Source organism: Anastrepha ludens, chromosome X (assembly GCF_028408465.1).
Source record: "Anastrepha ludens isolate Willacy chromosome X, idAnaLude1.1, whole genome shotgun sequence".
Taxonomy (NCBI): Eukaryota; Metazoa; Arthropoda; class Insecta; order Diptera; family Tephritidae; genus Anastrepha; species Anastrepha ludens.
Genome location: NC_071503.1, coordinates 45,882,382 through 46,026,560, shown reverse-complemented (window position 1 = coordinate 46,026,560; position 144,179 = coordinate 45,882,382). Strand labels below are relative to the sequence as shown.

The 144,179-nt window shown below is 39.7% G+C and overlaps 5 protein-coding genes across 6 annotated transcripts; 3 read left to right on the top strand and 2 right to left on the bottom strand.

Annotated features, from left to right (window-relative positions):
- Positions 1-18,623: 18,623 nt before the first annotated feature.
- On the top strand, positions 18,624-20,813 carry LOC128870014 (uncharacterized protein K02A2.6-like). Its single transcript, XM_054112611.1, has one exon. It carries the CDS (start codon positions 18,624-18,626, stop codon positions 20,811-20,813), a length of 2,190 nt encoding a protein of 729 aa, XP_053968586.1.
- A 363-nt stretch (positions 20,814-21,176) lies between these two features.
- Positions 21,177-22,622, top strand: LOC128870013 (uncharacterized protein K02A2.6-like). The gene has a single exon (XM_054112610.1). It carries the CDS (start codon positions 21,177-21,179, stop codon positions 22,620-22,622), a length of 1,446 nt encoding a protein of 481 aa, XP_053968585.1.
- A 24,383-nt stretch (positions 22,623-47,005) lies between these two features.
- LOC128869550 (RING finger protein 11) lies at positions 47,006-119,670 on the bottom strand. 2 transcript variants are annotated; one of them, XR_008455335.1, is made up of 4 exons: positions 119,508-119,591; positions 105,798-106,037; positions 105,288-105,746; positions 47,783-47,871 (listed from the first exon to the last, which is right to left on the bottom strand). XR_008455335.1 is itself a non-coding variant. In XM_054112117.1 (2 exons), exons 1-2 carry the CDS (start codon positions 119,622-119,624, stop codon positions 47,548-47,550), a joined length of 441 nt encoding a protein of 146 aa, XP_053968092.1. In that variant the 5' UTR covers positions 119,625-119,670; the 3' UTR covers positions 47,006-47,547. The 2 variants fall into 2 exon arrangements, 1 of the variants encoding a protein (XP_053968092.1); XM_054112117.1 differs by lacking the exons at positions 105,288-105,746; positions 105,798-106,037 and having other exon boundaries at positions 47,006-47,871; positions 119,508-119,670.
- LOC128869551 (uncharacterized) lies at positions 70,950-72,161 on the bottom strand. Its single transcript, XM_054112118.1, has 2 exons — positions 71,718-72,161; positions 70,950-71,641 (listed from the first exon to the last, which is right to left on the bottom strand). The coding sequence occupies exons 1-2, from the start codon at positions 72,046-72,048 to the stop codon at positions 71,364-71,366; spliced, it is 609 nt and encodes a 202-aa protein (XP_053968093.1). The 5' UTR covers positions 72,049-72,161; the 3' UTR covers positions 70,950-71,363.
- On the top strand, positions 108,732-110,739 carry LOC128869548 (E3 SUMO-protein ligase ZBED1-like). The gene is made up of 2 exons (XM_054112116.1): positions 108,732-110,427; positions 110,482-110,739. Exons 1-2 carry the CDS (start codon positions 108,928-108,930, stop codon positions 110,668-110,670), a joined length of 1,689 nt encoding a protein of 562 aa, XP_053968091.1. The 5' UTR covers positions 108,732-108,927; the 3' UTR covers positions 110,671-110,739.
- Positions 119,671-144,179: the final 24,509 nt, after the last annotated feature.

The following is a 144,179-nucleotide window of genomic DNA, read 5'->3' as shown; positions in this document are numbered from 1 at the left end:
GAAGCTAATCTTAAGGTGCAATTAGATATGTAAATCAGTATATTTAAAAAGGGAAACTGAATTCCTTGGCCACATAGTGACACCCAATGATATAAAGGCAACCCAGAAAGAAAGAAAGGCAATCCTAAACAAATTAAGCAATTTCTCGGCTTAACTGGTTACTATAAAAAGTTTATAAAAGATAACTTTTAATCGCCAAACCATGACTAAGAATTTAAAAAAGGATTCAAAGATAAACACATCCGATCCACAATATCAGGAAAGCTTCAATACCCTTAAAACATTGCTAATTAACGACCCAATTCTGAGATATCCTGATTTTTCAAAAAAAAAACTCTCACAACGGACGCGAGTAACTATGCCTTGGGAGCAGTACTTTCACAGGACAAGCACCCTATTTTTTATTCGAGTCGGACTCTTAATGAGCACGAACTTAACTATACCACTATAGAAAAAGAACAGCTAGCAATAGTTTGGGCAACTAAGTATTTTAGACCCTATCTTTTCGGACGCAAATTTTTAATCGAAACTGACCATAAACCCTTGACATGGCTTTTTTCCATTAAGGAACCTAATTCTAAACTTGTTAGATGGAGATTTAAATTATCTGAATTCGACTATGAAATAAAATACAAAAAAGGAACGAAAAATGGTAACGCGGATGCATTATCTCGTATTGAACACGAACCTATTATCATAAATGTATTAGAATCCCATCATTCAACTATTAAAGAGACTCCGTCCCCACTAAATATAATTAAAAATCAGGTTATTATAGAAAAAATTTAGTCAGGATCCGCCAGAATGAAAATCAAGCTAATTTTTAAAAACAAGAGAAAAGTTATACAAATTAAAGAGTTAGATAGAAATACAGTCATTACCCTACTTAAAAATCATTTTAACCCTGCACAACTAAATGCAATTTTAATGCAATTTTAATAGATGACGTATTTTACAACACCTTTAACACTAGAACTACGAACCGGTCAAAATGACCGGTTGGAACATTTATTTCCCATTTCCTCTTAAATATTCCAATTACATTTTTTTCGATAATGTCATGATTTTTATTAAATTTGTGTATAGAATAATATTATAGATTATTTTGTTCTTACGCTTCCAATTTTCAGAGTTAACTATGTGTTATACCTAAATATACGAACCGGTCATAAAAATATCATGAAGACTTTTTGTATATTCTTGAAATATTCTTTTTGAATATGGAAAATTCCCGGAATTCAAAGATTTTGCGTTTTCCATATATTATGCGAAAATTTGTATAACTGTAAAATGGTATATACAGTTATACTAAATCCGTAATATGAATACAATTTCTACAGTCAGTCTGTAACCCCTATACTGATAAGTTATCATAAATCGTAGCATATAAACATTTCAATTTTCTTACTTACCGTGTATAGTTGCAAATGACAATAAATTGAATATTTTTTATATTTCTTTATAATCTCACATTATTCTTGCATACATTGTAAGTGGTTTCTGATTGAATATTTTGTTCATTATTAGAAAGGGAAATAAAATTATAGTTTTCAGTTAGAAGTTATTACCCTGAAAATGGCGTCACATTCGAAAAAAACAAAATTTCTTGAAGATATAACAAATATATGCGAAGATATATCCGAAGTTGTCTGCAAATCAACAAATATTTCAGCGGACCAGTTTGATAAAGAGAAAGTCTATGTATCCAGAGATAGTGAAGAGGAGAACATACTCAAGGCATGTAAAAGAAAAAGTGTAAGATTTCCGTCCTATTCCGATGAGAGTGAAGATCAGCAAACTGAAATTGCTAATGGAACTATTTGGAATGAAATCAAAGCTGGATCCTATCCAGGGAGAAAACCAAAACATACCATTTTCAAACAAAAAGTAGGACCTACAGGATATGCAAAAAAAACACTGTAAAGAATGTTGTGAGTAGTGCTTTCTCATTACTACTTAATCGTGATATTATACATCATATCATAACGTGCACAAAACAAGAAGGTTTACGAGTTACTGGTGAAGAATTGGATTTATCAGAAGAAAAATTCAACGCTTTTCTGGCCATTTTATTTGCGCGTGGCGCTTATGAAGCCAAGAACTTAAAATTATCTTATTTATGTTTTTTATGTTATGTAATTACAATAAATGAATAAAATATGTTTCTTTTGCTTGAAAACTTAATTATCTTACGAATTTTTAGTTTTATTTCTAAATTTCTACTGTTTTGTGTAGTTAATCAAAAAAACCGGTCAAAATGACCGGTTAGTTGAAATAGGTATATGGTAAATCTTCGTAGTTCTAGTGTTAAGACCACTTACGAAGAATTATTTTCTGATAACAGAAAGTTTAGAATTATAAGATGTTTTACTTTATTAAAAGATATAGAAGATGAAAATGGATTAAGTGAAATAATTGAGAAAGAGCACATGTGTAAGAATCATGAGGCATTCAAGCAGTTTATGAAGAACTGAAAACCAAATTTTATAACCCTCGGCTTAAATTAAGAACAACACAATTTATCAACAATTGCGAAACATGCACGTTAGAAAAATATGACAGAAAACCACCAAAGATACCATATAAAGTTAGCGAAACCCCTTCCAGACCCCGCGAAATTATTCATATAGACGTATTCTACACTTTAGGAAAGGAACTTTTCATGAATATTATCGATAAATTTACGAAATTTGCGGTAGCTTGTAAAATTAATAGTAAAAATTGGACAGAATTTAAGACAAAATTACTCCATTACATAAACTTATACGGAACAATAAAAAAGATAGTAAAGAGTGAATTAGGGTTCAAAGCTATCTCAATACCACAATTCCTTGCAGATGAAAATATCAACATACACGATTAGTCCGGGAGCCATGGGGTCGATTTTGGACTGCGTTTATACACCGTTAAATTCTTGACTATACTTGTGACTTAGCTTTCATGAATAACGAAAGTGATCATCAGCTTGCGTACCCGCGGTGGGTGTGATTGTGGGAGAGTACGAAACGTGTCGAAAAAAAATTTCTACCAACTCATTTTATACCGGCTGAAATTTTTTCATGTATTGTTGACATTAGTAGAATAAAAAAAAATAGTCAGCTGCGCGGTAGAGGGGGGAAATACGTCAGCTGAACAGGTGAACTTGTAAAAAAATTAAAAGTAAAACTACTTTAAACCGATTGAAATTTTTTTACAAACTTTTGGGCACATATGAAAATATAATAATGACGGCCAGCTGCGTTTATAGCAGTAGGAAGACTGTCAGCCGAAATAAGAATGTATCATTGCGTTCATACATCTCGGCGGCACGCGGAATTTTCAATGCTACGACTGACGTCTTTCCCCCCAACGGACAATCAGCTGACGATTACTTTTCCCTTTTCATTTATTAATCTAATATATATATATAAATGTGAAAATCTGTCCCTATATTCGCTTAAAACTCGAGAACGGCTGAACGGATTTATCTTATCTTGGTCTTGAATTATTCGTGGAGGTCTAGGGAAGGTTTAAAAGGTGAGAAAAATTGGAATAATTGCCGGGAAAATGGTCAAAACGTGGACCCGGGTAACCTTTGGTTGTGTATGTACAATATGGGTATCAAATGAAAGCTGTTGATAAGTGCTTTGATACGGGGTAATTTTCATACCTATTGATGACTAGGGTCTCGAAATATATGCCAAAACGTGGACCCGTCGTGTCTTTAAACCGAATTAAACCAAACTTACACACATTGTTAAGGAGGTATTGAAGATGGTTTCCGTATAGTTTGGATACCTATTGGTAGATACGGTCTCGAGATATAGGTCAAAACGTGGACCCGGGTAACCTGGGGATGTGTATGTACAATATGGGTATCAAATGGAAGCTGTTGGTGAATGCTTTAGTTCAGAGTATTTCCATCCGCTCCGTGACTAGGGTCTCGAGATAGAGACCAAAACGTGGACCCTAGAATATGTTTGTACAATATGGATATCAAATGAAAGCTGTGGTTAAGTGCTTTAATACGGGTTAATTTTCATACCTATTGATGACTAGGGTCTCGAAATATATGCCAAAACGTGGACCCGCCGTGTCTTTAAACCGAATTAAACCGAACTTACACACATTGTTAAGTAGGTATTGAAGATGGTTTCCGTATAGTTTGAATACCTATTGGTAGATAGGGTCTCGAGATATAGGTCAAAACGTGGACCCGGGTAACCTTCGGACGTGTATGTACAATATGGGTAGCAAATGGAAGCTGTTGATGATTTCTATAGTATAGAGTATTTTTAATACCGTCCCGTGACTAGGGTCTCGGGATATAGGCCAAAACGTGGACCCGGGTAACCCTAGGATATGTTTGTACAATATGGATATCAAATGGAAGCTGTTGGTGAATGCTTTAGTACAGAGTATTTTTCATGTCGCTCCGTGACTGGGGTCTCGAGATATAGCTCAAAACGTGGACCCGGGTAACCTTTGGTTGTGTATGTACAATATGGGTATCAAATGAAAGCTGTTGATAAGTACTTTAATACGGGGTCATTTTCATACCTATTGATCACTAAGGTCTCGAAATATATGCCAAAACGTGGACCCGCCGTGTCTTTGCACCGAATTAAACCAAACTTACACACATTGTTAAATAAGTATTGAAAATGGGTTTCGTAAAGTTTGGTTGTAATTCGGAACACCGCCAACGCGTACCGCGTTCTTTGAACCAGCCATAATGTCGTTTACTTTTTTAACGCTTGGGGCGGAACTGAACTGTCAAATTGACAGTGTGAGTTACAATGTGTCAATATTTCTTTCAGATTTGGACGCCATAAGGAGAAGACGTAAGTGCAAAGTGTAAACATTTTTTGTGAATTTTTTTGGAGTGGATTTTGGAACAGTGAGTAATTTCTTACGAAATTTGAGAGTTTAATGTGAAATCCGAATGTTCAAATGAAATTATGTTTTGTGGATTTATTTTTTCGGTTCATTTGCGATAAGCTACGATACACCATGAGTGAAAAAAAGGTAAAAAAAAAATGAAAAAACAAAAGAAATTGTTAAAGGATGCAAGAGAAGAGCACGAAAAAAGCGTAACTTTGATGAAAAAATCAATAGTCTTATCATGCAAATTGTCACCAATTTTCAGAAGCAAAGAGATGATTTAAGAAAATCACAACAAAATAAAATAATCCTGACCATGTGGACTTGGGCTTTTAAACACATATGCATCGAAAATATAATCCACAAAATTGAAAAAAAACATGTTTTAAAATCTCAGAATACCATAATTACAATCATGTTTATTACAGTACAAATGCCAAGACAATCACGTAATCATATTGGTCGTTCGACAAATAATAATAGGCGCATGAGAAATGCCCGGAATAACGCGACATCAGAAGAACGTCAAGAACAAAATGAAGTAGTCAAACGATTGATGAATAATGCTATCCAAGCAACTATTTTAATTGGCAAATTCAAGAATGAAGACGTTCTAATACCCAGAATTCCTATGATTCCACCTGAATCGCCATTTGAATTCAAGCGTTTGCAACTGCCCATTCGTTTAGCATTTGCAATAACTATCAATAAATCACAAGGGTGAACTTTAGAAATATGCGGGATGAATTTACAAGAACCAGTATTCACTCATGGTCAACTATACGTTGGCTGTTCACGTGTTGGGAAGCCAACAACATTATATATTTACTCAAAAGCAAATAGAAAAACAAAAAATATTGTTTATGCCAAAGCGCTTGAATAAAGAATAAAGAAATAAATAATATGAAAACCATATCTTTTCTGTTCTAAACCATATCTATTCTATTTTAGTGTGCCCAGCGAAGCGGGCCGGGTTTGCTAGTCTTATATATAAAATAAAGTCAACTTTTTGTGTGTGTTCGCTAACCGGCCGTGTCTTTGCACCGAATTAAACCAAACTTACACACATTGTTAAGAAGGTATTGAAGATGGTTTCCGTATAGTTTAGATACCTATTGGTGGATAGGGTTCGAGATATAGGTCAAAACGTGGACCCGGGTAACCTTCGGATGTGTATTTACAATATGGATATCAAATGGAAGCTGTTGGTGAATGCTTTAGTTCAGAGTATTTTTCATGCCGCTCCGTGACTAGGGTCTCGAGATAGAGACCAAAATGTGGACCCTAGAATGTGTTTGTACAATATGGATATCAAATTGAAGCTGTTGGTGAATGCTTAAGTACAGAGTATTTTTCATGCCGCTCCGTGACTGGGGTCTCGAGATATAGGTCAAAACGTGGACCCGGGTAACCTTTGGTTGTGTATGTACAATATGGGTCTCAAATGAAAGCTGTTGATAAGTGCTTTAATACGGGATAATTTTCATTGATGACTAGGGTCTCGAAATATATGCCAAAACGTGGACCCGCGGTGTCTTTGCACCGAATTAAACCAAACTTACACACATTGTTAAGTAAGTATTGGAAATGGGTTTCGTAAAGTTTGGTTGTAATTCGGAACACTGGCAACGGGTACAGCGTTCTTTTGAACCAGCCATAATGTCGTTTACTTTTTTAACGCTTGGGGCGGAACTGAACTGTGAAATTGACAGTGTGAGTTACAATGTGTCAATATTTCTTTCTGATTTGGATGCCATAAGGAGAAGACGTAAGTGCAAAGTGTAAAAATTGTTTGTGAATTTTTTTGGAGTGGTTTTTGGAACAGTCAATAATTTCTTACGAAATTTGAGAATTTAATGTGAAATCCGAATGTTCAAATGAAATTATGTGTTCGTGGAAAAAAAATCTTTTTCGTTTTTGAAAAATATAAGTGGATAATGGTTAAAATAGCTCCAATGCTTAATAAAACACATAAATTGAAACGAAAAATTTATGATTTTCAATTTATATTTTATATTTACTCAAAAACAAATAGAAAAACAAAGAATATTGTTTATGCCAAAGCGCTTGAATAAAGAATAAAGAAATAAATAATATGAAAACCATATCTTCTCTCTTCTAAACCATATCTATTCTATTTTAATGTGCCCAGCGAAGCGGGCCGGGTTTGCTAGTACTATAATATTTGGAAATTTCAAGCGGTCTTTTACCAATTTACCAGAGATATGTTTAAGTAAAGTGACAAAATTATATCATGCTTCATATTAATATAGAATATTCCGTTATTTTTATCATATTTAAATTAATTTATTATTAAAATATAACATTCTTAATTTATTATTAAAATATAAGATACTAGCTTTAACCCGTTGCTATGCCTCGTTGAATAAAATCAAAACAACCAGTCAGAAAAATGTCAAGCAAAATTATTTTAATTAATTTTCTATCTCAACCCGTTTTTGAACTTTGCATTTGCACTATAAATAGTGGGAAATAGGAAAAATTAAGATTTTTTAGATTAAATTTAAGTAAATATTCGATTATTAGTGACGAATGAGAGTGGTGGCGCGGCCTGGGGGCTGTGAGAAGGGAGACGCATCATAAAAATATGCCCATAACCTTCATTGGATGAAAATATGAATGTATAAAAATGTTTACGTCATTTGGTGTTGTCGTTTCGTAGTGATGTGGGGACCACGTACAGACATTCACCTTTATAGTATAGATTTAATTTATCATTGAAATATAAAATATGATTGAAATATGAAAGAGAATAAAATTTTTTTTTAATTCTCAGCATCGCTATTTTCGTCACTGGCATCATCGGAGTTATCGATTATTATGTTACAAACACCATCATCTTCAGTTTCGACATCGTCTGTAAAAATACAAATGAATCGAGGAAATCATGTAGGTCAATATTTGTAAAAAAAAATTGAGAGAATAAATATGATCATACCAGAAGGGCTCGTGTCGAGATTAGAGATGCTAGTGATGGTCGGTGGCAAATGATCATCTATAAAGCATTTGAAGAAATATTTGTCATTGCTTTCTTCCCATCCATACTCGGTAATAATTCGGTTGGCACGGGAAGATGAGCATGGCTCCAAAGGTGGGCGATGTATGCCGCACGTAGACAATGTAGTTGTAGCTCCGTTTTACAGGGCGGGAACAATGAGCCATCAATCCTTCTTTCGAGATTTAGCGGGTTCGAGTCCTCATACGCACCGTATGCTTTCGTGAAGGTTACGACACGAGCAACATTGATATCTTCAATTGCTGTCATAGCATATAATCGGCAAACATACCCTTCCAGTGTTACAAAGACTTCATCAAGATCACAATTTGGAATGTTCGAAATGTCAGTTAGTGCCTGTATGTATGTTGGTGAGTTTCGTAGATTATTTAAATGGTGAAGGCATGAAATACTGGCAATGCAGAGCTCAAATTGGGACATAATGTTTGATATAGCTTGGTGACGTTGATAAATTTCTGATTGTCGCCGGCCCCAAAGTGCATCGAGATATTTTAATTGCTTTTGATGTTATTCATGTTCCCCAACATAATAATTAAAATGTGTGTGTCTGAACACCGTATTCTTACAAGAGCATCATATGTCAACTGACAAACATGGAAAATTATTTTTGTATCAGCTTCTTCGTGACCTGGACATGCCAAGAATGGCTCTGATACTCTTTGTACTTTGCCTTTATGTAACCGATATTTATGACATTCCAAATAATTTAGATAAATGATGAGCCATGTGATCATTTGCTCTTGGGAGTGGCCAGGACGATTCTTCTGCATATGGTTCAAGCAGCTCACAACGTCCGGGATTAGCCCACGTATCCTCTGGGTAGCTTCCGAACACCCGTTCGGGAGTAAGCTAACGTGAGAAGGCGAAGCATTCCAGGATAGCTGGTTGTGCGCTGGGTATTCCAAACGAAATAAGGAATACGATTTGAGAGCATGCACGTGGAATGTCCGATCCCTTAATAAGCAAGGTGCCTCTGCCCGGCTGGTTGATGTCCTCGTGAGAGTAAAGGCTGACATCACTGCCATCCAAGAGATGAGATGGACGGAGCAAGGTAAGAAAACCATAGGACCTTGTGATGTCTACTACAGCTTCCATGTAAAGGAGCCCAAATTCGGCGCTGGATTTGTTGTGGGAGAGAGACTTCGTCGCCAAATACTGTCGTCCACTCCGCTAATTTGCGCCCACGCCCCGACGGAAGAGAAGGAGCGCTTGGAACGTTCCTATGAGCACTGCCCTCGCCACGACATAAAAATCGTGCTTGGCGACTTCAACGCCAGGGTGGGCAAGGAGGGAATTTTTGGTCCCACAGTCGGAAAATTCAGCCTACACAACGAAAAATCCGGAAACGGACAGAGGTTGATCGACTTCGCCGGGGCCCGAAACATGGTAGTCTGCAGCACCAGATCCCCGCATAAAAAGATCCACTAAGCTATCCCCTGATCGAAAAACGCGAAACCAGTTGTGATAGATGGAAGACACGCTTCTAGTGTATTAGATGTACGTACGATCCGAGGACCCAACATTGACTCGGATCATTACCTTGTTGCATCCAAACTGCGCACACGCCTCTGTGCAGCAAACAAAGTACATCAACCTACGCAAAGAATGTTCGACATCGAAAAGCTGCAATCACAACAGACAGCCAGAAGATTCGCCACTCGACTCTCACTCCTGCTCTCAGAGAGTACTGCCCAACAAACCGGCATGCACGAGCAATGGAGCAACATTTCTCGTTCTTTACTTACCGCCGCCGAAGAAGAAATCGGACTCCAGTGAGCCCGAAAAAACAGTTGGTACGACGAGGAATGTCATGCTGCCGCCGAAAGAAATGATGCCGCCTATAGAGCCACGCTGCGATCGGGCGCAACGCGAGCCATGTGAGATCGCTAAAGAGCGCTAAAAAAGGAAGAGAGACGTATTATCCGAAAGAAGACACGAGAGGCTGAAATACGTAAGTGCGTGTAGCTTGAGATGCTGGCCAACAGGAACAACGCCCGAAAATTCTACCAGAAAGTTCAACGGCTTACAGAAGGTTTTAAGACCGGGGCGTTTTCCTGTAAGAACAAAGACGGCGAACTGTAGACTGACATTCAGAGCAATCTTAAATTATGGAGGGAACACTTCTCGAACCTGTTAAACAGTAATAGCTGCGCATGTCACAGAGAATGAGAAGATCCCGATACCCCAATCGTCGACGACGGAATTGACGTTCCGCTACCCGACCATGACGAGGTGAGAATAGCAATATCACGGCTAAAGAACAACAAAGCCGCGGGCGCCGACGGACTGCCGGCTGAGCTATTCAAACATGGCGGCGAGGAGCTGGTAAGGTGCATGCATCAGCTCCTATGCAAAATATGGTCGGATGAAAGCATGCCTGCCGATTGGAATTTAAGTGTACTCTGCCCAATCCATAAGAAGGACGATCCTGCAATCTGTGCCAATTGCCGTGGGATTAGTCTTCTAAATATCGCCTATAAGGTTCTAGCGAGCGTATTGTGTGAAAGGCTGAAGCCCACCGTTAACCAACTGATTGGACCTTATCAGTGTGGCTTTAGACCTGGAAAGTCTACCATCGACCAAATAATCAGAATACGCCAAATCTTTAAAAAGACCTATGAAAGGAGAGTCGACACACACCATCTTTTCGTCGATTTCAAAGCTGCATTCGACAGTACGGAAAGGGGTTACTTGTATGCCGCGATGTCTGACTTTTGTATCCCCACAAAACTAATACGGGTATGCAAAACTTTTTTTATTATTTCCCTTTTTAAATTACAATCTATTAAATTTAAACAATTAGTAATTATTTTTAAAGTAGTATTGGAATTCTTTGTTCTCTAACTTATGCTAGATAAGCATTCAATTTTGCTTTAGATTATGCTACATTATATTATTTTCTAAGTGATAATTATTATTTTTTGTTTTTTCTTTTTTTGTTTTGTTATATTGTGAGTTCCGTTGGAGTTAATCGTTTTAATCTTCGTTTTCCCAATTTCTCCGATTGTGGTAGTTTGCGCATTTGTTCATTTTGATGATTTGTTAGTCGTTGTATTATATGCTTGATGCTGTATTTTCTAATTGTGTCATCTATTGTGTCGATATTGAGGTCGCTGTGGATCACGTCGTTTGGTATATACCAGCCTGCTTTTGTTATTGTTCGAAGTATTTTAGATTGCGTCCTTTGAATTATTTTGATATTGGTTTTTTTTGCTGTGCCCCTGATTTCAATGCCATATTTCCAAATGGGTGAGATTATAGATTTATATATCACTTTGTTGTTAAGGCTCAATTTTGAATTTTTAGCCAACAGCCAACAGTTGTCTGAACTGGTTTTTGATTTCATTTTGTTTGCTTTGTATATGTCGTTTCCAATTTAGTTTTTCATCTTTCACTAGGAAGGATTTTTATTTCATTGTTTTTTATTGTTAATTTGTGTTTCTTTGGTTTTCTGTTTGAACATATTACTTGTACCGTTTTATCTTTGTTGACTTCTATTACCCAATTATCGAGCCATGATACAGTGTCATTTATTATTTGTTAAAGGATGTCAGTCGCGTTTTTTTCTATATATTTTACCCAAAGCCATTAAAACCGTGTCATCCGCGAATGTGGCTATCATGCAATATTTTGTCGGTATATCTGCTGTAAATATCAGGTACAATAGAGGCCCTAGGACACAACCTTGGGGTACACCTGCTGTCATTTGCATCATGCTTGAGCATTCGTCTTCGAACTTTATAAAAAAATGTCGGTTTTCCAGATAGCTTTTGAGAATGGTGAAGTGATTCCGTGGTAATATTTGGCTGAGCCTATGCAGTAGTCCTTTTTGCCACACCCTGTCAAAAGCTTTTGCAATATCCAGGTAGACAGCTATGCGGAACCTTCCATATCATTTAATATTTTGTTTATACCTCTGTGAACTTCTTGCACAGTTGAATGCTGTAATCTAAATCCAAACTGATGGCTTGGTATTATATTTTTTTCTATCAGAATTTTGTCTTATCTGGCAAGAGTATTTTTTCAAACACTTTTGAAATAATGGGCAAGAGACTGATAGGGCGATATGATGTCGTTTCTGATGCACTTTTACCTGGTTTGGGATTCCCGTTATTTGAGCAACTTTCCAGAGGCGTGGGAAGCATTGTGTCCTTAATATGCTATTGAATATTTGTCGTATATATGTAATTGCTACATCAGGTAGTTCTTTTAGTATGATATGCAGAATTGGGAAGGACCTCTCCGAGCCGTTTCATACCAATCGAGGTTTCAGACAGGGTGACTCGCTGTCGTGTGACTTCTTTAGCCTGATGTTGGAGAGCATCGTACGAGCCGCAGAACTTAATCGCTCAGGTACAATATTTTATAAGAGCGTACAATTGTTGACGTATGCCGATGATATAGACATCATCGGCCTTAACAACCGCGCTGTTAGTTCTGCCTTCTCCAAACTCGATAAAGAGGCAAAGCGCATAGGTCTGGTTGAGAACGAGGACAAAACGAAGTACCTCCTGTCTTCAAACAAACAGTCGGCGCACTCGCGTATCCACACCCACGTCACTGTTGACAGTAGCCAACAAGTGCTACTTTGGACTAAGTAGGCAACTGAGCAGTAAAGTCCTCTCGACTAACACTCTGCAAGACTCTCCTCATGCCCGTCCTAACGTATGCCGCAGAAGCTTGGACGATGACAACATCCGATGAAGCGGCGCTTGGAGTGTTCGAGAGAAAGATTCTGCGTAAGATTTTTGGAACTTTGCACGTTGGCAACGGCGAATATCGCAGACGATGGACCGATGTGCTGTATGAGCTTTACGCCGACATACCTGTAGACATGGCGCAGCGAATAAAGATCCAGCGGCTACGTTGGCTGAGTCATGTCGTCCGAATGGATACAAACGCTCCGACTTTGAAAGTATTCGATGCGGTACCAGCTGGTGGTAGCAGAGGAAGAGGAAGGCGTCCTCTGCGTTTTGAAAGATCAGGTGGAGAAGGACTTGGCTTCACTTGGTGTGTCCAATAGGCGCCGGTTAGCACGAGAAAGAAACGACTGGTGCGCTTTGTTAAACTCGGCCAAAATCGTGTAATCAGTTATTGCGCCAATTAAGAAGAAGAAGATCATTTGCCCAATATTCAATTAAAAAGTCGATAAGTGGTTCATTGAAGTAAATATTTCTCAATGCCTCCGCGAAATTTGATGGTCGTACTTGGTCAGGTCCATTTATTTGGAAACGCTGCCCTTGGATTCTGCTTCTTAGTGAGTGTTCATTGTCTTTGATTGATAGAAATATGTATCTATCGATGGCAATTATTACAGTGTTGACATTATTGTTCGTAAATACTTGCATCAGCTTCTTTGATACATTCCCAAATGAGGACGGGACGTCTTTTATCGAATGTATATTGAAAAAGCCATCTTAAATAATTACATCGCACCGTTCTAGTGGGTTACTATCAATCGCATTTTGAAGCACTTTTAACAATACCGATTTATCAGTTTTGCATATCGTTCCATCTATATTACACAAAGCTAGTGGGACTGGAGTTAGAGGATATGCTAAAACCTTGTCAATATTTAATGTTTGTTCTAACGACAGAGAAAATAATTGGCCAAATAAATCGCGTTGCATTTGTATAGCTATCTTTTTTCCAGCAATCGATATTTTTTGTTTCGGTGCAACACTAGCGAAATTTAGAATTTTATTTCTCTTGATGACTTTTTCAAATCGTTCTTCATCTGTTGAACATTCCTCAATAAATTGTTTACGTTGTTCATTGCCAATTGTCTCGATATTTAGTAAAAACTCTGCGATCTCTGGTGTAACCCTTTGTCCTGTAGAAATATTGATCAGTAAACTTTCGTCTACGCCTTTGGAAAATGGATTCATATTATGCTTAATATGAGTTATATGTACATTGTTCCAGCTGTAACGAATGTTTTTTTTTATTTTGCTTTGCTCAAGATCAGCTGTAATATCTTGATCAGGGCGCAATCCAGTTTCTTCCATGACACTAGCAATAATTTTTGAACTAATGCTATGGCTTATACACCAGCGCTGACGAGATTTTATTGAATTGGTAGTATGACTGATTCCTGTCAATTTGCGTGCGGCATCGGCATTGATGGTTTGTTGCAGTGTATGGTCTAGGGGTTGTCGAGAGAATTGTTTGTCAGTCCGTTTAACTGCGAATGATCCCCTTTACAATCGTAAATATGTAATAGGACTATGAATAAGTTCGTGCGGTTTTACAACAGATGGCGTAACTTGATTATTATTCCATCGATCCACATTTCCAAACATTCATTGGAGAGCTACTGTCGTAAGGCACAAACGTCAGTATAAGTTTTTTATTTGAAGCGTAAACAACAATATTTTTACCACACTTGAAAATGTCGAATTTCGTGCCAAATAATGTGTTTTTGCGGGGAATTCTTCTTCATTATTTTAATATGAAGAAAAAAGCAGCCGAAAGTCATCGTATCTTGGTGGAAGTTTATGGTGAGCATGCTCTATCTGAGCGAACGTGCCAGAAGTGGTTTGCACGCTTTAAAAGTGGTGATTTTGGCTTGGAAGACGAAGAACGCGAGGGTGCGCCGCCAAAGTTCATGGATACCGAATTGGAGGAATTGCTCGATCAAGATCCGGCTCAAACGCAAGAAGAGGTTGCAAAAACTTTGGGAGTTGATCAATCAACCATTTCCAAACGTTTAAAAGCCATGGGAATGATCCGAAAGGTAGGCCATTGGGTGCCGTATGAATTGAAGCCAAGAGACGTTGAACGCCGTTTTATGGCATGCGAACAACTGCTTCAACGGCACAAAAGAAAGGGTTTTTTGCATCGAATTGTGACTGGCGATGAAAAGTGGGTCCATTACGACAATCCAAAACGTCGGGCAACGTATGGATACCCTGGCCATGCTTCAACATCGACGTCGGCGCAGAATATTCATGGCCTGAAGGTTATGCTGTGTATCTGGTGGGACCAGCTGGGTGTTGTGTATTATGAGCTACTGAAACCGAATGAAACGATTACGGGGGATGTCTACCGACGACAATTGATGCGTTTGAGCCGAGCACTGCGAGAAAAACGGCCGCAATACGCCGATAGACACGACAAAGTTATTTTGCAACATGACAATGCTCGGCCACATGTTGCACAAGTGGTCAAAACATACTTAGAAACGCTCAAATGGGATGTCCTACCCCACCCGCCGTATAGTCCAGACCTTGCGCCATCCGATTACTATCTCTTCCGATCGATGCAACATGGCCTGGCTGACCAGCACTTCCGTAATTACGATGAAGTCAAAAAATGGATCGATTCGTGGATTGCGGCAAAACCGACCGAATTTTTCACAAAGGGAATCCGTGAATTGCCAGAAAGATGGGAAAAAGTAGTAGTAAGCGATGGACAATATTTTGAATATTAAATTTGTAACCATTTTACGTCAATAAAGTTTCAAATTTCGAAAAAAAACCGCACGAACTTATTCATAGTCCATTAATATATAATCCAGGATGAGTTTCATTTACTTTCAATAAATAATTACGGCATAGCGTGCATAATTAGGCTGGTTCAATGTGAAGAACAGTTTGATAATTTTAGGTAATATGAATTTAAATAATTCGATATTAACAGTGCGGATACTTCGACATAACATGAAGTAATGACTGATCAGATTCATATAAATCATGTAAAATTGGGGCGTTTTCCCTTGTTTACCATTCAATGTATCTGTTTTATATTCTTCATATTTATCGAAGAGATCGATCAATTCACCATCGGTAATTGTTGGATTGGCAGTTTTTTCAGTGGTGAATTGGACTAAATAATTTTTCATCTTATCAGACAATTAAATATTGCATTGCTCTATAAAACTTTCAAAATGTAAATTATCAAGGGCCAAATATAAAAGTGGATGGAGACGCTTGCATCTATTGAAATTTTTTTTGCAGTTATAAAAGAATAAATTGATCCACTTGTCAATATATCCGCATTTTCCATTATGTTGGTTATTCCACAGTTGTCGATAAATTTCCCAACTGCTTTAAAATATGCCATCATGATATGAAACGACACCAGGTGCACGAACAAGTGGTTAAGTTTCGGCTTCTCTGTACTCTGAATTTGGAGAGCCACTTTCGCAATTGCTAAATCGTAAGTGACCACCATGAACTCTTCTTGACATTCTTCGGCGATTTGTTGAACTTGTCTCATTGTCTCTAGTACCACTGATATATTTGTCGGATGCATTTATCGTTGTAAGATAAGATACTTTTTGTTTGACGCTATTGTCGTGATAAATCATGCTGTTATATCCAACCCAACCTGGTATAAACGGTAACTTCAAAAAATGAGACATTGTCCATGCAAGATCTACTAACTGAAATTTCTTTATGTCAACATCATATGAAATGAGTGAATTGTCGACAAGCGCCAAGGTTTCTCGCATCTTCGGTCTTTTATTGTACTCAAATGTTACTTCATCGAATGTTCGACGTTTTCTTGTTGCACTTGTCGATGGTTCATCCTCACATAAATTTTCGATTATATCTTCGGGACAAAGCACCGATCGACGAGTAGCAGAAAAAGTTGCTTTCGTCTCCAATCCCTCTAGCGTACTGTAGCTGCAGCAATATCCATATTTATTCAGAACGTTAACAATTGTTTTACTGTTAGTTAAGCTTTTCATTGTCATTCCGAGAGTGATATGTTTGGACGTTTTGACATTGCCATTAGTGGCAGCGTAGATCAGATCTTCAGTAAATGATTTAGCAGTTGTTGCAACATTTTTGCTATTTTTTGCAGGATATTTCGTTGATATGATTTTACTATAAAAACTGATGAGTTCCTCTGGGACGTCGCATTCTCCATTTACTAAAATATTGCATGTTAAATCTTCCGACAATCGTTTAGGCTTTATATTGCGTATGTATTTTCGTAAAATTAAAACAGCCCGATCCAAAATATATTCTTCTTCCAAAATATCCAAAACAGTTTTGATAAGCACCCCTCTATAAGGTTTAACAATTTGCTTCCCATTCATTGTAACCTTTTTTTGTGCCTGCTGAGTATTTGTAAAATTTAACTTACAAATTTTATGATACAGGATAACTTCATTTGTCGAACTCACATCCGTGATTCTATTAATCAATTGCTCATCTTCCATTTCATTAGCAATAATGAGTAATGTGTTAAAGCCGTCTGCGGCAACACATGTCTGCAGTTGTTGCTCGCGGCCATTGTATTTTTTTTGGCAAAAAATGCTTGTATATTTTTCGGCAAAATCAGAATCTTCTGTACTTGATACCCCAGTTACTTCAGTGTCAGCTTCAGGTGCTTCTTCGCGAGGAGCAATTGTAACTTTAGCAATTATAGCTTCACCGCTACATCCACTTGTTCCCGCCTCTTCAGTTACACTATAACAATATAATTTTTATTATAAATACAATAATTTTCATAATTTGATTAAATTTTCATAATAAAATAATTTTCATCACTCTTCCAAAGTTGGACTTGGAACGAAAAAAAGGGCCGAGGGATCTATACCTGTCTCTCCGTATCTACCTCTCTCTCTCTGTATCCTTCTATCATTACTCACTATGTAGACTCTAAATTCTATACTTAGCCAGAGGGCACAGAGCCTTGTAACCGTTCAACGTTAGATAAAATAATACATTTTGAATACCGAAATTCAAAGTATTAAATGCATATACATTATTTATTAATGTTATTTTATTTACTCAGCTGTTGGATGTAGATTCTACACATTTCCGATATTTCGTTGATTCGAGTGATATCGTTGAAAATCACTGATGTTAGTCGGCACCTTCGCATTACTCATTGCTAAAATATTTCCTTTGCGAATTTCTAAAATAATTTTACACTTTTACATTGTCTCAGCAGTGAAAATATTCAGTTTTTCGGTTTTTTTTGCTGCAAAATACGCAAAGTGGTTGAATTGACGCCATGGTATTTTCGGAATATTCCACGCGTCTTCAGTATAAGAATGTCAGGTATAAACTGTTCAAACTGGCAATAAAGTCGTGTTGATGTTGAATGAACAAAGGCGAAAAGCAGCTGTTCTTTTCTAGAGAAGAGATGCACAGGGCTGTATTTATAAAATGTCTAGTAGGTCCCGTAGGGAAAAATATAAATCATATATGAATTATATAGTGTTATCTAGTGTATAATATACAAGCATATTTTCGCTAAATTGATAAAAGACCGTTTGAAAATTTCAAATAATAAATGAAAATGAAAAATAATCGTCAGCTGATTGTCCGTTGGGGGGAAAGACGTCAGTCGTAGCATTGAAAATTCCGCGTACCGCCGAGATGTATGAACGCAATGATACATTCTTACTTCGGCTGACGGTCTTCCCACCGCTATAAACGCAGCTGACCATCATTATTATTGTTGTATATGCAAATTAAAATTTACTAACAACAATGAATTGTATTCTCTCAGTGTGAACTAACCTTATTATATGATATATTTGACATAACTTTTGTACATTTGGCAATGCTGAATTATATCTATGAGAAATAAAGTGTCATTAAGTTTATAGCAGTCAATGCGTGTATATCTCAACGGCAGCCGAATTGCGTGAGTATACACATACAGCAAACATAACAACTGGCGACGAGGAAAATTTTAAACTTTTACAATAGCTGAAGAATTTTACAAGAAATTGTTGGAGGAGCAACGTGTCTTCACAATGAACGTTCTAAAGGAGCAGAAGGCGTGGATGGACAACTTTGCGAAAAGGTCTCCAGGTCAAGATAGCACTCCCGTTCCAGCATTTGTTCAATTCAACAGTCAACACCAGAAATGGGACTCATACTTGGAGCAACTAAAACAACACTTCTCTGCTTACGCGGTAATTGACGCCAACAAGCAGAAATCATTTTTCTTATCTTGGTTGGGCAGTGACGCATACGAAACCCTCAAAAAGCTTGTCGGCGTTGACGAGTTACAGAAACAAACATTTAATGAGCTTTCTGCAAAACTAACAGAGTTTTATAAGGAAAAGGTTCATGTAGTTGCAGCTCGTTATGAATTTCATAAGGCTGAAATGGGTAATCGTACATATAAAGAATGTATTGCCGAACTACGAAGCAAAGCCCGGCAATGTGATTTTGTTTGTAAAAAAGAAAATTGTCTACATGATTTCTCAGACGATATGATTAGGGACAAATTAATTTTGAAGTCACCGCATGATGCAGTTCGTACAGCTGCATTACAAAAACAACAACCAACATTGGCAGAAGTTCAGCTAATCGCTGAGTCATTTGAAACAACAACGAAAACAGTAAGTACAATCAAAGACAGAACGGACACTGCAAATGCAATAGACAGCAACGGAATTTATTCGATGACAACGAAAAACACAGAAAAATCTAGCATGCGTAACAAAAACAAAAAGAAACAAAAATCAAAATACCGTTCATGCACAGGTTGTGGAGTTTTACATAATCGTGATGATTGCAAATTTAGAAGCGCTGTTTGCAGAGGTTGCGGTAAAATAGGCCATATCATAGCTGTGTGTTTATCGAATGAAAAAAAGCAGGAACAAAAGCAGAATAAAGGGAGTAAAAACATCAAAGGTGAGAAAGGTGATAAAATAGATTACATTTCAACGGCATTTTCGGTAGCTAGCGCAGCTAGCAACAAAAGTAAGAAACAGTTTGTTCAAATTGTGGTCAATGGAAAAGAGACTCGGTTTCAAATGGATTCGGGCGCGGAAGTCTCAGTTATAACACTAGACACTTACGAAATGTTAAATAAACCGCCAGTAAAGCAATGCTCGCGTGTACTATATGGGTACGGTCATACGCAAATAGAAACTTTAGGAGAAATCGCTGCCAAAATACAATACGGGTCAGTAGAAAAAATACTGCCTCTTGTGGTTTCTAACGTGCGTGGTTCAAACAATCTATTGGGCGTAGATTTATTTGAACAATTAGGCTTTAAAATTGTGCAAGTTGATAGCGTGACCGCCAAGTCGAACGCAAAATTACATACAATTTTGTCCACCTTCGCGGACGTGTTTACTCCAGCACTTGGTACAATGAAGTCAGTCAAAGCCTCGATCAGATTTAAGGAGAATGCAGTGCCTAAGTTCATTAAAAGTAGGCCAATTCCTTTTGCTCAGTTACCAAAATTTAAAGATGAAGCACAACGGTTATCACAAGCAGGTATTTGGAAACAGGTAACTTTCAGCGACTGGGCATCCCCCATCGTCCTAGCAACAAAACCGGACGGATCGATACGCATTTGTGGAGATTTTAAAAAAGGTGTTAACCAGCAGATTGATGTAGATCAATACCCTCTACCCACAAGAGAGTGCCTTTTGCATACCATTCGATACGGTAAATATTTTTCTAAAATAGATTTGCGTGATGCATACCTACAAATGGAGCTCGATGAAGATTCGAAAAAAGTTCTGGTGGTCAACACACCGCTCGGTTTATTTCAATACCAGCGATTACCGTATGAGGTAGCAAGCGCACCAGCCATGTTTCAGAAACATCTCGAGCAACTATTATGTGGAGTCGACGGATGTGCAAATTATATCGATGACATCATTGTGGCCGGTGCGAGTGAACAAGAACATATTGAACGCTTAGCCAAAGTTCTGCATATACTCCAATCCGCGGGCATAAGATGCAAAAAGGAAAAATGCGAGTTCCTAAAAACAAAATTAACTTACTTGGGGCGTGAAATAAGCGCAGATGGCATTCTGCCCGACGAATCTGGTATTCAAGCAGTGAAGAACTTACGACGGCCCAAAACCTTGAAGGAACTTGAGGCATTTATGGGTAAAATAAACTATTACCACAATTTTATTCCGAATTACTCTCAACTCGCAGCACCCATGAACAAATTGAGGCGAAAGGGGGCGTAATTTCAGTGGAAGTTCGAACAAGAAAACGCGTTTAATTTGCTAAAGGAGCACATCATTAAAGCTACGATGTTGGCTCATTTTCGAGAAGACTTACCTATAGTCGTGGCCACTGATGCATCATAGTATGGGGTGGGAGCCGTGCTTTCACACATCAATCCAGACGGGACTGAGCAGCCGATCGCCTTTGCCTCCAAAACACTCAACCGACATCAAGAAAACTACAGCCAAATTGAAAAGGAGGGCTTGGCGATAATATTCGGAGTCAAAAAATTTCATCAGTTTCTATACGGGCAGAAGTTTACGCTGATCACGGATCACAAACCATTAGTCAGCATATTTAGTCCCGATAAAAACCTCCCAACAATGACGGCTCAACGTATCCAGCGATGGGCTATTACGCTCATGGGGTACCAATTTCAAATAAAATATCGCAAAACAACAAATCACGCAAACGCTGACGCATTATCGAGATTACCATCGGGTCCAGATGAAGACTTCGACAATGGTGAAATTAACCAAGTTGTCGCTATACAAACTCCAATTGATATTGAGGTCATACGGCAAAGCACCAACAGCGACAAAATACTACGAAGAGTTAAAGAATATATTCAGAAAGGATGGCCGCATAAGTTGTGTCCAAACGACCAGGATCTCCGGCCATATTTCAATCGTAAGTTGTCCTTGATTACTCAAAATGACTTGATTTTATTACAGAGTGATGTCACACGGGTTACTATTCCATACTCATTACGTGATCAAGTTTTGCGTCAGCTTCATGATGGACATTGGGGTGTGGTAAAAATGAAACAACTAGCACGACAACATTGTTGGTGGGATGGCATCGATAATGATATAGCGAGAATAGCAGCTGGATGCGAAAACTGCAAACTAGCGGGTTCAAGTGATCTGCGGGAATATTCAAGCTGGCCTGAACCACAAGCACCTTGGCAGAGGGTTCACATTGATTTTGCTGGTCCGGTATTTGGTTCTATGTGGCTTCTGTGCATAGACGCGTTCTCGCAATTTCCATTTGTTTACAAACTAGCAAATACAACGACGGAATCAACGATTTTCGCATTAACTACCCTTTTTGCTAGTGAGGGTTTGCCAGAAACTATAGTAAGTGACAATGGCCCACAACTTACGGCCGATGCGTTCAAAACATTCTGTCACCAAAATGCTATTAAGCACATCACGATTGCACCGTTTCACCCACCTTCTAATGGACTGGCTGAAAGATTTGTGCGTACTTTTAAAACAGCCGTAAAAAAGAACATAGATGACGGCTTGCAAGTAAATGAATCGGTTCTAAAATTTCTTTCATCTTATCGCACTATGCCAAAAGCAAAAGGCATATCACCAGCACATCTTTTACATGGTCGTCCTGCACGTACTCTCTTTTCGCAAATGTTTTCAGTGGAAAATGACAAAAATGACTTTAAACAAACTTCAACCAAATTTTCATCTAACGAAAGTGTCTATATTCGCAACTATGGCCGCGGAGAAAAATGGTTAAAAGGGGTCGTGGACAGACATCTTGGAAAAGTCATGTACGTAGTAAGAACTAGTATGGGCTACTTTAAACGACATCAAAATCAAATGAAATCTCGCCATCTTAACGACGCCAAACCAGTTGAAGACAGCAGAGGAGGACCTAATTCAGTTACCAATATATTGCTACCTGATACTATGGTGGATACTGCTAATGAGCAGTCTCAGGAACAACCAAGAAGTCCACTAGAAGTGCGTCGAAGTGGCCGTATTCGTAGATCGGTACACCGCTACCAAGCTGAAGATTTTCGTAATTAAAGCGGAGGATGATGTTGTATATGCAAATTAAAATTTACTAACAACAATGAATTGTATTCTCTCAGTGTGAACTAGCCTTATTATATGATATATTTGACATAACTTTTGTACATTTGGCAATGCTGAATTATATCTATGAGAAATAAAGTGTCATTAAGTTTATAGCAGTCAATGCGTGTATATCTCAACGGCAGCCGAATTGCGTGAGTATACACATACAGCAAACATAACAATTATATTTTCATATGGGTCCAAAATTATGTAAACAAATTTCAATCGGCATAAAGTAGTTTTACTTTTTAATTTATTTTACAAGTTCGCCTGTTCAGTTGACGTATTTTCCCCCCTCTACGGCACAGCTGACAATTTTTTTTTATTCTACTAAATGTCAACAATACACAAAAAAAAAATTCAGCCGTTATTAAATGAGTTGGTAGAAATTTTTTTTCGACACGCTTCACAGCATCCCACGCTACTGGACCAGGTGACGGTTGGTTTCGTCATCCATTGGATGGCGTCTGCCTTCAGTATTAAAATCAGTGGGCATGAAATGATGAGGTCAGAATGACTCCTGGCTCCCGGACTATATACTTCAAACAGTAACCACACTTCAAACGCCGACGTCGAAAGACCTCACAATACAATTAACGAACATATACATAAGGCTCTTAAGATATGACAATAGGAATAAAAACGAGACAATGGCTAAGAATAATAGGTTTTTACAATAATACAATACACAGTGCAACGAAAATTAAACCTATAGACTTTGTTGATGGAAAAATCCATGAAAACTACTCAGCATGAGCTTATTTCTAAGAAAAAAGATAAATATATAGATAAATTAAACAGAGACAGATCTGACGTAGAAATAGAAGAAGGAACTAATTTTATTAAAGAAATTAGAGAAGGTAAAAGCCATAGAAAATATAGGAAAAAAAATAATAATATATTATAATTTAAGGTTCATATAAGACAGAATATATTATAAGGTTCATATAAGACAGAATAAAAAATACCAAGATAAAGATAGCCCCAAAGTAAAAATTAACTAACATAACCCTTTCAGATGACTTCCTGGGTACTGATAATTGTATTCCTAACGACCACCTATGTACAAACCAGTGATATATTAGACCTTACGAACAACAACGGATACTTACCAATTAAGACAGACGAAGTGAAAGTAATATAGCATTACAACAAAATAATACACATCATTAACGTTTCAGCATTCACCGATACTTTATCACTAGTACATGAAAACATACTTTCGCTAAGCTCTACCACGACAGAAAACAAAGCATTACTGGATACAGTAAATAAAAATTCTATTTTAGTCGAAGAAAAGATTGCAAACTTAAATCCACACTTTAGGCAAAAACAAGGATTGATTAACATTTTAGGAAAAGAACTCAAATTAGTGGCTGGGTCGATGGACAGCGACGATGAATTAGAAATTAAAGATTCATTGAACACTAAATACAAGACGAAATAACATTTTTAGAAAATATCTATCAAATAAATAACGATATATCGCTTTTACGTGACCACATTGATAACATATGACAAATACTATTCTCCTGTAAACTAGGAATAATTCCTTCCGACATAACTACTAAAACAGAATTAGATTTAATATACGACTTCGACAGTTACACTAACATTAAAGTAGCCGTCGCATTACAAGCCAAGGACATTATTTTAATTCTTTAAATACCTCAATATATTCAGAAAAAATCCTATCAACAATCGTTTTTGAACCAATACCTAATATCAATAATAAATCTATTAAATTAAGCGTATATACCTGTTCAAATATGAACGAGACTGATTTAATAAAACACAAACGGTTAATTATTGTTCAATTTTTATTTTATCTCCTTCAAAGTAATCACCATTGGAGGCGATACACATATGCCAACGTTTTTTCCAATCATCATAGCATTTCTGGAAGGCCGATTTCGGTATGGATTTCAGTTCCTTCTTCGAATTCTCTTTTATGACTTCAATTGTCTCAAAATGTTTTCCACGGAGCGGCAACTTGAGCTTGGGAAACAGGAAAAAGTCACATGGAGCCTTGTCAGGCGAATACGGTGCTTGCGGAACGATATTAACATTATTTTTGTTCAAATAATTGCGAACAAGACGTGTGGTGTGAGCTGGTGCATTATCGTGATGCAAGAACGATGACTTGTTGTCCCACAATTCTTTCCTTTTAAGACGAATGTTCTCGCGCAAACGCTTTAAAACGTCTAAATAATATTCAGCGTTAACCGATCGGCCTTGCGGAAGGAACTCCGAGTGCACCACACCTTCGTAATCGAAAAAAACAGTCAGCATAACCTTAATTTTTGAGCGACTTTGGCGTGGTTTTTAGGGTTTCGGCTCCTCTGGGGAGCGCCATTCCGATGATTGTTGGGCTGTTTCGACGTCATACTCATAAACCCAAGTCTCGTCACCAGTTATGATGTGCCGGATATCCGTGTCAGTCATGGCGAGCATTTCCTTAGCGACAGTTTTGCGTTGTTCTTTTCGTCTCGTTCTCGTCTCATGCCCAAGACATCATGAATAATAGTATGAACCGATCCATTTGATATGCTCAGCTCACTAGCTATCTCTCTTTCGGTCACACGGCGATTTTCAAGCACAATTTCCTTTACTTTTCCGATGTTTTCGTCGTTTACTGATGTTGCTAGACGACGTTCATGAGGCAAGTTTTCAACCGATGTACGGCCCTCTTTGAACGATTTGTACCACTGGAAAACACGTGCACGTGATAGAGCAAATTAAATTATAATAATAGCATTTTTAGCACTTATATTAAGGGAAACCTAGAAAGAAACTTCGTAAAATGAACGGATATATGTTTATTAAATATTATCAATTTTGAAGAAGCATACGATATGCAAGACTGCAAAGAAACTGAAGTAAAAGAAATCATTGCCGGAATACTTACATTTAAGAATTTTTAATCAAAGATAACAAATAAGTGTAATAAAATGTAAATAAAACAGAAAGGAAACTTTATGATTAAGTTTGAAAATTGTGAAATAAAAACAGTCAATATAACATTTAATACAAAAATTTAAATTTTTGACAAATTCATTTTACCAATTTGCCTAACAAAAATAAAAGAAAAGGGAAATGAAACAATAAACGACTTAAAATTAGAACAAGTAAAACATGCAAACTCAATTCAATAAGTTATCAAACAAAATGTATATTCAAGTTTAATTAATATCAGCAATAGCGCAATAATCATAGTCATAATTATTTTGTTAACAATATTTATTGTCTATATTGCATATTTCGTCGGAGCCTCTAACTAACGGTGGGGGTGTTATAGTTAAACCCCTCAATACAGGGTGGGCCATATAGCGTTTGCTTTTTGAGCCACCTATTTTTTTGAGAAGGGTAAAACAAATGACATGTCAAATGTGTTCATAATTTACTTAAAGGTTTGACATTTACGAAATGGGACGCTATACGCTTGAACAAAATTGGGAAATATTGAAAACCTATTTCGAAAGTGGTGAGTCTTCATCTTCTTTTCTGATTTTCACATCGGTGGCTACGTCAATAAGCAAAATTGTCGGATTTGGGGCTCAGAAAATCCACACGTTACTGTAGAGAAGCAAATGCATTCACAACGAGTCACTGTTTGATCCGGTTTTTTTCTGGCGGCATCATCAGGCCATTTTTTAAGAATTTGCATTTCTGGCACTTGACAAATAAACGGTAAACAATTCCAAAGAATTATTCACCGTGCTAATATGCAACATAGACAAAATTTAAACAATAAATAATAGGGTACGTTCGCGATGGCAATCAGAACAGCAGTGTTGAAAATTTTGCAAAGTATCACGTTCTTCTTGAATCTGTGGCACCACTTGCAAAAGTCAAACGTTCTTTTTACTCATCACGCGCGCAAATAACCTCATTAACCGGCAACACAAAATGTTTGTCTGCAAGCTTAATACAAATGCAATGGAAAAATAAAGGTAAGCGTAATTGTTATATATTTAATGCTGAGTATCAGCAGTGTAGTGCAAAATAAGCAACGGTGTTGCTGTATTGCTGCAGTTATACATTTTCGCGAACGTACCCATACTGTAACATTCTCTATTTTTGGAACAACATCAAGACGCACATCACAAATAGGAGGAGGAGCTCGGCCAAACACCCAAAAGGGGTGTACGCTCCAATTATATATATATATATATAACGTTTATTTTCCAGTTTTTAAGCCATGTTCTATTGCATTTACATATATGCATTTATACTATAGACCAGTGGTCGCCAACCTTTTCAATGTGTTGAGCTACTTTCAAGATTTTGAAATAAACAGCGAGCTACTTGCACAAGCCAACATAAATTAAATAATACACAGTTATATTCGACATACAATACATGTATTTATTTTACTAATATACGTTCTATATATAATAAACTTATGACTTATAGTGCTTATACTTATGCATAACTACATCCATGTTCACACCTATCAATCGTAACAAAATTTTTTGCAGTCATAATGGCAAATCACAAGCGACTTAAGAAAACAACAAAACAGTAATAGTACATTATTATATAAATAAAATATGGGCAGATAAAAAGAGCATATTTAATGAGAAGGTTGACATTCGGACTCATCGATAATTTTTTTAATATTTGCAGTATAATTTGATACAGTCATTCGAATACAGTTATCCAAATGTATATCTGTAAGCCGATTGCGGTATTTATTTTTAATAAATTTCATATTGGAAAAAGAATATTCACACAAATAAGTTGAACTGAATAACGCTTTCACTTTCAACGCAACACGACATAAAACTGAATACTTATCTTTACTTACTAAAGTCCATATACATTTTGTATTTGAACCTAAAGATTTTAAAGTCAAGTCACTTTGAAAAGCAATCAGTTCCATTTCTGTCACAGCAATGTCTTCGCCAAAATTATTCATAACACAAGTTGCAAACTGTTGTATATATCAATGTCCATGAAGGGTGAAACAACAAATTGCGTCACTAAAGCAATTTTGCTGAAATCCTTGAAACTATTTTTGAAGTTTTCCTTCAAGTTAGAAACTATTTCCATATGATATTTACTGTCATAGGGCTCTAATAGATTTTTGAATATCTTTTCGGAAAGAATAGGAAAATGCTTAGTATCGCGGTTTTTTAGGTTTTGTTCCCAAAATTCAAGTTTTGTAATAAATGCATTTATATCAGAAATCATTTCCGCTAATTCATTATCCCTGCCTTGAAGCTGCAAGTTAAGCTCATTTAATTTCTCTGTAATGTCCACAAGAAAACCAAAATCTAGCAGGCAGGACATCATTGAAACGTTTGAGCACTTGCTTAACCATCGCACTTCAGAGTGAAGAAGTAGCTCTCCGTATTGACAGTCAATTTCAACAGCCAAGGTTTTAAATAATCTTCTTTGTAATGCTTGAGCTCTAATCTTGTTCACAATTTTCACCACCAGTTTCATAACGTTGTTCAAGTTTAGAAAATTTCCACATAATGCTTGCTGATGTATAATACAGAGGTAACTAAGAAATTGTGGAAAACTTTCATCCTTATGACATAGCGCCAGGAGCCCCTTATCACAACCCACCATAGCTGGAGCACCGTCAGTTGTCAGGCCTACCATTTTTGATATTGGAATTTTCTCAGAAGAGATGAGATTTTTTAAATGAGAAAACAGCTCTAGCCCAGTAGTATGTCCTTTGAGTGGAATAAACTTCAAAAGATCTTCTTTAATTGCAAAATCACTAAAAGCCATCCTGACAAATATGGCCATCTGTGAGGTGTCAACTACATCTGTTGATTCATCCAGTTGCAGTGAAAAATAAATACAGTTATCTAAGTCACTTCTTAACTGTAAAAAAATATCATTGCTCATTACTTCTACTCGCCTCATCACTGTATTAGCAGAAAGTTGCATAGATTTTATAGCAGACACTATTTCGTCTTTATTTCTAAAGTTGGCGAATAAAGAATCTGCAGCTTCCAAAAATGCTTGTTTTATGATTTCCCCGTCTTCATAAGGTTTTTTCTTTTGTGATATTATCTGGGAAACACGATAAGACGCTTCAGTTGCAGCCTTATTTTTGTCGATTGTTTTCAAAAATATTGACTGTTGTCCAATTAACTGGATTTTTAAATGTTTCAGTTTTTCTTTTGTGGTGGCAGAATTTAACGGGAATGCCTTCTCAAAATTCGAATGTACAGTTTTATGATGCCTCTCAATATTTCCTTTTTTAGGAACTGACACAGATGTATTACATAACAAACAAAAACTTTTGCCTTTAACTTCTGTGAAGAAGTATTGTTCTTCCCTTTGCGAATGGAAATGGTATGTCTTCGCCTTCTTACTACTGCTTGCCATAATGTTTCGAACTCTAACCCAACCGCTGCACGCAGAACGTTGATATTGCCGTTCAGTATTAAACTGAGCGCAATGTCGACGTGCATTGCGTATATATAAAGCCAAAAAATTCTCGAACACGCTAATCGGTTCCAGCCGATCCTAGAACGGAGACGCGACTTCGCGTCGTGTTTGTCAGCGCGAAATCTCTTACCGCAGTGTTGCCGCTGTTTATCTATTTATTATGAAAATTTCTGAAATTTGCTAATACTGGTATGATTTTCAGACTTTTGGATTTTTTGCAACGTGAGCAGCGCGAGCTACCAGAATTGCCTTTGCGAGATACCGGTAGCTCGCGATCGACGGGTTGGCGACCATTGCTATAGACGTTACCACTTTGGGGTTTGTGTAAGTGCAAAGTATTGCAGTATCATTGGCAAGTGATGATGCCATTGTTTGGCTCGTAGTTGGCATGTCAAATGTGTATGATACGTATAAAATAATACCTATTACGCTGCCCTGCGGAACTCCAGCGTCTATTACACAATGCTGAGAGAAAAACATTTTTGCTTTACAACAAATTCTCTATTAGTGATGTAGCTTTGCAGCAAGAGATACATTCGTAGACAGTAATATAGTAATTTTGTGAATGAGGTTGCGGTACTTTACCTTATCGTATGGTTGTTCTACATCTAAAAACAGTGCAGTGCAGTACTGTTTTTTCTCAAAGGACTTTCGTATAAAAGACACTATGCGATGAACTTGTTCAGTTGTACTATTTTTTTGGCTTTAAATCCAAATTGGTGATGAGGAATAATAATATTTTCATCAATAATGTGCATTATTTTCTGCAAGAGCAGCTTTTCAAAAATTTTCGAGAGTACAGGCAATAGACTAATTGACCGGTATGAGGATGCTTGGTTTAAGACTTTCCCAGGTTTACCATTCATAATGATTTGAGATAATTTCCAAGCTTTTGGGTGGTAGGCAGTACGAGAGAGGGCGTTAAATATATGGGTGATATGAAGAGCGGCAATATTAGGAAGCTCTTTTAGCATCTTTGGGGTGATTTTGTCGTAACTTGATGATTTTTAGGTTTAAATTAATTAATAACTGATATTAATGTTATTTGTTTTAAATCTGATTGGCTTTTTTGTTGGTTGCAATATATCTAGTGGTACAAAAGTAGTTGTAGAAGATTGATTGGGAATGAAGCGTATTGCAGATGTTCAGTAAATACGACCCCTTTTCGTGCCCAGTTATCATTCCCTAGTAGAATTGGTGATTCGTAGTGTATGAGCCGATTTATACCTATATATATATTTTTTTTTTTTGGTTGCTTTCCACAATGCATAATCTGTTTTGTCAGTTGGAGTTTTCGTTTTTAAAAGCGCAACGCAACCTAACTGTACATAGAGACAATCATTTCTTGTATTTTGGAGATCGATATCGTTGCCAAGACCTTCTCAGCTCTCATTTCTTTTTAACTAAATCTTCTATAGTCTCATCAATGTTCCGCTGGGAAATAACACGACTTTTGCTATTTGTGGCCACTGCTGCTCTAGCAGCTCCATGCATTATCGTTCTTTAAGGAAACATTGGTTTTTATATATTTTTTGTATTATGCCAGTTCTCCTGCAAGAACCACCTTCCATAGTTATAGATGGGGAATGATCGGTATTTTCACATGCCGGACATATGTATATCGGGGTCAATTCTGGATAAGAAGGAATTTAACCTGCTACAGTATCCAGAACGTAGGTGGTGCAATAGGTGGTGATTGGTCTCCGATTACGGCATTCACAGGACGAGAGCTTAAAAAGGTGATGACGGTTTCCCGGTGAATGTCGTTTATTGACTGTGGAAATACTGTCTGGTCCAGCAGATTTCTGTCAGTTTTGTCCTGGATCTCGTCGGCATAGTTTAAAAGGGGTCTCCTAACGTTCCTAGGAGGCGGCTCTAACTCAAGCAGGTGTCTGCAAGGGGGAAACCAACGGTAGCACCCCAGCAGGATCTGCTTGCTGAGCAGTTTGTTGTGCTCCATTACAGGGCACATCTGTGCCCCATTGTGAAGGTGTTGAATGGGGGGCAGGCAACCAGTCGCTGTCCGAATGGCAGTATTATGGCATGTCTGTAGCTTTATCCAATGCGTGTCACTGGTTCCAGGCGACCAAACAGGCGTAGCAAAGTTTAGAACCGGCCGGCCAATTGCCTTAAATGTCGATAGCAACAATTCTTTGTCTTTGCCCCAAGTGCTGCCGGCAAGCGATTTGAGGACCTTGTTGCGATTTTGGAATTTAGTGGCAATTGGGGTTGTGTGCGCAGAGAAGGAGAACAAACTTTTAAAGGTTACACACAAAATTTTGGGATAGTTTACTGTCAGAATTGGTGTGTCATCGACTTTTACCTTGAGAAGCAGCTCGACCTCCTTTGTCCAGTTTGTAAAGAGGGTCGCCATGGACTTAGTGGGGAAAGTTGGAGATTCCTCGCAGTGAAAAAGCGAGAAAGTTCGGTGAGGTAGCTGTTGACTTTGGAGCACAGACAATCGATGTCGTTGCCCGACGCCATTATCGTGCAGTCGTCACCTTATGAGACCCGGGAGACTCCCTCTGGTGGTTGGGGGAGCTTCGAGATGTAGAAGTTCAACAGCAAGGGTGAAAGGACATCACCCCTAATCTTCTCTGCTTTGATATTTGGTCTCGAAAAATCATTGACGAGTGACGACCGCTCAGGTAGTTTGCGGACCACCTCTTCAGCCCAGCCGGGGGTGTCGACTGATAAATATCATCTAGTAGCGTGGAATGGCTGACTGTATCGAAAGCTTTCTTCAGGTCCAACGCTACTAGGACGGTCCTTTAGCAGGGGCGGTTTTGGTTAAGCCCGCAGTTTATCTGTGCGTTTATGGCGGTGAGTGCAGCGGTGGTGCTATGAACTCGTCGTGCTGACGTGAGGCTGGTGCCAGATGTTTCATGAAAAGTGGGAGTAGGAGGGCTTCATGTGTCTTCACTACTGGGGAAAGGAGAGTTATCGAACGATAAGATTCCCCTTGGTTGGCGGGTTTCTCAGGTTCCAGTAGCGGGACCACTCGCCCTGCTTTCCACTTGTCAGGGATGATGAGAATGGCCAAGGACAAATTGAAGACCCTTGTGAGACATCCTATTCCCAATGCTTTAACATCATCGCGTTCAGTCTGTCAGGGCTAATGGCTTTTGATGATTTGTTGATGGCCCCCTGAACCTCATCACTAGAGAAAGTAAGTGGCGCACTGTCGGTCGTCTTCTGGTGGCACGGTGCTTGGTTCTGTCGGCCGAGAGATGCAGTGTAAAAAATCGACTAAAATAACTCGCGCATCACTTCGGGCCGGACGAAGGGCAAACATTAGAGGTGATGGCCACCTTGTCGTTGTGCTTCGTCGCTTTCGACAGGGACCTAACGGTGGACCAGAGCTTACTCACACCACTGGTGAGGTTGCAGGTCTTCAGGTGCTCTACCCATTTAGTCCGCTTAGGTTAATCTACCAGTTGCCGGATCTCCAAATTGAGATCCATTATGCGGGGATCCCCGAAATCGACATGGCGTAAGTGGCCACGCTCGTTTGCCAAGCTGGCTGCTTCGGCTGGGAAATTAGGACGAATGTGCTTGAGCCTTCCAGCAGGGATGAAGCGAGCAGCAGCAGCTATGAGCACCTTGCGGAATGTGCGTTCGCCTGCGCGCACATCGGTGGGGATGGGAAGAGCGGCGAAGGTGTCTTCAGTAAATTCCGCGCAACTGGTCTAATCAGTTTTGTTAAAGTTGATATATGACCGGTGATCCGCGGAAACGAAGTCTGCAGGTTTCTCGATCGAGATGATAATGGGCAAGCGATAGCATAGATCGCCAGATCTGCGCTAGCAATTGTTATGTTAGGCGCGCTGCTTAAATTGCCCACTAACCTAGTGGGGGTGTCGTCGTTTACAGTACTGAATGGCGAATCGTCTATCTCTTCTGCCAATAGATGTCCCCTACGATCATTTGGCAGGCTTGAATGCCAAAGATCGTGATGCACATTAAAGTCACCTACTATCAGTCGGTTTTCACCTCTGATGAGCGCACCTATATCAGGGTGATATCCTGCCGGGCAGTAGGTGATAGTGGGTATGTAAACATTATAAATTTCGAGCTCGACATCGCCTATCTGGACATCTATACCTTGACATTCGAGGGTGCTGTCCCTGCGGTCGATGCCTTGGTCAATGAGACGATACTGCACTGTGTGGTGGACAATAAACGGTAGGCCCCCACCATTGTTTCGCTTACGATCATGGCTGTGCACGTTATAGCCATCCCTGGTGATCAGAGAGGACCTAGCGTGCAGCTTGGTTTCTGCCTGACGCCTGCTGGCGGGAGCAATACGTGACCACATACCGTGTGGACCACTCCCTATGTGTCTTAAGGTCTGAAGAGGTCTTAGACGGCTCCACTCGTTGCACTTACTGCACCTAACCGAAGTGGAGTTCGGGTGGAGCCGTTAATAGCATACGCAGCAAAAGAATACCTCTGCCTAGGGTTGTATTCAATACCAACCCTGAGGAGAAGTGTTTAGAGCAAGATTGCTGCGAAGAATTGCTCCTGGGACGTAAGGGGTGGGTTGATACACTGTTCACTTGAGAGGGCTAATTTACCGGGGCCTCAGCCCTTGGTTGGGAATACCCCGATTCATTCCGGTAACGTAGATCCGGCTGCCATGGAAATGATTATAATTCTAGTAGTCGATTTGGGTGTCTTAAGATGTTGTTACGAATTTCTTCATAGACAGTTTTACTTTAAGATCTCGATGGATAATATCATATAGTATATACCATTCTGCATTTTTTTCTTTTTGTTTCATTGCCGATGAATTGGCCAACCGTGAATCAGCGGTTCCCCCACAAGGGCCAGAGCCAATAATCGGAATCAGTTCCGCAGAAATCATGAATTGGATCAGCGATTATGTAGGCAATCTACATAAAGAGCGATGGTCCAGTCTAGAAAGCTGCAGAGCTGCAAAGTGTTTTGTGACAAGTCCGAACAGAAAACTATCAAAATTTCTACTAAATCTTGGAAGGAAAGACGTTCGGTTGATGGTCGGTATCATTTCAGGACACAACTTATGGGGTCCAATGTGCCTGTCTTGCTTGGAGGAGGCGGATAGCACTGAGCACTTTCTCTGTGAGTGTCCTGCCTTTGTTAGAGCACGGCTACGAGCTTTGGGTTCCGATGTTGTGAGAATGAGTAAAATTCGTTTTCTAAAACTGGAGGATATTTACAGATTTGCCAAAGAACCTGGAAAATTCTCACAGGACTAACTATCTCTATCTCTGTCTCCATTCTTTCCTATCTCTTTCTCTGATACTTTTCTCCTTCCTTCCTTGACTATCTACCCTCTTTCAAGAGATTTAAAAACAATAGGCTTTTTAGCTTGCTCCTTGGATCGACCTTTTCAAATAAAAAAAACCTTATTTTCGATTCTGTGATTTTATACTGTGCGTATCCGCGTGTTTTACTGTCGATCCGTGTATATAAAAGATTTTTCAACGAATTCAAAGTGCATTATTGCCAATAAGAGATAGAGACTCATAGCAAACTGCATAGAAACTGCAAAGTGCTTCATCAAGTGATATTCGATAAGCCAATACATATTTAAACAAATTCAAAAAAGAAAACATAGCAAAGTAGCTACCAAATAAACATAAAATAAATATATAGCCATGAGTGTGTTACGTTCTCCCCCTTGGGGAGGGGACTAAAATTCTTACTCCGCAAGCAGTGCCGCTACATACCGAAAACTCGAACTCAATGCCGTGCACGAATTTAGCACATATAAATGTAAATAAAGATGTAAAAGAAAAAAATAATAAGCCTCCGCCAATATATGTTCAAGGCGTAGAATGTATAAAAAGATTAAAGAGTGCTTTAAATGAAGTTGCAAATAACAGCTTCACTCCAAAAATTTTAGCAAATAATGAAGTTCGCATTCAAGCAGAAAACCAATTACACCAAATGTTTAAAGAAAAAGGAACGAAATTGTATACATTTAGACCAAAAAGTGAAATAGGATTTAAAGTAGTCTTACGTAATATGCACCACTCTACAGACCAAGAAGAAATTAAAAAAGAACTGAACGAAAAAGGCCACAAAGTACTTAACATTACTAATATAATACAAAGAACAACAAAAAAACCACTATCATTTTTTTTTCATCGAACTACAAGCAAGTTATAACAACAAAGACATTTACAATATAAACAAGCTTATGAACTGCATAGTCATCTTTGAGGCACCTCACCATAAGCGCATTATTTCACAGTGCACGAAATGCCAGAAATATGGTCATACAAAAATTATTGTACAAGAGATCCAGTACGCGTCAAATGCGCTGGTAGACATCTATCAATAGAATACAAAAACCAAATAAAGGAAGTTAAATGCGCCTTATGTGGAGGTAACCATACCGCCAACTACAAAGGATGCGAAATTTTTAAAGCACTTAAAGTCCAAAGATTTGTACCTCTGCGTAATAAAGAACCAACATAAAATACAAATAAAAATAATACGCCAATAACAACAGCCGTAACAAACATAATTCCCGGAGTCAGCTATGCTGATGCTGCATCTTCTTCAAGGGAACATAAAGCAGAGCAGGAGCTGACTAACAAATATGAAAAAAACAATGATATCGAAGAGCTTAAAGACATGGTAAAATCCCTAGTCAACTAGATGACAAATATGATGAATATAATTAAAATGCTTTTAAAGAATATGAATGGGCAAAAGTGAAAAAATTTAAATTCTAATTTGGAATGCAAATCGACTAATACAGCTCTATTTAGAACTAAAACAAATTTTAGATGACAAAGAAAATAAAAAAACACATTTTACTGACAAAAGTTTTCTGAAATTTCCTAATTATAAAATGTATGTAACAAACCATCCTGATGGAAGAGCCCATGGAGGGACTGCTATAATTATAAAATCAAGCATAACTTATTATACATAGAACAACTCCAGTATTCAACGCCTCATCTTGAATCCACGACATTGCAAATATATGACAAGAATGGACCAGTATCTATCTCTTCCATGTACTGTCCACCTAGACATATAATAAACTCGGATGAATATGACACATACATAAGAACGCTTAACAATAGATATATTGCAGCTGGAGATCTCAATGCAAAACACATTGACTGGGGTTCAAGACTCACCAACAAAAAGGGGCGTATTCTAATTAACGCAATTAACAAAAACAATTGCAGATTTATAAGTACCGGAGAACCTACCTATTGGCCAACTGACGTAAAGAAAATTCCAGACTTGATCGATTTCTGCTTAACCAAAAACATAAGCCATAACCAATTGACAATTCAGTCGTGCTATGAACTTTCTTCTGACCACTCGCCGATATTACTGTAAGTTATATAAATCTATAGATACATCTTTTCGCATACTTAATGACAGAACCAACTGGGAAAAATTCCGCCACCATATTGACGATCGACTTATACCAAATGTGATATTAAAAACGCAACTTGACATTGAACGTGCCATTATCCATTTCAACGACGTAGTACTAGAAGCAGGGATCAGATCGGCACCAAAGCAAGTAAATAGAACAAATTCAGCAGCAACTGACATTTCTATGAAGAAGCAAATTATTGAAAAACGAAAGTTAAGAAAAAGATGGCAAAAAACTAGATCACCTGACGACAAGAGAAAACTAAACTTAGCCACAAAAATTCTTAAGGATACTTTAAACAAAAGAAATAAGAAAGAAATCGAAAACTATTTGAAGAACCTGCTTCCCAACAAGGATACAAACTACTCTCTTTGGAAATGTACTAAAACATTAAAAACTCAAATAAAACATCAACCACCACTAAAAAAAGATGACAATTCATGGGCCGTTACAAAAGAGGAAAAAGCTAAAACTTTAGCAAAATACTTTGAAGAGGTTCTATCAAATGACGAAGAAAAAAAATTGACAACCAAAACAACTACCATTATGACTTTACAAAAATAAAAAGGACGAATACACACGAAATAATAGCTTGCATCAAAAAAGGAATAAAACATAAAAAAGCACCCGGATATGACTGTATAACAGGCAAAGCATTAGTGGAGCTACCAGCCAAGGCATGTATATTTTTGCGAAACGTTTTTGGTGCAATGTTTCGCTTGCAATATTTTCCGAAACTCTAGATAGTGGCAGAGATTATTGCATTGCCAAAACCGGGTAAAGTTTCAACTACCGTATCATCTTATAGACCAATAAGCTTACTACCGACAATATCTGAAATAGCTGAGAAATTACTGCATGATCGACTAAGCCAATTTCTGGAAAAAAAAACGTATAATACCGGATCATCAATTTGGATTTAGAAAAAAACATTCGACTATCCAACAGATCGGGGGGTTAGATGGGAAAGTGATGCGAATAATATAGCCACTCCTCTCCAAATGGCAACCGCTACCCACTGTCCAGGACCTGATGCCCTGGACTTGGTACTCCCTGTTTTCGCTAACGAGGCTCTGTCGACCGGTGACAAGGCGGTATAACCTTGTCAGCACTTTAAGCTAAGGTGTCGAGGTACCCGTGCCGAGAGCTGCATGGCTGGTAGTGTCTAAATAACCAGTCTTTAACGGTCCCCTCCGATGCCCAGGCAAGGTCGGTTGTATTAAGTGCCTTACCACGGCATGCCGGCTCTGCCGTGGCGGACCACCCCTTCCGCGCCTACTCGTGGGACCAAAAAGCATATGGAATCCAATCAAAAAACTAATGAAGAAGTTAAGGAGTCAGAGGACGATCTACTGGCCTCCAGCCAGGAAACGATTGTCGAGCCATGTACTAGGGGTGCTAAACACAGCACTCCTCTTCTCAGAACAAGCCTACTCTAGTCGGCTACCAAGATGACCTCTGGTGAGGTAGTCAAGGCGGCCTCTGGAAAGGTTTCCTTGGGGGCCTCTGGTAAGGCCACCAAGGGTACCCCTGACAAATATTGTTCATTCTTACAAGCCGGTAAAGCGCACGAGCGGGACGCTGAGGACCGGGTGAAATACGAGGCCGCGATCAGAGAGTACGAGGCCGCGACCGCAGCAAAACTAAACCAGCTACAACAACAACCACAACAACAGCCTAAATCGTCTAAACGTAACCGCTCACAGGACGTGAGTGGACCTGAGGCCAAAAGGAGCAAATACTCCTCAACCCAGGGGGCTGAGGGCCCTTCAACCAGTGCGGCAGGCGCGGCCTCGAGGGCGGCTTACAGTGAGGTGGCCAGAGACCATCTCCAAGTTGCCCTCGTGGACGCAAAAACTAATAGTGGAAGGGCGGTGTTACCCCTTTGGGATGCTATTGAGGGACGGCTATCGAGTATGGTCGTCAGACACCTCATAGACAAAAAAGGGCCAGCACCTCTCTTCGACTCTGGTGAAATCTGTCGAAGCTGCAGGGTTATAAAATGTTCCAACCAGTACTCGAAAGAGTTTCTGGAGAAGAGCCTTGCTACGGTTAGCAACGCCTGGGAAGGGCTTTCGCTAAAGCCCATCCCTGCCTCAGAAATTCCCAGGCGACCACGAGCTAGAATCTGGTTGCCGAAAATGGAGCTGGACAGTTCGGAAATTGTCCAGTGTCTCAAGCTACAGAATCCTGAGGTTGCTATGGATGACTGGTCTGTCATCAAAGTAGAAGAACCTCAGCAGCATAGCTCAGCCGTATTACTGCTGATTAATAACGAGTCACTAGAGGCACTCGGAAAGCAGCAGTTCAAACTTCGCTTTGGCCTCAGGTTGGCCAAAGTGAAGGTCTTCCCCGCCTCTGTCGCCCTGGACGATGACTTGGAGAAATTGGGGGATGACACTTAGAAGCTGCTCGACGATCTGCGGTTGTCTGGGACGGACGCAGATTCTGAACTGGGGGAGCAGTCGTAAAGGTAAGTAACACTTTTGAACAGTTTGTTAAAAGTAGTACAAATTAACCTTCGTCATTCCAAACTAGCTACAGATAACCTACGAGTCACCCTCCGTGAGGAGGGCATCGATGTCTGACTGATACAGGAGCCTTGGATCTGGCAGCATAAAATCATGGGACTGAGGGACAGATCCAAACCGATGGTAAGCCTAGGGCCTGTATCCTAGTTAGGAACACAATTAATGCCTTTTTGCTATCTAATTTCAGTTCACCGGATGTGACTGCGGTCAGGGTGGAACCATCCAGTGGCAGTGGCTTCTGCTTGGTTTCTGCCTACATGGCCCACGACAGATCGGCGCCTCCAGAGGAGTTGCAACATTTAGTGGATACTCTCCAGCCCAAGAAGGAGAACATCCTGATCGGATGCGATGCGAATGCCAGACACACCATTTGGGGCAGCAGCGAGATCAATGAACGGGGTGAGTCTCTGTTTGATTTTATACTAAGCCGTAATTTACTTATCTGAAACAAGGGCAACTCCCAAACTTTTGTCTTCCCGGCATCGGGAACATCAAGAGGTTGGGAGGAAGTTCTTGATATCTCTCTTTCGACAAACTCATCTGCTGTTAGGGTTGAGAATTGGACGGTCTCCCAGAGGAACTCTTTTTCGGACCACAGGTTGATCCTCTACGAAATCGATTTCGTTCGGGAGACCTTGCTACCCCGCAGGAACGCTAAACGAACTGACTGGTCTCTTTTCCACAGGGTTTTCTGCAAGAAGCTGAACAAGAGTGAGTTCTTGACTACCACTAGGGAACAACTGGACATGCAAGTTAGACACTTAGAGGGGTCCTATCAGACTGCCTTCAAAGTGGCCTGTCCAGTATCCTTTAGCGAGAAAGACTTTCCTCCCTGGTGGAGCAAGACGCTGACCGACTTGAAAGAGAAGGTTAGGAGAGTCTTCAACAAATGTTACCAAATAAGGAACATTCAAGATTACCGGGAAATTTTGAAAGATTATAAGAGAGCCATTAGAGACGCGAAGCGCAACTCTTGGAAAGAGTACTGCGAATCCATCGAATCCGTAAAAGACTCGGCCAGACTCAGCAGGATCCTATCCAAGGACCACTCCTGTAAAACTCTTGTCAAAAGAGAGAACGGGGAGTGGGCTGAATCTGCAGGCGAATCCTTAAAAATCCTTATTGATGCCCACTTTCCGGAAAACTCTATTGCTCCAGTCTGTAACGAAGACGCGAACCGGCAGGAGGGGTTGCCTGCGATGTCCCTGACACCGGTCCTGTCCGTCAACAGAATAAACTGGGCAATCGAGAGTTTTTCCCCTTTCAAATCTCCAGGCATCGATGGTATCATGCCAGTAATGCTTCAGAAGACTAAAACCGTGGTGGTTCCCGTTCTTCAAAAGATCTTCTCGGCGTGTATCTCGCTGAACCACGTTCTTGCTAGCTGGAAGAAAACCAAAGTGGTCTTCATTCCTAAGGCAGGAAGGAGGGGCCACGTCCTGGCCAAGGACTTTAGGCCTATAAGTCTTACCTCCTTTATTCTCAAGCTGTTTGAAAGAGTGATCGACTATCACATCCGAGAGCACTGTGAAACCAGACTTTCTCCAGCCCAACACGCTTACCTGAAAGGGAAATCTACCGAGTCAGCCTTACATGAGGTAGTAGGGACTGTAGAGAAATCTCTGGATGGAAAACTATTCACTTTGGCGGCCTTTATAGACATAGAGGGCGCCTTTAATAATATTACGGTGGAGTCAATTGTCACGGCTCTAAATAGGCTAGGGGTGGAAAGACCTATCTACCTCTGGATCTCGTCCCTGCTTGGTGGTAGGGAAATAAATGCGGTGGCAGGAGGGGCTAGAATCACCAGATTCGTACATAGGGGCACACCGCCGGGCGGCGTCCTCTCGCCTCTCCTTTGGCTAGTAGCTGTAGATGAAGACTTAATTCGCTTAAGCAGGGGTGGGGTAAAGGTGGTAGCATATGCCGATGACTTGGTCCTAATGGTCTCAGGTCCCTTCCCATCAGTAATGGCTGAAATTTTGGAAGGTGCGCTGGCTACACTCAGCAAATGGGCCGCCAGTTGCAGTCTCAGAGTCAACTCTGACAAAACGGAGTTGATGCTATTCACCAGAAAATATAAGCCTCCACCTTTTAAGCTTCCTAGACTTAACAACCAGTGTCTTACACTTTCATCGGAAGTCAAGTATCTTGGTGTAATACTTGACCGCAAGCTCCACTGGAAGCTGCACATAGAAAATCGAGTTAAGAAGGCCAATATAGCCTTCTACGCCTATAAATCTATGTTCGGCAAAAAATGGGGTCTCAAGCCACGTGTCGTACTTTGGATGTACAACTTAGTGGTTCTGCCAATTTTGACATACGGTTGCCTAGTTTGGTGGGTAGCTCTTCGGAAGGGCTACAACTCCACTAAATTAGAGAGAGGAGAGAGTGCAGAGAACTGCATGTGTGGGCATCACTGGGTCCTGTAGAACATGCCCCACCGCTGCGCTCAACGTTATTCTCCACTTAATTCCTGTGGATCTGCAGGTTAAATACATTGCTGCTCAGAGTGCAATTAGGCTGAAGGAGTTTGGCCTTTGGAAACAACTTCCTGTAGGACATAGCAACATTTTGAAGCAGATCTCCCCTTTCTTCTCTGATATTCGCACCGACCTCTCCATCCGCAAACTGTGCTTTGAGGGTTGTGCTAGGGCTATCTTTCCGAGCAGGCAAGACTGGAAAGAGGGGAGAGTTGGTGCGGATATAGATGCCTCTGTTTTCACTGACGGATCCAAAATGGAGTCTGGAGTGGGAGCGGGGGTCTACTCTCAATCAGCCAGCATCTCGGTCTCCTTTAAACTGCCGGAGACAAGCAGCGTCTTTCAAACAGAGGTCTTCGCGATCCTGCAGGCATGCAAAATGCTTCGGGATCGCTGTTGGGAGGGAGACATTAATATTTTTTCCGATAGTCAAGCTGCAATCAAGGCACTGTCGTCGCCATATTGCAGCTCTCTTCTCGTGAACTCCTGCAAGGAGGAACTTAAACGTCTCGGACGTGCAGGAAGCATTTCCCTCATCTGGGTTCCTGGGCACAGGAATATAGAGGGAAATGAAATTGCCGATGAGCTTGCCAGGAAGGGGGCGGCAGAACCGGATCCAGCTGCCCCCGTCTCAGACATCGGTGTCCCTTTGGCCGTCGTTAAAGGGAAACTACACAACTTCTTTCTAAAGAAAGCGCAAGACAGATGGAGGTCTGTTTCATCGTGTGCCATTTCAAAAGCACTGTGGCCTAAATACGATATAAACAGAACGCTTAAGGTGATGGGAACCCCCCGCCATTCAATTTCCAAACTCATTGCGGTGATCACGGGTCACTGGGTGATCGGCACTCATGCGGAGAAGCTTGGAATTCCGTACAACCCCCATTGCAGAAGCTGTGGGGATCCAGCAGAGAAAGATACTGTGGAACACTTTCTCTGCAAATGTCCGGCTCTGGCGGCTAGGCGCTTGAGATTCCTCAGCGTCCCCTTTGGGGATGACTTGATGAAATTCTCCAGCCTAGATCCCTTTTCTCTCCTCCGCTACATCAACAGCACTGGATGGCTGTAGACGGTTTATCTCCTCCCTAAATCCTATCACAGGTAGTGGTCCACATTATGGTATCAAAACGGCACGTAAGTGCTACTTGTAGTGTACCTGGGGTACTCTTGCCATCTTACCTACCTACCTACCAACAGATCCATAGAATTACAAATAAAACCCAATCAGACCTTGAAAACAATCGTTATTGTGCGGCAGTATTCTTAGACGTAGCTAAAGCGTTTGACAAAGTGTGGCACAAAGGCTTACTCCACAAAATAAAAATAATGATTCCTTTTTAATACTATCTTATCATAAAAAGCTACCTAACTAACCGAAGTTTCTATATTAAATATGACAATCAATGTTCAGATATTCATCAAATAACTGCTGGAGTTCCGCAAGGAAGCGTTCTTGGACCTCTACTATATGTTTTATTCACCGCAGACATACCATCTCCTGACGAAACTAATTCATCAATTGCTACGTTCGCAGACGATACAGTACTACTGGCATCGGACAAAAGCTTAACTATCGCTACTGAAAAACTGCAGCGATACACAAACGCTGTTAAGGAATGGTTCGATAATTGGTGCCTAAAAATAAATGAAGACAAAACCGTACAGGTTATATTTTCTACCAAAACAAAACTTACTGCAGTTCCAATTAAAAAAATGGTAAAGCATGGTAAATGGGGAACGGCTAAAAAGTCTCATATAGTAAAAATTCAATGACAACAATCGAAGACTCTTCGAATTTTGACCATGTCTGGCAGGAACACGAAAAATTATGACATCCACAGGACTTTTAATATAGCAACAGTAGACGAAGAGATCAAAAAAATAACAAGAAGCCACTCTGAAAAAATACAGAAACACAATAATGCAGAAATCAACAAACTTCTGGAAAGGGGGGAAAAAAACACTGAAAGACGCTTAAAGAGAACTCGACCAAGCGACTTAATGAATGCTAGAAAATAATAAATGTGCAAAGGGGTTAAATTGCTGTTATATTGTTGTACAATTGTATTTATGTAGAGTAAAACTTGTATTGAATATAATTTAATTGTATATTATTTCGTTTATTTTAATTTTTATCGCTTTGGCACTGGTCATTAAGCGATGTATGTAAATCCTGGCCGAATTGTTAAACAACTTACTTAATGTCAATGGACAGATGTATAAAATAAAGGGGGAAAAAACAAAAAAATTCCAGTGAGAGCGTTGCCCCAAAACCAAGGAAGTTTTTAAAACCTAGCGGTGATTTCGCGTCGTTTTCGTTGGATGAGTAACTTCCAGTTAAGTTTATTATATATAATATAATTATACACCCGTACACCCTTTTTGGGTGTTTGGCTGTGCTCCTCCTTCTATTTGTGGCGTGCGTCTGTCCCACAAATAGTAATGTTGTTCGGAATAATTTTGGATATTATGCATAAATATATATATTTAATACATGCATACGGCAACCGCCGTAGCCGATTGGGTTGGTGCGTGACTACCTTTCGGAATTCAGAGAGAACGTAAGTTCGAATCTCGGTGAAAGGATTCCGTTGTTAGTATATTAGTTTTCCAGTTATATAGCTTTTCATTAATTTTTAGTAGTCTGTTGGTAAATAAATTAAGAGTTTTTGTAGAAGTCCTGCGTGCCACAATATGTCAAAAGCTTTGGCTACGTCGAGATATACTGTGTTACACGTTTATTTTATATGGTTAGTGGAATGTTTTTGCCTGCATCCGAATGGGTTGTAAGGTATTATTTTTTCTTTTTGTATAATGGGCTCGATTCTGTATAAAAGGAACTTTTCAAAGATTTTAGATAGAACTGGCAGTAGAATTATAGGTCTGTACGAAGTTACTGGCGTATATTGCTTGGTTTTGGTATAGCAATTTTTAAGCAATTTTCCATACTTTTGGGAAATATTTGAAGTACAAGATTTTATTTAATAAGTTCCTTATAATAAGCCACTTCTCTGGGAGTTCTCTTAAAATTTTAACAGTTATTAAGTCGTACCTTGGCGACTTCTAAGGATCAATTCTCTTCCATATGCATTGTTTTATTTCTTCTACTATGACATTTTTTGGTTTGCATGGATCCTTTTTTGCGTGGGTCGGGGAAAGGTTTGCATTAGGCGTATTATTGGTGAGAATGCTTATGAAGTGTTTTGCGAGAACTTCAGTTTTGTCAAGATTCGTTCTACTCCAGCTACCATCAAGTCTCTTCATAGGTGGATTGTATACAATTTTATTTTCGATTGTTTGTAGCCTTCGATATGGAATAGTTTGTTAAACTGGGTGCGAGATTTTCGATGTGTCTCTCAAGCTTTTGACGTGATAGCGTCTTATAATTCGATGTAGCCGGCTGCACGCACCAAAAGATGCGTCGTTATCTTGTTCATGTGTCGTTACCTTGCTTGAACTGCAAGCGAGAGCGTGGAACGAACGACAAAGAGGCACAATCGGCCCCCGCGTTCGGCAACGTTCGACATCTGGCTCTCTCCTACTTGAGTAAGCATATATATGTACTATATGTATATGCGCATGTGCATATAAATTCACATATTTGTATTTGCATATGCCTTCTTCCTGTGTGCATGCTAATGTTGAGAATAGGACGATGATAGGAAAAGTAGGAGATGAAAGGGAGTGTTTCGAGAGTAATGTGCCTTGAAAAAGTCAAATCGATGATGGTGCCTTTTAGTGTTGTTGACTTATTAACGTCTGATGCACAATCGAAATTGAACATATCTTTCATGAATTTGATAAATGCTTCGTAATTTTTCACGTTTGTGTAATTGTAACTTGATGAATTCCATTGCGATTCCATTTACCTCCTTCTCTATATCCATACAAAATATCTATCAAACAAATAAAATTAAAGTTTTCTTTTGAAAAATTCAACAATTCTATCAGTATTTTCTTATGACGTTGTCACGTTAAACTATCGTCAGTAAACCGACTTTACAGACAACCTCTTTTTTTTATTTTTGCTTTTGTCAATGAGCAGGCTTGCTATTTGCCAGCGTTTGGTTGAGTGGTTTTTGCTTTTGATTTTTTCTCGTATGTATGCAGGTATGTTATAACTCGAGGAACAAATGCTTAGTTGAATGGTTTTCATAATGGCGTTCGCACTGTCGACGTCGCCAAAAAAGGATTTATTTAGTAATGTGATATGGAATTTATGTATTTTAGAGGGTAATATACATATAAGTACAGCAGAAATTGTTTTAATTATTGCCTTTGTCTTTCGATTGACACACTTTTATATTTTCTTTGCTGAATTTTTCTAATTCAGTGCATTTAATGTCTCACCTGATTATTACCGCTGTGCCACCATTGACTTTTTTGTCAGTGTGGTAATGTTATAATATTCATTATTTTTTACATTTGTGTGAAAACCTGCTTCATCATTTCCTTTAATTCTTTGATGTCGTCATTTGATGTTACTTCAGAATTTGTCACGCTCTATTGTGGGTTGTTGGATGTAATTTGAACATGTGATTTTGTCGGTTTGACACAATGCGATTCAATTTTCCGATTTAAAGGGTATTATCTGAGGGCTGCTTATCAACATTCAATTCTTTGTACGTTGCTCTGGATATTGTTTGATTTTGAGGGCTTTGTACATCGTGCATACTCTGTAGCTCGCTGTGTGTTTGCCTCCGCAAAGTGCGCATTTTATGTTGCTGCTGTTTTCTACAATACACTCTCTATAGTTTTGTGATTACCAGCGCATTTTGCACAAAACTTATTTTGCAGTGTAGTAAGTTATGTATTGAATAAATTTCTTTATTATTTGCCTCATCTCCAATGAGAACAATGACAGCGGTTTCTTGGAGCCTTTGAGGCTTTATATGATTATCTACTTAAATTTATGATGTACATTTCCAGAATTATCTGATTTTAAAACATTTAAAAGTGTTAAGCTTTTTGAATTCGACAGAATACAGAACTATGTTGTGAATGAAAAAAATATTGCCGTTTTAAACATTCAAAAGACATAAAGCAAGTAAATTGCATTTTCACAATCTAATGCGAATGTATACAATGGATGCACCAGTAAAATAAAAGATTGGATTTCTCTACAACCACTAATAACAGCCGTTGTCTAAGCAATTTTTCAATCTAAGAAGGGCGTAAGATATACATACATACTATGTACATATGTTGCCAAAAATTAGAAGATGAGATACGAGATTTGAGCGTATTAGGCTAACATTTCAAAATTTGAAAATATTACAAACTATTTCTTTCATCCCAATATACAAGTATATACGTGTCGACTAATTTTATACACACTTCTTTAAAGCAATCTAAAACATGACAATAATAAAAGAGTGCCAGTAAAAATTAATGACCCACATACAATATAACATGAGATAATTTATACAGTTATAGCAAGAAAAGAACGAATAAATCAGATATATACAATACATGCACAAATATTTTCTGAATTTTTATTCTGTTTTCATCTCATATTTATTTTTTTATTTTATGCAATTGAAGTCAGGAGAAATATCCTAGTAGAGATTGTCAACACGTGTAATAACATTTTTTCGCTACACGTTCAACTCTTTGCTCACCGTACACAATATTTTCTTATTTTTAGATTCATCACAATTCTTCTACATAACAACAAAATATGGAAGCCTGCCGCTTATGATTTGAAAATTTTACTAGTGGCTTTATCTTAAACAAACTGATCCTGATCCATACACCAATCAAATTATCAGGGATTTTTAAACAGATATTTTGTAAAAAATAAAAAAAATATGCAAAGTAATTAATTACGCCTTCCTTTTCAATCGGTGTAAAATTTCTAAATAATTATATTTTAACTAATTCATGTCGCAATACGTACACTTGCCTTGCAATATTTAACATTCAATCAGTAGTTTGTATGCACTATAGTATTTCTATAAATTCAATACTATTTACTAATATTATAGTACATAAAAAAACGGGGAATATTTCTACTTGTAAAATCTTTATCAAATATATTGACGATGTAGACGTTATGTTGTCTCATAGCTTGTTAAGAGAGCTGCATCTACCGGTTCCATACAACTGGGACATGTTAGACTGCGCATGAGCCAATCATCAATGCAGTGCACATGATATATATGCATGCATGGCAAATATCGCACCGACTCCTCAACACAAAAATCAACCATGCATATTACACATTCTCGTGTTTTTGTAGACCCATCGTATGTACCGATGGGCAAATGCTGGATTAGGCCTATTCGCTTCGCGATTTTAACTTGTTCTTCCTCGGTTAAATGCGATGCTGGACGTCTGACCGACGGAGACGGAAAGAAAACTGGCTGTAGAAGTTCCTGAAAAATAAAGACCATATAAATTATTTTCAAACAGTTAGGCAAGTGAGAGCAATTTGAAATATCTGAGTATTCTATATGTGTGTATTCTACTTTACAAGGTGCATATCAAAGATGTGTTGCACGTTTTCAAAACAGAACACAATTAGTTTTTTTGTTTTTAATATTTGTTTAAATTTCACTATTCACATCTTGGTTGTAATTGTAGTAGGGGTCTTCCGATCGAATTCGATAGTTATTATTCGGGAAAATTTTCCGAAATTTAGTTCATGGCATGAGCATTTATTAAGAAATACTTAAGTATCAGTAACTTCCAGCTGATTTGTCGCATACCAAAGCAAATATAAAAATTAAATAGTGCGCAATTCAATTAATTACAAAAACCACTAGGCACATACTTGTACGTACCTTAGTTTATCACGAATGGCGAAATTGCCTTTTAATGCTTCTTGCTTAATATTTCTTGTTTATTATTTGCCTCATTTGACATCCAAAGCATAGTAGTGACATATTTATCTGGCGTCACAGTCATAAAACTTATTTATAATGACAATTTAACAGGCATAAAGGTGATATCTGATTGATTGATTCATCCAAGGTTTTATTCCATTGCAGTTTAGTTCAGAGGACACTACTCTACTCTATTCCCTGAATATTTCTAATCCCGCTCCATAGATCTCATCTTAGGTGCTGATGTGTATAGCTACCTAATGAAGGAAGCTCAAATAGAAACTGATTGTAGACTTATTTACTAAAATACTCATTTTGTTATCTGTGGACCTGTGTCAACATATATGTAGTAGATGATAAGTTTAAGGGGTTATACGCAGTTATGACTTTCAAAAAAATCGATTTTTTATTGCATTTTTGTAATGTACATATATTCAAAAGTATACGCACGAAATTTGAAGTAGATCTAAGCAATACTTTCGGAGTTATACCTAAATATGTAGAGATGCCTCGGCACGTTTTAAGGTAGGTATTGAAACTTTAAACGTGTTTTTTTCAAAACGGAATTTTTCAAGTCGGTGTACACGATATCTCGAAAACGGCTTGTTTGATCGGTCAACCGTTTTAACTCAATCTTTAAAGATACATTTTCTAGTAATTAATCGTTCCTTTTGTAAATCTGATACTTATTTTCCATTTTATAATCAATTTACGGCCAAATTTTAACGTAAAAATCTAAATCATTTCTTTTAAAAGCTGCTATTTTGTGAAAATTCACTATTTTGATTAGCCGAACGATTAATTATTGTACTAGATAATCTAATATATTAACAAAATTTGTTTGGTTTTTTGATTTCAGATAATCCAATCCTGAGTTACGATGTACACCGTAAATCGTCTTTTTTTAAAGGAGGTTCCAGAAATCGCCTGCAGCGCGCTCTATAATCAACATTTTCATAAATAAAAAATTTTGTTACGTTCTTGAAGGATGCTTTGATAACCGCCAAAAATTTTCAAATTAAAATTTTCTGAAGTTTCTTCAGGATAAATCCTTGACAGCCCGTCTTTTATTTGCTTCATAACTGCGTATAACCCCTTAAGCGGTTCTGGGAACAGGAAGAAATGCCAAACAAAAGATAGGACTCTACTGAAGACATGACAATACTTCATTTCGACACACATAAGAGATAACATATATTGTACTGCTTCCCTTCAGGAGAAAGTACCAAAAACTAGGAAACTATGGAGCAGATGTTTGCCAGAAAACCGAGCTTACAAATTGCTTAATTTATGGGAAAATATCAAACATTAGGGCATATGGCTTTCATATTATTTGCCACACCATGGCGCAGAAAATCTTAGTAGTACAACCACAAATTTGCGTGTTGTATTTGATGGTTCAAACAAGTACCAAAGGACCTGCTTTATATTGCGATTTATACCAAATATCATAATATGAGATTGGGGAATAAGTTCGTACCGAGGACTTTTATTTAAACCAAAAACATTAATTGTCGTTGCTATTCTATCTATTGCTATCTCCTGGAGCCACCTACTCCTTTGTTTGTTTCATATTGTTGTACAAGCCCCATTTCTCATCTCCCGTGACGATTCGGTAAGCCCCATTGAATGAAGGTGATTGAGAATAGTTTTATGATCGCAGCTCATTTTTTCCGCCCATTCTCGATTGGTTTGGCGACCCTTCTCATTCAAAGGTGATTATAGACGTTCTTTATCGAATTCAGAAGACCTTTTGCTGCGGGACGTGTCATCGACGTCAAAGTCGCCATTTTTGAAATTTACAAACCATTTCCATGCTGTAGACTCGCCTATGACACCTTTATACACGTCGCAAATGTCCCGGACTGCTTCTGCAGCTTTTTGACCTCGATGAAAAGCAAAGAAGAGCACGTGTCGAAAATGTTGATTGTTGCCTCCTAGGTCTCGAAACTAATAAAAAATTAAATAACTCAAATATACAATTAACATAGTTTTGTAGAGCAGAAAGAGTTTTATCGAATGAATGCTTTTACTTGCCGAACAGCAAACAAATCGTTGTAAAATAAAAGAAAATATAAAAGCCCTATGAACTTATTCCAAACACACTGCTTCGTTGGCGCATGCATAAAGTAACTATTGTACATACATATCAGTTCCGACATAGAAAAAATGTTCAGACAAATTGCTGTAAACCCTGATCACCAACGCCTTCAAAGTATCTCTTGGAGAGAATCTGTAACGAATCCTATAAAAATATATTATGTAAATTAAAAATTGCGACCTATGACTTTCTATCAGAACACTACAACAGCTTGCTAAATATGTGTCTGGCCACTAGCCTCAGAAGTGCTGTTATGTGATATTTAGGTGGATTGCGCTATAACAGGGGCACACAGTCCATCGAAGGCAACGTTGGCTTTGCTCGTACGAGAATTAAAAGAAAGAATAACCGAGATACAGTGCTACGACTCCAAAAAAAGTGGCCAAAAATAGGGAAATGGAAGAATTTCGGTAAAAGTATGTTTCTTAGAGAACCAGAATGCGATTAAACCAAAAACCTTAATAGCTTTTATAGTTTTGATGAAATAAGGACTACAAAACAGATTTAAAATTTTTTTTTCTGAAGCATTCCAACAGTACCTACCAAATACGTCTATATTTGCGTCAACAACATTTTTCATTCGCTAAAACTGGTCGAATTCGTTGCTATAAGCAAAATGTATATGTAAACATAGATACACTACAGCAAAGAAAAAGCAGCACTCTTGTTTCAAAATAAATTTTTAACTTCAAGGCTATAATACTTAGCACATGGACAGAAAAATCCCAGGCCTTACACATAGATGGCACTAATTTATTGCATTTACCTCTTTTTCAGTTAGTACTAACCTTAAAAAGACAGATGTTAAACTTTCATAATATTCTATTCATTAGCTCGTGAGTTGTTGTGCTAAGAGTGATGCTACTTTTGTTATTTTCAAAACAATAGATAAAAACGAATTTCGTGTTTGAATTTGACACCGGTTCTTGATGAGAAAAAATACTGTTCAAGCGAAGCAATGGTTTGAAAAGTGTTACGGGGACTCCGCTCCATCAGAAACAACAATAAAACGATGATTTGCTGACTTCAAATGTGGTCGGAGTTAAATTGATGGTACACAAGGTAGTAGACGTTCAAATGAGGCGTTAATCCCAGAAAACATAAAAAGCAAATCCTCAAAATCGTTTGAATGAAATGAAAAGTGAAATTGCGTGAGTTAGCTGACATCATCATCAAAACAACCTGTTAGCTTTATATTGCATGAGCATTTGACTATGCAAAGACTCTGTTCAAAGTGGGTGCCGCGTTTGCTCACTGTTGACGAGCGTGTTGATGATTCTGAGAGGAGTTTGGCCATGTTTAAACGTAATAAACCGATTTTTGCGTCGATATGTGACACTCGAATTCACTCCGGAATCAAAACGATCCTCATCTGAGTGGACAGCAACTGAACCTCATCCAAAGCACCCGAAAGCAACACAATCGTGTAGAAAGGTTACGGCCTCGCTATTTTGGGGTATGCGTGTTGTAATATTCATCGAATATGTTGAGACAGGAAATATCTACCATCAACAGTGAATATTTTTTATATATAGCGTTATTGCAAAGAAACTTTCGCATATGGCAAAAAAAAGACAACGCAGCGACTCATAGGTCAATGGAAATAATGGCAAACTCCATGAATTGAACCTCGAATTGCTCCCACATCCACCGTATTCGCCAGATTTGGCTCCCAGCGACTACTGACTGTTCGCAGACCTAAAAAAAATGCTCGCTGGTAATAAATTTTTTTCGAATGAAGAGCTTATCGCTGAAACTGAGGACTATTTTGAGGCAAAAGATAAATCGTTCTACAAAGTGGTTTATTGCGTTGCTCTTAGTGGACATTACTTTGATGATAAAGCAAAAAAAAACTGTTTTCTTTGTTAGACCCAAGACTTACAGCCCATGTGCTATTTTGTATTATTTATTTATTAATTGGATAGTCCCATGCGTGAAGATGTATTTTAATGAATTATTTATTTAGTATGAGAGAACAAAAAGGAATGGGTTCGAAACCTTCAACAGTACAATATATCGAAGGCGTAACCTTGTTAAAAGAGAACCTAAAAATGTGGATTCTTTCATGTTTCACTATTTTTATTCAAAATGCGGCTCTAAATAATTATATGTGAAACATGACATCATTTAAATATCCACCATGAGAACATCTCCAAATAAAATCCGCCAAACAGTCGATTCATGAATGTCTAATTGTTGAGAATGTCGAGATATCGATGTTTAAGGTTGTACCAGCAACACTTTGCGTTACAGCAGCAATATTCGCAACAGAAAATCTAGTTTGTCGGCATCAAAATAGGCGCCATTCGAAGCAATACACATATGCCAACGATTACTCTAGTCATCAAAGCACCTCTTAAACGCATTTCAAGAGATATTCTTCAGCTCCTTCAGCGAATTCTCTTTAATGGTCTCTATCGACTCAAAGTGGCGTCCGCGGAGTGATAATTGAAGTTTTGGGAAAAGGAACGCGCGCTTTTTAAATGAACAATTTCCGATATTTCTTGACAGAATGTAAGTTTCAACAATTTTAAAGCGCTGTCGCGTCTTTGCGATAAGCTATTCATAAAGTTTGACCATTTTCATAATAAATTTGAATATTTTCAACGCGATGTTGTATCCTGTAAAGTTGTACATTTGTCTTCCTGACAAATGTCACAGATGAAAATTTTTGTTTTGTCGGGACAACTAGCAAGTGCAGCACTCAGACATTAATTAAGTCCATTGTACTACACTTGGATTCCCTTTTAATTTTCTTTAAATCTACCCGATCTCCGAAGACATCTGAGTAGATCTTGTGGTGCCAAGGAGCCAATATGGTCGCTTCTTAACTCATCAGTGCCAGAGACCTCAAACCTGATTCAAGAAATTGGCCTCAGAGCCCATCTTAGCTAAGGAGTCAGAGGTCTCGTTACCCGCGATACCCACGTGTCCCGGGACCCATGTTAGCATCAGGCTATTATGTCTACCGACATAATTCAGCCTGGATTTACAGGACTTGACTACCCCTGATGTGGTTGGAGGGCTGTCTAAGGCCATGAGCGCAGCTTGGCTGTCGCTGCAGACACATATAGATCTGCCTCTCCATCGCTTTTCCACAACAAAGATCATCGCTTCTTGAACTGCATACACCTCCGCTTGAAACACAGATGAATGCATTCCAAGAGCAAAGTGCAGTTTTGTCCCGCTGGATTCCACGTAGACCCCAGAGCCGGAGCCATGCTCGGTCCTAGAGCCATCCGTAAAAATACGAAAACAGTGTTTGCCGGGCTCATTTTCTGAGTATTCCCACAACTGAGCCTCTGGTAGCACTACACTGTATCTCTTTGAAGTACGACTCTTGATGGCATGGAGTCAAGGGGAATGGAGAGAATCGTTGGATCGACGTCCATGCCTTCTCTGTGTTCCAATGCCGGACAGGGGCCGTACCAGTTCCCATTGTGTTTCAGCCTGCAGATGGCCTTCAAGGCGTCTCCTGGGATGAAAACATCAAGTGGTGGTAAACCAATCAGAGCATCTAATGCCGGGCCTGAAGTAGTCGGAAAAGCTCTGGCGCAACAGATGGCCACAGTGCGTTGTAGTATTGATAAGGTCCTCCTGACTCCCACGAGAGAGAGAGTCTACTCATCCAGACCACTGATGCATAGGTGATAATAGGTCTTATCATAGACGTTTTCCCAAAGACACTTTTGGATGTCTTTGTTTCAACGTGTGATTTCCATAAGAGCTTACTATCGACGATTACTCCAAGATATTTAATTTCCTTGGATAGCTGGATTCTGACTCCTTTTAGCTTAGGCAGAACGAGTCCATCAAGCTTCCTCCTTTTGGTGAAAAGGATAATACCAATATTGATGATAATAGGTCTTATCATAGACGTTTTCCCAAAGACACTTTTGGATGTCTTTGTTTCAACGTGTGATTTCCATAAGAGCTTACTATCGACGATTACTCCAAGATATTTAATTTCCTTGGATAGCTGGATTCTGACTCCTTTTAGCTTAGGCAGAACGAGTCCATCAAGCTTCCTCCTTTTGGTGAAAAGGATAATACCAATATTGATGGGATTTGCCGATAGCCCATTCACACAGCACCATGTGTCAATCAGATCCAGAGTTTTCTGCACTTTCCAGCAGATGTTCATAAGCGAAGGGCCTGTTACCAAACAAGCAACATCGTCCGCATATGCTTATGCGTAGACTCCCGAATCGGTTAAGGTGGTGAGTAGAGGATGGATTACCATGCCCCAGAGCAATGGAGACAGAACACCGCCTTCGGGGCAGCCTCTATTAACACAAGATGACACCAGCAGATCTTCCTCTTCTCGCACCGAAACGATTATTTTGGCCAGCATCGAACGAATCCAATTTACTAGCACCTGGTCTACGCCTGCCTACTAGCACAGCTACACATACTGTCAAAAGTGGCATTATCAAACGCCCCCTCTATGCCTAAAAAGATGTCCCTCCTGTCGATGGCCAGCTCTACCCTAGCAACAAGGTTTTGGAGAGCCGACTCGCAGGATTTTGCACTTTGATAGGCATGCTCAAATGGAGATAGAGGGTGAGCCTTCAGCGACTTTTGACGCATGCGCAATTCCACCAGACGTTCGAGACTTTTCAGCCTGAAAGAAGTCATGCTGATGAGTCCAAAGCTTTTGGGGCTGGTGTAGTCGTCTCTTCCAACCTTTGCGATGAAAGCGAACCTCACCATCCTACAAGAGCGTGGTATGTAGGACAGTGCCAGGCAATCCGAGAAGATTTTCTTCAGCGCTAAAAGATCCTATGGCAAATCGAATGGCGGCCTCATTCACCCCAGATCTGGCAACGAACCAATCATGCCGAGAAGGTGTAACAGCTCTGACAACTGCCTCTACCAATAAGGGTTGTTGCCGGCTGACGCTTATCTGATTACCAGGAAAGTGAGATTCCATCAGCAAGCTGAGTGTCTCACTTTTCCGCTCCGTGAAGGAGCCATCAGAGTTCCTTAGTGACCCCAGCTTTGCAGTTGGGTCACTTTTCAGGATCCTAACCAATTTCGCCGTGTCACTTAGAGATTTAATACCGCTGCAGAATTCCCTATATGAGGCTCTTTTCAATTCCCGAATAAGCCCCTTGTAGTTCTTCTGAACATCACGGTATCGCTCCCAGTCCTCAGCAAGGTTAGTCTTGAGGGCCCGGTTTAGAAGTTTTCTCGACTCACGCCTCAATATCTGGAGGTGGAATCGAGACACCAAGGAACGGGAGTCCGGTTAGGGAGAGGTCGAATTGGACAGCCTGACTCAAAAACATTCAGTTAGGGCAGCGTTGAGTTTCTCAACAGCCGCCTCAATGGCTTGATCTTTTCGAAGTCTTGGTGGTGCAACGTCAAAGTCACGCAACGCCTCCCTAAACTTCTGCCAGTCTGTTTTTCTGGGGTTTCTAGAGGGCAATGGCATTTGTGCCTCCTCGCCACACTGAAACTCAATGTACCTGTGGTCCGAGCACGAATCTTCGGCAAGGAATCTCCAGTTCTTGATTCGCCCCGCAAGTTTTGAGTTTGATAGGGTGACATCCAGCACCTCCTGCCTTCTAGCAGTTACAAACGTAGGCTGTATGCCCTTGTGTTTTATAATTCGCGATAAATTCGAATAGCCGATAGCCCCGTCGATTGCACTTGCAGCTGTCCTAGATTATATGCAGGGCATTAGCATCGCAACATAGGATGAGGCCCAGATTGCGCTACTCACAGTACCTCACGAGACTAGTGGACTTCCCGGGTGGTGGCCCTTCCAGAGCATCGTTAGGAAAATAAGCAGATGCAATCACAAACTTCGACCATTCGCGTCTACCTCTGTAACACACCTCAGCCGCTACCAGGTCTTGGCAACAGAATTGCTCAAGACCCGTCACAGTGAGATGGGATGATACTATAAGACCGGTCGTAGGTCTACTCGAACTCCTGTCATATAATAACGTGGCCCCTTTCAATGCACTTAAGCCACAGAGGCGGCCCCTAAAGACCCAGGGCTCTTGCACTGTTGTTATGTGGGCTAATGTGTGCAGCTAGGTAAGCCTTTTACTTAGTAGTGCAGTAGCGGCTTTGGAATGCTGCAAGTTAATCTGCGTCACCGTCAAGGGACTGTAGCTACAGGAACCGTCCGAGCCAATTATTTGGGAAAGACGTGAAAGCTCACCGTCCCAAAGAAGAGACTCAGACGGTTCCCGTACCGTGTGCCTATAACATCAGCACTGTCCTCATCCACTCACACCACAAGAGCAGCCCCTTCCTTTCCTTCCCGGTTTTTGCTCTTGGTGTACGAGAGGACTAGCCAAAGCCTCGTGCTGATGCTCGGATTCTGGGCACGTAGACAGGATAGGACATCCGCCGTAGACAGGTCTGGATCCGGAATCCAGATGGCCTTCCTGAGGGGTACACTCTCTGTACCTCTGTCGCTGTAGACTGCCAAACGAGTGGTCCTCATGGGGGGCACGTTATTGGCCACGGTCCTGATCCACTCGAAGTTGGCCAGAGACGCGCACGTCACCTTTATGGTGCCGTCCTTTGTCTCATAGCCCTTCGCGATGGCTTCAGGACCGGAGGCAATAACCTGACGCATGAGTCGACTTTTGCAGTATTTGATTTCTGCATCCGTCAGCTGATGGTGAGGCCCCAGTTTTCCAATCACAGCCGCAGGTCGTGGGCCAGCAGCCTTATCGCTATAGGATGGCTTGGCCGCACCCTTGGATGTGCTTGGGCGAAAGTCCAGCTCCCCATCCTCCACTGACGAAGATTCGCCGGGCAGACAGCTGTGCTGGACGTTTTGTCGAGGCGCCGATAGGGATGTGGCTCAGCAGAACCTTTCCCCGCCCCACTGATTGCCGTCAAGACCGCACTCGTACCTTGGGGGTCATGGCTCGGACATTGGCAGCAACCGCAGGGCAGGGAGGTGTACTGCTTTCAGCCATCGTCCTTCTCCGCTTACCTCGAGAGCGAGACAGCTAGGGAGCGTCCGTGCCTACCGAGGATTCGGAGCTTCCGTGGGTGTCACTTCCGCTGACCGAGGTCTTTTGGAAGACACAGACGCAGGCAGAGCCACATGAGGATTTCTCCCGCATGAGCCTTGCCCGCCGCTTTCTTCTCTCCCTCCTTGCCACGCTCTTCGATTTCCTTGCTTCTTTGGGAGGTCGTGCAGCCAGCGAAGAGACCTCACAACTCAGTCCCTCCGAAACAGGGAAATGTTTCTCAGACTCTGAAGGAGAGGAGATTGCGATAGCAACCCCCGTCTCCTCTAGGATGCGCTCTCGCTCATAGAGCTGAGAGACTTGGGTAATGATTGCCGCCGAGGCGGGTGGATTGCCACTTGTGTGGATTCCACCTGGAGTAATAGAGCCATTGTTTTCCATTACCTTTTTCGGTTTGTTTCGGGAGTACTCCCTAGCCAGTTTGGTTCACGGATGGCACTCTGATTCTATGCCAACTTTGAGTCATCACCCGAGTGTTGAACCCACCCCATCAGGGAAGGTCACTCGTGTGATGTCATTGCTTCCCTATCCACCACCTGGGAGACGCCCGATGGGAGCTCAGGCAACTCCACAGATGACATAAAAAAAGATACCGTCTAGAAAGTATTCATTACTGATATCTAAGTGTCAGTTTTGAGAGATCTTTCATATACGGAGATGCTGGCACTTCCCATGGCAAAAATTGATTGTCCTCGTCAAGAAAAATAGGCTTATGGGCGGTTCACGCGTGTGAGGGAAGGTATGGTATGCTCGTTTTATGAATGAATGAGACTTGCTTTGAAAAATATGCGCTTATGTGTATGAAAGAAACAGTTTTTTGTATTAAAGAACATTCTAGAGTGCTTGGCGGCGAAGCGGTCATCGCGTTGTGCATGCTGCCGCTATTGCGCGTATGAAGGTAATTTGTACAATAATAGGATTTTCTTTTCTTTACAAGGAGACAACACATTTAAAAGAGAAATGAGTGGCCAGTACTGGCAAAGTAGTGAAATCTTTGTAAAGGTGTCTTGAGGCTATTTTCTTTTGGAGTGATAGCATGACAGCGTTAGCGTGGATTATAGCTGAGCGGAGTCGCTGCTCTATCGCGCACAACTGAAATACATCCAGGTTCTGATGGACTAACACCCGTAGTCACTTTGAAATGTAAAGGAAAATTTTTCAAACAACATACGGTATACGTAAAAATTGTTTTCTGCCTAACATGTGAAGATAGAATCGGTGAAGGCAGCAGGCAATCCGCCTGGCGTAAACCATTTACTTACAGCAGCTCTCCTAGAAACGAATCGAATATTTCCGTTGGCTTCGGGAATGTTCGTGTTAAACATATTCAGCCTACATGATTTTACCATTTAAATTTGAGTTGCTCACCATTTTCTAAATGCATCCCTGTTGTTAGACGTAAGTAGTAGAAAAGTACATTATTTGAATTCTCTCACATTATTCAAATTGCAGTATTGATGGAGGTAGCAGATTGAGTAAACACCTAATAAAATTAATTCTCGCATTAACCTTATACGAGGTGTGTTCAAAAAATAAGGAGAGTTTTCAAATATTGCAGACTACGTATATACGACTTTCGATTATTATTTTTTTTATGTGGGTGTACTCGTCTCGAAGATATGTTCATGGTTTTGGCAATATAGCATGTTTAGTTTGTTTGTGAGAGGCAGCCAGTTGGACACACCAAGTGAAACCAAGTCCTTCTCCATCTGATCTTTCCAACGCAAAGGAGACCTCCCTCTTCCCCTGCTACCACCAACTGGCACCGTATCGAACACTTTCAGAGCCGGAGAGTTTGTATTCATTCGGACGACATGACGCAGCCAACGTAGCCGTTGGATCTTTCTCTTAAACAATCCAAGCGATGCTTCATCTAATGTTCTCAGCGTCCACGCTTCTGCGCCTTACGTTAGGACGGGAATGATGAGAGCCTTGTAGAGTGTTATTTTTGTTCATCGAGTGAGGACTTTACTGCTCACTTGCCTTTTTTTTCGTCGGAACAGACTAGCAAGTACACCACTCAGACACAATTAAATCCATTGTACTGCTCGCCGATTCCCTTTTTAATTTTCTTTCAATCTATTCGCCCTCCGCAGAAATCTGAGTAGAAATCTGGTGCCAAGGAGCCAAGGCGGTCGCTTCTTAACACATCAGTGCCAAAAGCACAGAAAGTGAACCGCCGTCTCATCCTCCTCTCCACATGCTGGGCAGAGTGCACTGTCTGAGATGTTTTTCGCTGATAGAAAGTAGCCCGTCATCAGTCCAACCACCTATTTACAGTCCCTTCTGCTAAGTGACAGGAAGAACTGCGATAGTCGATCGGATATAAACGGTAACATCAGTTCTGTCCATCTGCAGCCTCTCTCAGCCTGCCGAGCTGAGGGCCCATTCTGGCTAAAGAGACAGAAATCTCGTTACCCACGATACCCACGTGTCCCGGGATCCATGTTAGCATCAGGCTATTATGTCTACCGACATAGTTCAGCCTGGATTTACAGGACTCGCCTACCCTTGGAGTGGTTGGGGGACTGCCTAAGGCCAAGAGCGCAGCTTGGCTGTCGCTGCAGACACATATAGATCTGTCTCTCCATCTGTTTTCTACAACAAATTTCATCGCTTCTTGAACAGCATACACCTCCGTTTGAAACATAGATGCATGCATTCCAAGAGCTAAGTACAGTTTTATCCCGCTGGATTCCACGTAGATCCCAGAGCCGGAGCCGTTCTCGGTCTTGGAGCCATCAGTGAAAATGCGAAAACAGGCAAACGGGCTCATTTTCAGAGTTTGACAACAGGTGAGCCTCTGGCAGCACCACACTGTATGTCTTGTCAAGCACGACTCTTGATGGCATGGAGTCAAGGGGCATGGCAAGGATCGTTGGATCGAAGTTCATGCCTACTCTGTTGTCCAATCCCGTACTGGGGCCGTAACAAATTCCCATTGTGTTTCAAACTGCAGATGGCCTTCAAGGCCTCTCCTTGGAAGAAAACATCAAGTGGTGGTAGACTAACCAGAGAATCTAATGCCAGGCCTGAAGTAAAAGGAAAAATTCGGACGCAACTGATGGCCACCGCACGTTGAAGTCTCTCTCTCTCCCACGAGAGTAAGTCTACTTATCCAGATACGTTTTATCATAGCCGTGTAGATATAGGACCATAGGATCTTGCTAGGGGAAAGACCCCACGTTTTTCCAACAACACTGCCAGAAGGCTGTCAGTGCTTTGGATGTCTTTGTTTCAACGTGTGATTTCCAGGGGAGTTTACTATCGAGGATTACTCCAAGATACTTTATTTGCTTGGATTGTGACTCCTTTTAGCTTGGGCAGAACGAGTCCATCAAGCTTCCTCGGCAACACCAATCTTGATGGGATTTGCCGATAGCCCATTCGCACAGCACCAAGTGTCAATCATATCCAGAATTTTCTGCACTTTCCTGAAGATGTTTATAAGCAAAGGGCCTATTACCAAACAGGAAATGCTTTAAAGCGGTGAGCAGAGGATTGATCACCATGCCCCAGAGCAATAGAGACAGCACACCGCCTTGGTGGTAACCTCCATTAGACCCGGATGACACCAGCAGATCCTCCTCTGCTGGCATTATCAAACGCCCCCTCTATGTCAAAAAATATTCCCATAGCGTAGTCCCTCCTGTCGATGGCTAGCACTACCCTAACAACAAGGTTTTGCAGTGCCGCCTCGCAGGATTTTTTACTTTGATAGGCATGCTGAAATGGAGATAGAGGGTAAGCCTTCAGCGACTTCTGACGTAAGCGCAATTCCACTAGTCCTTCGAGACTTTTCAGCACAAAAGAAGTCATGCTGATGGGTCTAAAACTTTTGGGGCTGGTGTAGTCATCTCTTCCAACCTTTGGGATGAAGGTGACCCTCACCAAGAGCGTGGAACATAGCCTAGTGCCAGGCATGCAGAGCAGATTTTCTTCAAGGCTGCTGTCACGGACTCTGCGCCTTCCTTCAGCCTGACAGAATATATGCCATCCGGTCCGGGCAACTTGTCGCCGCCAAAATATTTGATGGCGAATCGAATGGCGGCTTCATTCACCACAAATCTGCCAGCGTAGCAACGTAGCAGCTTTGACAACCACCTCTACCAATAAGGGCTGTTGCCGGCTGACACTTATCTGATTATCTGAAAAGTGAGATTCCATCATCAAGGTGAGTGTCTCACTTTGCCGCTCCGTGAAGGAGCCATCAGAATTTCTAAATGAACTCAGCATTGCAATTGGGTCCCCTTTCAGGATCTTAACCAATTTCGCCGTGTCACTCAATACCGCGGGAGTCTGGCCCAGGAGAGGTCGAATTGGACAAGCTGACTCAAAACATTCAGTTAAGGCAGCGTTGAGTTTTTCAACAGCCGCCTCAATCCCCTGTTCTTTCCAAAGTCTTGGAGGCATCACGTCAGGGACCCGCAACACCCCCCCTAACTTCTGCCAGTCTGGTTTTCCGGGGGTTTCTAGAGGGCAATGGCATTTGTCCTCCTCGCCACACTGAAACTCAATGTACCTGTGGTCTGAGCACAAATCTTCGGCAAGGAATCTCCAGTTCTTGATTCGCCCCGCAAGTTTTGAGTTTGATAGGGTGACATCCAGCACCTCCTGCCTTCTAGCAGTTACAAACGTAGGCTGTATGCCCTTGTGTTTTATAATTCGCGATAAATTCGAATAGCCGAGAGCCCCGTCGATTGCACTTGCTGCTGTCCTAGATTATATGCAGGGCATTAGCATCGCAACATAGGATAAGGCCCAGATTGCGCTACTCACAGTACCTCACGAGACTAGTGGACTTCCCGGGTGGTGGCCCTTCCAGAGCATCGTTAGGAAAATAAGCAGATGCAATCACAAACTTCGACCATCCGCGTCTACCCCTATGACTCACGTCAGCCGCTACCAGGTCTGGACAACAGATTTGCTCAAGACCCATCACAGTGAGATGGGGTGATACTATAAGACCGGTCCTAGGTCTACTCGAAATCCTACTCAATTGTCTACTTAGTCTAAAGTCGCACTTGTTGGCAAGGCTGTTGGATTTCCAGGCTGATATTGTTATCAGTGTTACTGCTGGTTCCTAACTACAGGAAGTCTTTTACAATCTCGAAATAATAACTGCCAACAGTGACGTGGGTGCCGATACGCGAGTGCGCCGACTATTTGTTTGATGGCAGGAGGTACTTTGGTTTATCCTCGTTCACCACCAGACCCAATCGCTTTACTTCTTTATCCAGTTTGGAAAAGGCAGAACTAAAAACGTGGTTGTTAAGGCTGACGATATCAATATCATCGGCATACGCCAACAATTTTCCGCTCTTAAAAAAATTTGTGCATGAGCGATTAAGTTCTGCGGTTAGTTCGATCCTCTCTAGCACGAGGTTAAAAAAGTCACACAGCGATTCTGTCTGAAACCTTGTTTGGTATCAAACAGCTCGGAGAGGTCCTTCCCAATTCCTACGGCGCTGCTGGTATTGAGCAACGTCATTTTGCATAACCGAATTAGTTTTGTGGGGATACCAAATTCAGACATCGCGGCATATAGGTCACTTTCGTGTTGGCGAATGCAGCTTTGAAGTAGACGAAAAAATCGTGTGTCGATTCTCTTTTCATGGGTTTTTCCCAAGATTAAGCGTATTGTGAATATCAGGCCGATTGTGGACTTTCCAGGTCTAAAGCCACACTGATGTGGTTCAATCAGTTGGTTGATGGTGGGATTCAGCCTTATGCTCGCTAAACCCTTGTAGGTGATATTTAGAAGACTAGTCCCGCGATAATTTGCACAGATTGCAAGATCACCCTTCTTATGGATAGGGCAGAGCACACGTAAACCCAATCGGCAGGCATATTTTCATCCAACCTTATTTTGCATAGAAGCTGATACATGCACCTTACCAGCTCCTCGCCGTCGTGTTTGAATAGCTCAGCCGTCAGTCCGTCGGCGTCCGCGGCTTTGTTGTTCTTCAGCCGCTTTACCGCTATTCTCACCTTGTTGTTGTTGTAGCAGTAACTTTGCCCTGTCAGTGTATTGTAATCACCGGTCGTCTTCGTCTAGCTCATCTAGATTGTTGCGACTCTGTACTTAATTGCAATAGCTTTTGTATGCGCTGAGAAGGAGAGCAAGCTGTCAAAGGTAACTCCCAATATTCTGGGGTTGTTAACCGTCGGAATTGGTGTATCATCGACTTTGGCCTTAAGTTGCAGCTTGACCTCTTTTGTCCAGGTGGTGAAGAGGGTCGCCGTGGATTTAGTGGGGAACAGTTGTAATTTCCTCGCAGTGAAGAAGCGAGAAAGACTCGCGAGGTAGTCGTTTACCTTGGAGCATAGGCCATCAATGTCATTGCCCGACACCATTATCGTGCAGTCGTCGGCGTAGGAGACCAGGGAGACTACATCTGGTGGTTGGGGGAGTTTCGAGATGTAGAACTTAAAAAGGATGCGGAACTCCTGGCTTTATTTTCCTCGGTTAGGATGTTTGGTCTCGAAGTATCACCGACGAATGACGACCACACAGGTAGTTCGCGGTCCACTTATTCAGCCTTGGCGGGAGTGTCGACTGTAAAATGTCAACTAGTAGCGTGGAGTGACTGAGTCGAAAGCCTTTTTTAGATTCAACGCTACTAGGACAGTCCACCAGTGATATCCACCTTGTCGTTGTGCTTCGTCGGGTACGACAAGGACCTAAGGGTGGACCAGAAGGTGCTCACACAAGAGGTGAAGTTGCAGGATTTCAGATACTCATCCCATTTGGTCCGCTTATGTGGGGTCACCAGTTGCGGGATCCCCAAATTGAGATCCTTTTTGCGAGGATCCACGGGATCGGCTTGGCGTAGGAGATCACGCTCGTTCGCCAGAACAGCTGCTTCAGATGGGAAACTGGGACGTATGTCCCGCATCCTTCCAGCAGGTATGAAGCAAGCCGCGGCGGCTGTAATCACCCTACGGAATGCGCGTTCGCCTGTGCGCACATCGGTGGGAATGGGGAGAGCGGCGAAGGTGTCTTCAGTAAATTCCGCGCAACTGGTCTAATCAGTTTTGTTAAAGTTGATATATGACCGGTGATCCGCGGAAACGAAGTCTGCACGTTTCCCGATTGAGATGATAATGGTCAAGAGGTATGATGCAAGCGATAGCATAGATCGCCAGACCTGCGCCAGCAATTGTTATGTCAGCCGAGCAGCTTCAATTGCCCACTACCCTATGAACGCTACCACCGTTGTCTCTTTTCAATAAAACGCGAGATTTCGTGTGAAAGAACAATTCAGTATTTTATTTGTAACGGCAAAAGCAAGAATGATATGCAAAGCCTACTTGCATGCAAAAGCTTGAGAAAAGAATGAAGGACAGAAGGTCTAAAGAGAACGAAATAAAGTTGCCATGTAGCTAAAATATACAAATTATTTCAACACTCCCACTTTTAAGTTACATTTCATATTTATAATTAAAAAAAAACTTGCAGATACACAAAACTTTATTTCTTAATGAATCTCAAACCTAATTGTTCCCTAAAATTAATAAATTTATCTTTTGGAAGCGCCTTTGTTAGGCCGTCCTGCTGCAGCTGATCAGTTGACGCAACATATTGTAGTGCAAAAACTTGCTCCTCATACTTATCGCGTATGTAGTGGTAACGCACATCAAAATGTTTTGCTCGTTTGTGAAACTCCGGATTCTTTATGAGTTGAATGGCGCTTTGGTTGTCAACACAAAACATCGTGAAGTCTGGACCACCAAGACCAAACCAAAAACGCTTGAGCCACACCAGCTCTTTTACTGCACCAGAAGCAGCAATGTATTCGGCCTCTGTAGTCGATAAAGCTACGCACTTCTGACGTTCTGAGCAGCAACTCACTATGCTATCGCCGACCATGAATACAAAACCTGATGTTGACCTTCGCGTTTGAATATCACCCGCATAGTCTGCATCGCTATAACCACGTAATTCAAGATCGCTGCTACTTTTATAAAATATACCCATGCTCATCGTTCCATTGAGGTACTTCAGTATACGTTTCACTGCTTTAACGTGCGCTGCCGTCGGCTTTTCAATATACCGACTCACGTTTGACACAGCAAAGGCTATATCCGGCCTTGTACCCACCGCCAGATACATAAGACTCCCGACTGCCTCTCTATAGGGAAACTTTATCAGATTACCATCATTGTCAAAATCGCTCAAATTGGTGAAACTGTCAGCAGGTGTGACTACAAAAGAAGAATTTTGCATATTAAACCTTGCAATTACCTTGTTGGCATAAGCATTTTGACCGATGAAAATTGAACCATCAGCGTCGCGGTGAATTTCAAGCCCTAAAAAGAACTTTGCCCCGAAGAATTTTACTTTAAATTCTTCCTGTAGATGCTTCATGAGCTCCGTAATGAGCTCGCTTAGTGTCATGCAAGTTTTCAAAGCGTTCTTCTTGCATTTTATCTGTTTGCAATTTAAAAGTCACTGTTTCCGGAAGGAATTGCACATCACATGAAATTTCAACTTTTTGATGTTTTGGGTTCCAAACTCTAATAGCTTTGTAATTGTCAGCATACCCGATGCAAATTCCCTTCCACGATTTTGCATCCAACTTGCGCCGCTTTTCCTTAGGTAAATGGACGTAAACTTCTTCACCAAAACTTCGCAAATGATTAAATTTTGCAAGCTGCCCATACCATAATTCATATGGCGTTTTCTGTGCCACCGTACTGGTTCCAAAATTTAAGCTGCATTTCTTTTGCGTAAAGCATCGTCCGTGCTAGTTCCATCACTATTCGCATTTCTCTCTCTGCACCACCGTTCTGCTGCGGTGTGTACGGTACTGTGAGTTCATGTTTAACTCCAAACTGATTAAAAATCTTAGTCAACTCATCATTGACAAACTCAAGCCCATTGTCTGTCCGCATTTGCTTAATAATTTTTTGATCCATTTTCTCAGCTTGCATCAAAAAACTTTTGATAGCCCCAGGTGCTTCTGATTTTTCTTTCATGAAATACACGAAACGTAGATGTGAATAGTCATCTTTAATAAGTAGAAAATATCTAGCCCCGCCGATCGATTTTTCTTGCATTGGACCGCATATATCCGCAAAACAGAGTTCTCCACAGCCTTTCGACTTCACTTCACTCGATTTAAAGCTGCCTCTATGTTGCTTGTCCAGTATGCATCCTTCGCACGTAAATTCCTCTTCAATGAAATCTACATTGGAGCTGCCTAACATGGGTCGAATTCTGATGACCCAGTCGATTATGCCACGTACGCAAAGCTAACTTCTCACTTACCGAAATATTTACCATGCTAATTTCCGGAACCTTGATCAGCATTTGAAACCATTTTCCATGACGAACTCCCACTGCTACAGTACTTCCGTCTTTTCTAACGAATTTGCAGTTACCGCTATCCGATCGAAAATGAAAACCACGATCTAGCGCCTTTGTTTGTGAAAACAAATTATATGTAATGTCCGGCACGTAAAGCACATTTGTCAAAACTTTCTGCACCCATTCTTGACCGTCATTAACTAAAACATTGATGTCACCTTTTCCTGCTGCTTTAATAGCACGTAATAGTGCTGTAGTGAATCAATGTCACCGCTTGCTCATGTGATCGGTTGCACCCGAATCAAGTACCCAGCTGTCTTGCTTACCCGTTACACTTGCCCCACACACCAGCGCTTCGACATTTTTACGTTGAGTCTCATTCTTTGCGGATTTTGCCATTTGCGGACAGTCCCGTTTAAAATGTTCTTTAGAACCACATTTAAAACATGCGCCTTTTGTTGTTGTTCTGCTGCTTTTGCTTTGTTGATTCTTCGTATTTTGCCAATTCTGATGCCTGACTACGAACGCCTCTACTTTATTTTTTTCTTGAGCGCTCAAACGAATTTCTTCAGCCATCAGTCTGGCTCTCAAGGTGTTCAAATTCTGATCAGATGAACGCACCGATTCCCAAGCACTATGGAAATGATTGTACTCCGCCGGCAACGAAATTAAAATTTTTGTCATAATCATCGAGTCTGATATGGTTTCGCCCTGATCACGAAGATGCTGTACAATTTCCAATAATTTCGACAAAAAAGTCGCAATATCATCTTCTGCATCTTTTGCATAACTGTAATACTTCTGCAGCAAAAACAAAACACTCGCTGTTGATGTTTGCTCGTATACACTTTTGAGTGTATCCCACATACTCTTCGCACAAGCACAGTTAAGAATCTGCATAAGCGGTTGTTTTCCCAATTCTGTACTTATTGGCCGGCGAGCTCTAGCATCAATTTTACGCTAATTCTTTTGTTCTTGCTCACCTGTCCTGGGCAATAGATCTTCTCCGTTGACCACACCATACATGTCACCAGCTTCCAAAATTTGTACCGTTTGAAACTTCCATGTCAGCCACTGTGAGCTATCTTGCAGTTTTTCAATTTTGATGTCACTTTCCGAAGACATTATAATAAAATAATACGTTTTCTTTTTTGTTAATTATTAATATGAACCAATTATTTATATTTAGCAATTTTCGCGCGACCTATGGGATCTGGGCCTATAACCTTTTGAATAAAACGCGTGATTTCGTGTGAAAGAACAATTCAGTATTTTATTTGTAACGGCAAAAGCAAGAATGATATGCAAAGCCTACTTGCATGCAAAAGCTTGAGAAAAGACTGAAGGTCTAAAGAGAACGAAATAAAGTTGCCATGTAACTAAAATATACAAATTATTTCAACAGTCTCGCTCGCTATCGTTTCTGTGCACGTTGTAGCCGTCCCTGGTGATCAGGGGGAGCTAGCGTACAGTTTTGTCTCTTGGACCGCATCTGTCTTGACACCATGTCGGCTCAAGAAGTCGACTATCTCGTCAATCTTACTCATAAGTCCGTTGCAGACTTTATAAAGTCCAAAACTCCTCGGGAGTATGGTCGTAACTCCGGGGGGGTGAGGGCCGCGCGGTGTTGTCTACGTTGGTCCTGCTGTGCGTTCCGCAAAAGTTGTTGTGGCCTGACGTTGGTGGGCGGCCGCGCCACAGAGGGAGGTTGCGGATGCAGAGCTCGGCAGCAAGGGGTAACGTAGTCGCGTGTCCAATCAAGGCTGGTGCGCAGGCCAGAGCACCTCCGAAAGTGGCACCAGCCATAGCAAGAATTGAACTCGACTGTTGTCAGATTTCGAATAACTTTGGTCTAACACACGGAACAGACTGTGCCGGGGACCAAGGGCTGTTGGTTTGTCCCCGCACTGGAATAGGAGTAGGAGGGTTGTGGGTCAGTAGGGGAGTTGGGTTGCACCTGTGGGCTCCTTGCCGTTAAGGTATGGTTTGTGGCGACACTTTGACGTGCAGGCAGGGGCCGCCACGTGCCACATACCTTGTGGACCACTCCCTGTATGTCTCAATTCCTCAACAGGTCTTAAGATGGCACCACACGTTGCACTTATTGCACCTAACTGAGATGGAGTGCGGGTGGAGCCGCTTGTGGCAAATGCAGCAGTGAGATACCTCTGGTTGGGTTCAATGCCTGCCCTGCAGAGAAGTATTTGGAGCAAACGTTGCTCCTGTGACGAAAGATTGGGGGTGGGATACGATACACTCGACAGGGCTAGTTTACTGGGGCGGCAGCGTTTGGCCGGGAAAAATCCCAGTCATTCCCGTAACGTAGAATAGGCTGTCATGGGAATGGCTATTCTCACCTCGTCATGGTCGGGTAGCCGAACGACACTTCCGACGCCAACGATTTGTTCACGACAACGAGATCTTCGCATTCTCTGTGAAATGTACGGCTATCACTGTTTAACAGGTTCGAGAAGGGTTCCCTCCATTATTTAAGTATGGATGTCAATCACCTGATCGCCGTCTTTGTTCTTACAGGAAAACGGCTTTCTGTAAGCTGTCGAAATTTCTGGTAGACTTTTCGGGCGTTGTTACTATTGGCTGGCATCTCAAGCTCTTCGCGGTCAAGCTCCTCAGCGGCACCCTCTATAGCCACAGTATAAAGGACTTAAAAACCGCTTACACTATCACAAGCATTATACATAATTACAACGTAAACTTACAGTTCGAGTTCAATACAACCAAACAGCACCCAGGCAACAGCACCAACCAGTGGAAATAGATCCAATACACGAGATCCACAAATTATAATAGGAACCATTTCGCACCACAAAACAGCTTTATCCGGCAGAGGCAAGGACTACCTCCTAATAACCCATTTCGCGCAGAGCCTCAAAAAAGGGAACGAAATCCTTCATCTCGTAATTTCAACATACAACAGAAGGTCCAACGAGTCAATCAAACACGAGACGAAGAAATGCAATCACTTGCATCGGAAAATGACGAATACGAAACAGGCAGTGTTTTTTTCGGCTTATGAGCGATTTGCCGTGCCTGCAACGCCACTGCAGGGATACAGGCAAACTCATTAACATCCTGATCGGCACCGGAGCAACAAATAACTATGTAAGTGAAAAATGCAAAATCGGTAAGCCTATACCAATCAAGCTAGTTAAAGTAAAAACCCTTCATGGTTACACAATAACTAAATAAAAAAAATAATAACATGGTTAGAGCATAATCTCACATTTTTTGAAGCAGATGCATTAGAAGAATTTAATATGCCTTTGGGGGAACAGGGACTTAAAAAAATAAAAGCAGAGATCAATCCTTTTGAGTACAAGCTCAGTCATAAATATAGGGTCAAGAAAGAAAGTGAATCTGAAATTAATTATACGGTAACTAGTGACATATATAGGGCAGAAATCGAAGAAATTATGCAAAAAAACGAAAGTACAAACGAAGTACTACCATATACTACCACGGTACAAGCTACGATTAGAACGAAATCCGAGGACCCTATTGGGACCAAGCAATATCCGTACCCTATATCGGATAATGACTTTATTCACAAAGATATTAACAAACTTATAGAAAATGAAGTAGTTCAACCCAGCAAAATTCCGTACAACTCCCTTATTTAAACGGTCTCTCAAAAAGGTACGGATGAACAAGGGAAACCTAAGCGCAGAATGGTCGTAGATTCTCAGAAGCTAAACGCTCAAACTATCACAGATAGATACCCCATACCTGATGTGACTATGACCATGCAGAATTTAGGTAAGGCAAAGGTGTTTACTACTTTAGACTTAGAGTCAGGCTTCCATCAGATCCTTATTAATGAATCTGACAGGGGAAAAACGGCCTTTAGCGTAAATGGAGCTAAGTACGAATTCCTTCGTATGCCGATCGGCCTGAAAAATGGCCCATTATTTTTTCAAAGATGCGTGGATGATATCCTTAGACCATATATCGGGAAGTTTGCGTACGTTTATATAGACGATATTCTCATTTATTCTTCCTCTCCCGAAGAACATATGGAACATATCCGCATAATAATAAACGCGCTTCACCAAGCGAACATGAAGATTTCCAAAAAGAAACCTCACTTCTTCCAAGATTCTGGGGAATACTTAGGGCATATAATCAAATACAACAGGATCACAGTTGACCCTATAAAAACACAAACTATTAAAGATTTCCCTCTTCCCACAACACTGAAGAAGCTCAGATCCTTCCTAGGTCGCGCTAGTTATTATAGAAAATTTATATAGAACTAGCATCACCCAGTGGGCTTCGCACCACCATACATAAAATGTTTTTTTTATATCGCAAGAAATTTTTCATAGAATTCGTAAAATTCTTTATAGAACTCGTAAAATGTTTAAACAGTTTAATTAGTTGATTTTTTTCATTCAACATACTTTCTAAAGATGTCACAATAGCCTTTTCTGTACTTTTTAAAATTTGATTGTGGTGGTCACCTATATACAGGTAAGGTGAAAGAGCCGATAAAAACTTGTAATTAAACTTTGATTCTTTAATTTCCATTTCAATTTTTTACGCTAAATAAATTATGCTAAAATAAATAAAGTTAAAAATGTTTTTCCAAGGGCTCCTGGAGCATTCAATTTTTTATTATATTTTCGTCCAAAATGACTTGCAATTCGATAAATGCATCATTGATTTTTGCGTCACGCAAATGTATGTATTCCTCTGATCTCAATCGGGCTTGACTCTGACGGATGAAATTGAATAGCTCACTTTCAATTTTGGCGTACATATCGACGATATATTGATGCGAAAGTTGATTGCATCGCAAAATAAAATTGTTTTCTTGAGGGCGAATCATCAATCGATACGAATAAAAATTCATCGCACTGACGGTTTTCGTTGATTTTTGACCTGCAATGCAAAAATTAATTAGCGTATGAAAATTATTTAAAAATCATATTTAAACAAAAATAAAATGTGTATGTACCAGTTGTTGGATTTATCATTGGTATGTTGATATGATAGCCATCGTCCCCTCTCCAAAACAAAATGGGGTACTGCAATGCATCATAACAGTTATGGAGTTCTGAAATACGTTGTAATTGCTCATTTCTACGATACAAAACAATATCTCGTGACCGAAACTGTTCACCAACCACAACAATGGCTACTTCATCAATCGTTGGTACATTGAATCGTCTGGCGTGCTCCGCAACTGGTGTTTTATTGGCTTTTATTATGATTTTGTGGCCATCGGTGGGCATCAGATCGAGTGCCACTTTGAACAATTTCACCAATTCATTGTGTTGATGGGACATTATTTGCAATTCATTTACGATTGATCTTCTCGTATTCGTCGAAATTGCACAGCGCTGATCTAATTCACGATTCTCATCACCAATAAAATATATTTGCAAAAACTGAATTCCAACGACAGCGAATTAATATTAACATAATACACTTACAATCACAACAGAAACGCTCATAAGCATAAAATGTCATAACTCAGGAACGGCTGCACCGATTTCAATCAAACTTCACACAAACCACCTCCTCAAAGATAGAAAAGAACTCTAAAATTTGTGTGTCAATCGGTTCGGCGGCTCTTGAGTTATAAGATTACCAAGGAAATGTAACTTCTTTTTATATATATAGATTTCGCAGCCATCGTGAAACCATTCATTACGTTCCTCAGAGGAGAGAATGGTGGGATATCAAAAAATCAAAGCGCAAAAATAAAAATCACCTTAGATGAACTTGCACTAGAAGCCTGAATAAAATAATAGAGGAACTGCAAGCCCAAGTTGAACTCTTCCAACCAAATTTTAACAAACCTCTCGAATTAACTACAGATGCTAGTAACTACGCCATAGGAGCCGTATTATCTCAATACCAAAAACCCATATCATTTGAGAAAGAGTTACTCGCAATTGTATGATTACTACAGAAACTACGTAATTACTTGTATGGTATATCAGATTTAACAATTTACACAGAGCAACAATCTTTAATCTTCTCTATATCAGTAAAAAACCCAATAAAAAATTGAAAAGATGGAAAAATTTCATCGAAGAATACGGTGCAAAACTCGTTTGCAAACCCCAGATGTCCGGGTTGTCGCTGATGCACTTTCTCGCCAGCAAATAAACAACACTGTAAACTCTGATGACTCCCAACATTCAGCACAAAGCTCCCCAACACAAAAACTCAAACGAGTAAAGCAACCACTAAACGCCTTTAGAAATCAAATTATTGTAAGACAGTCAGATCAGAATTCCATTGAAATATCCTCACAAAACATATTTTCTAACAGCCAACATACGATTTTTTTTCACAAAAACTGCATTGCTAGACAGATTAAAAATATAATTATACCAAAAGTAACTAATGCTCTGCAAATAGACGAGGAAATATTATTTTACGTCGAAAATGACATTATCGACACATTTCCAACCGTATCGATTGTACTAGCCCAAAAATTGGTTGACGACATCACCGAAACCGAACAACAAAAACAAATCATACAAGACACACACAGACGTCCTCACAAAAACTACAAAGGAACGAACAGGAAATTTCGCTCAAATATTACTGGCTGAACATACGTGACGCTTGTAAAAAGGAAGTACAGGACTTCACAAACAAATATGAACGCCCACCAAATAAACAACCAATAGGTTCCCACGACAGTCGGTTCCGGAACGATCCGGATTTATATCCGGCCAAGGACTGTCACTTCATCAGCAATCCCAATTTATGTATGGGGAATGTTTATGCTGCTACAACAATAACAACAAAATCCAATAGGTTCAGCACCAGTACCGAACAAGGTAGGCGAATACATACACTTAGGCTTATTTTTTATGAGCAATAATATGTAGATTAGTTCAATCGACAAATACTCAAAATTCTGACATTTGAGACAAATACCATCAAATAAGGACACATACAAATACGTAGACGAGGTACTATCATAATTATACCCAAGCGCAAAGTTTGTAATGACTGATAACAAGTCAAAATTTACCGGCATATGTGCACAGCGACTACAAATAACGCATACCGAAACTCCAGATATCATTCGACAAAAACGATAAAATTGAACGAATTCACAGTACCATAATAGAACTCGCGAAAGTTTTAACACATCAACACAGTTCGGCACCTGATGAATAGATAATTGAAGCAGTCCGACAGTACAACAAAACTAACTGGCACATTAAATTTGAAGGATTTAATAAACCACGAAAAACTAGATCTTCCAATAATTAATGTATTCGAATATGTCGACATTCATACCTGTTACCTACGAGTACAAGAAGGAATTCTAACAATATACAAATATCCTATCCTCGAAACTAAATGTAGCTTATTTAATATTTATCCTTTAGCACATAACCTTGGTAAAATTAATTTAGACCCTAAGATCGCAAAATGTAACAAATATCAAAGAATATCCAAATGTATGTGGAAATTATATGAGTAACTTTATTTGAAAGTCCGAACCCTTAGAAGACAAATCAGCCCAATGCGAAACAATCCATGAAAATAATGCTCCACTCCGCATCCTAGAGAATGGATATATTTTTACAGATTATGATACCAGCACACTAGGAACAACATGCATATATCAGGCCCTAAATTGAAACACTTTAATGAATCAACAACCATCGAAAATATCACATATTACAATCATGAATGACAACGCAGAGAAATCGTACACAATCAACAAGTACTCCGCATCCTTTTCCCAAACTCAATCTACAAATTCAGCAACATCCAAAAACTCTCAACTTTTTTGATACCTATTGAAGAAAACCCAGTATACATCACTTATGGTATGGTACATCTCTGCCGATACTATGCAAATAGAATAATGCTTCACAGACAAATACAAATTGACGAATTTTACGAGCTCGAAATGAACCGTCTTTAACAGCAACTCGTAGCAACACCATAGCGGGGATGCTCCATTTTAAGAAGGAGGAGAGTTAACGACGTTAGTACAAAGATACATATGTATGTATATAAATTTATACACCACATACATATATACCATGCATACAGATATACATGATTATCGTTTACAAACAAAATGTCGATAAACAGCAATATGCTCTTTAAACTTGTATGGTTACAATATACACAACACCAAAACAACAGAACTTGTCACTAAGGCAAACAATAGCTATGAACTAGTAGACAGATAACGACCGACGCAACTCAATAGTATAAGTAGCACTAAGATTTATGTAAACTAGTTAGTCTAAGGATTATGAATAAAGAGTGCACATTTCGGTGTAACCAAAATATATTCTCTTTGCTCAAATGTCACCAAATGATATTAACTACCGCGAGGGTGTGGACTCCTTCTCCACTCATGGAGGCCGACACCATCCTCTCACTGATAAAACGTCAAAACGAAGAAGTCCTGACGAGTAGACCATAGTGAGAGACCGTGCCAGGGATAAGGGAAACGGCAAAAATCTCTGCCTGAACATCGTCACCGATTTGTGCAAGTCCTCAATGATTTTCAGGGTCAATTGAGATACAGGATAGGGCACCCAAAGTGGTCTTACCTGAAGAAAAGAATAAGAGCAGCAAATAAACCACAGCTGTTGAAGGGGGTGCAAATTAATTTGCATCACTGTAAGATGGCAACGGATGACGTGCTGCTTTTTGAGAAGAAGAGAGTGGGGGATGGCCCTAATACAGGGCTGCCCTGTCGTGCAGGGCAAAGTCGCTGGTTTTCTAACTACGCGCTACTGGTTCCTACCACTCAATGTAAGATAAGAAGTTGCATCATGGTCAGGAAAAACTTTAATGGCAAACTCATTAATAAATTTCATTTCCCGCAGTTTTGTCACACGGATCTGACGACGACAGTATGTGAGCTGAGTGGAGGCCCTCTCATGTTTTTTTTTTTTTTTTTTTTGCAGGGGAGGATAAAAATGTCTGAAACATTCAATTGATGGCGTCGCGCCAATGATATGTGGAGCATGCTGCCACTAAAACCGACCTCTCTTCTTCGGCTGACTTCCAATCTGGGACCACATTTGCACTACATCGAAGGTGGAGGCGTGCTTGTTGATAGCACCCACAAAAGAAAACTGCTTCCAGGTTCTCTTCCTATGACGTATTGAGGCTATACATTACTGTTAGTTTCTATTACTCCATTACGAAGTACATAGAACTTCGAAAGTGTGCGGTAATGTCATGGGTATACATAGTGCACGCAATTCTTGCTTGGCAAACTTGCATGTAGCATCCCAGCAATGTTTTGAAATGCACATACTGGCAGTTAAATTAGTCTCCCTTGGCTGTCTTCCAAAGCTAACTCCTGGACAAATATTGCAGTAGAAGAGTACGTGTCGTCCCGCGTCTTCAACCTTCTCTAGGCAGGTAGGGCAGAAAGGTGAAGCGGAGAGACCAAACCTGTGCAGATAATACTAGAAGCAGTCGTGTTCGCTCAGCATCTGACAGAGGAAGTAATCCACTTCTCCGTGTCTCCGCAGTAACCACGTGACAAGGTTAGGGATAAGTTCGTTTGTCCAGCGGCCTTAAGAAGAACGCCATTTGTCAAGTGACGCAATTCGCTGTTCCAACTTTTGGTCCCTTGTGAATTCTTCCAGTAATCGCGCAAATTGCATTATCCGATAATGTCCGGTAAGCACAGGCTACTCGCAAAGCACTCGCCCTACAAACCTGTCTGGCCCCTCGTAGGTGTGTTTCTCGGGCTTGGGACCACATGGGAGTGGAATATAACAGAATGGAGTATATCACAGTAAATAGGAGCCTCCTTCTTGCACCTTGGGCTCCCCTAATGTTTGGCAGCAACTGTGTTAAAGCATTGGTAACTATCTTTCGAACTGAATTTCACCCCGTGCGCTCTGAAAGTCATGCGCGAGTGAATCTTAACCCCTAAGTACTGTATAGCCGGTTTAGGCAGGATGTTGAAACCTCTGACATTTACTGTCAAACTCCTCCTCTTCTTCCTTTTGCTCAACAATACTGTTTCTGTTTTTCGCGCTGCTAGCTGGAGTTTGGCATTGTATAATCAGCGCTCAATCCTCGCTTTCGCATCGTTGCAGGCGAGTTCCACACCAATAACATGTTTCCCCGTCTGCGTATCCCACCAGTGTCGCATTTATCGGCAGCTGCATTTTGCGGATGCCATCGTACATTGCGTTCCACAAAGTAGGGCCAAGAATCGAGTCTTGCGATACTCCGCTCGTCGGTGTCATATTAAGGGATCCTGTCATCGAAATAGCTCCGGATAATCCGAAGCAGGTACGAAGGCATTCCAAGACCACTCAGTGCGGATTAGCGTCCAAATTACTGAGTTGTTCTTCTGAGTTCTTTATGTCCAGCGTTCTGACAGCCTATTGTCCCTGCTCGCTATTTCGACCACCAGTCGAGAGGCGTCGCTAATGCATCTTGCTCGCCTGAAGCCAAATTGTCGTTCCGCAAGTCCTGTTGGCCCCTCTAGGTATTTCTGCAAATGCTCACAGATGGTTCGGTCTAGTACCTTCCACACTGCATCTAACAGACATCTCTTGAGAAAGATACCAGACTTGATGCACTCACTGTAGAGTTCAGTAAAACTTTCTGGACTCGCTTGGACCGCTGCTTTCAAAGCAATGCAGGCGGTTTGGAGTTCCTCTGCGTCTTGGCATCGCAGGCTTCTTCTAATCGCTTTGCTACTTGGTTTGCTCGCTGTTCTTCAGATTCAGCAACTAAGTACGCCTCGGTCCAGGTCGCTGGCAAAGATTCTGCGTCAAAAGCAGAGTATCTTTCAAGACACTCCTTGGACTTTTCTTGTAGGCTTGGGCACGCAAGTTGGGTACAGGTCCATTATGTATGCATAGTGATCACTATGGGTGTGCATGCTTGAAATATGCCACTGCACGCAAGTTGCTGTGGCTCTATCGGCGAAATAAAGATCTATGACAGATCGTCTAGCGCCAGTTTCGAACGAGTGGCATCCTGGCGTGTTTAAAAGTCCGTAGGTTTCCCCATGTGGTCGACCACGCGTTAAAGTCATCTGCAATGATGATTGGTCTCCTGTGTCGGAAGTCCGTTGCCATCCGCGTCAACATATCTCCGAATTCGTTCAAGGTCATCCTCAGTGGTGCATAGCAGCTTACAATGAATAGGCCGTCTACTTTCGCCTATATATATCACTTCTGAAGACCATCTAGCTTACGTTGCATCGCTTTATATCCCGGTATCCAGATCGCAGCCCCGCATATTGCATCAGCAAGCCAGTTATATGTGTCGATAGCAGAGCATGTTTCGGAGATTAGAGTGATGTCAGCTTTAAGCCCGCTCATATTCCTCCACAATATATCTTTTGCAGTCCTTCAATGGTTGGGGGCAGTTTGTAAGATCCTCATGCTCGCTTTTTGTTTAGTGTCTCCTGGAATCTAGTGCATTTTGTGCTCCACTGCAAAGCGCATATCGTTCAAGGTTTGATGATGCTACTCTGTCTGATCACATATTTATGCATATTTCTCTGCGATGTTGAAAACTTCTGCGGCTCAATAATTTCTCTTCCCAGAGACATTAGGTGTGCTTTCATCAATTGGGACTGCTGGGTCACCGTCAACGGTTGGATAAGAACAGCACCAGCTACTGGTTGTGCCACGGTTTTGAATGCACGACGTTCCATATCTTTTTGTGTGGCCAGTTCAGCTCTACGTTTATGGCCGACACAATCCCAAAAAACCTGTCAATGGGAGTACTCCTTGGCGGTGCGTAGCATTCTTTAGTGAAGGCAGCAATCGTCTTCGGTGTCTCCACGATGATAACCTCCATCTCTGGATTAATTTGGCTTACACGTACTTGGGATCTCAATGTTTTTGTGCTTTTTGAAATGGTGACGGTAATTTAATGTCTTTAGGTAGGTGCTCCGTTGTTTGCTTTAGAGGATTATTCTTGTACTGTTGTTTTAAACTATTCATATGTGTTGGGTCCCCCTTTCAGGCCGTTCTCCCAGTTCATACGTAGAGTCGCCTTTTTGACCCCGAGCCGAGTCAGTGTTCAAAGGGGGCAAGTTCAACCTAACCTGTACCACCAACTCAACGGCGACGAACTGAGAACATACCTCAGGTTTGTAGAACAGGTTCTACGGGGACGAGGGCAACTGTAACAATATCTATACCGCAGTTTATGTGGGGTGTTGTTGTTGTTAACAGCATAGGTAGCCCTGTCAGTGTAGGCATATAATCGTTCGTCTTCGTCTAGCTCATCTAGGGGTAGGCCCAGGAAACATGCTGTTTCGACAGGTTGGGTCCAAAGGGAGAGGGGGTTAGATGAGTCGGTTTGAGGGGGCATGTGAAGAGGTGGTTAGTGTCGTGCGGGGTACCTTCACATGCAGGACATGTGTTTGGTATGTCGGGGTCGATTCTGGATATGTAGGAGTTTAACCTGCTACAGTATCCAGAACGTAGTTGTGCCAGTGTTACACGGGTCTCACGGGGAAGCTGAAGCTCTTCATCTGCGACAGGTGGTGGTTGGACTCCGATTACGGCATTCACAGGACGGGAGTTCAAGAAGGTGGTAACGGTCTCCCGGTGAATGTCGTTTATAGACTGTCTAAATACTGTCCGGTTCAGTAGGTTACGGTCAGTCTTGTCCTGGATTTCGTCAGCGTAGTCTAGGAGGTGTCTCCTGACGAGCCTGGGAGGCGGCTCGGGCTCAAGCAGGTGTCTGCAGGGCTGAGACCTACGGTAACATCCGAGCAGGAACTGCTTGCTGAGCAATTTGTTGTGCTCCGCAACGGAGCATTTGTGCCTCGTTATGAAGGTGTTGGATGGGTGACATCAGGAGGCACCCGGTCGCTGTCCGAATGGCGATATTTTGACAGGTCTGTAGCTTTGTCCACTGCGAATCACTAGTTCCAGGCGACCAGACAGGCGCAGCATAGTTAAGAACCGGCCGGCCAATTGCCTTAAATGTCGAAAGCAACAGTTCTTTGTCTTTGCCCCAAGTGCTGCCGGCCAGCGATTTGAGGACCTTGTTGCGATTTTGGACTTTAGTGGCAATTGCGGTTGTATGCGCTGAGAAGGAGAGCAGGCTGTCAAAGGTTACACCCAAAATTTTGGGGTTGTTTACCGTCGGAATTGGTGTATCATCGACGTTTACCTTAAGGGACAGCTTGACCTCCTTTGTCCAGGTGGTAAAGAGGGTCGCCGTGGACTTGGTGGGGGAAAGTTGGAAATTCCTCGCAGTGAAAAAGCGAGAAAGGTCGGTGAGGTAGTTGTTCACTTTGGAACACAGGCCATCGATGTCATTGCCCGACGCCATGATCGTGCAGTCGTCAGCGTATGAGATCACGGAAACTCCCGCTGGTGGTTGGGGGAGCTTCGAGATGTAGAAATTGAACAGCAAGGGAGAAAGGACACCACCCTGCGGTACGCCTTGCTTAATCTTTCTCTGCTTTGAAGTTTGATCTCGAAATATCACCGACGAGTGCCGACCGCTCAGATAGTTCGCGAACCACCTCTTCAGCCCTGGCGGGAGTGTCGACTGATAAATGTCATCTAGTAGCGCGGAATGGCTGACTGTATCGAAAGCCTTTTTCAAGTCCAACGCTACTAGGACAGTCCTCTCGCAGGGGCGGTTTTGGTTAAGCCCGCGATTTATCTGGGCGTTTATGGCGGTGAGTGCCGTGGTGGTGAGTGCCGTGGTGGTGCTGTGCACTCGTCAGAAACCGTGCTGATGTGGGGCTGGGGCCAGGTGTTTCGTGTAGAGTGGGAGTAGGAGGGCTTCAAGTGTCTTCACTACTGGGGAAAGGAGAGTTATCGGCCGATAAGACTCCCCTTGGTTGGCGGGTTTCCCAGGTTTCAGTAGTGGGACCACTCTCCCTGCTTTCCATTTGTCAGGGATGATGAGAGTGGCCAAGGACAGATTGAAAACCCTTGTGAGGAATCCTACTCCCAGGGGCCCAGATGCTTCAGCATCAGCGCGTTTAATCCGTCAGGGCCAATGGCTTTCGATGATTTCGACTTGTTGATGGCCCCCTGAACCTCATCACCGGAGAAAGTAAGTGGCGCACTGTCGCTCGTCAGTTTGTGCAGCCTTCTGGTAGCACGACGTTTGGTTCTGTCGCCCGGAGGATGCAATATGAAAAGCCGGCTAAAATAGCTCGCGCATCTCTTCGGGTCCGACGAAGTGCAACCGTTGAAGGTGATAGAAACCTTGTCGTTGTGCTTCGTCGGGTTTGACAGAGACCTAACAGTGGACCAGAGCTTACTCACCCCAGAGGTGAGGTTGCAGGTCTTCAGGTGCTCAACCCATTTAGTCCGCTTATGCTGATTTACCAGTTGCCGGATCTCCAAATTGAGATCCCTTATGCGGGGATCCCCGGGATCGGCCTGGCGTAGGTGGTCACGCTCGTTTGATAAACTGGCTGCTTCGGCTGGGAAATGAGGACGAATGTCCTTATAACTTCCAGCTGGAATGAAGCGAGCAGTAGCAGCTGTGAGCACCTTGCGGAATGCGCGTTCGCCTACGCGCACATCAGTGGGGATGGGAAGAGCGGCGAAGGTGTCCTCGGTGAATTCGTGAAGCCGGCCCAATTAGCTTTTTTTAAGTTAAAATAGGACCGGTGATTCGCGGAAACGAAGTCGGCAGGTCTCTCGATCGAGACGATAATGGGCAAGTGGTCTGATGCAAGCGATAGCATAGGTCACCACGTTATGCTATTTATCAGACCAGCGCTAGCAATTGTTAGGTCAGGCGAGCTGCTGCAATTGCCCACTACCCTGGTGGGGGCGTCGTCGTTCACTGTGCTGAATGTCGAGTCGTCTATCTGCTCTGCCAGTTGCTGTCCCCTACGATCATTTGGCAGGCTTGAATGCCAAAGATCGTGATGCGCATTAAAGTCACCTACAACGAATCGGTTTTCACCTCTTATGAGCGCACCTATATCAGGGTGATATCCTGCCGGGCAGCAGGTGACAGGGGGTATATATATGTTAAATATTTCGAGCTCGGAATCGCCTGACCGGACAGCTATGCCTTGACATTCTAAGGTGCTGTCCCTGGGGTCGATTCCTTCATCGATAAGACGATACTGCACAGTGTGGTGGACTATAAACGCTAGGCCAAAACCGTTGTCTCGCTCGCGATCGTGTCTGTGCACGTTATAGCCATCCCTGGTGATCAGAGATGACCTAGCGTGCAACTTTGTTTCTTGGACCGCAGCTATTTTGATACTGTGCCGGCTCATAAAGTCGACTATCTCGTCGACCTTACTCGTAAGTCCGTTGCAGTTAAACTGGAGAAGCTTGAAGCTTCTCGGTGAGGTCAGTGTAATCCGGGGGGTGAGGGACGCGTGGGGTTGTCTACGTTGGACCTGCTGTGCAATCCACTATGGTTGTTGCGGCCTGATGGTGGTGGGCGGCCGCGCCTCCGGGGGAGGTAGTGGGTGCAGAGCTCTGCAGCAGGGGGCAACGTAGGCAGTTGTCCACTCACGGGTGGTGCGCAGGCCGGAACATCTCCGAAAATGGCACCAGCCATTGCAAGAATTGCACTGGACTGATACCAGATTCCGAGGTATTACGGCCTGACACACGGAACAGACTGTGCGGGGGACCAGGAGCTGCTGGTTTGTCCCCGCACTGGGGTTGGAGCAGGAAGGAAGGGGAGGGGTTGAAGGGGAGTTGTGTTGCTCCGAAAGGCTCCTCACCGTGGAGGTGTTGGTAGTGGTGGCGGTTGGTAGTGCCGGCCTATCAGGGGGTGTGTGAGCCGTGGAGGCATCAGACGCCTGCTGGCGGGAGCAGCACGTGGCCACATACCTTGTGGACCACTCCCTATGTGACTTAAGACCCGAGCAGGTCTTAAGGTGGCTCCACCCGTTGCACTTGTTGCACCTAACCGAGGTGGAGTTCGGGTGAAGCCGTTTGTGGCAGACGCAGCAGTAGAATACTTCTGGCCCAGGGTTGGATTCGATTCCAGCTGTGAGGAGAAGTATTTGGAGCAGGATTGCTGCGAGAGTTTGCTCCTGTGACGTAAGGGGTGGGATGATATGGGTTTCACTAGACAGGGCTAGTATACAGGGGCGGCAGCCCTTGGTCGGGAAAAACCCGAGTCATTCCGGTACGTAGAACCGGCTGCCATGGGAATGTTTATGTGGGGTCGCAATCCACATATCAATTGGACAGTCACTACAGTTACCAGCTCACATAATCAACTCAAAACGATTTCCAGTGGCATAATATCAGAATCCTACTGGACCCAGAATCCAGTATGCATTGTTGTAGCATGAACTCGTCATATGCTTGGTTTCAGTACTTTTAGTCAACCTTCCGCGGCTTTTCAGCCGCTCATTCTGAGTCAGACGCTGACCCAAAAGTCGCTTGCTATAAGACAGTTGCTGAAGGGATTTCGCAAGTAAGTGCATACACTTAGCATTTTTGAAATACACCTCCAAGCGGATGTTTGCCTGTTTTGGTCCATGAGTGGTATTTTATTTTCCACCTACCCTGCATATCTGCCGAGAATTCCCTTACCCACCACCTGGCGACGAATCCAATGGGAAGCAAGCAATATCACACGGAGCGGAGCGGAGGTCCCTACTTCTTGCTTATATCAGCATACCTGCTTTTTGAAGAAGACGTGCTTAGAGACCTGGTCGAATGGACCAACGGAAGAGTTATAGATTTGGGGGTAGGTTGCGATGTGAATGCGCACCATTCGGCATTGTGCAGCAATGACTCGTCCATTAATGTCGTAAGTCTCGTTTTGAAAAAAAAAAAAATTCAATTTGTTGACATCAGCAACAGATGAAGCTTTTCGTAAATCTTTCTAGTAAGCAGGCCTCCAAAAAAAAACCAGACCAGGGAGCTCAAACTATGACGAAGAAAAACAAGAGGACTTCACTATCCAGTATAATTACCTCGAACTTAGGTATCACTAGTCTAGGAAAAATAGTTATCGGAGGAACCCCACAAAGAGGGGGGTCATCCCGCCGTTACTGTGGAACCTAGTCTTAAATGAATTGGGTAAATGAAAAGGGTCAAGATAGTTGCTTATGCACATGATGTAGTCATCCTGATAGCAGGGAAGTTTCTCCCGACTATCAGCGGGCTCATGCAATCAGCGTTAACGGAACTCTCTAAGTGGATGACCTCAAACAGTCTAATGGTTAACCCATCCAAGACCGAACTAGTTCCGTTCACTAGAAGATATAAGATACCGAGTTTTCAGTTACCGTCTATAGATGGAGTAACACTAACTCTATCAAACGAAGCTAAGTATCTTGGTATAATTCTGGAATCAAAGTATTCTTGAGAAAGGAAGACCGAGGAAAGGATGAAGAAAGCTTTTAATGTGTTTTTTCTGTAAGAAGGTATTTGGCAATAAATGGGGTCTGAAACCGTATATAAACCACTTGGTGTACAATATCAATTGACTTGAGCGTCATCGCGGAAACTAATAGAAGGTAGTCTCTGGCTACTAAATGCAGGGTCTCCAATGTGCTCTGGTCAAAACTGAATCTTAAAAGGACAAAATGTCTGCTCGAGTTCCACAGATCAACTACCAGCGTCCTCATAGGAGTTACAACCCTAGCCAGTAGAATGGGTGTGCCTCACAATAACTTTTGCAGGAGCTATGGAGATGAAGAAGAAATTGAGTCGGTACAAATCCTAAATATCATTATTTCTTTGAAGACCTGGGAAATTTGCAAAATGTCTCACTGGAAGGACTTGTTACCTTCTTAAAAAGATCTAAGTGGTTTAGCAACTTAGTTGGGGGATGGAAATCAAATGCAGGTATCACAATGGGCCTTAGGTTCCCGGAGTGTCTTGTCTTAGACAAGAAATCTGGCTAACCTAATCTAACCTAAATATGCCAATGCAAAAGTAATAAAGGTAAAGTTGCGAGAAAGAAATAACTTTTATGAAGATATATAGAATAAATAAATTTTAATAAAATTCGTTTTTATGAATAATTTGCAAAATCTGCGAGATTAATGAGTTGATTGTTGATTAAAAACACAATAAAAATTTATAGTTCAAAACATATTTTATTTATTCCTTATTAAGTTATATTTATTTCTTGTTAAATGATATATATATATATGTATGCATAAACTTTTCATTCTTTGTTATTATAATTAACGGGTTAGTTAGCTAATTAATAATTTAATAATTTGAAAACATGGAAACCAAAGGAAATTAATGAGTGTATCGGAAGGAAAAATAATTATAAAATTGAAATAGAATATGGGCGTTGAAGAACACTACAGGTCCGAGAAGAGCGCAGCATAATCAATATGGCAAATGTTAACCCTCGAATAACGTAATCAAAAATTGTTGAAAACGTAAGTAAACATTTACAAATTAATTTATTGGTGCGGATACTGCTAGAAAAGTTTTACATAAAGCTGGATACCGCTTCACTTTTACTTGTGAACAGACGAGAGCGCATTGAATTCGCTAAAAATTATAAAAATATGCCTCGAGTGTTTAGGAAATAAGTCATTTTTTCAGACGAAAGTAAATTTTGTATTTATGAGGAAGCAAGAAGAATAATAAACGCAATCAGTCGCAAGAAATCTGTCAGCGAGTGCGGACGTCTTCTCTATTTTCCCTGTGAGTTATCCCTATCGGTATATCTTCGTGCTCAAATCTAGAAAAGCGAAAAACTCTCTCTTTCGACAATTCGTCTAACAAACCGCGTTACTGCTGAACGCTACTGCGCAATCATTAACGCATGGCTCCTGGGCCGGACTTTACGGGGGGGGATCGGTTCTCTTTGTTGGCCGATTCACCCAAAGCGAAAAAGAAAAGAAAAGAACGTGAAAAAATTACATTCGATTTCCCAGATTTACCACAAACATTCAAAGAAACCCCTAAATTTGTTGTTTTGGCTGCAGTTGACAGTGGAAAAAACTTAGCTCAATACTCATGATTTTTAGTGCGATGGTAAGAATATTTCAACGAGCTACTTTATAAAGAACGCTACGATAAGACAAATAAGGAGCAACAAGTAGTACATATGTGCATCTAAAATCGATGTTGCCTATTTTTGACGAAGTAGCTATAAGAAAACTTAAAACCCATAAAAGCTGTGGCGAAGATGGAATGCCCGCAGATCTTCTGAAATATTGTGGTTTTGAAAAGTTTTACGAATATATTATTGACATATTTTGCCTTTTTGTTGACTTCAAATAGACATTTGACTGTATAGATGGAAAACAAATAAAATATGCTTTCAGAAAATTGAACTTAATTAATTTGATTATCTGCGTATTGTCGCACACAACAAGTAAAGTGATGTTACAAGGAATCCTATCAGTCATATCTGGTGTAAAACATGGATACGCATTATCATCTTTAATATTCAATTCACAACCGTATGAGCCGAAATGAGCAATGACCCTATGAGCCCGAATGAACCATTATTTAATAATGATTTTCAGATATGTGCCTACGCTGATGATATTCTTATTATGACTAAAACCAGAAACACTCTTACACGCGACTTTAAATAAAAATGCAAAAGCTCTACGACTTCATGTAAATACTGAGAAAACTAAATACATGATTCGATCAGCCAACAACACTACTCTCAATGATCTAACTATAAAGAATTTTGCTTTCGAAAATATCAGTGAATTTAAATACTTAGGTTTTAAACTATTGTCAGATAAATACTTGGTGGTAGCTGTTAAGGACAGAATCCAGGCTGCAAATCCAGGCACAATAATGAAACCGAAGAAATTCTTAAAAGACAAACTGTAATACGTTTTAGATTGAATGGATTGGGCACGTACTGCGCATACCGAAAGAGCGAAATGCTAGGAAAGCTTTTATTTTAACACTCATTGGAGGACGAAAAAGAGGGTGCCCACGAAAAAGATGGCCAGATGAAGTCGAATCAGATCTAAAAAGAAATGAACGTACACAACCGGAGAGAGGAAGCCATGGATAGAATAAAGTGGAGAAAATGTGTTGACGAAGCTATGGTCCACCATGGACTATGAAACTAAGAAGAACAACAACTATGGCGCCATTTTCTAATACCGTGGTAGGAGAGGAGGGGCAGGTGACCGTAAGAACCAGGGAAATGAACATAGAAAAACTAAAAAATAGGATAGCGGTAGCAAACGCACAGACAAGCAGATGGACAAACGGACTAACAAAAAGACAAAACGGACGGACACCAACGAACTGTGGAAGTTGGGCACTTCCTCAAAGGATGAGTTCTTGATCTCTAGTCGACATGGCAAAACTGTGAGCCACAGCGCACCATCAATTCTAAATCAACCTTCCGCATTCGCTGATGCCAAGGGTCAGAAGCGTCGAAACGTAAAAAAGGGCCCGTCTAGTTATAAGCTTTACTTAAATATGAGGTCGATGGTAAAACTATTTTATTAGAAGTGAGTTCCTTACGCAGTGATTAAAAAAAACGACTAGTCCTCTTTGTATGCAAAACGGAAGTGAATATTTTATTTTTGACATTTCAAGAACATAGTTGCATTATTATATACAGAGTTGCATTAAGGTGGATTATTTAAAAACTTATTCACTATTTAATCTCAACGCTCTTCCTGAACAACATTTTAGTATGAAAAATTGAAAGTATTTATAGTAAAAACATTGATAGTTAAGGTTACAATATCATTAATTATGATATGAGTAAAGAAACAAACTAATTTTAGTTAATATTTGACAAACCAAGCTTTTCTGAAAGAAATATATGTTGAGCCTTAGAAACGCCTTTTGTCAAAATATCTGCCAGCATCTCGGTGGTTGGTACATAAGACAACGTTATAATACCGCTCTCCAGGTTTTGACGAATGAATTTGCTCTTTAATTCTTATTTTTGCATAGAGAACTTATTTCTTCGTTAACGACATATTTCCGTTGGACTGCTTATGCACTGCTGATTGCTTCTTCAAGAGCTTGAGGGTCAAAAATTGTTATCCCCATGTTTACCTGCAATTCATTTTGAGCGCCTCAAAACGTACTGGCCTACTGCTTCAAGGTCCTCGCAATCACTTAAACTTTCATAGTCAGTAGAAGATATATTGGTTTTTCATGGTCAGACGAATTGTTTTGTTGTTTTCGGAATGTTTGACGAATTGTTGCAATCACTTTCGATCTGCCGCCCAGGAGTAACATGCTCTTGCTTTACGTTAGGAAATTCTCAACATTGTTCCTTACTTAAATCGGGAACGTTATTTACAGCCTGTGTCAGAAGAAAAAACCGGTTTGTTCTTCTAACATCAAGATATATTTTGTTGTGCTTTTTGCTGCAAAATATTCCCACTCAAGGGCTACGACGCCAGTGATAAGTCAAGTTAGTGTCGTTCGAAACTTTCCCGTAAACGCAACCAAACAAAAATTGGTGACAAGCACACGAAGCGTTTCGAGGCGGTATTTTTTTGCACGCATTCCAAAGGGCCGAAATTTTCTTACGCCGCGGCTACAAAAGTGATTGAAAGATCAAAAAAGGTTGTTGTGATGTGGAATCAGCGGTATAAGGTATACAAAAATGGTGATGACTTTTCCGAGCCAGGACTGAAGCGAGTGACGACAAAAAAGCAGGATAAAGTGATCGTCCAACTTTTTAAGCGGAACTCTTCTTTGTGACTACGCCAAGCACGATCAGTTCTTGCTAAAAGGGGAATAGATGTGAGTATCAACACCATCGAACGTCGACTGAGGGAGGCGAACATATCCTACCGTCCCACACCGTCAAAACCACTACTCTCGGGAAAACACACTGAGAAACAACAAAACAAGAAAATGGCGTCACAATTATGGACTGACCTTCCCAGTCCCCAGACGCCAACCCCATTCTACATGTGTCGAGAACTATGAAAAAGCATCTTGCTGGAAGGCCAGTCCTTGATTTAAAGCAACTCGTGCGTCAAGTTCGCAAAATCTAGTCCTGTTTGTCGACGAGCTACGCAGAAAAGCTGGTTTAAAACATGAATTAGATGCCAGGCTTTACTCGACAGCGATTGGTTTATTGATCAATTGCGACTCCTAGTTTTCTACATACTTTCATGTATAACAAATTTTAAATATATATCTTTTATACTTCATGAATAATCGCGGTTCCTTTTTTCTGACACAGACTGTATACCATCGGCATTTTGAATGAACAATAATTAATCGAATTTTAAGATTAAATAGGAGATATGCTTTCGAAGCCATGCAATATCCATGCATGATACAGTCAACCGATTTCGCGTCTAATTTTCTACGCTTTTCACACGACACGGCTTTACTACCGAACACCCTAAGATGCTTCAGATTTGGTGTTTTATTCGTCCACATTTCTTCTGTACTTTGTGCGTTTGAACCGAACGGCAGATGATTTAATAAATACGCCGCGGTGTTTGCGGCTTCAGCCCAAAATTTAGTTTTTACTCATTATTAACGTACTTTTTCAACGACGGTACGATTAAGGCTTTCTGCCACACTATTCTGATCAAGAGTAGTTTGATGCACTATACCACTCCTTGCGACCGCACTGATTTTCTCCTACATTTTTAAATTTCACAAATTCTTCGAAAATTTCGTCTTTATTCTTCATCGGCACCAAAAATATTATGTGCGAGAAATCGTCAATGAATGTAACCTCGAAACGCATACCAGAAAAAGATTTTACGGGGAATGACCCTATCACATCCGAATGCACTAAATCAATTAGTCCATTCGCCGGCGTACCAGTTTCTTTAAAGGAGGCCCGTGTTTCCTTTTCTTTGACACAAACCATACTTTTTTCGTTCTGTGTTTTACCATATTCAATACCTTTAGATGCAATTTTCACTTTTTTAAATGTTCTTCACGAATATGTCCCATTCTTCGATGCCATAATTCATATTCATAGCGCACCACTAGCGCCTTGTTTAGATTAGCTTCGCTTCCGAATGTAACTTTGCAATTTAACCGGTATAGATCATTTACAACAGTTGCGCCTCCAAAAAGGTTTCTCTGCGCATCGTAAATTTTGCAGCACTCGTTGGTAAATTTGTACAAAGTTCTGTCAGGTATTCAACTTTTTTCAGCACAGCATCAACTTTCGATTTTCCGATTAACAACGCAATTTTTACATCACCTTTGGATTTCATAGGAATTGTTTTATTGTTCCAATTAAAATATGTTTTTTTTTTTTTGACCGCCATTTCTTTCACAATTAATTTTTTGTTCATAGTCATGTGCGATGTTGCACCAGAATCAACAAACCAGTCCATTTCACGAATATCATTCGTGAAGAGAGATGCGAAGAGTACTTTTTGTTTTTGTTGGTATTGTTACATTCTTTCTTAAATTTGTTAGGGCACTGTGTTGCAAAATGGGCCAATTGCTTGCACGAATGGCACCGTAATTGTTTTGGTTTCATTTTGTCTTTCAAGTAGAGTGCGTTTTCCGAACACTTGCTATCGAATTTAACATCTTGTATATTAGCAAAAGTGTTTTAATGCTATCGATTGTTAATTTCTCCTTTGAATTTTCTACAGCTAGTACTAAAGCACGAAAATCGTCTGGTAACCTTACTAGCATAAGCGATGCCGTAAGCTCTTCATCTATGTTCAGCCCTGCGTTTTGGACTTTTCGCGAAGTCATCACTAAGAAATTTACATGTTCCCGCATTGATTCGAAATCGGAGAGCTTGCACCGCACTAGTTGCTTAAGCATTTCTACTTTGCATGTAGTCCAGTGTCCTCATACACCGCGAGTAGTGCCTTCCGTGCCATTTGTGCAGACGTAGCTGTGGCAATGTGCGAAAAATGTTTGCGTTCAATCATCAGCGTAGTTTCTGCTAATGCACGTTCGTCGCAGTCCTTTTCTTTGTCATTAGGAGTTTGTGGTAGCCCATTTTCGACTTCTTTTTAGCAATTTTTATTGACGAGGTACGATTTCGCATGGCGTTTCCATGTGTAGAAATTTTTGCCACATCTTAATTTTTCAAAGCGAAAAGTTAATGCTCTTCCCGCCATCTAATCCGCCACTAAATCCTTGAATATCTAACTACTGAAGGTCAGTCCGTACACAAACATTATTTAGCCACTTCCTTCTTACTGTTGTTCACACGATTTCAATCTTATATTAGCGCGATAAAGAGTCCATAAACTATTAGAATTGAGCTTCTTGCAGAGATTAATAAAAACGACTAGTCCTTTATGTATGCAAAACGAAAGCGAATATCTAATTCTTGACATTTCCAGAGCATAGTTGCATTATTATCATCGCAAAGACGCGGCCGCTAAGGCAAGATGTCAAAAGGTTGTCGACAACTACCGGGCATTCCAGGCCACCCAGAAGGCAAAAGCCGTGAAGCGAAATCGTACACAGGACGAAAGCGATAAAACTGCGAAGAAGCAAAAGGTGCTTCAAAACCCAAACCAGCCAAAAGCCCATTTAACCAGGTGGAACGGAATCATCATGGCCAGAGTGTCTGCAAACCGCTGTTGGCAAGATCCAGAATGACTGGGAAGGTTTGATGATCAAACCAGTCCCAGCCATCAAGATTCCACGTATTTGGATACTGAACTTGGAGTTCGAAACTAAGCAACTGATCCCATACCTGCAAGCACACAACCGCATTGTTCCGATGGAGGACTGGAGCATCATAAACAGTGTGTCCTTCTTTCTTCAAATTTCGGACAACTGAAGTTATTCCGTCCTTCAAATCCGGAGCATGAGAAGGACGAGGTTGACGATGCCAATGAGTTGGTCACGTATGTGAAACTGAACGACGCTGATGGCGCTAACGAGCAGCATAAGGGCATACAGCTTGACGACGCGAGAATAAGTATGGCTTTCAAGGTTGGCCAGATCAATCTGCAGCACTCTGCGACTGCAACGGAAGACCTAACGCTTACAACCTGATCGAGTAATATATGTAACATTGCTGTCTCAAAACACTTCAGTGAGAATAAAAAAACTGGAGATCTCAAGAACAAAAGTCTTTTTCGGACCATATCTGGATCTCTTCTATGACCTTAATCTTGAAATAAATCCACCCTTATTGTATTGTTATCCACTTAGAACAAATTGGAAACGGTTCAAAACTTTGTTGGGAAGGATGGGAAGGATTCCGATCCATCAAATCACTCTCACAGAGAAAACATTGAGAGTAGGGTTACAACACTGGAGGAGACATTAATTAGGGCTTACGAAACGTCTTGTCCTATTAAATAAAGCAAAATATCATATCCTTCTTGGTGGATCAACGAACTCTCAACATTAAGAGAAGAAGCCAGATCAAGTTTTAATCTCGGCTACTCAACAGTTAATTGGCAATTGTACAGAGAAAGTCGGAAACAGTACAAGAAGCCAACTATTGCCGCCAAGAAAAAGAGATAGAGAGATTTATGTTTCTCTATCGAATCTACAGGAGATTCTGCTAGGCTAAGCCGTATGCTATCCAAAGATCATTCAATGGCTTCGTAAATCAAGGTGCCAAAAGGTACTTACATAGATTCCCACAGCGGAAGAAACGCTAGAACTTTTTTTAAATACTAATTTTCCGGGATGCAACTCTCACAATAGCGATACTGAAAGTACCCGGCGGAGCCGGAACAACCCACAGCATCTTGTCGATGTAATAGTCACAAAAGAAAAGGTTGCATGGCCAATTAAATCAATTTCACCTTTCAAATCTCCAGGTCCTAACAGGATCTTTCCTAAGATGTTACAGTAAACTCTTCATATCATTCCAATACGGCTAGTGGAAATTTTTAAAGCGTGTCTAAACCGATATTATATTCCAAACGCCTGGAAACTTGTTAGAGTCATCTTCATTCCAAGATAGGTAGAAGGGGGCACGAATCATCGAACGTTTTTAGGGTAATTATTTTTCGTTCTTCCTTTTAAAAACCTTTAAAGGCTTTAAGGTATACACCTTAGAAGTTCGTTGGAGAGCTCTAGTATATCAACTGCACAACACGCTTACCTCAAATCTCCGGCAACAGCGCTTCACGAGGTAATTCGAATAATAAATATAGGGGGTCTCTAGTAAATAAACAGTAAATCGTGGCAGCTTTTCTAGACATAGAAGATCATTTAATGCACTTTAGCACTGATGCTATCCAACGGGCGTTAATAGACCAAGGCGTGGACAATTGTATCAGCAATTATGTCATCTCTGTGCTAGAAACCGGGATCATTAGAACCAATAAGGGTAATACGCACATAACTAAAAGGGCCCACAGGGGTACTCCACAGGGATACGTGGTAGTAATAGGAATTATTATTTAATTATAAAAATTATGGTTAACGATTGATTTATCATACATTAGTTTATTTAATATATTAAAGTAAATAAAGAAATAAAAATGTTTGTGGCAATAACGATGTTGTCGGTTACAGCTCTTAAATTAACTCATAATTGAACTCTGCTATACAAAATTTCTATAGTGCCAGGCTAAGTATATGAAACCAGTTAGCGTTCTCCAATATTGGCCATTGATATACATTCTGTCAAAAAAGTACCGGGAATTCTTCAATAAAACGCAAAATAATTGTTTAGTCATCAACATTTATTTTGTCGCCTTCAAAATAGGCTCCATTTGAAGCAATACACATTTTCCAACGATTAGTCCAGTCATCAAAGCGTCTTTTAAACGCGTTTGAAGAGATCATCTTTAGCTCCTTCAGCGAATTCTTCTTAATGGCCTCTATCGACTCAAAGCGGCGTCCGCGGTGTGGCAATTTAAGTTTTGGGAAAAGGAAAAAGTCACATGGGGCTAAATCCGGGGGCTTAATCATTTATGAGACACACTAAGATCACAAGCTACCTCACTCAAACTTAAATGATGGTGCTGGAACCACTTCCTCGACCTTGTCGACGTTTTCATCCGTTGAAGACATTAATTGGCGACCAGATCGGGGAAACTCTTCCACGACTTCTTGGCCCCCTGAAAAGCTTTATACCACTCGTAGACCTGTGTTTTTGATTAGGCACACTCGTCATACAACGTTTTGCAACATTTTCAACGATTAGGCACACGAAATCCTGTTCAAACACACAAATTTTAAGATATTTTACCCATAGTGAAAATCGCAGAGCACACTTGCAGTTGACTGATATAATTAAATGCCAAAAACAAGTTAATTAACAGATCACGCTCAAACTCTGCGTTATTATAGAGGACAGTTGTACCAACATTTCAGCAAAAAAAATTTAGACATATGTGTAACGCGCGCTTTTAAAATGAATAATTCCCGATATTTTTTTTACAGAATGTGTATTACTTCAGCGTCGTTTAGCTTCTCTGCTCATCGATTTCCTTCAGTACAGGGCACCTTCCAAAAAAGTGATACATATCTTCTTCTTCGTTTGAGTTGCATAGTGTACCAATTTTTACCTCGTTTCCATAGGCTATTGCATTCAGTTTTAACAAACTACATCTTGCTTTCAATATTGTTGTGATATCAGCTAGCCGCATATCTTCTCTAAAGTATGATTCTCCTGTTGTGTGGTCTAAGAGTTTATATATTCGTGTCGAGCTTGATAGTGCTTTTCGTTTTGACATGTTTAAATTTTGTAATTTCATGTTTTATAAAAACTGGATACAGGGATCTTGCCAGTCCGTAGCGTTATATTTTCTCCAAGCTTTAGGCGGAACTCCATACCTAAATCATTGAGTCGTTTGAGCCAAAACACGTTTTTTCGTAATATGCACGGTGTAAATTTGCGCGGAAGTCTATTCCTGTTCTATTCATAGATAATTTTCCAAATGTATTTCATGTTTAGTTCTAACGAATATAAGTAGTTATCTTCAACGTTAGTTTCCAGCATTATTGTGCATTCTGCGTTTTTGAAAATTCTTTTAATAAAAAAACGCCGAAGTTTATTTACTTCTTCAAACAGCGTATAACCCCAAATTTGAGGGGCGTATATTTGTATGGCTCTGCACACAGCTTGAAACAGCTTCCATTTTGCTTTATATGAAATGCATGTACAATTAATGCTAACTTTTGATGAATTATTTTTGGCTTGCATATGTTTAGTAAACGCCATTTTCGATGTGAGAATGACACCAAAATATTTATATTCTGCTACCACTTTTATTTCCTCGCCTTTGTACCACCATTTTTCTGCCTTGTCTAGTTGACAACCTTTTCTAAAGAACATCATCTCAGATTTCATTAAATTTACTTCCATGTTCCACTCAGCGCAATATATTTATAGTTTTTTAATCATAGATTGCATGACATTATCTGCCAGGAGAACAATATCTTCAGCATATAGAAGAAGGCATACATTTATTCCATCAATTAGTAGACCACCTTTCAAACAGTCAAGTAGATCATTTAGGTATAATGTGAAGAGCAAAGACGATAACGGACAAACTTGTTCCGCCCCTGTACAGTTTTCAAAGTAATGTGATACTTCCCTTCTTGTCCAAACTGCTGTTCTAGGATTCAAATATATATTTTCAATCAGATTAGTTATTTTGTTAGATAAACCCATCTGTGGAAGTGTATAAATTAATAACCTCCTGGGCACCTTGTCGAAAGTCGCTAACCCACAATCAATCCCATTAAAACTTTTGCGATACAGTTCATAAAGGATATTCCTCGATAATTACCTGCTATATTTACATTTCCTTTTTTAAAGATTAGGAAATCTATTGTTTTAAATAATGCTTCGTCGATTCCTCCGGCCTCGAAGATAATGTTGTATACTTTCGTTAGCTCCATGATAAATTTTGTTAAGGCAGCCTTTAGTAGCTCATAAGGTATTCTGTCACCTCCAAGTGCTTTTGATTTAGCATTTTTAATTATTTGTTCGACTTCGATTAGTCTTACATTTTTTTCAAGATCCGTATCTGAATGCAAAGCAGCTGCATAAAGCATATCTTTTATTAACTGAGGCAGATTTAGTAAGCCTTGAAAATAGTTTCTAAACTCCAACGTCGTAATATCTGCAACAACTTTAAATGATGCTCCACCATTCTATTGAATTTGCGGTTTTGTTTATTCTCTTTTCCAGTTCTTCATAATAATCCTTCTTCGCTTTCTCGGATGTGTTCCTAAACAATTGCTTTGCCTGCAAATATTTTAGTTTGTCGTCTGCTTTGTTGGATTTTCTAAGATCTTTCAAATATTTTAAGGAAAGTTCCCTTGCATTCCAGCATTTCATATTAAACCAAGCGCTTTTGAAAACGACTTTAGTGTTTTCCACAGTTATCTTCGGCACAGCATTTTTATTACACCACCAAATTTACCTTTATTATTTAGTACATCATCTCTACAGATCCTTTTGCCGAATTCTGCGTTGCAAGTGCTTATGTACATGTCTGCGATCTCTTGTTGATTATTTTCAATTCTGACATTCAAGTCCCCCATAAGAACTGCAATTTGCTCTGGAGTTTCCTAGAAAAATTCCTTCAGTACCTCTGTTTCCTCATGTCAAGCTGCTTCTCTTATATATCAGGGTATAAAAGTAATGTTGTTCCTCGTTACATGCAATCTTATTACAACTCTTCCGTTTTCAGTTGTTAAACTGCATTTTATACCCTTTTCTTGCAATTCTTTACTAACGCCATACACATATCCTCCAGAAGCTCTTCCAAAAAGTGCTACCAAAAAGTGCAATGAGCTGGGAAGTATTTCTTTGCTTGGTTTATTTTCTCCTCAGTTAGATGGGTTTCAAACACATCCTGCTTTACAAGGGAAGATATATTTGTTCTCAAGGCCATTGACATTTTAGGAAATGATATTTAGTTTAAATTGTGTACATTTCAAATCATTTGCAGTTATATCACTTTTAAGTTTATTTTAGTTAACTAATTTAAATTTATATTTTCATCTTCCTGGCCACAAACCCACGTTATTGTTCTCTATTCCACCTCAACCATTTTTTTTGTAATTTTCATCTTATCATCTTTGACGCCTATTCGGCGCTTAGTGGTAATCGCCATAATCTCCTTTTTCAGCTGCATCATTTTGTCTTGCAGCCGCTCTAACTTTTTTGTATTGCAGCCGCTCTAGATTAAGATCTCTTTTTCTATGTGGTTCGTTAACTTATTTGCATTTTTGAAAACAACTCCAATATCCTGTTCGGACCTAATTTCTGCTAGCACTGCCATTTTTCCATCTCGCTATAAGAGATGAATATTATCTCCACTTCCTTGGTTATGTGTGAGTAGCAAAATTTTAATAAAACTTTATAGAGGTGGGGTAATAAGAACTTTGACAGACTTTTACGGAATAACAGTTTGAATAAATTGAATTGTAAAATTGACCACGCGCGGTAGAACGTTAAGAACTAAGAATTTCATACATTTGTTTATGAATAAAGAAGATGAGTTTTATATGAACAGAAATTACAAACGAATATAGTAGAAATCTTCACAAATTCAGTGAAAGATATTGACGTCCATTCTAACAATACATATGTATATAAAACAGTTTTTTACAATGAAAATAGCAATTTAACATTTACTAATCAAATAAAACATCCAATAGACACAAAAAATGATATTCCAATTTATTCGAGAATATATACGTACCCCTAGATACATAAAAATGAAATAAATAAACCAATCAAACAAATGCTAGAACAAGCCATAATTAGAGAATCTGCCAGTCCTTACTACTAAGGATGGGTTTCTTATTCCAAATATGGAAGAGATTTTTGATAAATAAGGAAATGCCAGTATTTTACAACGATTGATCTAGCTAAAGGATTCCATCAGATAGAAGTGCATCATTTTCTACAGTAAATGGACATTAAGAATTCTTAGAAATGCTTTTCGGATTATGTAGTGATCCGGCGACTTTTCAAATACTAATGAACCAAGTACAGGGTGGGCCATGTAAAATTTGCTTTTTGAATCGGCTATAAAAAAAACTAATCAATATTGTTTCAAACTTTTTTTTTATTTTGATGATTGAACATTGTCATTTATGAATAAAAAATAATATCGTTTAAATGACTGCCACGACTGGCTTTACAGTAGGCCATTCGATCAACCCAATTTTTAAGCACAATTTCGATTGTTTGGGCTCCAATTTCATGAATGGCAACTTCGATTTCGTGTTTTAAAGCATCAATCGTCTCTGGACGGTTCGCATAGCATTTGTCCTTAACGGCTCCCCACAAAAAATAGTCAAACGGGCTTAAATCACATCTCCGAAGCGGCCAATTGATATCGGAATTCAAAAACGGTAGCCAAAAGTGTGAGTGTAACTTTGACAGTGTGACAAGTTGCTCCGTCCTGTTGAAACCAAATGTCGTCCATGTCATCCTCATCAATTTTTGGAAACAAAAACTCGTTGAGCATGTCACGATAACGCTCGCCATATACTGTAACCGCGGAAGAAGAAGAAGACTCCCACTTTGGAAATAGGTTTTCAATATTTCCCAATTTTGTTCAAGCGTATAGCGTCCTATTTCGTAAATGTTCAACCTTTAAGTAAATTATGAACACATTTGACATGTCATTTGTGTTACCATTCTCAAAAAAATAGGTGGTTCAATACGCAAACGCTATATGGCCCACCCGTATATAATTCGCAAAGAGAGAAAGGGATTTCTCTAAAATTACAAGCATTCTAGAAAGGTCCATACAAGGTGATGCAAAAGTTGGATGATGTGGTGTATCGTATACAGCAATGTAAAACTGAACAGGGAAAAGTCAAAGTAGTGCATCTGGAAGGATTGGCTCCATTTGGATCGAAGGATTTGGTCTCTAATTGGGACGATCAGACTTAATAGGAAATCAGCGTTCCGAACGGTGAAACTTCTCGACCCTACTGGCAATAGCGAACGAATGCGATGTCAAAACAAAAACATAAATTTGCAGCAGATGGCGGAACAGAACTCGACAGAAGATACGAGCTGTCGTCAGATCTGGAAATTACGATAGTTATTAGTAGACATCGGATTCTTATGCAGTGCATATTTTTGTTTAACATCACATGAAGTTCGCACCTAGGTAGAAACTCATCATAATAAAATATTCAATTTGCATAAAAATCCGATCTCTAGTTATTAGGCACATTTACTGGGTTGCCCATATTCGACGGACCCATGTGTTTTCTGGGCCTATTCCAACCGACGAGGCTTGTCCGCAAGCAACAATCTTTGCGTCAATTGAATCTTATACGGGAATAAATGCAAATCAATGCGGATAATTCGTAGTAAAGTGGTCCGAGCAATGCCCAACTGCTGAGAACGGCGATTTTGGGATGTCCTTGGCGACGTCTGAACACTGGACCGTACAAAAGCAATATTCTCATCCGATCGCCTTGGTCGGTTTTGATTTGGCCTCTTTGGAGGCGAAAGTCGAAAACCTTTCGTACAAACGTTTAATGGTGTTCTTAGAAGGCACACTTTTCACATTATTTAATTTTTTATACGCAAGTTGAGATTTCACAATTGACTTCTTTTGTTGAATGTAAATTTCAACAATTTGGGAGCGCTCGGGTGGAGTGTACTGTTCCATGGTAAAAATCTGCTTGGACTGACCCTCAGTGATGGTAAATGATTTTTTGAAAAATCCCTACACCGTCCAAAAAAATTCCCTACCTTTCCCTACGCTTACAAAAAATGTTCCCTACACAATTCCCCACATTTTTTCTCCTGTGTTTGCACTATAATGAGGCACTTTATAATAATACAAATTTTATTTCAAATATATATAAGTACACATATTTATTATATTATAAACACAAATGTAAAGAAAAATTCAGCAAAAAGGCTAAAAATTAGACTTTTTCATTACATTCAGTTCTGTATAAAGCAAGGCAGAGTTTTTATTTTTTCAGAATCCGGCACGATTTCTTTTAAGAGTGGGATTAAATGGTTCACCACTTGCAGCGCGACATTATGGTCAGCGAAGAACATGCTAAGCCTTAATTCGAAATTTCTGGAAACATTTGGTTTACTCGATTTTTTCTTAAAAATATCTGTTTATTTTAGGTGTCTTTTTTATTGCCTTCATATTTTTTTGGTGCATTTCTGATTCGGCGTGCTTCTGAAAATCGGACTTGCCGCCGTTCAAAACTTTGTCGCACGCAGCGCATTTTCATTTGAATGAATCGTTAGCCACAGCTTCCAAAAAGCCACTAAAATTGTCGTCGTCAAGCCACTTGTTATTGAACTTTTGTTTCCGATACTTGCATTGTTTTTTCTGGTGTTCCTCCGAAGAGGGGGAACTTATATATAAATATATATGCATTTTAAGTATAAAAAAAGCTAAAACTAAATTATTTGCAAACTTACTTCAAAAGTGAAAAGCACCAGAAAATTAACAGTTTTCGCGCGAAGAAAAAAACGGTAATGTTGCCGTAATAACGCTTTTAAAAGTATTCTGCCATAAAAAAAAAGTCTGGTTTCATCCTTACTGCGGATTTTTATTTTAAATGAACTTTTCTAATTTTTCCCGCTTTTTTTAATTTTTTTCTGTCCTTCTTGAAAATTCCTTACATTTACAGAATTCAACAAAATCTGTCCTTCTTTTCCCTACACCCACATTTTTCGACCAAAATCCCTACATGTAGGGAATTTTCCCTACATTTACCATCACTGCTGACGCTTCCAACGCGGTATGTCATTAAGCGATCTGACGTCTCTGTCAAAAGATACAGGGTTGCCAGATGGGTCCGTCGAATATGGGCAACCCTGGTGCATGCGCATAGGGTATTCAGCCTTAAGGTGAACGTGTACACGTAAAGTAGGGCAATTAAGTGTTGAAAATAAAGTAAAGCAAATTGTGATGCCATTAGTTTGTGACTTTCATTTGACAACATAAGAAAATTCGTAACCATAACACATGGGCTGAAAAGTCCCGGGCCTAGCACATAGATAGCATTAGCTTTCTTGCATTCACCTTTTAGTACATAAGCAGACAGCTGTTAAACTTTCATGATATTCTATTCAGTAGTTCATGAGTTATTGAACTAAGAGTGACGCCACTTTTGTTATCTTTAAAGCAGTCGATCAAAAAGAATTTCGCGTTTTAATTTTACACTGTTTGTTGATGGGGAAAAATACCGTTCAAGCAAAGCAATAGCTTGAAAAGTGTTATGCGGAGTCCCCAGATCAGAAATAACAGTAAAACAATAGTTTGCTGACTTCAAACGTGGTCGTAGAGACACTGATGATGCACAACGCAATGGACGTCCAAATGAGGCGGTAACACCAGAAAATATCAAATAAATCCACAAAATCGTTTTGAATGATCGAAAAGTGAAGTTTCCTGAGGTGGCTGACATCGTAAAGATATTAAAAGAACGTGTTGGTTTTACATACCTATATTGTATGAGCATTTGATTATGAGAAAGCTCTGTTCAAAGTGGGTGTCGCGTTTGCTCACTGTTTTGTTTCATCAAGACAAAAACGCAAGACAAAGACATTGAACATTGAAGATTCTGAAGACAAAGATTACATTGAAGCTTTTGAAATACTTAGTTGTTGATATAATCCGGTCCAATTTTAATACATTCAGCTTTCAGAAAAGAGTTCAACTTTGTTACGACTGCAAGCAATATTGCGCTCGGGGCAGTTTTAATGCAAAATAACAAAGTTATTTGTTATGCGAGTAGTCAACTATAGTAGAGAACTTTAGAACGATAGAAAAAGAGTTATTAACCATCGTTTATGTAGTATATAGGTTAGGTTAGATGAAAGATAGAATTAAATGAATACGATTTCAATATACATATATATAGGATATATGAAATAAAGGGATATATGATATAAAGGGGAAAAAATTGTTTTTGCAGACGGTTTGAGTAGAATCGTTGTCGATGCGGAAGCCATTTTAAGTGAATTATTTGTGGATGATTTAAGTACGACATACAGTGTAGAGACTGACAGTACTTTCTTCATAAAAATAACAGAAAATTCAATTAAGATATTCAAGAATTCATATATACATTATAAGTTATATCGCATTCTATTACATATAATCTTAAAGTTACAAAAACTCCAGAGAAGGCAAACGATAACCAAAAAGTAACTGCGACAACAAAAATATTCGAAAAATTCGAATTTACATATATACATAAATTATTCACAGATTTTTAAGAAATTATTTGCGTTAAATATATATACAAGTTTTAACTATTCAATATGCATAATTGTAGTTTTAATATTTAAGTAATAACCGCAAGTCAAACAAAAAGTGGGGCATCTTAATTTTTTAGCATATTTAAGTAAACTATGTGTATTCCGTTATTTGTTTCATAACTGAACTGCTCAAATTAGTTTTATTTCTTACATTTTGCCACTGACGTGCAAGTTTTTAAGAGTGAAGATGATTACGCAAACATTGAGTGATTTAAGAGAACTTATGGTGAAATTTCATTCCGAAAAGTGTGCATCAAATCGCGGAAATTTTTAAAAACCCAAGTCGACAATATCTAATATAATGAAAACCATTATTTTCTTAGAAAAAGAGTTTCGAAAATTAACTCAAATATAATCAAAGGAAGGATAATACATTTAATAAAGGAGTACCCGAAAATTTCTGCAGTTAATATTACCAAATCACTTAAAAATTCGTCAATTATGAACGTACACCTCGAAACTCTAAAAAATTTTCCGCACAGTAACGAACACAGTACACTCACAGAAGGAATCGACTTATTTCAAGAATAAATGTGCGTAAAAGAATTAACTCGATGGTTTGCAGCCAGGGGGTTCCCCGGACCGGCTGTATTTCAACGGCGGCTTCCTAACACCAGGCCGCCTTAGGAAGTAACTGTGGCCTTGCCATGGCATGGGGCGCTGCCGTGGTGGACCGTTTGAATTCCCCGTTATTTAAATAGACCACTGTGCTCGCCTCGTCGAGCAGATGGTCGTACGAAAAAGATGAATATATATATATATCCCATTTGTGGGGTGCGTCTTGATGTTATTCCACAAACGGAGGGATCTACAGTTTTAAGCCGACTCCGAACGGCAAATATTTTTATGAGGAGCGTTTTCGTGGTAGAAATTCACTCGGAGGTTTTCCTTTGCCTGTCGAGGGGCGACCACTCTTAGAAAAATGTTTTTTTTTTTAATTTTGGTGTTTCACCGAAATTCGAACCGACGTTCTCTCTGTGAATTCCGAATGGTAGTCACGCACCAACCCATTCGGCTAAGGCGGCCGCCAAAGATGAATACAAATAACAATTTAAGCGACAAAACTTCCATTGTAGCGGGAGCAGGCTACAGTGATCGTAATGCTACTGCCAAATACACACATAACGCTCTTCGTCGCGGAGGTGCCGTTATCCACGAAGACTCGGACCACGAAAGCGTCGGGAGCACAAACACAGCTGAGGAAGAGGCTCTTCTGCGTTCTCCCGCTGGTTCCAATGGTACTGCTTCGCATAGCAAGAACAGGCCAAGGATCAAGGCCGATTAAGAGAAGCTGAAGGCCAAAGCTCGATACAAGGCCGCAGTCAAAGTTTGTGACCGATTTGGCAGCAAGTCCAACCTGACGAAGCAAGAGGAGGAACGGTTGGCTTGGTCCAGAGAGAGCAAAAATGGTCCGGCCTTCTACGCAGCAAAACCAATGTTCGCAGCCTCCAATCAAAAGTATGCGAACAAAATAGAAGAAGAGCTAGCCATCAAGAGGCAGCATTCTGCGGATAGCGTGGCCTCAGTGCCATCGAAAAAGCAGAAGCATAGGCACGAGATGGCTAAACCGAAAAACGGAGACGAAAGACCTACGACGTCGAAAGCAGCGGCAGCGGCCAGTGAAATTGCCAAAAGGCACCTCATAGTGGCACTCACTGACCGTAGTGACAAGCTGGGGCGAATGTCGCAAGACCGGTAGAAGGTAGTGGAAATGAAGCTCCTGGAAACCCTGTTTACGAAAATGGACGCAGAGCCGAACGCATCCATGCCAGCATTCAACGGAGCGGGGTGGTTCAGTGGCGTCAAAATTATGAAATGTAAGGATGACCCCACGCTCACATGGCTAAAGGAAGCAGTAAAAACGCTTCAAGGCCTATGGTAGGGGGCATTACTAGAAACTGTTGATCGCAGCTGCATTCCCTCAATACCGAACGCAAAGGTTTTCATTCCGCGAGTGGTAAAACCGGAAAATGCACTGCGACTACTACAAAGACAGAACACGGACGTGCCGACAGACGACTGGAAAGTGTTGAGCGTGGCAAAAGCAGCAATTGCTGATGGAGGTCAAGACTACATTATCCAGATCAACAAGCCGGCAGAGGACCTACTTTACGCGCGATTCGGGAGAATGGCTTGGGGAGTTGGTAGCGTGCACTTTCGTCTCAAAAAGAGCAACCCGGCAGATGACAACCACAACAAGCTCGCTGCGGATGCCAGATGCTGAAGGTCCTTCAGCCGAGCTCCTGCTCAACATAGAGGGAGTCGGCTACGATGTGGCTCTAGTCCAGGAACCATGGATAGCATCGGGCAACATAGTGCCCGGTCTAAAGTCACACAGCTACAACACCTACATCCCGATTGCAAAGAATAAGGTAAGAACAACGATAATGGTTAAAAGTGTATGTTCTTATATTGATCATAATCTCTCTTCAGACGATCTGACAGCGGTGGCGCTGGAAGGCTGCAAGGATGAGACGTTACTCTTTCGGTCTTGCTATATGCCACATGATGAAGAAGCACCACAGATAGAACTTCGAAAGCTGGTAGAAACAGCTGCCAGAAAGAAGCACGCTCTGGTGGTAGGAACTGACGCTAATGCACATCACACGGTCTGCAGACATCAACGACCGAGGTGACTCACTATTTAACTTTATTCTTCAGAGTAGCCAACATTTGTTGGACCAACCTCGAATAATGTACTTGATTTAACACTTTACATAAGCAAGCATAATATGGTACAGGAATGGGAAGTGTTGAGTAGGCCCTCATTCTCTGATCACAGAAATATAGCCTTTCAGGTTATATTCCGCTGAAAAAATAAACTTATATCCTTTATAAATCCTAAGAATACGAACTGGGACTTGTATAGGGATATACTATTAAAAACACCAATGATACACCGGAAATACAGATCACACGGCGCACTTGAGATAGGGGTTGGATTATTTGCAACTACTCTCGTCAAAGCCCCCCCCCCCCCCCCCCCCTCCCCCTGACAACAGACTGCAGAACTATCAAAGGTATGCTAACAGGTCATAATCTATTGAGTGCACATGAGTACAAGATAGGGATTGCTAACACGGACAAATGCAGGAAATGCAGAGAGGATGTTGGGGAAACTTAAGAACACCTTCTGTGCGTTTGTCCGGCATTATTAAAAATGCTTTTAAAATGCCTGGGAGCTTCATTGTTTGAGGGTCTGGAGGACGTCTGAAAGGCGGATCTCCCAGCGCTGCTTAGATTCGCCAAAAGCGCTGACATCCTACATGATGTCTACTTTCGGTTTTCATAGAGGCCGGTCTCCATCTGGTATTGCTAGGGAGCAAAAAGTCCTGACCTAACCTAAAAGGACTAACTATGTTAAAGAACACATTAGCAATCCAAAGTTTGGAGCAACGTTATTTTCACCGATGAGTAAAAAATCAACTTATTTTCTGTTAGTAAAGTTTTGTTTCTGAAACTAAAGTTGAATTAGAAATTGTTGATGTTTTGTACGCACCTTCTAATAATTTAACAAGGAAATTTTGAAAACACTTATTGAAATTTTCCACTCGGTCCGTCGTGTTCCTGCTGTCTGGTGAAATTGCACTGCGCCCAGTTGGTGTTTTTGTCGCTCACTCGTATTTGCTGCTGCCCTTAGTCCTACGACTGCAATTGCGTATCTTACTTGTGGCTGTGGTGTTTTTGCGATGAGTTGGTGTTTCCCTGGCTTTCCTGCTGCCTTTTTCTGTGGACCTTCTGGTAGCAAAATTTTTGGGGCTCTTTGTTTTGTGCCTGCAAAAAGAAAACAACAGAAGCAGTATTTTTGAAACTACCGCTGCTTTCTTACCTGTAATTTGTTAATATGCGCTAAACACTTCAGTGCGCTTGCTGTTTGCTGACTGTGTATGCTATACCGCTGCCCTTACTCCAAGCCCTGCCATCGGGAGATTTCATAAAAACTCCTGGAGTTTTCAAACTTTGTTTTGACTTCGCACTTTACATTTTATATTAAAAACAGAATAGTCACCTGTTACGAACACTACGAACGCCCCCTACATGTGAAATTGCCAGTGAGAAGAGAGTTGCCACCAATTTACTACTAGTGGAAATTTCCTCAAAATCGTGCCCAATTGCTTCCAATAGAAAATCTGTCGGAAGCTTGGATGTGTCAGAGCTCATGAAATTTATGCATGGCTTATTAGACGAAAAGCTGCACGGCATATCCATAAAAAGCGATCTTTGCGCGGTTACGTCTGAGGTTGAGGACCTGTCGGAGCAAGTCAATGAGTTAGCAAGAGAAAATAAGGCACTGAAGGAAGAAATAAATAAAATAAAATCAGAGACGGCGAATCACCGGAAAGAGTTTCAGAGGTTTATCGATAAAAGCAGAAGGAAGGACCTTATATTCCGAGGCTTGACGAAAAACTCAGCACCTTTAACTAGCATCACTAATATTTGCCGGCAAAGGTTTGGCATAGAGGCATCATCCATTTGTAACGCAAGAGTGCTGTAGGAGAAAGATTGTAAAAGTGAAATTTTCTTGGGACACAGCAGTGAAGAAGGTATTCACAAATATTCGTAAGCTTGCTGGCTTCAATGTATCCGTGGACAACGGTCTAAGCAGTGAAAAGTATCACGATAATTTATACAAATTTATAAAAAACCTTGAAAAAACAGGAAGAACACTACAAATACGAGAAATACAGGAAGACATAGAGGCCTCTTCGTTTTGTAAGCAACCAAAGTAGAAAACTGAGTCAAAAAAATTAGTAATTTAATAAGACCAGAATTAAATCATTTGAAAGCTTATGTAGTCTTCAAGAATTTTTCAATGAAAGTATTAAACTAACAGCAAAAGTAGTTCGGTTTTTAGAAAATATCTTCAGCGATAAGAAGTCAGTCGTATGGAATGGGCGTGAAATTGCGGAAGTGTTTAAGATTTTTTCAGCCGTTAAACAGGAATGTTTACTACCACCAACATAATTTACGTTATACATAAACGACATTCATGACTTCAAATATAGAAGGAAAAAATATCAGACATCATGTACGCGGATGATATTATCTTGCTGGCGGGTAGCCCTATCAAGTTACAGAAAATAATATATAAAGTTGAAAAGTATTGTAAATTGTGGAACCTTGAGGTTAACTGCTCGTAGTCCCAAATAATGGGTTTTAGAAGATAGTAAATCTGAGAAGTGGTATTGCGGTAGTGATGCAATACAGATTGTACCACGATTTTCCTATTTAGACGTTGAAGTAACGCTACAACTAAATTTTAGAAACCATGTAGAAAAGAGAAGAATTGCGTCAAAAATTCTATAAATGCTACTTGGACCGCTTTTTTCAAGAAGAAGGAAATATCAGCAGAAGTGAAATGGAGATTATTTCTTGCAGTGTGTTGCTCAATACAATCGTATGCGACACAAGTATGGGGCTATGGGTTTTTGGACAGAGTCGATATCCTGCAAAAGTCTTTTATAAAGCGCATATTAAAACTGTCTGCCCATACGCCTACATATATACTCTATCTACATCTATCAAGTAAAACGAAGATTTAAATTTCAGAATGAAAATGTTGATAAAACCTAGTTATGAATCTGGTAATCCGCACTGTATTACTTCAAAAAAGAAGAAAATTAAGCAGGATACGCAAGGATATCAATAAGGGAAACAGAAATTATTAATAAAACAGCAACAATTCTTCATTTTATCCTAAAGAAACAATATCTATAATGGATAATATAGAAAATAATATAGAGACTAACTTACACAAATTTAATATATACTAGGATCGCCCATACGTCGAAATTTCGACGTTATATAAATACGGAGAGCAAAATTTAGTCCTACCTTTTTTTTATTTATAATCACAAAAAAAGTTGAAACATATATAAATGGATAGCTTATGTTGAAACTTTTTACATAATATATGTATGTGACTAGATGTAGTAAAATTAAATGTGAAAAATATCCCATTTTACCTGAATTAAGCGATGCTATATTTGTGTATTTCAAATATCATAATTTTTTTTTTCATGAATTAGAAACATTTAATTTCATGTATTACGGAAAAAATTAATTTTCATTTGAAAAACCATAATAAAAGCAATCATTAATTAATCCATGACCATCATAATTACTGAATCAAATTTATAAAATAAAAATAAAAATATACAATAATATTACAGGTATCCCTCGCATAACGCGATAGTTACGTTCCAGAAGAATTGCGCGTTATGTAATTCCGCGTTATCTAAAACATAGTTTTCATATAAATTTGGGGGTTATGTTCCAATAGGTTTTTTTTAAAATAAAATACATACAAAATAACAGATGCACATCTATTTCAACTCAATACTAAAGTTCAGGCTTTATAATACAATTAAAAACACAAAACAAAAAATTTAAAATCAAACTAAAACAAATTAAAGGTTTATTAAAAACTTTATTGTTATTCTTCAAACTTCATATGGTAATTAATCTGTTTCACTGTCTTCAAAGATCTTTGCACGTGGGCGTTTTGGGGGAGCAATAGCTTCATCAGAAGATATTTCTTCAACATAGTTTTCGCTATTGGATAAGAAACTAGTTGTGGGACCTTGTGGCTCTTCTACTGGTTTTATAATTGCAAAATCTGTTATCAGTTTTTGGTGGGTGGTTTTTTTAAGCTCCTTTTCAATTTCGTAATAAGGTGCTAGTAGAGCTGTAAAACTATCGATGGCACTATCGATATATCGAATTTTTATATTTTTGCGTCGCTATCGATGGTTATTGTTCACTATCGATAGTGGCATTACCATACATTGCACATCACTTGTTTTGGCGCAACTTTGCAGGTCGGCAGCAAATTTTGGTAAGAAATACATTTATATGTAAAAGGTAATTAAATATTAAAATAAGTGTTTATTTGTAGGTAAATTTTCGTTGGTGTTGGTGGCGGAAGGATGGACAAATTTCTCTTGAAAAACTCATAGGGAAAGTTCCATTTACTGCTCAGCAACGCAAGTAACTAATTTATGTTATGTATGCATGTGCTTTGTTAAGATGGACAAGACAGCAGCATTGAGGCAATTGAGGAGGACAACCAGCTAGCAAAAAGGCAGCGAGTCGGAAGATCATCGGTGTGGGGCCATTTCGAAAAAATAAACAACGGTATGTCGGCAAAGTGTCGCTCTTGCGGCAAAATGTATAAGACGAGCGGAAATACCTCAAATTTATTTGACCACCTGAAGCGTGCGCATCCCGGTCAGCGTGTTAACGATTTGTCAATCACTTCTGGTAAAATAGATACATATTTAAACACAACATATGAATCTACGTCAAAGCGCAAACAAGAGCTTGATTTAGGACTCATAAAATTTGTAGCTCAAGGCATGCAACCTTTTTCTATAGTTGAGGATCCTGAGTTTCGCGACTTTATCAAACTATTCGACCCACGCTACAAACTACCGTCGCGGACTACCCTCTCTAATGTCATGATGACAAATTTATTTGATGAGCAGAAACCTAAATTAAAAAATTTGCTCAGCAAAATAAATCACTGTGCCATCACAACTGATATGTGGACGTCCCTGGCAAATGAATCTTATATGACAGTCACATGCTCGTTTATTACAGATAGTTACTGTCTTCGCTCTGCTGTTTTATCAACAAATAAGCTAATTGATGAAACAAATCATACTGCTAAGAATATAGCAGATACCCTGCAGGCTGTTTGCAACGAATGGGGAATTTTTGATAAAATAACTGCAATTGTGACCGATAATGCAAGCTCAATGATCAAAGCGTGTGAGCTGCTTAAAAAAAGGAATTTACCCTGCTATGCACACTCACTTAATTTGGTGGTGCAAGATTGCCTTAAGCTGGATTGCACAAAAGAATTACTTAAAAAATGCAAGTCCATTGTCGCGTTTTTTAAAAGTAGCACGATTGCTTACAAGAAATTTAAAGATTCTCAATTGACGGAAACTAAATATAGTATAATACAGGAAGTTGCCACCAGACGAAACAGTGCATTCCTAATGATTGAAAGAGTCTTAAAAACACATGAAGCAATCAATATAACACTTCTAAGTTTGTCGAAAGCGCCACAGCCTCTCACAGCTGACGAAATCAACATATTAAAAGACTTGTCACAAATACTTTCTCCCTTTGACATTGCTTCCAAAGAAGTGTCATCGAATTCTAAAGTCACAGTATCACTAGTTATTCCAGTTACTTGTGGCCTCTTAAACAACTTGGAAAATAGCACAAAAAATCTTCTTACCGAAGTTGGCCTTAAAGTAAACGAATTTTTAATTGATTGCGTAATCAAAAGGTTGTACAAGTACGAAGATCGCACAGTAACTAGAATTTCTACATTGCTTGATCCAAGGTTTAAAAAACAAGGTTTCCGTTCGCAATACAATGCCAAAAATGCTGAAAAACTTTTAATTGAAGAACTTATTCATCTGAGCAAGTCTTCAGCTCCCACCTCAGAGCCACCAACACCAATTGATCAACCAAAACCAACACGACATCCTCTTTATGAATTTGTAAAAATCAACATAGAAAATTTGCCTAGGACCAAGCGCTCCGATGCAATAATTGATTTACAACAATATATTGGGAAACATCACTCCTTGGGCGATGTTGATCCCCTCAAATATTGGCAGGTATGTAGCTTAACAAAAATTCTTCAAAAATGTTTAATGTTTCCGTATTTACAGCATAACGAAAATAGTATAAAAGACCTTACTACGAAATATTTTTGCATTCCTGCTTCATCGACAGAGTCGGAGCGATTGTTCAGCAAAGCTGGACAAATTATAACGGAACGAAGAGCTGCCTTAAAAGCTAAGCATGTGGACATGCTCCTTTTTCTTAGTCACAATTCTCGGATCTTGGCAGAAGACTGATCCTTAATTTTAATTTTATTCAAATTTGTTTTGATTTACTATGTCCATGAAGGATCTCATTATGTTAAACATATGAAACATATGAAATGTTTATCAAAATGTTAATTTTTATTGTTAAGTATGCGTTTATTAAGTTTTTGAATTTGAAAATATTTTCGATAGTACTATCGATACTATTGAATATTTGTTGCCAAACCATCGAAACTATTGAATGTTGCAACCATCGATAGTTTTGCAGCTCTAGGTGCTAGATTAATATCTATTCTATCTATCTAATAGAGGTGCCAAACTATCGATGGTGGGCGCCATCGATTGTGGACGATAGTAATTCTCAAACCATCGATGGTGGTCGATAGTACCATCGATAGTGGTCGATAGTCGCAATAAAAAACAGTGATTGAAAATCATTGAAATTTATAAGAAAAAACAAATAATTTGAATTTTATTTTAATTCATAAGGAACACTTTAGAACAACTATATATTTTCACAAGTGTGAGTGACTTACATTTGGAAAAAAAGAGTAAGAGGCTATGGGCCTTTTCTGCCAAAATATTGAACTTATAAGTTTAAGGAACATTGCTTACATTTTATCAAATTACATTTTAGGGAAAAAGCTAAAAATACAAAAGCCTTATAAAAGACTTAAAAGCTAAAACTTGAAAACTATAATTTGATTTATTTGTTATAGCGAAAGATTTTTGTTTAAAAACAACAAAACGTTCACATTTTCTTCTTTAAGCCGTGTTCGCCTATCAGAAACAATTTGTCCCGCCTTGCTGAAAGCTCTTTCCGACTCCACAGACGTTGCGGGGATGCATAAATATTTATACATCAGTAATTTTAATAAAGGAAAATCCACCTGGTTGACCTGCAATCAAATGTATTACCAAAACTTAGTTTTATGTATCGAAGATTGATTTATTAATTTTACCTTGATCCATAAAAGAGGGTCCATTTCCTGTGGGGCTATGTCTCTCTCCAGATACTGCCTTTTAATAATGATTGCATCAGATCGAACATTACTCTTTTTAGTAGCACATTGTTGGTTCAAAAAATCAAAAACTGGGTCCGTAGTGGTCGTGCTTGCTTCCAGACTGACAGAGTCTTCAACATGAGTCAAATTGCCCAAATTGACCAACTCATTTTTCAAGATACTTGCTGCTTGTTCAGCATTTGCGTTGGATTGAAACCTGGCTTCATGTTTTAATAAAACTCTCTCAATCGTGTCGTGGAAGCTGTTCCACCTTGTTGGGGTTTCTTGCAACAAGGTATGTATATGCAAAATTTTCTTGAACTTGTTTCAATTTTTCGTTCGCAATTGAACTTTTCTTAAAAAATTTTACAATATTTTTACATTTTGCAAACAATGCTTTTGTGACATCGTTGTGATTGAGATTCAAGCCATCTTGGACTACCAAATTAACTGTATGAGCAAAGCATGGCAGATTTTGGATTTTTAAAATTTCACATGCTTTCAGCCATGAGCTTGCATTGTCAGTTACAATGCAGACAGTTTTTTCAAAGATATGCCAAGATGTTAGTATATCTTTTAAAGTGTCTGCAATATTTTGTGACGAGTGATTTGTAGTATCGATCAGTTTTTTGGTTGCTAGCGATGTCGTTTTGATGCCGTATTCATGTACGAAATGAACCGTTACCGTTAAAAAGCTCACGTTAGCACTAGATGTCCACATATCGCAAGTGATAGCAATGTTCGAAACCTGCTCCAAAATTGTTGACAATTTTTCCGTCGTTTTTTTAAACAAATTGGTCATCAGGACGTTTTCCAAATGACTCCGGCTGGGAAGCTTGTAACGTGGATCTGTAATTAATTTAATAAATCCTTTGTCCTTCACTATGCTAAAGGGCTGAATATCCTCAGCAACCATCTCTGCTACGAGTTCATCTAAGTCCTTTTTACGCTTGCATCATACAACACAGCCCTTTTAGTGTATGACTCCACTGACCGCATGCTTGACCTGCAGCTGCTGCTGAAAGACGCAATGTTCTCGTCTTGTTCAACATCTTCAGCAACTTGTGTATCAGGAGCATTTCTGTCCAAATTCAGGTGAAACCGTTTAAGGTGATCACGCAGGTTCGATGTGTTGCCACTGGTTTTATACTCCTTGGCGCAACTAAGGCATTTGGCAAATTTCTTATCATCAGATCTTTTAAAATAATTCCACACATCCGAAATTTTACTTTTCTTTTTTGTGCAGGCTTCTCCAACACAAAATTTGTTTCGTTGTCGCTACTGTTGCAATCGCAATTTGCTGCAGCAGAACTGCGTCCTAAAATTAGACAAAAGTGTTCTAAGCATTCTTACTAATTATTTGAAAAATGTATTACCTCGTTTAAGAAAGCGATCCATTTATATATTTTTAGGAATTGTTATTTTAAACACTTTACACTTTTTAATATTTGTACACAAGCGACGCCACAAATAAAAAAAGCGCGAATATTTGCTTGGTGATGTGTAAATCGCTCTTTTGACGATACTATCGTCCACTATCGAGACTTTGAACCATCGATAGTTCAGTAGCTCGATAGTGCCCTACCATCGATGGTGACGATAGTGCCATCGATAGTTTGGCACCTCTACTATCTAAGGCAAAAAAGGGTAATTCTCGGTTTACATTAAAAATACATTACATATTATAAATATGTGGTACGCAAATTAGTGTTACCAGATTTTATAATTATGTATTTTCGCCTTCGCATTATATAAGCCTAAATTTCGCGTTGTACTGAAACCTAATTTTTCCAAATCGCGTTATACCGAAACCGCGTTGTATAAGACCGCGTTATACAAGGGATACCTGTATTTATTTTTATAGATAATTTTTTGTTATTCGTGAATTGGAAACATTTATTTTCTTGTATTACTGAAAAAAAAAAAAAAATTTTGTTTGAAAAAGCATAATAGAAAACCATCATTAATTAATCCATGACCATCATAATTTCTGAATCAAATTTATAATAGTATTGATTCACAATATACTACATACAAGTTTCCAGTTGTTTCATCAACTTTTATATCATGATACATATATATAATATCATGATACATATTCTTCTCCTTCTTCTTAATTGGCGGTTGTTAAGGCCGATGATGTCAATATCATCGGCATACGCCAGCCATGATATATATTATAGCATGATATATCATACGGCAGGTAAAATAGTGTGAATAATTTTACCTGCACCTATGCACTTATGTATCTATTTTAATACATTGTGCAAACCGTCTCCACATATGCTATCCATTGGTATATGTTTCAACTTTTTTCTCTGACTATAAATATCATACTACAAAAAGGTACGACAAAATTTTGCTCTCCGTATATATTTAATATATATATATAATTAGCGCGTACACTTTTTTTGGGTGTTTGGCCGAGCTCCTCCTCTTATTTGTGGCGTGCATCTTGATGTTGTTGCACAAATTGAGGGACCTACAGTTTCAAGCCGACTCCGAACGGCAGATATTTTGTGAGGAGCTTTTTCATAGCAGAGAACATATACTAAACCGTTTAGAAATAACAGACAAATATAATCATAATATTAAAAGTACTGCAAATAAACAGATTCGACTGGAATAAATTTCGCGAAAAACGCTACTTCGATTTTTGGAGTTCTGTTACAAATAACGATCCCGGCGAATGGAAAAAAGTAGTATTTAGTGACAAAAAGAAGTTCAATCTGGATGGACTGGAATGATACAATTACTATTTCCATGACTTAGGAAAGGAGGGAAGGTACTTTGGTTAACATCACAGCCGTGAGGGTTGTTCTAAGGTATAGGGAGCAATATCGTACTATGGTGCGTTCGAATTGAAAATTGTAGACTACAAAATGACAGGAAACCACTATATAGCTCAGTTGGAACCATTTTTATCGAGATTCGTGAAAATTTTGGACCTAATAGTTGGATATTTCAACAGAATAATGCACCTGTAGACACTTCAAGTGTGGTCAAAACTTAGATGACGTCCCAAAACGCTTTACTTTTAGCATGGCCCCCATCTTCCCCTCAGACCGAAACATTATTGAAAATCTATGGTGGAGATTGCTATTCTTTATGGGAATGGACAACAATTTGAAGACAAAAATGCTTTAATTCGAATCATTAAAATGGATTAAACTGAAATTTCGGTAGGCTATCTGGAGAATATTTACAAATCCATTCTCTAACGTATTTACGAAGTAATTTATAAACAAGAGGGCAGCACAAAATAAGCTTTAACTAATAAATGTAAAGAAAACAAAATGTCCTATATTTGTTATTGTTTTTACTTATTTGGTTAGTGGCTCTATTCATATAAACCAATAAATCAATTACTGCTGCTGAAGTTTTACTGCTGCGAAATACCGTTAGATGGAATAAGATTTTGATGTACATATGTTTATTTTAGAGTACAGTTAGTACAGTGTTTACTTGATATCTCAAAAAATTTTGAATTACTAGATCAAATACGGTTGATTTAACCATTTTCTTCCATAAACATTATTGAGCAACAGAATATCCCAAAAAATGCTATTGACAGACCAAATGCTTAAACTTAAATATTAAAAAAACAAATAGAACAATTGCAAGACAATATAGCGTCAGCGGAACATAATATTAAGCATGCTAATATGTTGTCATTACAGATAAAAAGATATGTACGATTATAAAGAAGATGCTAATTTTAATAATTTGAAGAACAAAAAAAAATGAGACTTAGATTCATGTAAAATAAAATATAATAACATTTTACCTATAATAACATAATAATGTTACCTACTCCAATTTAAATAATTACTTTATGTAGCGGCATCCCAGGAGGCTTGAGAAAATTTAAAAATTCTATTGGGTAATGCACTGCTTCATTGGTATACACTACTGTGTCAAAAAAGAAGCTTGTGCTTCCGCATTACATTTCGAAAGCATTAAGAAATTAACTCCGTCCAACTTCTGATTGGTAGCTGATAATATTGCTCGCTCTCTAAACAAGTCCAAGGCCTTAGTTATAAAACTGCTAGTTTGAAGATATACTCTCAATCAGATCTTCAATATTTTTAACCAAAATACAAATATTTGTTAGATCGATGTGAACACTTGTCTTTGGAAACTGTCCGTTACCTTTTTCCAGCCAATTATTCGGAATAAGTGCATGACTTCTTCGGAAGACATTTTAAAATTTCAAATTTTCAAAATGCCTGAAGAAATAAATGGAACTATGCCAGATCGCATGATTCTATTCTATTCCTATTCACACCATATAAGATAACATTTTTCAACCACTTCACAATGGTCTAAATCAGTCTTACAGTAAACTAATGCAGCAGCAAAGTTGAAAGTTGGTGAAGTCAATAGTCATAGTATATATAATAACAAGACCAAATTTCAAGCCAATCGAACTACGCCCAACTTGGCCGCCCATGCAACACTATTAGTAGCTTCTAAGATTTTGGATAAAATCTGAAGAACTTAATCACTCAACCACAATTTTTTATAAGAGCGTACAATTGTTGGCGTATGCCGATGATATTGACATCATCGGCCTTAACAACCGCGCTGTTAGTTCTGCCTTTTCCAAACTAGATAAAGAAGCAAAGCGAATGGGTCTGGTGGTGAAGGAAGACAAAACGAAGCACCTTCTGCAGAGAACGTTAAATATAGAGAATTCTCACGAGCTACGAATAGTATGAGTTGTCAAAAATGAAGTGAAACCGCGAACACTATTTCACCTCGCTTAACTCGACAGCGGGGAAGTTCTTAACAGAGCTGATTACAGTGAATTATGTACAAGTACATTGGCTCTGCTCAGCTTTTGGTTTCTGTATGAAATCAAATTAACGAATGCCGACGGCATTTTGCAAGGCATTTGCTTGTGCATTTCTATGTCCCCTTGATAAACGAAAATTTATTCAATTTATATTTTCAAACAAATATAACCAAATAAGAAGACAACATTTACAATCAAAGTAACTTTAATGTTTATTGTTTTAATTTTAAAAGAAAAATTTAAACTAAATACATTATAAAACGACCTCACATTTTGTTGTGTGCGTTTTAGTGTAAATTTGATGAAAATTTTTACTAATTTTTCGAGTCGAAATTAATTTTAGACAATAATTCAAAGAGCATATGTATATTGATGAATATATATGTATATCAATATATGTTTATATACATATATTTTGTTAGTTATATTTGTTCAATTGCATCTTCAATTCTTATAGTGTTACAAATGTATGTATGTGCACACGCCTTGCAGCAACAATGACCTATCTCACGACTCATTGCCTTATCATATTATATTTATGTACATTTGAATATGCATTTTTGTTCCTTTGCCAAACGAATTTTTTTTAAATTTACAAATGTATATTACAGGGAATAATTCATATATGTATGCATTTTATAGATAGTACAAAACTTTGAAATTTAAAATAAATAAAGGAAAACTTCAAAGAAACGTATTTGTATATATGGGACAACTAAGTTCAATTGCATCTTTATTAAATATAGTGTTGCACGCATACATACATATGTGTGCACTGAAGCAACATGACCTACCTCACGAGCATCGCCTTATCATATTTCATGCAATAATTAGGGTGTAAATATTCGAATGATCGAATTCATGCAAATGCTAAAACAACTTCTTCTGCATATGCATCGACGTATGTGCATGTGCGTATATGCACACTTGATACCCTAACTATATATATATGTACGTTCAATTGATCAAATCAAAAAATTCTGTATACAAAACGCTTCATTACCAGGCACACAGGAAGATGGCGTATGCAAATATAAATATGTTAATTGAATTCAAGCAAATCAATGCTTATTAATATACACATATGCATGTACATACAACCACACACACAGGGCACTCACTTTATTCCTCAAAATGCGTATGTCGTTCAAAGCTAAAATTCTATGCCTAGCGACTACAAGAACAAAATGCAGTCTTAGGCGCAGGCGTAGCGGCCATCATTCTAGTTGACATAGCGCTGAACAGTCGCGGCGGCGCCGAACAGTTTCAACTATTGTACTGTGCAACAAAAACTCATCATCAAAAAATTCATTGATAAATTCGAGCTCATAGTTCTAAGAGCAAGTACTTTCATTCATAAAACGAGCCGCCCATATGCCAATTTTCTCGACAATTCGAAAATAGTCAATATTGGAATATTTCGCGTAGAATTATTTGCCAATATTTGATAAATCTTCAATTTTTGTCAAGTCGAGTGCCCGCGGCTTCGTACATATGAATGCATCAATATATGTACGTAAATATGTGTATATGTACAATGCTGTGCCTATGAATGTGCGCTGCGCCTTTGAATGCGCGCTGGATTTCTTGAGAAGCTTTACCGTTTTATCTTGAGCTGTGGCTGGTGAGCATACATACACACAGCATATACATATGCGCAAATGTATATAAATTCACAAATTTACATTTAAATATGCCATATTCCTGTGCGCCTGGTAATGAAGCGTTTTCTATAGAGGATTTTGATTCAGTTGAAGGGATTCAACAAAGTTTTACAGACACCAGACAGACAGACATAACACATGTATATAATTTTGGATGATTTGGAAAAATTCAAATATATAGGTCATATTAAAAAGCTACCTAACATTCTTTGCTTCTAATCACCAACAAATTCTTATCGACTGCTGCTAAATTTACATAATTCAGCCCCTCACTGTTAATTTTTGTTGAAAAATGTGTCTATGGTGAAATTGTCTTCGCGAGACGAGTACCCCTCGAAATTCCATACGTTCCTGTCATTGAGACTTCTCTATACATTAACGTTCTCTGCCTCCTGTCATCAAACAAACAGTCGGAAACTCGCATATCGACACCCAAGTCACTGTTGACAGTTATGATTTCGAGGTTGTAAAAGACTTCGTTTATTTAGGAACCACCATTAACACCGATAACAATGTCAGTCTTGAAATCCAACGTGGAATCTCTCTTGCCAACAAGTGCTACTTTGGACTAAGTAGGCAAATGAGCAGTAAAGTTCTCTCTCGACGAACAAAACTAACACTCTACAAGGTTCTCATCATGCCCGTTCTAATGTATGGCGCAGAAGTGTGTACGATGACAATATCCGATGAAGCGACGCTTGGAATGTTTGAGAGAAAGATGCTGCGAAAAATTTTTGGACCTTTGCACGTTGGCAACAACGAATATCGCAGGCAATGGAACGATGAGCTGTATGAGCTTTACGACTACATATACATAGTCTAGCGAATAAAGATCCAGTAGCTTCGTTGGCTGGTTTATGTCGTCCGAATAGACATGATGAGGTGCCAGCTGGTGGTAGCAGAGGTACTATAGAGCATACTTAAGAAATAATTGTCTTAGGGAACAAAACTGATAGAATCGAAAACTCCGACCATAGCCCCAGTAGAGAAGATTATCATATAAGCTGTAAAATTTTGATAAATAAACACCCAGCGGGAGTAAAACTGCACTTAACTTGGTATTATCACCGTGGAAGGAAGACCTTAACTCCTAGATTAATTCTTAGCGGCGTTTATTGACCACAAAAGAGCCTTCGAAACGGTTGATAGTAAAAACACTGGAATACATTGGTATGAAGAACACTGAACTGGATTAGTCCAATCTTTCAGATCGGTAGCAACAAACTGTGATTGATTTAACTACATCAAAGAAGGTAACAGTCGATATTGATTTATCACTAGGTGCGGTTTTAGCTCCCATACTTTTTATTATTTATATTTATGACAGAAAGTACAGTAATGAAACACTGCAGGATATAACTGTTTGCTGACTATCGCATTTTTTAAAATCTAATAACTTACCGAATATATTGGGGCTGGACCATTTTGATCGGTGGAGAAATCTTGTGTGTTATTGAACTCACTCCCACGCAGTAGTGAAATATCATCCGCACTGTTTATTTTCAAACAATTACCCATTTTATTCGATTAGTATACAGCCAAGTTACCCACAAATTATTGATGGCAGCTATATATAAAAATTAAATTATGTTAAAAAGCGTAATGTAAAATATTAATAAAATCTGATTTCAAATTATTGGATGAAAGAAAAATGTATTTTACGTTAGTAAGACAATTTATCATATAAATCCAAGTACTAAGTTCGCGCTTCACGTCATGCTGTCAAAATCTATACAAATTGAATTACCGTGAAATATATGTAGAATTTCATATGTATCTCACAGCAAAGTAGTACTCAGTTCACGCTATGAAACCATCGCGCGACATGCCAGCAGCCTTTGTTCACACAAAATGTACTAGTAATTTAAAATTGAAAACTGACAGTTCGTTTGCGAGTGCAGTGCCTAAGTTTGAATACTCCGAAGACATGGCATTTTAAAGATAAACGTATTCGAAAATAGTGTAAGTAAATCTTTTTTATATTTGTTTTTGTCATATGGTTTTTTATACACATTTTTTATACATATATGGTCATTAAAATAGGTACCCCAAAGTTTATACGAAAAACGTTTGACAAGTATAAGTAGTAATTCAAGGACCTTTTAAAACTTAAACTAGTGATAATAGGAACAAAAAGGAAATATTCATGTGGTAATTAAAATAGGTACGAAATTGATTTTATAAAAAATGCTGTTTAAATTATTGAAGTTTAATTATTAACCACTGTGTCCACCATAATTGTCAATGGCTTTTTGTATTCCATTTGGCATTGATCATCCTACGACAAGCTGATAATCCTACGGCAAGTTTCTGTGAGAGTGATATACCATAGTTTTTTAATTTTTACCCATTAATCTTTCTCATTTTTCAATGTTTCCTTCCCGATTCGCTTCTTTAAATCATCTCAAAGATTTTCAGTGGGGTTTTAGCGGCGTGACTGCCTAGACCAATCCATAATTTTAACATTAATTCACGTACATTGAAAAGTGTATTGTGCTATTGAGCTGAACTTTTCCTCTTCCTTCCTATTTTGTCTGGTAGTTTCTTGATCTCGCTGATACTAAGATGTTGATACCTTAAAAGGATCCCTCTTGGCAAGGTTCACAGTTAAATTATCAGTAGTGCAAGTTGTTTTCTTTTTGCCACCACGTCGTTCTGTACATTTTTTTGGGCTTAGAGGCATTTGCAACAAAATGTTTGGCCAGCCCAAGTGACTCAGCGATATATATAAACGATTTTTTTGTTTTCGAAGATTGATAACAAGCCTCCACCTATTAAATGCGCAATGCTGCCCACGACCCATTTTTGAAAGAAATTCATATTAATTATTACCTATTTCAGAGCCAAAATTACACTTTATGAATATAAAAGAATCAGAGCAACCAATACCTCAGCTCAAAATAACGCGTGTTTTAAGTTCACAATGAAGCAGTAAAGAAAAATAATAATCAAAAGTTGAATATACGTAGCCCGCGAAATTTGAAAATTCACCTTATTTTTTTAACAAACCTCGTACATAATTAGCGCTTATATCCTTTATTGGGAGCTGGAGCTCTTCTTCGTATTTGTGAAGCGCGTCTTGATATTTTTCCACAAATGGAACGACCTACAGTTTATGCTGCCGAACGGTAGAAAGTTTTTTATTAGGAGCTTTTTCATGGTAGAATTACTCTCGGAGGTTTGTCATTGCCTGCCGAGGAACGACGGTTACTAGAAGAAGCATTTTTCTCATATTTGGTATTTCATGTCCGCGGTTTCGAGCCCGTGCACTTCCAAATAGTAGCCACGCCTCAAATAACAATAACATATCTTTTGTCAACATCGCAAAAGTTGTTAAAATTATTGTCAGTCGGTTCGCGAAACTTCATCGTTCGCTATACAGCCCTCCGCTTAAGTCTGATCGTCTCGACTATACACCAAATCCATCGATCTAAATGGAGCCAGACTTTCCAGATGAATTGCTTTGACCTTTCCCTGTCAAGTTTTACATTGCTGTATACGATACACCGCATCAATCAATATTTTAACCACCTTGTATAGACCTTCCCATGACGCTGGCAGTTTTGGAAAACTCCCTTTCTTTTTTTGCGGATTGTAATGAAGTACCAAACTACCTTCGCTGAATCTTTCGTAGTTCACAGCACGGTCAAATCTGTCCTTCATCTTGTTTTACTTTATCTTTTACTCACATGATGGTGTTTCCCAATGACTATCTTCGTCCATTGCAGGAGCGCCACCTCTTCCGAACGATAAACCAGCCGGATGCCTTAAATCGCTTCTAAAGATGGTCCTAGTAAGCGATTGGGGAGTAGTTTCATGTATAGCTGAGCGATAGGCCAACAGGAACATTTGGATGTGTTTGTCCCAATTTCGTTGGCACTTTCAACTACCATTCGCAAGTGCTCCCCCAGAGAGCGGTTGAATCTTTCGATCATTCCATCTGATTGGGGATGCAAGGGTGTTGTGCGTATTTTCTTAATTACCAACAAGCAACACATTTCTTTGAATACTGCGGATTCGAAATTCCTCCTTGGTCTGAATGCAACTCAATGGGTATTTCAAACTGAGTCACCAAATTCTGCACAAAAACCTCAACAATAGTTTTGGTCTCTTAGTTTGGTACAGCGCACGCTTCAGGTCACTTACTGAAGTAGTCCATAACAACGAGCATATATTTTTTGCCGGAATCACTTGTTGGAAGCGAGCCCGCAACATCCATGGCCACTCGCCATGAGCCTGCGTTGTATTGCCGTAATCTTCCACCATTTCTTTCTTTTGGACCTTTCCCTGCCATACACTCCGCGCAAGTTCGAATCCATTCGGCAACTTATTCTCTGCAATTTACCCAGTAAAACCGCTGCTTAATTTTCTTCAACGTTTCAGTGATACCCAGATAATCTCCACTTGGCACATTATGGAATTCCTCTAACACAGATGCAACTGTGAATTTAGGAACTATAATCAGATCAATAATAACGGAAGGCGAATGTGGAACATAAAAGTGTGTCGATGAAATTTATTTACTTTAAATATCAAATTTTTTGCTGGTAATTAATTATTTGGTGGAAATTAAAAGTGAAGTACACAGCTAAGCAAGCTACAGCCACAAATGTAACCATAGCAAGACCACCCGATTGAACTTTAAGAACGAAAGAAGCAACTGATAATTGCTGCGGAAAAACAACACTACAAAATGGCATCTTCTTTCTCCAAAGGCTCCAACGTAAGTTTGACGCATAACTAAGCCTGTCTACGAAGGTCAAATCTGCGGCACACATGCATATTTGACAAGTGCAACCAACTTGACGAGGAAACGAGAGCTATATATATATATATATATAATTGGCGCGTACACCCTCTTTGGGTGTTTGGACGAGCTCCTCCTCCTATTTGTGGTGTGCGTCTTGATGTTGTTCCACAAATGGAGGGACCTACAGTTTCAAGCCGACTCCGAACGGCTGATATTTTCTATGAAGAGCTTTTTCATGGCAGAAATACACTCGGAGGTTTGCCATTGCCTGCCGAGGAGCGACCGCTATTAGAAAAATCTTTTTATTAATTTTGGTGTTTCACCGAGATTCGAACCGACGTTCTCTCTGTGAATTCCGAATGGTAGTCACGCACCAACCCATTCGGCTACGGCGGCGGAAACGAGAGCTGGGAGACAAGTAAATCTTGTTCCGGCAGCTTGACGACTTGGTGCTGTGGACATAACCTCTCAACGAGAAACATCATTCTTAATAGAAAAATAAAAATAAAATTAAGAATTAACAGCAATTTAGCGGCCTGGAAGTATGCAACGAATACCACCACTAAATACTAATAGCAGGGATGTCACCCGGCAATCCAAACGAAGGCTGGTAGAAATCTCACCGAATGCAGAAAAGAGGTCGGTTGGAAATTTGGATGTAGCGGAGTTAATGCGGCTTATGAAAGATCAGCAAATGTTGATGACCTTACTGAAAAAGTTAAGGTTTTAAACGATGAAAACAAAGCGTTGGTTTCTGAAGTCAACTTGCTGAAAGCCAAAATGGAAAGCGAGGAGACTGAAATAAAACGATTAATTGATGACAGCAATAGAAAGTACCTCATATTCAAAGGAATAGAAAAACAAACGTTTCCGGAAAAAGCCGTAAGAAAGATCTACGTGGAAGCAAATACAATTCGAGGCGCTAAACTTCTATATGAACGAGGCAATAAGATGGCAGTTAAGGTGGAATTCTCAACAGAAGCAGCGGTTAGAACTATCTTTAGGAACATCAAAAAGCTGGCGGGCTCTACTATTTCCGTTGAGAACGACAAAAACGTGGACGAGCGAGAGAAAAACCAGGTACCTCTTCAACTTAAAAGAGAAATTCGTAACATTGATGCAACGCGTAAAATTCAAGTATTGGGGAACAGGATGAAAATAAAAAATAAATATATGGTTTAAATGGAATAAACACAAAATATTGGTGAGTGGCGAAGAGAAGGCAACAAAAGTATTGAATAATATCAATGGTAATAAATTTTACGATACAAATCTTAATTTTACTAATTTAGTATTGAAAATGAAAAACCATAAAGAAAACTCATTAAATAATCAAACGAGAATTTCTTATGAAAACAAAAACTAATGTAAAGGCATAATTAATGAAAAGTATACCAAAAGAAGTTAAGTGCTCAAAACTAATCTAAATATACTCTCGTATAACGTATCAGGCCAGGCCATAAGTTCGTGCGTATTTTACCCATAATTTCAATTTTGTACGATTTTTGCATACAAAAAATTATTCGCGGAATATAACGGAACTACGAAACGGTATTGTTTATTATGAACTTCTAGAATCAAACCAGGCGATAACTGGTGATTATTATCCCCATCAGCTATCAAACCTGAATGAGGCACTTAAAAAATCGATAGACGCAAAGTTTTGTTCCACCACGACAACGCAAGACCTCATACCGCAAGGCAAACATTACTCAAGCTGAACGAGCTCGGATGGGAACTAATGCCGCATCCACCATACTCTCCGGATATTGCACCTTGAACTACTCCTCAAAAGAAGCTATAAAAAGGGATATCGAAACGTATTTTGGCTCCAAGGACAAACAATTTTTTGAGCAGGGAATTAAAAATTTGCCTAAACATTGGGAAGACATTGTAAATTATGAAGGAAAATATATTATTGATTAATAAATACTTTAAACATGTTTTTTATTAATTTTAAAACCACCTTTAAAAAACGCACGAACTTATGGACTGACCTGATACATGATTTCGAAAACAAATCATTGCACCTGAATTTTTTCAATATGTCAAGTCTTTTGATATTTTCATATTACTTGAAACACACATAAGTGCAGATAAAATTGAAAAGTATAAAAAATATTTTGGGGTTTTGTAATATTTTGGAAACCTTCGAGTCGCATTAGTTTTTTTGGAATAGGTACCTACCGGAGGAGTTGTATGCGGTGTAAAAAGAAATTTAAAAACGCTTAAATATCAATGGTTTTTTAAAACCCTGACTGGTGTAGATGTATTAATAATTAAAAACGAAGCTGAGAAATTTACACTGATTGCCAATATATAAGACAAGCTGAGTAGCGGAAAGATATAAGTAATATTATTACTCTTTTCCTAGAAGATAATATTATTAATCCCATTCTAATTGGTGACATGAATGCACGAATTGGGGAACAACAACAACAACTCCTAGACTTGGTAGGAGGCGGTACATGGTTCGAAATAATAAATTCAAAAGATAAGATAGAGAATAGCAGAGTTAAGATTTTGCTTGATTTTTGTAATGATTTCGGATTAATGGTTTTAAATGGTAGAACAAAAGGAGATCTCGAAGGAAATTTCATTTTCATCAGTCAAGTGGGAGAGTCGACAATAGATTACTGTTTAGTGAACAGCGGCCGCCGTAGCCTAATGGGTTGGTGCGTGATCACCATTCGGAATTCACAGAGGGAACGTTGGTTCGAATCTCGGTGAAACCAAAATTAATAAAAACGTTTTTCTAATAGCAGTCGCACCTCGGCAGGCAATGGCAAACCTCCGAGTGTATTTCTGCCATGAAAAAGCTCCTCATAAAAATATCTGCCGTTCGGAGTCGGCTTGAAACTGTAGGTCTCTCCATTTGTGGAACAACATCAAGACGCACACCACAAATAGGAGGAGGAGCTCGTCCAAACACCCAAAAAAGGTGTATGCGCCAATTATATATATAGTCTCAAAGATGTGTTACAGCGCTTAATGTTGGACTTTGAAGTTGATTTTAAAAGTTGCCTATTAAATTGAAGTTGGGTTGGAGAGCCAGCAAAATGTCAACATGTTGCTTATTGCCAAAATTGAATTGGAATATCCAAAAAAATGGAGAAGCATCAAGAAAACTTAAATAAGAATATAGGAATTATAAGTAGAGTAAAAGATATTAATATTCAAGATCTCCGAGAAGCAATAGAACAGTCGTCGATAAGGAACCACAGGAAATCAAAAAGTTTAGGTAAGAATGAGTGGTTTAACAAAGAATGTGAAGAAGCAAGAATCTCGTAATTTCAAAGTTTAAGTGCTCTTAGAGAAAGCTATAATGAAACAAATAAATTGTTATACCTAATAGTAAATAAATATTTTAAAGAAGTATGTAAACGGAACAGAGAAGAATGGTATAACAGGCTTATAGAAAATATCAACAACATTAAAGATACCGCTAGCTGGTGGAAATTTGTTAAGAAGATAAAGGGTGAAGCTTTGGATATAAGTTCCGCCATATCAACGCATGAATTTAAGGTTTATTTTGAAAATCTGCTGAGCCCTACTGCTAATGACAAGGAAATTTTTTATGCACATAACTTCCACGCTGACGACTTGCTTGAGGCAGTTTTTTCACCAGACGAAGTTAGATCTGTGCTAAACAAAGTTAAACGCCTTGATATATAAGCTGCACCATATTGGTCTTGCAACGAAACTAGTGAAGTTCATAGAAAATATTATATATACAGTGATACAAAGACAGTTGTATGGAATGGCTCAGAAATTTCAGATACATTCAAAACAAACTCAGGCGTCAAACAGGGATGCTTATTATCGCCAATACTATTTGCTCTTTACATAAACGACTTACATGCAAGTTTAGAAGAAGGATTAAACATAGAAGGGAAAAATATTAGACTTCTAATGTATGCGGAAGATATCATTTTGTTAGCGAATCACCCATGCAAACTACAAGAGATGATTAATAACTTTGAAATCTACTGCAACCTACGGAACCTTGAAGTAAACCGCTCAAAGTCCCAAATAATGGTGTTCCGAAAAGGTGTGAAACTTAGTAAAGAGGGAAGTGGTATTATAGTAAGGAAGAAATACAGACTGTGTCTCGATATACTTACTTAGGAGTGGAAATAACACCTCAGATGAATTTAAAAAACATGTTGAAAACAGAACAGTTGCAGCAAAAAATGGTATTAATGCTTCGTGGACTTGTCTTTTAAAATAGAAAGAAATTTCAATTAAAGCTAAATGGAAACTTTTTCTTGCAGTTTGTCGTTCAATACAATCATACACAGCATAGCTGTGGGGTTTTGGGTGGTTTGATGAAGTTGATATATTGCAAAAGTATTGAAAATTCTTGACTAATTTGTGAACATATCTCATTTTTAAAACTTTCCTTGGGTGGAAGCGCGAATTTAATATTGCCTGTGGGTGCGAAAGTAAAAAATAACACCGCACACGTCCGTTTAACAATTCAAAAGTGAAATTCTTTATTACGTTCTACCCATATATTATTTCTGAAAACTAAGACTAAATAAATCGCGGAAATGAAAGAAGAGTACGTGGAGAGTTAGATTGAGCATAGGTGAATAAGTAGTTAAGTAAAGAGAAATAAGAAAAACGGAAAGTATAGCTATAGAAATAGAGTCAATGATCGAAAGTAAATAGAGAAAGGTAATGAAGGTAGCAAAAGCGAGAAACAGTAATATACTTATATCGAAAATAACTTAATAGGTATTAAGTTTAAATATAATTTACATTTTCATATTTATTTATTTAATTTCAATTATTTAAAGTTCAAACAATATTTCTATTAACTATTACTTAAATTAATTTTCTTTTATCAAATTCAATTTCAATTTTAATCTATTTTGTTTAATTTTATTCTATTAAAAAATTTGCCAGAATCTGGCTTGACACCGGCCACCTGGAAGGAATCCAACAACCTTCAATTTTTGTTTTCCACCGGCAGCACGGCGAGTTTGTGGATAGGGCATCTCACTTCACCAGACCTAGTTGCAATGTCTGCGACGCGAATTTTGCCGTCCGCTCCGGGAATGGTTGTGGTTACTCGACCCAGCATCCACTGCTGCGGTGGTACGTTGTCTTCGTGGACGATGACGAGTTGAAGGTAGTTCTTCGACCACGCGCGCCAAAATTGTTGCTTGAGATAGCAAACAAGCTGCCATCTCTCTAAGCAGCGGCTGAGGTTGTCGGGTACCTTAACGCCTCGCTGTCGTTGGGGTCGTTGCTGAGTGGTGCGAGCGGTCGGGAGTTCAGTACCGCTTCTTTCGGCGGTTAACAGAGCGTTGGCTACGGCGCGCACCAGCAGATGTTTGGCCGACTTCACAGCTGCTTCCCACAGACCGCCGAAGTGGGGTGGCCTCGGAGGTATGAAGGCGAAGATGAATCCTTCGTCGGCGGCGTATTGGAGAATCTCCTCTTTCTGTGCCAGAAAGGCACAGTTAAATCAGTTACCAGTCCTAGATGAACTGCCTTTGAAGCGAAACACACGAAAATGGCAATATACATTTTCACGGGAGGGCGACCACGAATTTTTATGTTATGTGAATGGGCCCGCAGTAATCTACCCCACATATTGTGAAGGGCCGCTGGGCGCGTAATCGATCGGCGGGTAGATTGCCCATGATCTGACCTTGCAATTTTGGCTTATAACGGAAGCAGTGAATGCATTCTCTTACAGTTCGACTACAGGTTTCTCGAGCATTTACCAGCCATATTTTTTCTCGCAGAAGCGCTACCAATGCCTTTGGACCGGCATGGTGATTACAAAAATGTAGGAACCGAATGTATGCCTTCGCAAAGTGCGAATTTTTGCGTAAAGGGAACTTAGCATCATAGGGGATTGGCGCGTTTAATAAACGACCACCTACTCGATTCAGTTTAAACGATAATGATGATTCCGAGTGTTCATGCAGAAAGGGAGTTACAGGGTGACAAAAAAAAGTGTATACAACATTTTTTAATTAAAAAAATTGATCATTGATAGTAGCTCAAAACAAATTCTGAAATTTTAATAGACAATGTGTGAGTAACATTATATTCAGTCAGTTTTGAAGTGGCCACCTTTAGCACAAATCCCCAAGCTCAAATGTTTCAAAAAATTTTGGGGTATAGACCGCAGTTCGTATACCGTTATGCGATCACACTCTCGACGCAACGCTTGCTTCAGGGAGTCCAAAGTTTTGTGGCGATTTGCACAGGTCCTTGCTTCTAAAATCGACCATACGCTGTAATCTGTCGCCCTACAATATATGGATCACTTAAATTTCTCAACCCGTTTCTGCAGATTCATGATGGCTTTCGTGTACTAGTAGTGGGAGGACGTCTTGAGCTAGCAGACTTGGCAGATTTTCATAAACATCCAATCTTATTGCCGGGAAAATGCAACTTCGTGGAGCTCTATATTCGACATTTACACATCACGCATTACCATGCAGGTTCTAAAGAACTGGTGGCATTACTACGTATTCAATTCTGGGTCATAAATGCAAGAGATGTAGCACGTCGCATTGTGAGATCTTGCATACATTGTGTAAGATATAAGCCGAAATTATTTCAACAGACGATGGGCAATCTTCCTGTATCACGTCTTACCACGCACTGAAGCGTATGATCGGCAGGCGAGGATTACCAACTGATATATACTGCGATAACGTGACTAATTTTGTCGGTGCCAACAGAAAACTTCAAGAATTGAATATGTTTTTATTTTATCAAAAAATCAAGAGTCAATTATAAATTATTGTACTAATCAGCCCTAGGCGGAATAGGGCTCCGCACTTTGAATAGGCCTTTGGGAGGCCGCTGTGAAGTCAGCAAAGGGACTTTTGAGCCACAGCGTGGCGAATGGTCGCCTTACCTTTGAGGAACTGAACACAGTCCTGATTTGTATCGAAGCGATACTAAATTCACGACCAATTTCACCTTTGTCATCAGATCCGAACGACCTTGAAGCACTGACTCCAGGCCATTTTTTAATAGGCAGTTTTCTTAAAGCAATCCCAGAGCGAGAGGAAATGTGCACCAACATGGATCATATTAGCAAATGGGCTCGCACTGTTGCGATCAAACAATTGTTATGGCGAAGGTGGTCACATGAATATATTAACAGCTTGCAAGCGCGGACCAAATGGACGAGTGGTAATCCTAATGTATTCGAAGGATTTCTAGTGATTGTCCAAGACGCGAACGCACCTCCGCAGCGATGGACTATGGGACGTATCATTAAGTGCAGTGCTAGCAGTGATAATCGCATTAGAGTCGTCGATGTTAAAACTTCAAGAGTAATCTTACGCCGACCAGTTCATAAAATATCTACACCCCTGCTTCAAACACATTTCAACGGGCCCGGGATGCATTGCAGTTCCCGCAATCATCTAACATCAGGTGATCTGGTCCCTTTTCGTTAGAATTAAGTATGTGTGTTTATATTCAAGCATGTAGATTCACATGCGAAATAAAATGTATATATTTACCGATAGTCCTGCATAAGTATGTTTGGTGGGTACTGTTTTCCGCAAATTTCCAAATACAATATGTAAAAACGTTTGTATACTTATGAATTGTTATGCATGCATATTCATACGTACAAATCTATGTACAATGTATTTACCGTAGAATATAAATTGAGAATTTGTAACAGAATAAAGACAGTATATTTTTAGAGTTCAACGAATCATAGCGTTTTTGTCGCCGGGCAAACAAACTAGTTTGACCGTACAGCGTTCTTCTTCTTCTCGAGTGCTTCTTGTTCTGGAGAGACTAAAGTTGACATTTTGTGGCCATGTAGGGCCAGTCTTCTAGGAGGAACTCTGGACCACTAAACCATATTGAATTACATAATTCCTCCACGTTACAACCCCGAAAAACTTGATCCGCTGGATTTTGTTTTGTTGCCACATGGCGCCACTACACATTCTGGGTCCATTCTTGGATCTCGGACACTCTATTTGCGACGAAAGTTTACAGCGACGATGGATGCGTTTTAATCCAATGCAGAACTATTTCGGAGTCTGTCCAGAAAATTGTTTGTTCTATTGGTCTACCCAACATTGGTGAAATTCTTAACCATAATTTGGCAAGAAGATGGGCTGCCGAGAGCTCTAAACGCGGAAGAGATTTAGTCTTCAGCGGAGCTACTCTAGACTTTGAAGTAAGCAGCGTGCGTTTCGTACCATTAGCGGATTGGCTACGTACATATACGCAGCAGCCATACGCTCTTATTGAAGCGTCGGAAAAGCCATAAATTTGGTAGCTGGCACTCGACTCCGTATTTACTTACCGAGGAATGCTAATTGATGGAAGCTGCAACATATTGGCCTTAAAGTTTTGCCAACTAGTGTTAAACCGCAATGGAATCGACTTATCCAGGTCTAGCTTTTGAATCCAAAGCTCTTGTAATAAGATTTTAGCTTTGGTAACTAGCGGAGCTAATAAACCAAGAGGGTCAAAGAGGCGAGCGGAAACTGATAAAATATTACGTTTAGCTGCTCGCAGCTCGCTAAAATTATCTCCCAGAATGAAGCAAAAAATGTCATCTTTCGGCTGCCAGTGGATTCCCAGCGTGTTGGTGGAGTCAGTATCGCTGAGCTGCAATAATTTTTGGAGACTCTCACTATCCGATGAGCTTGTATGATTGGAAAACCGATTCTAAAATTGTATTTACTTGTATGATTGGAAAACCAATTCTAAAATTGTATTTACTTCCCGTTGTATCTGGATGAGGCCTTCTATACTGTCGGTTCCTGTTAATAGGTCATCGACGTAAAAGTCATTCCGAATGACTTTGGAACCGAGATATTTGGCTTTATTTTTGTCGCTTAGCATTTGCAGAAACCGTGTGGCGATAAATGGTGCAAGCGCTGTGCCCCATGTTACGACGTTTAGTCGAGAAATTTGCAAATGCTCCGATGGATCCTGTCTCCACAATAAGAGCTGAAAGTTCCTGTCGACTTCGTGCACCAATATTTCGCGATACATCTTCGTGATGTCGGCAGTCATGGCATATTTATGCAATCGGAAGCAAAGGACGGTCGAAAAAAGCTCCTCTTGAACGATCGGTCCGACCATCAAGGTTTAATTCAACGCAACTTGTGTAAGAACAAAGACGGCGAACTGGTGACTGACGTACAGAGCAATCTTAAATTATGGAGGGAACACTTCTCGAACCTATTAAACAGTGACAGCTGCGCATGTCACCGAGAAAGTGAAGATCCCGATACCACAACGGTTGACGACGGAATTGTCGTTCCGCTACCCGATCATGACGAGGTGAGAATAGCGATAACGCGGCTAAAGAACAACAAAGCCGCGGGCGCCGACGGACTGCCAGCTGAGCTATTCAAACATGGCGGCGAGGAGCTGGTAAGGTGCATGCATCAGCTCCTATGCAAAATATGGTCGGATGAAAGCATGCCTGCCGATTGGAATTTAAGTGTGCTCTGCCCAATCCATAAGAAGGGCGATTCTGCAATTTGTGCCAATTACCGCGGGATTAGTCTTCTAAATATCTAAAGGTTCTAGCGAGCGTATTGTGTGAAAGGCTGAAGCCCACCGTCAACTAACTGATTGGACCTTATCAGTGTGGCTTCAGACCTGGAAAGTCTACCATCGACCAAATATTCACAATACGCCAAATCTTGGAAAAGACCCATGAAAGGAGAATCGACACACACCATCTTTTCGTCGACTTCAAAGCTGCATTCGACAGTACGGAAAGGAGTTACCTGTATGCCGCGATGTCTGAATTTGGTATCCCCGCAAAACTAATACGGCTATGTAAGATGACGTTGCTCAACACCAACAGCGCCGTCAGAATTGGGAAGGACCTCTCCGAGCCGTTTGATACCAAACGAGGTTTCAGACAGGGTGACTCGCTGTCGTGTGACTTCTTTAACCTGATGTTGGAGAGCATCGTACGAGCCGCAGAACTTAATCGCTCAGGCACAATTTTTTATAAGAGCGTACAATTGCTGGCGTATGCCGATGATATTGACATCATCGGCCTTAACAACCGCGCTGTTAGTTCTGCCTTCTCCAAACTGGATAAAGAGGCAAAGCGAATGGGTCTGGTGGTGAACAACGACAAAACGATGTACCTCCTGTCTTCAAACAAACAGTCGGCGCACTCGCGCATCGGCACCCACGTCACTGTAGACAGTTATAATTTCGAGGTTGTTAAAGACTTCGTTTATTTAGGAACCAGCATTAACACTGATAACAATGACAGCCTTGAAATCCAACGTAGAATCTCTCTTGCCAACTAGTGCTACTTTGGACTAAGTAGGCAACTGAGCAGTAAAGTCCTCTCTCGACGAACAAAACTAACACTCTACAAGACTCTCATCATGCCCGTCCTAACGTATGGCGCAGAAGCTTGGACGATGACAACATCCGATGGAGTGTTCGAGAGAAAGATTCTGCGTAAGATTTTTGGACCTTTGCACGTTGGCAACGGCGAATATCGCAGACGATGGAACGATGAGCTGTATGAGCTTTACGACGACATAGACATAGCGCAGCGAATAAAGATCCAGCGGCTACGTTGGCTGGGTCATGTCGTCCGAATGGATAAACACGCTCCGGCTTAGAAAGTATTCGATGCGGTACCAGCTGGTGGTAGCAGAGGAAGAGGGCGGCCTCCTCTGCGTTGGAAAGATCAGATGGAGAAGAACTTGGCTTCACTTGGTCTGTCCAACTGGCGCCGGTTAGCACGAGAAAGAAACGACTGGCGCGCTTTGTTAAACTCGGCCAAAATCGCGTAAGCGGTTATAGCGCCAATTAAGAAGAAGAACTTGTGTTGATGTGCGACTCGAAGCATCAAAAACTACGCTCAGATTGGTAGTTGTGCTCTGCGGTCTTAACACACACTGGTGCGGAATGAAATAGTGCGGCTCACTCGGGAGTCGATTATTTGTTGTACTCATATGCCCCACTTCGAGATACTCTTGCATGAAGTCCAGGTACATTTTACGAAGTACTGGATCTTTCAGCGTCCTTCTCTACAGCGCCTGAAACCGCCGAGCTGCTGTTTCATACGAATGGCCGAGTAATTTACGGTCGGTTTTGAAAAGCTGTCTGACTTGAAGCCTTCCACATGGTAAAAACTGTGTGGTTTTCGAAAAAAATTCCTCACATTTAGCCTGTTCTGGAGTTAGTCGTGTGGAATTTACTTGGGCAGGTATTTCTTCCAGTTCCCAGAATTTTCGGATTGTAATATCAATGCTAGCAACGCTTTCTTCAAATTGACATAATGTGCTACTTACTTGGGCACTGGAGCTATTATTTGTGGCATACTTACCTGAAATTATCCAGCCTAGCACTGTTTTTTGCAGCGTTGGCTGCCTTGGGCTGGTTCTGATCTGACCCACCGATAACAGATCAAAGAATATTTCAGCTCCTAAAAGTATGTCTATTCTCTGACATTTGTAGAAACTTGGGTCTGCTAGTTCAATATTTTGTGGGATTTTCCAGCCATTTGTGTTTACTGTCCGATCTGGATGATTGACTGATATCGAACGCATTACCCAAAAGTCCGCCGAAAACTCAAAATTGTTGATCCTCGATTTTATATAGGTTTTTAGTTTGCCTTGGACCTTTTTATTTGAATTGCCAATTCCAACTATACTTAGAGCGAATTTTTTTTCGGACTCGCAATTTCTGCATAAGCTCTTCGGTCATAAAGTTGACTTGAGAACCGGAGTCAAGTAGATCTCGCGCTTGCACGTAAACACCGGAGCTGGTCATTACATTAACTACGGCTGTAGCTAACATGACTCGGTCAGGCAAGCGGCTAATATGCATGGCCTGTGACGTCGAAGGTTCCGGTCAGTCTCAAATGAGATCGGATATTGATGCAACATGGTGTGAACGGTTGTATACACCACAGCGATCTGCTTTGCACTTTGACCGAGTAGTGGGATCAACCTTCGACATGACTATGTGAATCAACATTTGAAATTAACTTATCGTCACCCAGCGATAAAAGGGAGTCATATACCGCAGACGATGTATCAAGCATTGATCGCAAAGACGACGCAGAAGGCATTCCCATAGCAGCCGGTCCTACGTTACCGGAATGATTCGGGTTTTTCCCGACCAAGGGTTGCCGCCCCAGTAAACTAGCCCTGTCTAGCTAGTGTACCGTATCCCACCCCAATCTCTCGTCACAGGAGCAATCCCTTGCAGCACGTTTGCTCCGAATACTTCTCATCAGGGCTGGCGTCGAACCCAAAACTGGACCAGAGGTATTTTACTGCTGCATCTGCCACAAACGGCTCTACCTCAACGGGAAAATGCCCTCAGGCGCAACACTACTACCCCCCCCCCCCCCCCCCCCCTCGCCCCCCAATGACCCACAAAACCATCCTGCTCCTAACCATAGGTTATTTTTACAATGATTGGCCTTAAGAATAGTTTACATAAAAGGATCAAGGAACAGTAAAATTAAAATTAAAATTACAGATAGTATTAAAGAAGTATAAGTTGGAGAAAAGTATTAAAAAAGGAAACTAAGGTAAAAATAATAGTAGCAGGAGTAGGGATTAATTAGAAGAGATTTAAATAACGTGGAACCATTTGATTACATTTGGTGAAAAAAATTATTGATACAGTTGGGAAAAATAATTTCCACATTGTTCCGATAAGAAAAGGGCATATCCATGAAACTAAAATAGTCATATACAAGGAGGTTGACTATAGGAAAATTTCGAAACTTTTGGAGGAAAGCAATAAAAATTTTTATACTTACCAACTGAAAAGTAGCAAGGGACTTTCAGTTGTTTTTAAAGGTATTGAGCACACTGTGGACTCCAAAGAAATCAAAGAGGCCCTGGAAGAGCTCGGGTATAAAACCAAGAGCGTCGTTAACATTTTTAACAAAAATAAAATTCCACAACCAATGTTCAAGGTTGAGTTGGAGCCTGACACAAGGAAGTTGAAAGGGAATGAAACGCATCCCATTTATTCCTTGAGATATTTATTAAATCGAAGAATACACGTGGAGGAGCCCCTCAAGCGTAATGGGCCTGTACAGTGCGGAAATTGCCAAGAATTTGGCCATACAAAGAATTACTGTACACTACCTGTAGTGTGTGTTGCATGTGGTGATCAGCATGGTTCTAACGAATGCACTGCAGCTAAAGAAGGCCTAAGTAGAAAATGCGGAAACTGCGGTGGTGATCACACTGCAAACTATCGAGGGTGCCCCGTTTATAAAGACTTGTTGAAAAGGTTAAACGAGAGAAAGCAGCAAGCGAGAGGAGAAATTGTTGAATTTAGAAACACAGAAGTAGCAACATCTACCAGACCTACAAACGTTTCTGGTATCGGAGGAAAAATTCAACAACAAAATCAAGAAATTCCACTCCAGTCAGGAGCCATCTCATATGCCAATATTGTAAAATCAGGTACCCAACAAGCTAGTGCTCCCCAGAATTTTGGAGGTTTGGAGGGTATAATGTATACACTTACCCAAAATATGAACGCGTTTAACCAGAATATTACCAGCATTATGTCTTCCATGCAAAATACTCTTCAAGAGCTTGTGAGAACGCAGAACCAAATGCTTCAAATACTATTGGCAAAGAAATGAGTTATTTAAAAATGGCTTTTTGGAACGCAAATGGTTTAAACCAAAATAAAATAGAAGTTTGCCATTTTTTACAAAAAAATTGTATTGACATAATGTTGATATCTGAGACTCATCTCACAAATAGATATAATTTTAAAATTCCTGGATATATGTTCCATTTTTCAAATCACCCCGATGGTAAAGCACATGGCGGTACAGGCATCCTAATAAAGAATAGAATACGACACTACGTTTTAGATGCATTTGCAAAAGACTATCTGCAGGCAATATCCATTCACCTTGAAGTCGGATATGGTGATTTAACAATTAGCTCAGTTTATTGTCCACCAAGATTTGCTGTTACAAAAGAGCAGTTTGAGGAATATTTTAGCAGATTGGGGAAACGTTTTCTAGCTTGTGGAGACTATAATGCAAAACACACGTATTGGGGCTCTCGATTAGTGAATCCCAAAGGTAGGCAGTTATATAAGACTTTAGTTGATCGAAAAAACGAATTGGATGTCATATCTCCTGGACATCCCACCTATTGGCCCTCTGATCCTAAAAAAGTTCCTGACCTCATAGATTTTGCTATATCGAGAAATATAAATCGAAACTCAGTCACTACAGAAACGTCGTATGATTTATCATCAGATCATTCCCCAGTAATATTAACCTATTACGCTAATATACCTGGCTATGCAATTGACTCTAAATATAAAACAAACTGGTTGAAGTACAAAAAATGTATTAGCAGCCACATTTACACAAATCCTGTAGTTCATAGCGAGGCTGAAATTGAAAAATCTGTTGATGACTTCACGTTTGTGATGACATCAGCTTTGGAGCACTCTAAATACCACTTAAGTCCAAAATTTGCCACAAATGTCTCCAACTCTGAAATTGGAGGACTACTACTGGAAAAAAGAAGGTTAAGAAGAGAATGGCAACAAAACAGATCCCCTGGTGCTAAGCAAAGGCTGTCTGCTGCAAATAGAAAACTGAGAAGTGCACTTCACTTGGACGAAGATCGTAAAAACAAAAACTATATTGAGAGCTTATCCAATACAAAGCACACAAATTTTTCTATATGGAAAGCAGCTAAGACCATTAAGACGCCAGTAGAAGTACAAAGCCCCCTAAGAAAACCTGACGGTACATGGGCTCGTAGCGCTGAAGATAAAGCGTCGATATTCGCCGATCATCTGAGTAATGTTTTCCAACCAAATTCTTCTGCAAATGAACAAATACTAGAAGAAAGTAGAGGCAACGCATCGTTAAACTCAGAACCAATCAACATAGCTCCTGAAGATATTCAGGCAGTTATTAACAAGAATCTTAAGGTGAAAAAGGCGCCAGGTTATGACGCAATAACACCATTAATGATAAAAAATCTACCGCAAGTCGCTATAATTGTGCTGTCTTTAATATTTAATGCAATCATCGAGGTAGGCATTTTTCCAAAGAGCTGGAAAACGTCTATAATAATAATGATTCCTAAGCCGGGCAAAGACTTAAATGTGCCATTGTCCTATCGACCAATCAGTTTGTTGCCGTGTTTGTCAAAATTATTTGAAAAAGTTTTGAGAAACAAAATGATGCCGTTTTTAAACGAACGTAATATAATCCCTCCACATCAGTTTGGTTTCCGAGAACAACATGGGACAATCGAGCAAGTAAATCGGTTAACTGCGGAAATAAGAAAATGTTTTGAACTTAAAAAATACTGTTCAGCAATTTTTATAGATGTGGCACAGGCATTTGACAAAGTTTGGCATGAGGGTCTCATACATAAAATAAAACGCTGTTTGCCACCTATTACACACAAAGTTCTGGAATCGTACTTAACAAACAGACAATTCAGAGTAAAATGCAACGATTATGTGACTCATGAATATGTAATTGAAGCTGATGTCCCTCAAGGCAGTGTACTAGGCCCAATTTTGTATTTAATTTATACTTCTGATCTGCCCGAGTGCGATAGTTTGACTATATCTACATTCGCTGACGACACCGCTGTGCTTAGTTCTCAAAATGATCCGTCTCTGGCATCTAGAGAGCTAAATAAATATCTCAGACTTTTAGAAAAGTGGCTGAAAAAATGGAGAATAAAAGTGAACGAAATAAAAAGTAAACATGTCACATTTTCGCTTAGAAGAGGAGACTGTCCCTCGGTTACCCTTAACAACGTATGCATACCACAGTCTGATCACGTCACATACCTTGGCGTTCACCTAGATAGGCGTTTAACATGAAGACGCCACATCGAGGGCAAAGCGGCTTAATATGAGAATCAAAGCTTCAAACCTTCACTGGCTAATTAATGAGCAATCAAGATTGAGCCTTGACTGTAAAGTCCTCTTGTACAAGGCAATTTTGAAACCAATTTGGACTTATGGAATCCAATTGTGGGGAACGGCCAGCAGTTCCAGTATCGATCTTATACAGAGAGCACAGTCGAAAATTTTAAGAACCATAACTGGAGCGCCGTGGTATATGAAAAACGAAAACATCCATAGGGACCTAGATGTACCGATGGTGAAGGAAGTATTCAAAAAAGTTCGTGAAAACTATCAGTTGAAATTGCAAGATCACCCGAACCCGTTCGCACGTCAACTCCTGAGTACGCAACATACGACCAGGCTTCGAAGAAATGACCTACCACCCCGATGAGTAGAGGGCCATTTGATAATTATTTATTGTAGAAAATGAGATAAAATAAAATTTTTCTTTTTAGTTCTAAGATTTGAATACTTATTGTGAGGCCTTTGAAAAGGCAGATTCAATAAACAAATAAAAAGTTAAAAAAAAAAAAAAATTTGATTACATTCAGACATTTTCGGCAAGGTAGCGAAGCAATTTATTGTTGAAACACGAGCTTTCTTTTATATGTTTAGTTTTGTAAGGTAAGGTATTCCAAAGACGGGCAGAGAACACAAAGTTTTGACGTTCAGTCACCAAACAACTGTATTTCATCGGGACTAAGTTTAACGAACGGCAGGACTTTGAAAACATAAGTCGATCTTTGAGGTATCTGGGTTCCTGAGTGTTTATGATCTTCTGGAGTAAAACTAAACATTTAAACGTAAGCAAGTCGTCAAAAGATACGGAAACAATTTTTTTCGCAAGAGCAGTAATATGGTTATAACGTTTTTTACTGTACACGTGTCTTGCAATGTTGTTATACAAAACATTAAGCTTACTACGACACACACTATCACAAGGAGTATATAACTCACAACCACAAAGTAACGTTGGTAACAAATACGTTTTAGCTAGTAGCAGTCGAATGTTTACTGGTGTAAAATTTTGAGTTTTAACATTGTCCACATATTTAATAACAGCATCATTTAGTTTGACTTCTGTATAGCCGTCGAGCTTGATATATTTTTTGTATATTACGATACATTGGGACTTATCAGGATTAAGAGTTAATCCGTTGTCAGAAGCCCACTTGCTTGAGAGGCTCAAGTCAGAATTCATATTACTTATGCAAATATCAATACGGCTAATGGTACAACTAACATATAATTGAACGTCATCAGCATATACATGGACATCACTATGTTTAATCACACTAAACAAATCGTTAATGTGCAAGACAAATAAAAGAGAGCCAATAATAGAGCCTTGAGGCTGGTTATAGGTAGAAAGTTTGATATGGCATTATCACCACATACTGCTTGTAATCGGAGTCAAATGCAGAGTGGTCAAGTAGAGTTAGAAAAGGTCAAGTAGAGTCAAGTAGAGTTAGAAAAGTAACATGTTTTTTGTCAATGTTGAGCCTTATATCATCAGACACTTTTCGGAGTGCTGTGATGAAGAGTATAGGTAAGATATTTTAAGATCTTTGGTAACAGGCTTTTTAGAAATTTTGGATGAATTCCATCCAGACCGGCCGCATTCGACTTGACACTAAGTATGGACGGTACCACCTCACAATCATCGACACATTCAAAACAAAAACTGGACATCACAACGTTAAGATTAGAATTGTAATTGTCATAACATATATTATTAACAGAGCCGGGCAAGCACACAAAATTCTCATTTAGTACATTTACATTAACATCACATAAATCGAGCATAGGGGTATGTTCAACAATGCATTATAATGCGCAACATACCATTTCAGAGTGAGCAGTGCGTTCAAAAATGCAAATATGGCAGTACTGCAAATGCAACGCGTTCTTAAACGTCATTTTTGTATCAAAAGTCGTGCATTATTTGCAGCAAAAATTTTCACACTGCCAATAAATACGCTAGTACAATGGCTGATGAAAAGTGGGTATTTAATTATTTATTTTAGCTTTTAATACAAAAATTGATGAAAAATACGATATTTAAACTTTATTTTATTATACTTTTCTTGGTTCTAGTGATTACTTTAGTACATCGGAGATAAAATTACTGCTCAGAGTCCGACTGAGCATGGAGAACGAGTTCACGTCGGGAAGGAGGAAAAAGAGCGTGCTCTGGGCTAAGGTCGTAGATGAAGTAAAAAAAGTTAATAAAGATTTAAAAATATATAGAAACATCGCCCAGCGAAAATTTTCTAATTTACTCATCACATATAAGCGAATAAAAAAAAGAAACAATACATCCGGTAGAGAATCAACATCATGGCTTCACTACAAAGACTTTGATAAGGTGTATGGTACCAGGCACTCAATCAACGTACCCACTCAAAATTTTCAAAGCTCAGTTGAGCTGCCGATGTAGATATTAACGGAACCTAATGATGTTGAGCCATCAAATTCTCCACAAACTTCAAGTCGTACAACCGCACAGTCTCGAAAAACTTATTTTTGGGTATTTTCCGTTTTGATATTAAACTTTTGACAAGAAATGTCCTTCTTTTAAGCTTTACACGTTTTTGTTTTTTTAAATTTAATAAAAGACTATCGGTTTTTTCCTCACATACATCGTCCATGACCAAACTTAGTAACAATTCCATTTTACTGCACAGCGCGTTCATAAATGCAACAAATCTATTTGCAATTTTTCAACAAATCTATCAGTTGCATGAATTGTCACATTGACAGTGCTGCCAGCGCTGCAAGTACTGCGCATTATAATGCGTTTCTGAACACAGCCTAGGTTGATTTTTGGTCCCAATCCTGATCGCACGAATTTTGTTCCACGTCTGCTTCGAACCCACCGCAGTACTAAACTGTTGCTCATACAGGGTGGGCCATATAGCGTTTGCTTTTTGAACAGCCTATTTTTTTTTAAATGGTAACACAAATGACATGTCAAATGTGTTCATTTACTTTAAGGTTTGACATTTACGAAATGGGACGCTATACGCTTGAACAAAATTGGGAAATATTGAAAACCTATTTCCAAAGTGGGAGTCTTCTTCTTCTTCCGCGGTTACAGTATATGGCGAGCGTTATCGTGACATGCTCAACGAGTTTTTGTTTCCAAAAATTGATGAGGATGACATGGACGACATTTGGTTTCAACAGGACGGAGCAACTTGTCACACTGTCAAAGTTACACTCACACTTTTGGCTACCGTTTTTGAATTCCGATATCAATTGGCCGCTTCGGAGATGTGATTTAAGCCCGTTTGACTATTTTTTGTGGGGAGCCGTTAAGGACAAATGCTATGCGAACCGTCCAGAGACGATTGATGCTTTAAAACACGAAATCGAAGTTGCCATTCATGAAATTGGAGCCCAAACAATCGAAATTGTGCTTAAAAATTGGGTTGATCGAATGGCCTACTGTAAAGCCAGTCGTGGCAGTCATTTAAACGATATTATTTTTCATTCATAAATGACAATGTTCAATAAGCCGATTCAAAAAGCAAATTTTACATGGCCCACCCTATAGTATTTTAGTTTATTTAATCTAATTGATTTGTTAACATCTCGTCTGCAAGCCTTAAAGATGTTATAGATTTCCGAGGTTCTGAAACTCTTCCATTTGCGATACGCTTTGTTGCGTTTGTAAATCAGGTGTTGAATATGGTTGTTGAACCATGGCCGGTTTTTATCATTTACTGGTTTGTGCGCAAGTGGTACGAAGCGATCAAAGAGCGAGCTAATGTTTTCTTCAATGAAGCTAATTTGTTCATTACTAGATACGGATACATTCCCAGTCAATTTCCTCCACAGCCCCTTCAAGAAGCTTATAATCTATGCGTAGAAAATCTCGGTACGAATAGTATTTTGTGTCATAAGTCAATTGGAAGTCAAATGTCATGAAAATTACATCGTGCTTAGAAAAACCTGGCACGGAAAGCTGGTCAAATAGGAGAATTTTAGCGGTATCGTTAACAAAACATATATCTAGCAAAGAGCTACTAGTTTGCGTGAAATGTGTAGGCATAGAGCCGTTAGGGGGAACGAACCCAAGCTCCGCATGGCAAGCACGAACTCATTTTCACATAGCAGGTCGCTGTTAAAATCTCCTGCTACAACGATATTATTATAATTGTTGACAAATGATATTTAAAGTTTGTAATTATTGGAATTAATACTATTTAGTACAACTCTGCTTGTGAACCAAAGTTGCGCACTCATTCTTCTTCGTATTCCTTTTATTTCTGTTTTTCATTTGCATTTGTAAGAATAACGTTCAGTCAAGGAAGAAAGGGTGCAAAACTGCGGTAAGTTTTTATATTAATAAAATATAGAATGTACAACATTGAATTTATTTTCAGAATAAACCATTCATTGCCATATGCGTTAAAAGCAAACCCTTTCAACTCAGCGCCGAGTCGTAGCCGCGACATCTTTATTCGCAGTTTTAATTATTTGAGATTAACTGCGTATTTTTCCCTGCCGTAAAAGAGTGAAAGTTTGGGGCCATTTAAATGAATGATCCGGAGGAAACCATAGGAAAACGCCGCAGTCCTCGGCTCAACAAATTAGAACCAGAGTCAGGCTAAGTTCAGCCTAATTCCACCGCCATCATAAACGACGCCGCCTCCGCTGCCACCACGCATACCAACGCCACAACTGCTGGCAGCACGTATACAAACGTCACAAATACCGCCCTTTCATCAGAATCCGTAAGTTTAAGATTGGAAATGCAGAATCAAATCGCCACTCTTCAAAGACAGCTAGAAGAATCACAGATAAAATTAAGTGAACAAAACCGCCACTGCCAAAGGCTAGAGATTGCTTTGCGTGGCTCAGGTCATTTAGATAGTGCTACATCCACCGCCACGACAACAACAATACCCGTCGTTGCATCATCGTTAGCACCAGCTATTGGTGCTCCGTTATATGAATTCCCAAATTTTTCATGTACTTCATGTATGCAAAAATTGTCGGTTAACGCAACAACAAATAACATTACGCAATCGACCATAAACAGTTATGCACATTTCGCGACGTCGACTATCACGAGCAGCGCTGCCATGCTGCCTGGCCAGCAAGACGCTGAAAACGGTGGTCGTTTTTTTTCGCTGCCATCGTTAACTGCGAGCGCCGTCTTTGCGCCAACGTATTCAATAAAGGGCCGAACACACGCTAGACTAGGTAATTCTGGCGTACCGTTTACATCGTCGTCGATAATTTCGCCCCCTGTTTTTAATAATTATAACAGTATTGTTCATGGTCCTATGCCAACAAATGACTTAAACAATTTTTCATTTTTAAACAATTCTGCAACAGTACCACGGAAGTTGCAAGATTTACCCGAATTTAGCGGCGAGCCAGAAGACTGGCCAATTTTTTATACAGCCTACATCCAATCGACTTCAATG

What these genes read in the sequence shown, in the direction of transcription:
- LOC128870014 (XM_054112611.1), top strand. Translation starts at nt 18,624, where the DNA reads ATGAACGTTCTAAAGGAGCAGAAGGCGTGGATGGACAACTTTGCGAAA.
- LOC128870013 (XM_054112610.1), top strand. Translation starts at nt 21,177, where the DNA reads ATGACGGCTCAACGTATCCAGCGATGGGCTATTACGCTCATGGGGTAC.
- LOC128869551 (XM_054112118.1), bottom strand. Translation starts at nt 72,048, where the DNA reads ATGTCCCATCAACACAATGAATTGGTGAAATTGTTCAAAGTGGCACTC. An exon ending in AATGATAAATCCAACAACTG is followed by an intron (nt 71,642 to 71,717) that starts GTACATACACAT and finishes TTTGCATTGCAG; the next exon opens with GTCAAAAATCAACGAAAACC.
- LOC128869548 (XM_054112116.1), top strand. Translation starts at nt 108,928, where the DNA reads ATGTCGGCAAAGTGTCGCTCTTGCGGCAAAATGTATAAGACGAGCGGA. An exon ending in ATCCCCTCAAATATTGGCAG is followed by an intron (nt 110,428 to 110,481) that starts GTATGTAGCTTA and finishes CCGTATTTACAG; the next exon opens with CATAACGAAAATAGTATAAA.
- LOC128869550 (XM_054112117.1), bottom strand. Translation starts at nt 119,624, where the DNA reads ATGGGTAATTGTTTGAAAATAAACAGTGCGGATGATATTTCACTACTG. An exon ending in GTCCAGCCCCAATATATTCG is followed by an intron (nt 47,872 to 119,507) that starts GTAAGTTATTAG and finishes TTTATTTTTCAG; the next exon opens with GAACTTCTACAGCCAGTTTT.